Here is a 131434-nt window from a genome sequence, read left to right as displayed (position 1 = left end):
AGTGACCTACATCCCCCAGCCACACCCTGTCTGCTATAATTACCACCTAGTACAGTAGTCCTTTCAAATCATTAATGGATTAGTCCACTGCTCTCATAATATAATCATTTCACCTCTGAACCTCCCTGTGTTCTTCTATGACATGAATTTCTTGGGGGACACCTAATATCCAAAATACAACAGAAGGAAAGGCTAACAGCACCCAGGAACCTTGATTAAAGCCTAGTTCCATAGACTTATTCTGTCTTCCCAGAGCTCTCTCTTTCCCTATTCTCTTCTTTCTCTCCTCATCTCTGTGTCTTCCTCTCTTCCCTCTTATCTCCCTCTCTCCTCCACTCCTTTCTTTTCTTCCCCTCCCTCTTTCCTTCTCTTCTACCTTCCTCTCCTCCTTCCTGTCTGCCCTCCCACCACACACACACACACCTCTTTTCCCCTCCCTAACAACAGATTTCCCTTAAGCCTCCTATTCTCACCCCAGAGATTCTCTGGGACCTGTAAGTAATAAATTTTTATTTGATGCATTTTGGTTTCCCTTCTTCATGTGTCTTACTTGACTGACACACTTGAACCTAACCCTCCCTAGAGAATGGCTATCTTGGTTTATGGGCACTCTCAAGCGAGACCTCAACACCAAAGTAGAAAGAAACCAGAAGAACAGAACTCATAACATGCTGCATTTGAGAAATGTATGGAAGGAAAATCTTCCTTCAAACCTCTTGACTTTTAAACAAAAAAAAAATCATAAATTATGATGTGACAAGACAAGGGCTTGGGCTACAGGCGGTAAATTGTGGGACAATCACTAGAAAATAGATGAAGGAAGCTAATGGAAGACAGTAATTATTTTAATAGATTTGTTTGTACAGATTAATTTTGGCATTGACTCCCAGTCTCTGGTGATAAGAATATTCTTCTTTTACTGTTACACAGAGGGTACCTTTCTTGTGGGAAATTTATGAACTGCTCGTAGGTAGAAAGGAGGAGGTCCGTGATTCCTCCCTGCATCTGCTATTTCTCAAGTGTCTCCAGCTCTAAATAATCAGTATACCAAAGCCGAGTATTTCAGGGCAATGTTCTGAACTCTTTCAAAAACAGTAGACATAGAACAAGATAAATAGATACATTAAGTTGTTTGCCATTGAGACCTTATAGAGAGACTCACCCCAAAAGAAATCAACCAAACTGTGCAATGCATTCCATTGTTGTTGCAACAAAACTGAACCAGGAACACAATGAGAATCTGACCTAACAGAGTCAAAGAGGATTATTTCTCAATGTTGTGAAGAGGAGGCCCTCTTTTTAACACAGCACCACAACCAGTATCCAAAAAGAACAATAAGGACAGATTGCTAAATATACAGTTTTAAAAATATCCCTTTGGGGTATGATACTTCATAAACAAAGCAAAGAGAAAAATAATAGGAAGAAAATATTTGTAACACATGCAAGGAAAGATATTAATTTTTTGTTGGACAAATATAAATATTCCAAATCACTGAGAAAAAGTAAAATGACTGAAAAAAATGAACAAAGAACAGGGGAGACAATTCACAGAATCACAAATAGTACAGGAATATGAAAAGCAGATAACCTTGTCTAATAATCTTAGAAATTCACATTATATCCTAAGCCAATCCAAGCAGAGTCCTAAGAACAAAACGAGAAGAGACAGAAACACATACTGGAGAAGTCCATGCTAAGGCAGAAGCAGAGATTGAAGTGATCTTCTATCAACCAAGGGACACAAGGATTCTTGGCAACCACTAGAAACTGGAAGAGGCAAGGAAGAACCTTCTTTTAGAGCCTTCAGTGAGAGAACATGGCACCTTGTCAAATTATGGATTTCAGACTTTCTGTCTCCAGTGCTGTCCGAGAATAAATTGCTGTTGTTTTAAGCCATAAAGTTTACAGCACTTGTTATGGCAGCTCTGGGAGTCTAATACACCTTACATTCTTTAAGAAATTATCAATTTTGTGCTGTTTTTACTCAGTTCTTAATTTTGTACTTTTTTACTTTCCTATTTTTTTCTTAAGTTACTAGTATTTTGTTCATTGTTTTATTTTCCCCCAAGAAGGAAATTTTGTTTAAGGTCATATTTCATTTATTTTTTATTCTCAGCCTCAATAATGCATGTTTTCTATCTTTATCATATCCTGGCTAATTTTAAAAACTTTTATTTGCTCTTTTTAGATATACATAACAGTAGAATGTATTTGGACATATTATACATACATGGAGTATAACTTATTCTAATTAAGATCCTATTCTTGCAATTGTATATGATGTGGGGTTTCACTGGTCATGCATTCATCCACATCAATGTTTATAGCAGTTCAATTCAAATAGCTAAGCTATGGAACCAACCTAGGTGCCCTTTGACAGATGAATGGATAAAGAAAATGTGGTATATATTTACATGGACTATTACATTACCATAAAGAAGAATGAGATTGTGGCATTTTCTGGTAAATGGATGGAACTGGAGACTATCATGCTAAGTGAAATAAGCCAAACCCCCCAAACCCAAAGGCCTAAGGTACTCTCTGATATGTGGATTCTAACATGCAATAAGGGGAAGGGGAGGGAAGAATAGAAATTTATTGAATTAGACAAAGGGGAATGAAGAGAAGGGAGGGAGATTGGGAATAGGAACAGTAGAATGAATCAAACATAACTTTCCTGGCTTATTTTTGTCTTCAGTTATTTTGTTACTTGGCTGGGTTTTTTAAAAAATATTATTTCTGTTCTACTGTTTAATTTTCTTCTTCCAAAATACTAGTTGCATTATTAATTAGTTCTTACTTTCTTGAATACCATTTCAACCACTTTTCTTTGAACTTTTTAAAAATTAATTTCTATATTTTGTTTTTTATTGTCTTGGCTATTTTCTTAATTTTATTCTTTGACTTTTATTAATTTTTTTCTTTCTTTCTCAGAGGGCCTATAAATAGTCCTATTTCTTACATAATTCCTCTTGATTTCAATCAACTCTCATTTTATTTGTCCTATTCTTGGGTTCTGAATTTTAAATCCTAGGTATTTGTTTTCTTCATATTCCTAAATGCTTGTTTGAACATTGTGTTATAATTTCTTTCTATTTTGCTTTCTGTGGGGGTGGGGTGGCTGGAAAAAAAGTTTCTCAGATAAACTGCTTTGATTTTTATTTAGATTTCCCTTTAATAGTAATTCAGACAAAAACTGTGTCTCTACTTAGTTTACACAGTTTTTAACTCAAAAGTGCTGCCTTCTGTCCTAGAGTGAAGTGTGACTTTGCTTTTCTTTAGGAGGTGAGGAGAAAGGATGTGTATTATTGGATAGCTTTATTTCCTTCTGTCTTCCAGATTCTTAAATTTTCCTATTTCTTTTTCTCATTCGCTGTGAAATTTCCAAAGGGGGTGGGTTTCTTCCTTCCTTTTAACTCTTATCTTCCTGAAAGATTTACTCTTTTACAACCTTCTCCTCTTATCCCATGTACATTTTTAACTCTTCTTCATAAAGCCAGTACTCTTTAAATATTTTTACATCCAAAGTTGTTCCCCCCCCACGAGATAATTTTGAGTCAATCCTAGACCTCATCTCTCTTTTGTTCAGTTTTTACCCAAACTGTTCCAACTCTCTGTGAATACTCTGTCATGAGTGTGAGAGATCATTCATAGGTATTTTGTTTTCATTTTTTAAGTTGTACAGGTGATGCAAAGTTTGCACATTCTCTATTAATGGAAGTCGTTTTGCTGAAGGCAAGAGTTTTACATGGTGGTACTTGCTCTTGTTCTTCTGATTCTTTCATCTGAAGATAAACTGGGAGGTCTGTATTGTCACCACTGCCATCGTTTTGGATTTATAAAATTCCCCCAATTTTATTAAGTGGTAGATTTTAATATATTGTCAACTTAATTATAAGTAACTGAACGTGATTTGTGTTTTTAAAAGCAAACAGTCCCATCAAGCTGCCCAAAATGCTTCTTGGTAAATTCAGAATATAGCAACAGGGGACGATTAGCCCTTTACTTGATGCCTTCATGTAATATTAGTGGCTGAGGGAAAATGTGCAGAGTTTCTGTGGTCCAGACTCACTTCTGTGTTCTCTGTAAAGGAAATAAATATCCAGTTGAAAATTCTGGGAAAACATCTTTTTTAGAAGATGACTAGATCCCGTGACAGGCAACAGCAGAGATAAGCGCTCTCAGGTGAGTTGAACATGTCTAAATCTTGAGGCCTGTCTTGAGAAAATTTGTTCAGAGGACAGCAGAATCACCACTGCTGATCTCTGGAGATGTCAAGGGGACGTGAGACAGTTGCAAGGAATTTGTAAGTGAGTAAATTTTAAGTTTTCACAGTGTGAAAGATGAAGTATGTAGCAAATTTGATTTTGAGTCTACATAGGGGTATAGAATGGACAGCAGAGCTGCTCAGATGAAACACCAGTTTGACTGTGGGTTCACTGGGAGTCAGTACTATCGTGTTAACTAGATGAGCTTTCTTTGGCAAGATGAATAAATTTTGAAATTATTGTAAATATGGTGTACCTGGAATTGAGAAGATATTTGGCAAATCTTTTATTACATCATTGTGGACAAAACAGAAAATGTAGGCTGTATAACAATAGCACCTGTTCTTTACTATCTCCTCTAAACTATTAGACATATTTATGTGTCAGATACTCACTCTCTCATATAAAATATCCATTAACATGTTCTTTTCTATTCTCACATCCTGAACAATTTTCCATATTGTTAAACCAACTTCTGATCAAATTTATTTTACTATTTATTATTTATTAAAGAATCCACTTTGTCTTAAACTTTGGGACTATTTTTTCATTACAATTTTCTAGCTAGCATGTACACTTGGCTATGATTCATTTTCTTTTTGGTGACTTTTAAAAAAATTGATGAATATAAATTGAAGATGACAAAACTCTAGGGTAAAATGAAGGAATAAAAGAATGGTAGAGTCCATGTTTAGATTTTGAAAAGCATTTTTTTGAAAAGCATTTTAATAGCACCATGTGGAAGATTTAAACTAAGTAAGTTTCACAAGATTTCTTCTTAAATATTTTGTAATATTTATTTTGATAACTCCAGACTGCCCTAAGTTCTCAACATTTTTTTTCTGAAGAAATACTCCCAAGATGATCAGCAGATGGCACTCGTAACTTGAAGAACCAATTCTTAGCTATATTAAAAATTGGAGACAATTTTTAAATGATTAACAATCACTAATTTCACCATGCATGTAGATTGTGAAAATAAGTCAGGTAGAAGAAACTTTAAATAATTCATAATTGTAAGTTAAATAACAATTATATTCTTAATGTATTGCCAAGTTTTGTACACATGTTAAACAAAAAATGGAATGTATCTTCCAGGAGATTTCTAACTGGGCTTCTGAAATAAATCCTGTATTATAAACAAGTTACCATGTCATTAATCTTTCTCGGCAGCATGATTTCCTATGGTTGTATAAATATATCATAATTTAGTTAACCAGGGACCTGTCAGGAAATTCAGGTTATCCCAAATCTTACTCTCATAAACAACCCTGTCATGAAGATGTCCTTGTGCCCAATTCCTTAGGCATATGTCCCATATATAAATGTCTTCACAGGACAAACCCTAAAAGAAATCATTTTAAAAATAATTTTAAAAGCATTGGTTTCAAGTTGATCTCAAGAAAGAATGAAATAGTTTATTTACATTCTCCTTTTTCCTTTGACATATGCATTGGCCATTACATTAAGAAATCATTAGTCTCACAATAGGTACAAACTATAATTTTATTAAAATAATATATCTTTGATTATAGGTTTATGATACACCTGATTTTTGTAAATTTTAAATTCATATCTTTTAACTCTTAAAACATAATCAATAATAATTTCTCTACTTATTTTGTGAGCACTGTCTATATTAAAGTTATTATTGCAATTAAGGTTGTCCTAAATATCTTAATGCCATTGATTCAAATGTTACTTGGGAGAGCATTTATTTTACTTTAGGAAGAATGTTTTACAATTTATTGAACTTTTCTTTAAGAGTCATTTTAAGATTAATTTTAATAAATGTCTCACAGGAGTTAGTATATATTTCTACAATATAGAATACCTTGTTAAATTTCTCAGATTCTTTACATAATGTTATATATATTTTTGGCCACTAATATTTCATGGAGAAAAGATGATAAGATCTTCAACAATTGTATATTTTTTAATTTACCTATTTTTCTTTATATATTTTATCATTACATCATTTGATATGCATTAAAGTTTGTATTTTCAGCGTGATTTTTGCATTTTGATTTTTTGAAAAGCTCTTTGCCCTATTCCCTACTTTTTAAAACTCAGATTATACTTAGCACGCTTCCCACTGAGCATGTCAATTTCTGTGTATATTAATATATTAACTAATAGCTGCTCTTAAAGGGATTGAAAAGCCCGGCCTTCTCTGTAGCTTTAAATGTTTTCTTCCTAATGTGTCCTCCCTTTTTCAGTAGCATCCTTCAAAGCACGGCCCCGTGGAGCACAGCTCCAGGACATCACATGCTGTGGATTTGTGGATCTGAATTCCATAACATAAATGCTATAAAAGTGATTGTGGAGTGTCTCCTATGCTCTCAGTGTCTAGGCAGCTGCCTAATTGAAACAAAACTATTTCCCATTGAAATGAGTGGTTTTGGAAAAAATAATGGCCATGCACTTAATGACAGAGTTTTCAGGAATAATTGAAAAATTTAAAGCGAAGAATAGTTATATTTACATATTAAAACATCCACATGAGATAGATATTATAATTATTACTAATATTATCATTATCATTATTATTAGTATCATTACTGCTACTACTATTACAACATTTTTGAAAGGAGGAAACAGATTAAGTTACTTGCCCCAAATAAGACAGCCAGGATTCAAAACCACACAGCAAAAATATCTATTTGTGGTTTTATTTCCATAGCTATGCCAAAAAAAAAAAAAAGAGGCAATTAAAAAAAAAAAAAAAAAGCTCAAAGTGCTGATTTTATTTACCACTCTGTGAAGTACTCTGATAGAGCACTGCTTGTTGCCCTGTGGCTGGGACGTCCCATGGCAGCACCTAGACATCTGCGGTGGAGACTGCATTGACAGCCTAGGGAGTATTAGAAGACAGTCCCTTTGGCAAGCCCGAGAGCATTATTACAGGGAGCAATAGAAGTGGTGATGGTGAAGAGGGGCTCTTACAGTGGAGGTTTGGCAGCTTGTCTCATTGAAAAGGCTTCTCCAACAAAGGAAGATAATAACAGATAGGGGGTAGCAGAAAAGACTCAGTTGTGAATTTAAGTCAACACCCCACTCACTCACCCAGCCTAGGGATGCCAATGAATGTGATAGGCCTGTTGCTACATTAGGCAATGGAATTTGAAACAGAAAAATCTGCATATTTCTTTTCTTGACAAATTCCTACTTTTGCCTTTCTGCTGACATTGCCTACAAAAAACAACAGGATTCCTCTATTAAGATGAAGAGACTGTGTTGGAATAGCAAAGTCAATATAAAAGAGGTAAGAATTGCATTCACGACATCAAGGGATTAATTCGCATATTACTAATTCAAACCTGACCTGCAATGCTATTATGAGAGATGGAATCTGGTAATCTTAATTCTGAGCTTTTAGATCATCTGTACATTTTGGCTAGTATTAGAACATAGATATAAATATTGACTAAAACAATCTGCAAATAATGAAAACTCAAGAGAACTTGGAGGGAAGCTAATGTAGGATTTAGAAAGATCCACTCCTGGGTGACACACTGCAGATTTTTATGAATGACTACTTGCTACAGTTTGGATGTGGAGTGTCCCCTAAAAGCCCATAACTAAAGGCTTGGTCACTAGTCTGTGGTCCTATTGGAAGATGGTGGAACCTCTAGGGGGTTGCGTGGCATTGGAGGATGTTAGGTCTTTGTGGCCATGCCCTTGAAGGTGATATTGGGACCTGTGGCCGCTTCCTGCTTCTCTTTGCTTCATGGTCACCATAAGGGCAACAGACTTGATCAACCGCATGCTCCCACCACAGGCCCAAAGCAATGGAGTCAAGTGATCATGGACCGAAAGGTCTGAAATTGAGGGTCAAAATAAATGTTTCCTCCTGGTAAATTGATATCTCAGGTATTTGCTCAAAGAAGGAAGGCAACTAGCACACCTCTACTCAGCTAGTCAGCATGAGTATCTCTAATTTCACCAGCAGAGTCTCAGCTTGAGCTTCGTGGGATCTGAGAGGGAGCTTACACCACCATGCAGACACCAGGGGTGACCACAGACTTCATATATTCCAGGTGACTCTGACCTTCAAAGTAAAACTAGTCTCTGTTTTATGGGTAATAATAGTGGCAAATAGACCCAAAGTTTGTTTCTAGTTATAAAGATAATGGAATACTATATAGGAGTAAAAAGGAAAAAAACAAACAAACAAGGCAGGTGCCTTTCAATGGCACAAATGCTATAGATTTCCTCAAACCTATATCAGGGAACAGTGATGGAAACTCTGCACTCAATCCTTATCCTTTTATATCTGGAGTCTTCAGTAGACAATCTTTGATATGGAAAACCTCAGAAAATATACCTTCTATGTCCCATTCTAGAAAAAGAAAAAAACCTATTTTAATCATCAGAAAAATTAAAATTCAAAACTCAAGATGATTTGTGACATACAGAACTGATGAATAATGTATAGAGCTTACTACAAAATCATAAGCACGTCTACAAAACGAACATAAGTGTGAAAAGCATATAGAAATATTTGTTTGTAGATTATATTTGTACGTGTATTTAAAAATGAAATATGGTGGATAATTTATGGGATCAAAAAAGTGTAAATAAAAAATGTATTTGTAATTCTACCTCTGAGAGAAAAATACCTGACATTTCAGTATATTTCTTCTTGCTATGTAAGGGCAAGTGTGCAAACTGCACAGTATAAACAAATTTTATTCTTATGTATTAAAAACTTAATGAATCAAAATCCAATTTTCTAAAATTCTGAAAGTGTGTATTAATATACTACATAATGTTGTACATTATAATTTCAAAAGTTTTCCTTCCATGAGCTTTTAGATCATCTGTACATTTTGGCTATTATTAGGACACAGATATAAATCTCTTTTAAATCTTTGGACTGGATAGTCCTAAATGCGGGATTAGTTGGGCCAAAGGCATTGTCTTTATGAAGCTTTTGATTAAAAATTTTTCATTAATTTATATGATCTCCATTTGTGAATGATAGTGTCATTCACAGATATCCTTAGAAAATTTAATTTTTCAATTTTAAAGCAAATGGTGGCATATTTTTTTCCATTTGGTTCATGTCATCAGAATCGGGACTTTCTTTCTGGAATAAATGTGGCTGGAGAAGTTCTGCCCAGAGTCATGGTATATCTCAGTTTATTACTTCAATCAACTGTGTCTGCATTCCAACAGCACCAACCCCTCACCCACAGCAGACCCACTTTCTGCCTACCACCTCACCCAGTGCTTCCATGACACTGTCTTTCTAACCCTTAGCAACTTTCATAGTCTCATGCCAACCACCAGATAGACTAGAGCAAAGAAAGTAAGGGCTTGGGTTAGGAGCATGGAACAATATTCTCCTACAATTTGCTAATTAGCAGTAGGGAACCAATTCTTATTGGTGCATTTGATTTAACTTCCTCGATGAGATAAAGCTTAATAACATTAGAAATTAAGATACCCTCAGAGTCACCAGTAGCTGATCAGTACCAGGTGACTTTTACCTTATCCCAATAACCAGTTGTGTGTTAACAAATGCACTTTGGTTTTTCCTCTCCTCATGCCCCAAAGTGAAATGATAACTCTAAGAAACTTCATACATACATTTATGATTCTTATTTGCATTTCTTTGAATACTGATGAATGTGAGATTTTCATATAATTTCACATAATTTTATTAGGTGTTGTAATTCTGTTAATTTCCATGTTCTTTGCTCAACTTGCTGTTAGAATTTCTCTTTTTCTTTTAAGTTATTTGTAACCAGTTGCAAATCCTATAACATATATTTACCCTTAAATTCTGTTAGGTGGAAAATATACTAACTCCTTCCTGATGTTTATATATAAACTTTATTTCCAAGATTTCTGGTCATTTTCTGACCCTGTTATCTGAGGGAAAGAAGCATTATAATCCTATTGATGAATTTGGGAGTAGAATATATATACATGTCTCTATATATGTATATATGTACACATATACACACACACATATATATGCATGGACACAAATATATGCACACACACATATTAGTGCATCTCATGTCTCTGGGCTATAACACCCTGTTGAATTTTTCCTCCATGTTCTATTTTTCAAGTTACCATGGTTACATATTATTTAATCAAGAAAGTACAAGGTGATTATGTGAATACATGTTATAATAAAATACCATTTTCCAATTATCAAGTCCATGAGCAAATGTTTAATTTCTATGATAAAAATTCTATGATTTGATATGTGTGATATTTAAACATGGCTCACGTGGATGGGGCAAGAGATGTCGACTGCAGTGAACTGAACTGTGGCTTGTGCCACCAGCTGGCCTGTTGCATGACAGAGAAGGGGCTCTGCTAGTCACAAATTACATCTGTCTATGACTATTTGTTAGACAATCTGGCACCAGGAACAGCTGAGAAGAAAGATTTGAAAACAGCTTGCTTGATTGATGTGCCTAGAGTTATCTCTAAATCCAAATAAAATGTTAAGTGCTATCAAGAATTCATAAATCAGGCATGTCTTTCTTTGAGCCATGACAAGATCTCACTAAAGTTTTTATGACACCCGAGTGTGAGAGATATAATTGGCTTGAATTCAACAATAGAATTTAAACCTGCTTGTACCACACAATTAATTAGGTCACATTTTTAACCTGATTCAGCTGTGAGGCAGAGCCCAGGATCTAGCATTTAAGTCATGCTGTTGAAAACAGCTGGATCTAGGGTTTTCAACCATGTAAGAGAAATTTAGTATCAATTAAAAATGCAAAAAGTTGGGAGAACAGCTGTAATCACCAGAGATCTACTTATGGATAGTAAAGTGTCAGTCAAGACAGGCATAATTAATACAGGGCACCTGAGCCCCCAACCACTAGGACCTCACTTTGGGGAGATATTATCAAAAAGCCTGACTTTCATAGGTTATAACAACAAGTGTTCACATTTTTATATCTATGAAAACTCTAAATGTCCAAAAGACAGTGCCAATGTCCTTCAGCAGGCAAAACTTTAAGAAATACTTTTTCTTCTTCATTGTATTAGACTGATTAGCACTAGTTCTGCCTTAGATTGAAAAGAAATGGCAAGAAAAATGGTGTGAAGCTCATGAATCAAGAGAAAGATTAGACAATCAAACTCAAAATATGAGTAAAAAGACCATGAACAGGTAGGAGGTACCACAATCAAAATTATGCACCAGGACCAGATGAACTCTGCTAACATCTGCTCACCAGCCCTGCTGACCCGGAATCTGATGCTAAGGTGCATCTCCCACACCTCGATGGTGACTGAAGTCTTTGCTGAATGCATTCAAGATGCAAAATCCTGGACAGAGCATCTGAGTAGCTGATCCTGGTCATGTGCCCACAGGAAGCTGACTTTGGCCATAGGAAGGGAAAATCTAGAACTCTCAGTGTCTTGAATGAAAGACAGAGCCCTTGACTCCATTAATCAAGAAAGTACAAGGTGATTATGTGAATACATGTTATAATAAAATACCATTTTCCAATCATCAAGTCTGTGAGCAAATGTTTAATTTCTATGATCAAACTTTTATAATTTGATATGTGTGATATCAAATTATAAGAATGGGAGGGAAGGGGACTGGATATTGAGTAGTGAAACACACACACACACATATTCTTTCACATACAATATGTAGATTTGTGTATCAGAAATTTTAAAGTTTTGCATACTTATTATGTAAAAAAATTGTTTCCTGTTTTTTACAATTTGTTTTTAAAGTATGTTTCTTATGGTTTATTTTCTTTCTTCTTTTTTTTTTCCCCCGGACTTTTGATCAAAGAATTTCTTCTTGTTTACTTGAATGATAAAAGCCTGGTGTATCTTCCTGGAAATCAGATGTTTGGATCCAGCAGCCCAGTGGCCCAAATTAAGTGCAGAGTGATGTGGGCAGTGTGTGCTCCTGGCAGAGAAAGCTCATTTCTGGAGAGTTTCTCATCTGCAGCTCTCAAAACCTGTACACCCAGGACCCCATTCCTACAGCTGCCACTCACCACCATGTTTACCACTCGGAAAGTTAGTGACCTAGGCCTTGAAAGAAGTTTCCCAATGTCATCTTTGTCCCCAGCCAGTAGCTCAGACCTCTCAGGATAGATACTTTTGAATCCTATTAGATCCTCCAGAATAGTTATAGCATGAAAACAGTGAGCAGTGGCTCCCAAAAGCCTAAATGAAGAGGGTTATCCTGTGATCAGATGGCATGCTTCAAACTCAAGCCCTAGAACATCTAGACTATGAAGTTTATGACTTTTGAAATGTCTTCTTAATTTTGGGGAGATTCTGCTTTCTAAGGCAAGTGATCTGCTAGTCAGTCCTCATCACCTTCCTCCAGAAACAAAGTGATCTCTGTTTGTTCTTTTTATATTTTGTCACCTCTTCCTTTGAATTTCTGCCTTATTATTTTTTTTTTCTTGATGCCCATAGAAAGGTGCAAGGCAAAACAAGTCAGTCAAGGAAGTTGGTCATATCCCCGTATCTCGTAGAGGCCTGTGGGCTGTACTCCTCTCCATGCCCTCACATCTGCCTAGTTAACAACTTCTCAGCTCAGATGCTATCCCCTCACCCCCAAGTCACCCAGATTTCCCTCACCCTTGCCTGCACTGTTCCCCCAGTGTTCTCATTGTGTTTCTCTAACACTTAATTGCACTCTGTCTCATAATCGCTGACGTCTTCACCCCACGTGGATAGCCAGACTGCAAGCTCCCTGCTAAAGACTTGCCCATCACTGTAATCTCAGGGTCAAGTTCAGCTAGTTGAACAAATGCATAGGCGTGAAAAAAGAGGAAGAAAATCAAGAAGAAACGTTTTTCTTAGAGCCTCTAGATTTTTTCCTAAATTGGTAACATTTAAGATCTCCTTATGGTTTGTCAACCGATTTGGGAGAACTGAATTAAAGAGTTAAAGAATTAAAGCACTCTTTTATTTCTGCTCTGATTAAAGCATAATACATGTATTGCCATTTAACATACTGATCATAAATAATTACTGATAGAAAAACCATTACATCAACATGTCTTTTGATAATAGTTTCTATGTAATACCCAATTCTTGGTAATAAATGCATTTATTTTGCATTGGTAGAAAAACGAATTGTTCACTATGAAAATGCTATCCATTAGCATTCCTGTTCCTAAACAATATACAATCTCATCTTTTATGGCTCAGCTGCACACTGCCTGGATGATACTTTAGACATGAGCCAACTTTTCACATCTAACAAATGCCCAGTAAAGACACTTCGAATTCCAGTTGGACTGATCTTGCCCCTTCTCCAGAGGGCACATAAATGAATAAATACAAGGAAATCCCCTCCCACAGCACACACACATGCATGCACGCAATTCTCAGAGCAGCTGTGTTATATTATAAGTTGGAGGGCTTTTGTTAGTTCAGATGTCTCAGGTCTGCGAGGCACTCTGGAGAAGAAATAAATATTATGAGTAAGTCTCGTTTCCATGCTTGTAGTGGGGAAACACTTACCAGCACAGTTTACTACAGTTTTATACTAAAACAATCTCATAAAAGAACACCAGCATTACTCACTCAGCACATGACTGCTGAGACAAGATGGTGTCTGTTTTGTTCTCTAAATACTCAAAACATGATTTCATTCAGACTCATTTCCAGATGGACTTTCTTTTCAGCAAAACTAATCAGAATAATCATGGATTGTGTGCTCACTACCCTATTCTTTTTAGTTCTTTCTTTTTTATTTTATTTTACCAAATATTGCATATTTATAAAACTCTACACATGAGAGAATGAGAGAGATCAAATACAAATATCTGAACTGTGGAAGGAAAGGCAGGTTGGAGCTGGGTGGGAACCTTGGAATCCAGGTTAGGATCTGGCCTTCTTTGAAAGTTCAGGGTCTCAAGTTGACAAATTGGTAACAGGAAAAGTATGTACTGGAGACTGGTATAAGCATAAATTTTTAAATTTACCAGGAGAAAGAACTCTCCCATCATCAAAATGCTAAAAAGTGGGAGAGAGGGAAATACTGAGGAATGGTATTGACCAAATTATATTGTTATGTCATGAGCAGGTATGAATATGTAACAATGAATCCCACCATTATGTACAATTGTAGTGCTCCAGTAAAATATGGAAAAAATCTAAATGTCTGCACAATCTGTATATATTGTATGGGAAGCCAGTTTAGAAGAGGTTTTCATGAACATGAAGTTAGAACAAGGGAACACAGAGAAATTTACTTTTAATGGCCCTAGCCTAAGATAGATAGATCCATCTTCCTATGAGATCTTGTCAAAGGGATTAGAAAACACTTTACCACGCTCTTCTCAAAGCCTGGGACATTCTTTCCCCGTTCTTCACTAACTTTGACTAATCCTTGTAATCTTAGCTTAATTATCACTTTCTTAGAGAGACCTTTTCTGATCTTCTTACCTAAGGGCTCCTGCTGTATACTCCAGAGCACCCTGTACTTTCTCTTTATAGTACCTTACCTCAGTTTGTGCTTCTATATTTACATGTTGCTTTAAATTCTGTCTACATCTAGACTCTCAGCCCCAGGAGAGCAGATATGTTTGTTGCGAGCCCTGCTGGGCTCTTAGCACCTACTGCCATGCCTGGCACAGCCACAAGCATTTGGTGTGTATTTGTTGAATGATTAAACAATGCCTGGGGTGGGTGTGGCTAAGAGCACAGGTGCTGGATTTGGGGTTCCTTGATTGAAATCCTGGCTCTGCCACTTAATAACTGTATACGCTTGAATGAATTATAAAATTAGTTCTCTTATCTGTAAAATGAGGTCAGTGATGGCACCTGCCTCACAGCATTCTAATGGGGATTAAATACATTAATAGATTCCAGTAGTTGGAAAGGTGACTGGCACAACCTAAACTCACAAGCAGAGTTAGTTGCTAAATCATCATCTTTGCTGTTGTTTTTGCAGTGATGGGGATTGAACCCAGTCCTGCCAGGCAAGTGCTCTACCCCTGAGCCACATAACCCGCCTTTCATATTATCAATTAAAAGATAATTTTAAGAAAAATTGGAAAATCAGTTGCTAAATTTCCCTGGGACATTATCAAAAGGGGTACTTTCGATACTAACCTCTCAAGATATTTATTTTTCCATAGGATGAATTTTTTACCACAAAATTTTTATATTGAATACGTGAATATCTTAAACAGGTTATACCCAAATCCTTCCAGCTTTTATTCCTCTATGGTGTTTTAGGTCTATGTATTGATCCATTTTGTGGGAACTTCAGAGATTAACTCTGATGGCAAATTATATTGTCCTTATTTCCAAGTTCTTAGGAGGGAACATCTCTGGATCAGAGACTTATGGATAATGATATTCAAGGTAGAAATCTTTCAGAATCTAGAAAGAGAAGGATATGAACATTAGAACTATGTGCAATTCTTTAACAATAGAGGTAATCACTGTGTCTGTTTAATCATATTTTAAAGGTTTTACTGACAAATACTGTGGGGCAAAACCCTTGTTTAACAATTATATATTGTAAGGAAAAACTTTCATTGCTGTTAAGAATCTTAGTCTCTGGTTCATTCATTCAACATTATTAAGCACCTAATATATACCAGGCATTAAACTAGGTCCATGACACTTTTTCAGTTTAAACTAAATAATGACACAAATAGGATTCTGTTGGTTGATGAGTTGATATTTTGGTCATCTAAAATCTTATAAATTATTTTTATATATTGTTGTCTGTTATTTTCAACCATAAAATATTGACAATGATAATGTGTGAAAATCTGTTGCTAAAATAACCAAAATGGGTCAACATTGTTTTTAACTTTATATACACATGAAGTGCATCCTCTAGACATTAGCCATAACTACCATTCAAAGAGCTTATTTCCACACAATAACAAGCATTTTTTTTTTTACTTAAAATTAAGATATAGTCATGTCAAAAATTACCATTTGTTTCCAGTAAGCTCATAATGACACTAAACTCAAAATTAGGTTTTTCTGATAAGGCTTTCTATATTTGAACCTTCATTTGTTCACCTTCTCCCTATTTGGGATCTCTACTTTCTTATCTCATCACACAGGAATTCTTCTGTTTTCATTCTGTAAGATGAGATTTTAGCCCGTGTTCACATGAATATCTCATAAACTAAACCAGTGCACTGATTCTCAGAATTAGTCTTGGTCACTGTTAAATGATTGTTATTCTTATTGTTCTCAATGTCTTATATTTTTCCTATTTTTTTTTTACACAATGAATAGCTATAATCAGAAAAATACTTTTAAAAATAAAATTTGAGAGAACAAAGAATGCCTAAAGGTCAAACCGGTTTATTACAGTCTCCAAATATTTCTCAACTCAGAGAGACAGAGCCAATCACAGTTTCATCTGGCTATTGACAAAACAACATCTCAGAGTTAATTTGCTCACAAAAAGAGAAATCCACAGAAAAGATCTTCTCAGGTATGTGTTGTAATAATACATAAAAGACTGTAAGTGTTCCAGAACTTGTCCTAGTCAGTGCAGTTCGGTCCAGGTTCCTTGCCCTGGGCTAAACTAAAGTAACCTCTGGTCTGGTCCACAGGCCACACACCCAGGCTTTGAATGAGGGCCAAGAGCATAGTTAATCTGCCTACCCTAATCCTTGTGATTACCAGGACATTACAAAAGCAAGGCCAAGAGAAGGGAGAACTGATTGTCTCTGTGAGTTTATATTTTTATTAATTTAAATCTTCTGAGAGCATCAGAGTTATGCACAGACCATATTTATTTATCCTTGCATCAGCTCAAAGAGATCGTTGCAAAAATAGACGATGAATAAACTGACGTGCCGTACTGATTCAGTGGTGTAGCATAATTCTCCCAGAGTTATTTTGTGTTGATGAGCCACTGAGGTGCGAGGAGCCAAATGAAGGATTCTCCTTTCCCGAAATGGTGCATTTTTCAAAACTGGAAAATTCTTAATTCTTAATCACACACTTCTGATCCCTTATTTGCCCAGCAGAGCCACTCTAAGTGGACTGCACTATTAGCAGAGGATGCTAAGAGATGCCATCGTTAAATTCAGTCATATACAGAAATATGTTCAAAATCTGAGTCCAAAAATGGCAATTGCTACTTGGTGAGGAGAAGGGTGAGTTGATTGTTTTTGAGCTTTCGATCACCTGGTAAGAAAAAGTGCTAGTAATTTTGGGAAACAATTTGCAAAATTGCTTTAAATATGGTGTGAACAGATCAAATATATTATGCTCTTGTTTTCTGAAATGAAGATCCCATAAATCAAATTAAATCAAACTAAAATTAATCGATATAGAGATCTCCTAAGGACTTGCTATGTGAAATGTTATTTATAACATTTGTGTGTGTGTGTGTGTGTGTGTGTGTGTGTGTGTGTGCTCGCGCTTGCTAACTCAAATTTGCAAGTATGAACCACCCTGTCAAGGTGACTGGCTTTGCAAATTAGATTAATGCTTCCCCTTCCTGAAAACCCTAATCCTCTCTGCAGTATTCCATCAAACTGACTACTCCCTTCCTCTTGAGGAACTTCCTTCCCCTTCTTCTCACAAGAATGCAAACATCTGGATTTCCTCCAACTTCCCTGACAATTATTTCTCACTCTCTTTTGCTTTATTAACTTTCCCTTCTTCCTCAAAACAGCCTATAAAAGTAGGTTTTTACTAGGGGCTCAGTTCTCATTTTTGTTCCATCTATATTCTCCCATGATGATCTCTGTTCCTGGTGGATAAACACCACCAACGTACTGAATGTCCCCAAATTTATCCTCATGCCCCAACCTCCTTTCTCATCTCCAGACCTAAATTTGAACTGCTTACTAGATATTCTGAATAGGATCTCAAACTCAATATCCAAACCTGAAATCATGATTAAAAACCTTTTCCTCCTTAAACTTTTTTTTTTTTTCCTTATTCAATCTTCTGTCCCTTACTCAATCACAACACATCCAACTGGTTATGCAATCTGGACATTATTTTTGATCCTTCTTTCTGCCTCAGCAAGTTCTATCAGTCCAACACCCCAAAGGGAAGCAGAAAAGTTTTTAATAACACCCTGGAAGTGACACATCAGTCTGTCTTCTGAGTTCAGAAGTGAGTTGTTTAGTCCAGCCACACTCAAGAAAAGAGGATCACATGAGGGGACTCCATGATAGGGCCATCACTGAAGCAACCTAGAATATTCTACTACTTTAAGGGTAGATTTGGCAAGGAGTGCTCTCAACCTTCTGCAGAGCTCCAAGCCTTGCCCAGAACTTCTCTTCTCACAAGGCCCCAGTGGGTGCAGTCGTCAATGTTTCTTTTGGATTCCAATATCTGGCTGAGGGCCTCGCAAGTGTTTGTTGAATGGGATTGAATTGTACAATTCTAAGCCGTAGTCGTGATATACAAACAGTACGGAGGGTGGAACTAAACTGAGAAATAAGGCTTATTAGATGGGATATTTCTTTTGAAGATGATATAGTTCATTGTTTTTTCATTTTCCCATAGTGCTCTAAAAACATGCAGTAGGAGTGTGGAACTGTAGTTATTGTAATAAAAGAAGGACACAGGCACAGAGAAATAGGGATGATACTTGTAGGGGCTCAGATAATGGTTTCCGGTTTGCTCCATATCTGTCCACAACACCTTAGGAAATTCCAAAGAGGTTTAGGATTGAGTGAGGCAGAAGAGATGAGGACACAGAAAGGAGGCTTGCAGGACACTCAGGCACCAGGTTCCAGTTGTATTATAAAAAAGAACCAACCAAGGACATTGCTTATCACTGTCCTCAGGATCCCAAATGATAAAGCCCAGGGAAGGTCAAAATAAAATTATCTCTTTTCCTGTACATGGAATATGCCCAGAATTTTCCCCTAATGACTTGGGTTAATATATATTATTTTTTTTTGTCTCTATAAAAAGCATAGACTTCAAGCATCCAGTATTATAAAACCCCAGTCCATCTTTCTCTCCAGTGTTGAGCATGTCTCCAAACAATCATTTCCTCAAGTTATAAAAGCAATTCTGTATGATTTATTGCAACTCGAAGAGGAAAGAAAAATGAGGCCTAAGAGAATATACCAAGAGAATCCTTTGTAATTATTTCATCCCCTTAACAAAAGAATTCATCCAAGGCCCAAAATTTCTAAGGAGAAAAGAAGATATGGACTCATTTATTCATTCTTTGATCTCAAAATAGGTAATAGTGCAGCAACACAATAGGAGCTCTGCCACACCCAGGAAATGGAATAAAAGACATAAAAATCAGTCTTCAGTAAGCTTCCATTCTTGTGGAATGAGAGATTCATGAACAGATGAGGATTCTATTGCATGGTGAGCTGTGAATTTAGAGAGGCAAGCACGGAGTGGGTGCTCCCAATAAGAGCAGAGGAGAGAACATCCTACCTGAACTGAGGCAAAAAGTGAAACTCCTTAGGTAAAGTAGAACCAGGTGGAATCTTGAAGGATAGGAATATTTGACAAGAAAGAAACAGGGGAGGAACCTCTCAACAGAAAGGAAAACTTATTGAAAGGTATGGAGGCCACAAAGAACATGGTGATTTCAAGGAACTACTGAAATGCCTAAAATGAAAGGGAAGATGAGAGAGGAGAGGTGAACAGAGGCTTGCCATGCTATGGAGTTCATCTGGAACCAGGCGGAATGACAGAACTTCCCAAGCAGGACAGCAATGCCAGCGAGTGTATGTATCAGGTGGAGCTCTCTGATGCTGGTGTGGAGGAAAACCATCAGGGAGCTGCTGAAGAAGGCCTGAAACAGGCCTCACCACTGAGATAGAAAGTGGTGAGGAAGGAACAAATTAGAGAGGCCTTCAGAACGTAACACTGATAGGACTCAGATTAAATGCAGGCCCAAGGAAAAGTGTCAGGGATGATTTATAGCACAATGACTTGGGAAGCTGAGTAGAAGATGATAATGTTCATTAAAATGAGAGATTAAGAAATTTCCAGGATTCAGGGAGGATGATGAGGATAGTAATGAACATACTGAGATTAGTGACCTATGACTAATTTCTCCTGGTACCTTGGGAACCTGTGACCTTAGATTAATCAAATTAAGACAGACTGGTCAGTGGCAATTTAGACCATAGTTCTTGAGAAACTTTATAAACATCCCATAATAACTTCCCACTTTATATGGAGATCAGGACAGGGAGGAGAACAAAACAAAAAAAAAAGGCATATGACCTTATTTGATGGTATAGTTGGATATAGAGGATTAGCTCTTTATCTAACACTATCTTACCCCTAAGAGTACTTCAAAATTGAAAACCCATGTTATAGGAGTCAACTTAAAGCCATGTCAACTTGAAAAGTTTTGAATTTATATTCAACACCTTTATTAAACACAATACATATGCCAGTCACTATTCTAAAGTACTTGCTTTCATTAAGCTCATCAGTAGGAGGGAGCACATTGCTATGGTTTGAATAAGAAGTGTTCCCTAAAAAGCTCATGTGTTGGAAACCTGGTATCCAATGTAGCAAGTTTCAGATGTGAAATGATTATATGATGAGAGTTGTAACCTCATCAATGGCTTAATCTATTTGATGTGTTAATAATAGGAATGGATTACTGGGTGGGAACTGTAGTCAGGTGGGATGTGGTTGGAAGAATTAAGTCACTGGTGTGTGCCCTTGACCTATGTCTTGTCCTTATCTTCTCATGTTTTTTTCTCTCTCTGCTTATTGGATGCCATGAGCTGAGCAGCTTTCCTTTACTCTGCCCTTCCACCATGACATTCATCCTCAAGTAGGCCCAGAGACATGGAGTCCACTGACAATAGGCTGAACCTCTAAAACTGTGAGCCCAAAGTAAATTTTTTTCCTCCTCTTAAGTTGTTCTTGTCAGGTATTTTGGTCACGATGATGAAAAGCTGATTGACAAACACTTATTCATTCCTGAATTTGCCTCTTACACCTTAATTTGTAGGAATTTGGAAGTGGGTACAGTATCAAGCTATGTTGATGTACAGAAGTATTTTAGCATAATGAGAAGAGTAGAGAGCCATTGTGGAGATATGGCCTGTAAATGGCATTTTGTTTTAAATGGTCTCTTGCAGTGGATAAGTGGATAAGGCAAAGTGTAAATGTTTTCTGTCTTTCTAATCTCACTGTTAATTCTAGTTGAATATTAGTTTTAAAGATTAATTTAATATTATATCTCAACAGTTGTTTTTCAGTTGCTTGTGGACAGCTATGTAGGAAACACAATATACAAATGTTTCCAAAGTCAGAAATATAGAAGTGGGGGTCATACACGGAGAGATGTTATCTAATGCTGAAAAATGGTTAAAACCACTCTAGTAATAGCAAAAGTAGCAGTGCCAAGGGCTTAACTTTGGGAAAAAAACAATATTAAATTCTGCATGGGGAAAAGAATTTATGAGGATAACAACAAATAACAACAATATCAACAAACAAAAACAACAAAAAAAAAGAGCTCTACCAAAGAAGAGAAAAAGACTTCATAAAAAATTAGGTTATAATGTCACAGACTAGTGAAAATTCAAGCAAGATATGTATTGAGAAACATATTTGTTTAACAAGTTTTTTATTATTATTATTTTTTTAGTTGTCAATGGACCTTTGTTTATTTATATGTGTTACTGAGAATCAAACCCAGTGCCTCACACATGCTAGGCAAATGCTTTGCTTCTGAGCCACAACCTCAGACCCAGCAAGTTTTTTTTTTATTTCAATTTGGCTTTTGGAAAATATTTTTTGCCAGGAAAATTTTAATTGTATTCATCTTTCTGTAACTTCTAAGTTTTGTGTTATATGAAAACTGTAATAAACAGCAAAATTTCATGCATATATATGAAATTATGTATATATGAAACATTTGATTTCATAAACATGAAATTTTATTTTACATGTGAATATAATATATATCTATTCTCTCATGCTCTCTTCTAGTACTTTTTATTCATCTGTAATTTTTATTTCAATCTGTAATTTAACTTTGGTGTAATATGTAAGGTACTTACATAATTACTTTTAAAGATGGATATCCAATATTCTAATAAGTCATCTATTCCCACTGGCTTAAAATATCTTTTTTATCATTGAACTATTTATTTATAATCTGGTGCTACACTATTTTAATTATTATGACTTTATAACATGTTTTAAGACTTGGCAGGAAAATTGTTCTTTTTTCCACATTTTCATGATTATTTTTGCTTATTTAGTTTCTGTTCTAAAATTCATTTTTCTGAAGAAAGAAATTGAAGAAGACACAAGAATATGGAAAGATTCCCATGTTCATATATACACGGAATTAATATTGTTAAAATTACCATATTACCAAAAGTAATATACAGATTCAATGCATTTTCCATCAAAATACCACAGAACTAGAAAAAAAAAACATTCCTAATTCATTTGGAAGAATAAAACACCCAGAATAGCCAAAGCAATTCCAAGCCAAAAAAGCAATGCTTGCGGCATCACAATACTTGACTTCAAATCATATTACAGAGCTATAGTAACAAAACTACATTGTACTGGCATCAAAAAGGATATTTAGACCAATGGAACTGAATAGAAGACACAGAGACAGACCCATGCAGAATCATCATCTGATCCTTAACAAAGACGCCTTTTTAAACAAATGGTGCTGGGAATAATAGATATCCATATGTAGGAAACTGGGACTCAATACTTATCTCTCACCCTTCACAAAAGTCAACTCAAACTGGATCAACAACACAGTAAGTAAAACAGAAACTATGCAACCCCTAGAAGAAAATGTAGGGTCAACACTCCAACATATAGGCATAGGTAATGACTTTCTAAATGGGACTCCTAAAGTTTAGATAATACAATCAAAAATTAATAAATGGGATGGCATCAAATTAAAAAACTTTTGCACAGCAAAGGAAACAAAGAAGTATGTAAAGAGAGAAAAATCTTTCCTAACTACTCTTCTGCCAGAGGATTAATATTCAGAATACATAAAGAACCCTCTAAATTTAACACCAAAAATCCCATTAATAAATGAACATATAAATTAAACAGACACTTCTCAAAAGAAGAAATAATATGAATGGTCAACAAATATATGAAAAAAAAAGTTCAACATCATTAGCAATTAGGGTAATAAAAATTACAATGAGATTTCATCTCACTCTATTTAGCAAGGCAACCATCAAGGATGCAAACAATCATAAATGTTAGAGCAGATGTGGGGGGGAAGGAACACTTTTATACTGTTGATCATAAATTAGTATAACACTATAGAAATCAGTATGGAATTTCCTTAAAAGCTAGGAATGGAACCACTGTGTGACCCAGTTATACTACTTCTCAGTATTTATCTTAAAAATTAAAGTCAGCATACTAGAATGATACTTGCACAAACATGTTTATACCAGCACAATAGCCAAATTACGAAACCCACCGAGGTGGACATCAATGGATGAATGGATAAAGAAAATACGGTATTTATACCTAATGGAGTTTTATTCAGCCACAAATAAGAATGCAATTGTGTCATTTACAGGAAAATGGGTAGAACTTGTGAACTTTATATTAAGCAAAATATGACAAACTCAGAAAGTTAAGGGTTGTATGTTTTCTGTCATATGTGGAAGCTAGGGAGGGAAAAGGAAAAAAAAAAGGTGGTGGGAGGGGCCCCATGAAAATTGAAGGGAGAACATTAGAAGAACAGACGAGGGGGAGGAAAGGGGAATTACCAGGCAATGCTAGGAGCTGTTTGGGAAAATTGAGTATATATTAAACCCAAATACAGATAGCCCTCTTACCAGGTCTAAGAAAAAGTGTACGAACTAAGGTTACACGTGTAGGATTGATGTAAAAGTGGAAGAGGGAAAACATTTTCTGTTAAGAGAAATCAAACTCTAAAATCCCTTCATAACTTGCAGCCTTGCCCAACATCTTAGGTACTGATACACCAAGGTCAAAACTTCATAATCAGAATGAGTGACCGCAGGCTGAATAGATAGAATTCAATAATCAGATCTCCTATTCACAATCCTGTGGGTGATGAAAGTTATGGACGTACATAAATGATAGTGTTCCGATGGTGAAATCCTCGTGTTTCCAAGGTCATAGGTGCTAGTTCTAGTCATTACCCACTTTATCTCCACAGATATTGGGGTACTTTGGAGATGAGATAAAATTTAAAGGTAGTAGGTTCTGAGGTTTTTTTTTTTTTTTTTTTGCTAGATACCCAAGAAATAGCAGGGATTAGTGGTTTATTCTGAAGCCATACATGAAGTTTCTGGTTTGCTAGAAGTTCAGGAATACTCAGCTATGCCTGTTGAGCCTCAGAAAGAAGAAGGCATCCTTTCCTACCTTCTCAAGCTCATTGAGACAAAGCCCCACTAGGATCCAAATCTTGCTCATCATCAGTCATCTGTCCATTGGATCACTGTTTAAGCCTGACTGATGGTTTATACCCATTTGTAAAGAGAACTGGGTAACTCTCCCACATATGGCAGGCTTTGTTCAAAGGGATTTTTGGATAACTCTTTCTTGGTTCATTGTCTTTTTAGTCTCAATGGATAAACATGTTAGCTATTTCCGTGATTTCTCAGTTATATACATTAGAGAAGAAGACAAATTAACCACATGCTTTGACTAGTTTAACCAGTAAATTTGCTAAGGCATTAAAAATACACATTATAATGTGACATGTGACATTTATATTTGCAATCTAGATGTAGTGGTTTAAAGGAGAAAAATTATAATCAGGAGTTAAACTCAGAATTCTATTAGAAATCTACCTCCATTGTTTACTTGTTGTAAGACTACAGTTATTTTTTATTTTTTGGCATTGAGTATTGAACTCGGGGGTGCTTAACTACTGAGTCACATCTCCAGCATTTTTTTTTTTTTTTTTTTTTTTTTTTTTTTTAGAGACAGGGTCTCGCTGAGTTGCTTAGGGCCTTGCTGAATTGCTGAGGCTGACTTTGAACTCACAATCCTCCTGCCTCAACCTCCTGAGTCACTGGGATTACAGGCGTGTGCCACCACACCCAAGTCTACAATTCTTAATCTTTCAGAGCCTTACGTTTCTTGACTGCAAATTAAACATTTATTGTTGCAATGAATAGAGAATTTTTTGGAAGGATATTGGATAGCTTATGGAATCCTTAGACCATGGAGAGCCAGACAGGAATGAAGGATAGTCAGGTGTCTAGAACTATGGCCAAGATCTCAGCAGAGGAACAGCCTGGTCGGGGTGACACAGCTCTGCTGCTAGACACTGAGAACAGCCACTGGCACTGCCATCAGTGGATACTGGATACTGCTGAAGGTACCGCCATGACTGCAGAATGCTGTTGGCACTACTGCCCCTGAACACTTGACGCCACCAACAGTAGAATAAATCTTAACTCTCTCTTCTTTCTGTTATTTGTTCCAGATGCAAAGTCCCTTCAAAGGCATCTGATTGTCTGAGCTTAGGTTATTTATTCTGTACCCAGAGGTCAAGGATGAAAAGAGTGAGTATTTGCTCTTCTTACTTTTTACAAAGAGCAGGTACATGACCTTTACCAAAACTCATGTAAACGCACAAAGAGGTTCAAATGCTGAATTTTAAAAAAGAGTTCATGGTAGAGGACAATGCCTCCCTTGTAAAGATATTTTTATGATTAGTATTAGGTCATAAAATGGCATCAGTAGTTGTCAACATTTTAAAATTATTTTAACATCTCTCTGCACCAGCATTGAGAATCTAAATAGCCCACAGGGTAGACTGACATTCAAGGTAGATGAAGCCTTAAAAAATAATGACAGCATCTCAGTTTTCTCTAGTAAGTAGATTATGAAATTTGTATCCCCAATAGATAGTGTGGAGGGCTTCTTTCTCAGCACTGTGTTAGTTAACTTTTTCATTGCTGTGACCAAAACACCTGGCAAGAACAACTTAGAGGAGAAAAGTTTGTTTTGGACTCATGCTTTAAAGTTTCAGTCCATGGTCAGCTGACTCCATTGCTGTGGGTCTGAGGTGATTCAGAACTTCATGGGAGAAAGGGTGCAGCTGAGGAAGGAGCTCGGTTCATAGGAGCCAGGTGGGGGAGAGAGAGAGAGAGAGAGAGAGAGAGAGAGAGAGAGAGAGAGAGAAGCCAGGGACAAGGCATAATCTCCAAGGCCAGACCCCAGTGACTTTCTTCTTCCAGCCACACCCCACCTGCCTAAAGTCCCCACCCACCCAGCAGTCCATTCAAATTTTTAATCCATCAAGTGAATTGATCCACTAATGAGGTTACAGCTCTCATAATACAATCATTTCAACTTGGAACATTCCCACATCACACAATGCACAAGCTTTTGGCGGGGACACCTCACATCCAAATCAGTACTTAAGTACTATTAAGGCACATGTGACAACCTTTGGTCTTTGAACTATAGTCATCATAGAATTTTCCACACGGTTTTCATACAGTTACCTTGATTCTTGGTCAGTTTTCAAACTGATATCTTTAAACCAGAAAGAAGCACTGAATTAGGGATTGTTTCATAGTCTGGATAAGCCGTTGTAACACATTGGTATACTGAAGATGTGCTTTAAAGGGGTAAGAGAGTGGTATGATGGAGGAGAAGTATAGTCAGTCTGAGAGAAATTAGAGAGCTGAGCAAAGATGTGACGCGCTGATTGAATAATTCAGAAAAATAATTCAAATTAGAGTGCTGGCATGCCTCTCTCTTATTTAATGTGTCATCTGTGCTCCAAAAAAGGCTAAGGCTCCTTAAAGATGTGAGCTGGGGTGACCTTTCATTTGTTCTCCAGATCCACCTCCGGTTTCTTCACCTGCCTTGTGCCTTGGGAAACTGACCTCTATCAATGACCTTACTCGTCCTCTAGTTTTCTGCTAAGTCTGACCAATGGTAAAAAATCTGCAGGAAATCAAAGATCCCAGTGAGCTGAACTCCTCAACCAAAGGCATTATCTCATATTAGAAAGTTCTCTGCACACAGTCACCACTGCCTCTAGGTTCCAATAACCTTTTTTTTCCCTGCCTTTTCTCAACTCAAAGGTCTAGAGAGGGTGAGGATCATCTGTTAGTGGCTCACAGGTTCTATGCCAATTGTGTGGTTTCTCAAAACACGCACCTTTGTATATCTACTCATTCTAGTTAAGTGGGCCATCTCTTTCCTTCTGGGACCCCCATAGCAGCCTAAGACATATAGGGTAGAAATTGACCCATCTCAGCAGGTCATCTTTCCTTTTGGAAGTTCCTGCTAACGTGTAATTAAATGCCCTAGGTTCACTCTAAATGGGAATCCAGCATTCATCTCCTTCAATATTCTCCCCTTAGGTTATGTTATTCACTTTTATTGCTTCATTTGCAATCTACACTCCCATGGTATATCAGTGCTCTTAAAATGGAGCTCTCACTGAGACATTGAAGATTACGAATGGTATCTCCTCCTGCCTCTGTAGTTGAACCCCTGTGCTCTGTTCTTCAAACCCTCTGACATGATTTTATTTCCATCACATCATCATGTTCTTTCACATCCCCAGCATTTCTACATCGTTCTCCCACTACATGTTGTGGCCCACACCCAGCCCTCTCCTCATTTCTCTGACTCTTATTTACCCTGTAGGACTCAGCCACAGAGGCACCTCCTCAGAGAAGCATTCCCAGGCTTTAAAGAAGGTCAGGTTCATGGTTCACATAAGTTCTCACTACAGCATACTTCTCCAGAGTACAAAGTAGTTACTTATTTGTGAAAGTGTCTAATATTTACTCCCTCACCAGACATTAAGATCCATTGCCTTATCCTGTTTGTTATTAAATACTCAGCATAAGGTAAGTGTGCATTCATTCAATGGGCAAACATTTTCATTTTAAAGTCTCCTTGCACCCTTTTAGGTATAGGCCGCCTAAAACATGGATATACTTCTTGTCTCTACCCTAATATTTTTGGAGAGTCTTCCTTTCCCCTTCTTATTATGAAGGGTGTTATAGTTTATGAAATGCTTTTTATAAATATATTGGTGTTATTATAGTTTATGAAATACTTTTTAAAAATCTATTTATGTTATTATTTGATTCTTCTTCTTTAGTCTGTTAATGTTATGGGTTTTATAACCCACATATGATGCTTTTCCCACATGGATGCCACTTGGTTGTGATACATGGGGGTCACGGTAGAATCTCCTGCTAATGCAGGAATATTCAAAGGTGAAGTGAATAGATTATGATAGCTCTGACCTAATCAGTTCATCCTATTTGAATGGACTGTCTGGGAGGTGACTCAGGGCAGGTGGAGGAGGCGGGTCACTGGGGTACGCCCTAGAAGGATCCATCTTTCCTGCAACCCCTTCCCCCTTCCCTCTCCCTCTGCTTGCTGACTCTCCCAGGGCTGATCAGCTTTCTTCCACTGAGCCCGTCTTCTATGATGGGCTGCCTAACCTCAGACCCTGAACTCCAAAACCATGAGCCCCAAGGAAACTTCCTCCTCTGAGTTGTTCTTGTCAGGTATTTTGGTCATAGCAACCCAAAAGCTGACTGAAATAATAGGTATTTAAATTTTTTTAAAAAATAGAATCTCAGGACATCCTTTTGATTCTCCAAGTTTTCTGGAAAGAGTAACAAATATGTGAAGAATTCCATTACCAACAGTATTCAGTGAAAGGTGTGAATCACAACAATGGAATGCCATCTTATTCTACTTCAATGGAAAAATTCAAAGATAAGAAGTGTTGGTGAGAGTGAAATCTGTTCTCTTGTGCATTGCCATTACAAGTGTGGTGCACTTTAGCTGTATCATTCATAACTTAAAAGTTGCCAACCCTTTAATCCCATAGTTCCTTGGCAGTGTCTCTCTCTGAGAAATTTTTAACAAAAACAAATATAAATGTTTATAAGAATATGTATGTACCATTGTTTGTAATAGCAGAGAATTGAAAGTGATTTCTATTCATTGAAGGCATCCCAAATGTTCATCAATAGGACATAATTAAATATACCATCATCCATTCATGACTTGGAAGTCTATGTATACAATAGAAATAATAGAGCATATGGCAAAGTCTTTGCTAGGGCTTGAATAAGGCTTGTTCACTGTAACTCATGTAGGCACTTAATCCCCAAAGTCATATGTTAATAGTATTAAGAGGGTGAAAACCTTATCTGACTGTGGTATTTTGAGATGAGTAATTTTCTACTTTAGAAAATTACTAGGATTAAATAAGATCATTAGGGTGGAGGCCCCATGATTGGATTGTGGTGGCTTTAGGAGAAAAGACCATAGATAGAAATGAGCATGCTTGCTCCCTGTTTCTTGTCATGTGATGCCATGTGCCACCTTGGGAATCTGTCAGCAAGAATACCATCACCAGAACCGATCCAATGCCATACCTTGATCCTCCAAAGCTATGAGCTGAATAAAACTCTTCTCTTTATAAAGTAACCTGCTTCAGGTATTTCATTCGATTAATGAAAACTAACTAACATAATCTCTAAGACATATTGTTCTGTAGAAAAGGAAATTCACAGTAGTATGTTATGGCATCCTTGGAAGTGTGCCTTTGGGTGTGACTTCATGAGAAGCAAGGCGTGTGTGTAATGAGCTGGCAGTGTTCACACTAAAACTACACTCTCCCTGGCTTCTCCCAGCCATTAGAACCCCACAATTTCTGCCCAGTTAAGAACTCCCCCAACAGGTAATCTGTGCTTGGTGACTCCCCAAAGGCATGGATGAGACTTTCTCAGAGCTGTACTGAAGATGAAGTCTCTTCTTGCTCAGTCTGATTCTTTTCTTTTCCTTTTTATTTCAAGGGGTCACACCAGTTTTGCAATCTGAATGTTCTTACTTCCTACATAAACTCCCTTCCCCTTTATTCTTCAAAAGTGCCTACCCTGAACATCTCTAGCATATCTAATTTTACCTTAGCATCTACTGTTCTACAGATGCAAGATACCATTTATAAAAGTCTTGTTCTAGAACAACACTATATATTTCTTTATGTACCAATATATGTGCATACATGCTGATGAAAATATCTGGAAGTATATCTGACAGATTGGAAACTCTGATTATCTCTAGGTAGAAAATGTAGATTGGATAGCAGTGTGGTAATTTGAATAAAAACAAGTTATTTATTCACAACAACACTTGTATAAGAATATATTACATCTGGAAGATCAAATAACGTAATAACAAAAATAAGCAATTACTGGCACAGGAAGGGGAACTGAGAGCCTGGAGCAGTGTGAGATGAATATTTCATTATTTTCTTATGTTGTTTACTGTTTTTCTTTTAATATCCTGTGCATGAATTAATTTGATCATAAAAAATTGATCATTTTTTTAAAGTGGAGGAAGAAAACTGCAGCATGTCTATCGTCACTGTATTTGCATGCATTCATTAACACTGGTTCATCACCCTCTTCCCAGATCATATCCTACCAGAAGATCCAATGTATACAGTTCTCATAGTTGGGAGAGCAAGAGTTAGCCGTGGTCTCATGCAGTCTATCACAAGTATGAGAAGATCACTGTCTTCCAGTTGTTAGGGTAGCTTGGGAACAGCACCATCAGCAGGCTGTTGACTGTTATAATAAGCACAGATTATAAAGGATAAGGCTAATAAGGCACACAGATTCAGGTAAATCTCCTCATCATCTCTCGCAATTAGAGGAATGCAAATCAAAACTACTCTAAGATATCATCTCACTCCAGTAAAAATGGCAGGTGTTTGGAAGACTAACAACAATAAATGTTGGTGAGGATGTGGGGAAAAAGGCACACTCATACATTGCTGGTGGGACTGCAAATTGGTGCAGCCAATCTGGAAAGCAGTATGGAGATTCCTTGGAAAATTTGGAATGGAACCACCATTTGACCCAGCTACCCCTCTCCTTGGTCTATACTCAAAAGACTTAAAAAAACAGCATTCTACAGGGACACAGCCACATCGATGTTCATAGCAGCACAATTCATAATAGTAAACTGTGGAACCAACTTAGATGCCCCTCAGTAGATGAATGGATTTTTTAAAATGTGGTATATATATATATATATACACACACACACACACACACACACACACAATGGAATATTACTCACCAATAAAAGAGAATAAAATCATGTCATTTGCAGGTAAATGGATGGAGTTAGAGAAGATAATGCTAAGTGAAGTTAGCCAATCCCCAAAAAACAAATGCCAAATGTTTTCTCTGATATAAGGTGACTGACCTGAGAGGTGGGAGGGGGGTTAGCAATGATGGTGGAATGTGATAGACATCACTATCCAAAGTACATGTATGAAGACATGAATTAGTGTGTACATACTTTATATACAAATAAATATATGAAAAATTGTGCTCTATATGTGTAATAAGAATTGTAATGCATTCTGTTGTCATGTATTTAAAAAAATAAAATCAATTAAAAATGCCAAAAAAATAAAAATTTTAACTCAAAAATTTTAGAAACAACAAAAAAAGAGATTTACATTTTTAAAAAATATATATTTTTCATTGTTGATGGACCTTTATTTACTTATATGTGGTGCTGAGAATCGAACCCAGTGCCTCACACATGTAAGGCAAGTGCTCCACCACTGAGCCATGACCTCAGCCCCTACATATGTTTTTATATGATGTCAGGTCACCAAGAGACCTGACATCATATAAAAACATATGTACCAATATATGTGCATACATGCTGATGAAAGAGAGAGAGAGAGAGAGAGAGAGAGAGAGAGAGAGAGAGAGAGAGAGAGAGAGAAAGGGCTGGAAGAGCAGGAAGGGCTGTCTAAAAAGAGATGAGAAGATAAGATACAGACAGGGAGAAGATACAGGATGCTATGACTGCCAATCAGAGAAGATGAATGTCTGGGAAAGAGATTGGAATAGCATGATACTCTGTGAACAAAAAGAGGGGAAGCATCCAAGGACTATTTAATTAGCAAAATCTGAATGAATTGGATGTGGAGGGTGGAGAGAGAGATGGAGAGTGGTCAGAACTAAATAGACCCCCTGTCATAGTTTGCAGGAGAGACGGTGGGCTGAAATCAGAAGATCAGAAAGTCTGTACCTCAGGGAACACAGGGAAGGTTGCAATAGGCATCTGGTATTGTCCTTCTGCCAGTGTCTTAAAAGGGATTCTGAAAGGATTTTCTTTCCCTTGTTCCTCCAGCCCTCCACTTGCATTACTGGCCTAAGTGTATACTCACCAGCTGGCCGTGTCCATCATTACAGCCAAGACTGAGAATTCCTGATTCTACTTAGAGCCCGTGGAGCTGCTGACACCAACAGTCATTAGCGGACAACCCTACTATAACAAACTATGCTTTAAAATGTAAACTGTGGGGCATTTTCCTTGCGTTGTCCAGAAGGAAATTTCTCCTGCTTGAGCCTGGATTAACCATGAGAGAGCTCGTCAACATTCCACTGGTACATATTCTCACCCTGGTTGCCTTCAGCGGGACTGAGAAACTTCCAAAAGGTTGGTTTGAGCAATCTTGTCCTCTTGTTGCTTTGTCACAGTTCTAAAGTGTGTATGTGTGTTCAATGATCACTGATTCATGGTATTGGGCTTGGCTTTTACTTGGTGACGTCAGGATGAAATGTATAGAGAAAAAGGAAACTAGATACATAAGCAATTGGTGGACGGTCTCCTCTCCACCAATATCCCCCTCCTAAGTTCTGCAATAAAAAGTTTAGCCAAGCAGTTGGTGCAGAGGTTCCCTCCTAGGGGAATTATTTGCAGATAGACTGGAAACTATCAGCGTTTGTTTTGTTTATATGTTTGTTAAACTTCAGGGTGGTCTAAAGGGATGACAAAAACCTTTCACACCAGGTTTGCCAGGAATCTAATCCACCCAAATTCTGGACACCCAAAGTGTTTTGCTTTGAACTAAATTCATTTGCATTTTCAGTTTAAGTTTACTAAGTTCTTAATAAATTGTTTAGTTGCTAAAAGTCAGAAATAAGAGGCACACAAAGTGACAATGTAATGACAGTCTGAGGACAATGGGTTTTTGATACCTTTGAGGCCAGAGTCATGATTTGGCTTGGCAAGAGCCCACAAAAGTTTTTTTCAGAGCCTTTGGAATGTACCGGAAATAACACCACCTCAGGGGAAAGGAAAGCAACTTAAGAAACTGACAAACACCTGTTTCAGTAGCAAGAATGTACACAGCGATATGGTTTCTGGCCAGTGTATTATGAAACTGACACTAGAGTATTTCAAATCAGGGAGACTGGAAAATTCGTGATTTGCCAAGTGTTTAAGGGTTGCATTGAAAGATGGAAAAGAAAGAGAGAGAGAGAGAGAGAGAGAGAGAGAGAGAGAGAGAGAGAGAGAGATGAGAAAGTAAATTGAGTGATATTAAACTATTTTCAAACTAAATGTTTGACAATGAGTGAAAAAAGTCTGTTTCAGCTGAAGAAGTTTGCATTGTGTAGATAAATGAAGGTAGTATCTGTATTAAGATGGGAAACATCTTTATATTTTGTGGTTCACCAAAAAATTTTGGAGTCCCACGGTCAAGGTCCACATGAAAATAAGACATAGCTTTGTTCTAGGTCTGCTTACTTTGTTTTGTTGCTTACTTTGTTTTGTTGCTTCTCTTTTTCTATGTTACTGGATCAGAATGGTATATTCAAATGTATTAAAATGCTTACTTTCCCATGAATATTTTAAGGCAGCTTCAGATAAAAGTGAATCTAGATCTTTCCAAGTCTCTAATAATAGCCAGAAAGACTTAGCATCTTCTTCAGATTATTTTAATACTTCCTGATCGTACAACGGATGTCCGGAAAGGTAGCATGTAGATGTTTGGACTTATGGATTGCCATAAATCTTATCTGTGCTATTCTACACCAAGCAGTTACGTAAAAGTGACATGAGTAACTATTGAAACTTACTAAAATCTAGTCTTATAAAGAGCAGGACAATTGATTTTGATGATCCAAATCAGGATTTGGTACATAAAACAAAAAAATCCCAAACATCCCTGTATGAATAACTTCTAATATGTATTCCAGAAAGAAAGGATTTTCAGTTTCTAAACTTCTCAGATAAAGCCTTAATTCAAATACACGCTATTTCTCTTTCGAAAACTTCAAAGTACTGGAGCATAAAGGTAACATCGTCCAAACTCCTGGCTTTGAAATAAAGTAATCATATCATTACGATTCCAAATTTGTTTCTTACAGTGTATATATTGCTATAGTTAGGTTTCAAAATTTAAAAATAAAAACAATATTTTGTTCTTAGTCCATTTATTGCAAAAATCTAAATTATTATGGGTTTAACATCAACTTTAGCTCAAAGTATTATGTCTAGGAGATCAAATACTCATTTAATATATAAACCAGCTCTGAGACTAAGTAATATCTAGAAAACAGTCTTTAAAATTTTAAATGTTGAAGTGCATGGAATATATTGATAGAAAAGAACCAAATTAATATGCTATATCTTAATACTATTAAGTTATGAAAATACTCCACCAAAATAAACTCATAGTTGTTTTCTCTATTCTTGGCAAAAGGTAATATAAGAAAGTTATTTAGGTGGCATATTTTTCCCACACCATTTATCATAATTGAAATCAAGGAATCTTTATAATTATGTTTTATGAAATAAGTGGACAAATTTAATAGTAGAAGAGTCTTGGAGGATTCTGTTCTAACTCTGCACATAATTTTCTCAACAAACTCAATACACAACACATACAAACAATAGTTTATTATTTTATTTTATTTTGAGATTTCTAATGTTTAAACACAAGGGGAAGGACATTGTCTTTCTCCATCATTTCAACTAGAGAGACATTCAACGATGAGCTTAATTTCATAACCTCAAGTAGGAGAATTTTACAAACTACTATATATGAAAGTAGACAACATTCTGTTGAATACGTGCCTCAACCACATACGTCAATGACACTTAATGCTTTATTGCGGGGTATTAAGCATATGGCAGGATATTAAATTCTGAGGGAGTACAGGAATTCACGTAAACAACTCTGGATTTGTTTAATGTGCACAAAAACCGCCTATCAAAACCCAACTTTTAAAATGACCTCCTTTACTACCATGCCCAGAAATTTTTGAGTCCCAGTGATTTATCTTTAGATATGATTGAATAACCTTCTCTTTTAAATTATATGTATACAGGGATAGAATTCACAGATTCAACATATGACTAAATCAGTATGGACACAGCTGTCATTGAAATCCAGGACATCAAGTCCCGGGTGCATGCTCTATATTGACCTGCATGGCAAGAGTTACTCATTGCATGTTTAGGGAAACACAGTTGTTTCAAATATTATTGACCTTAAAGAAGAGAAAGAAAGAGCAAAATGTCAAGATTTCTTTAATTTCTACCTTTTTGCCCAAGGTGAAGTAGGACTTGAGGTCACTGGGGTAGACTGACAGTGAGGGGTCAGGTAAGGGGGACCTGGGGGCAGTAGTCCATTCAGGAAGAGGGCAGAAGGATTAGATAGGTCATGCAGAGGACCCAGCTGGGGCTGAGGGAGCAGCTCTGTGGTGGCCCTGACCTGAACAGTTGTTTTGCTTTATGCAGCAGTGCAATATGAACATAGGGGCAGCAAGGACAGATGGTGGATTAATTCATGACTGGTGCTTTCCAGGGTCAGTGCAGCTAAAGAAGTAGACGGTAAAGAGTTTGGGCTATATGAAAAAATACCACAGGGTAGAGGTTGGATAATGAATAGAGTGAAACAAGGACACTTAAAGATTAGAAGAGAATGTTGAGATTGAGTTTCCTCTTCCCAGGTCCCCAACATCTTTCTGCCTATAGGGAAAGCACAGTCTCTGTAAGCCTCCATTTCTTCATAAAATGAAGACGTGCCTAACACAATCCAGTATTGTGCTAAGGACTGGCAATGATTGATGTAACAATCACCTCTGGATAATATCCAGGCATGATTCACATGGGTCTTTATGGGTCTATGGCTTAACCCAAAGGTGTGCCCCCTGAGAGAGGCAATTTCAGATATTCTAACAGGCTCAACAGAACTGCCTGTGCCAATGCCACCCTTGAAGGCAAGGACCAAGAGGTGCTGTGTTGCCAGGAATTAATGATATACAGGATTAACAAGTGGTTGTTGAGCATTATTATCAGTGAACCTTATAAGTTACAAGTCATAACCAAAAAAATAGCTTTTACTGTATTACATCTTCAGTTTAGTATGTCAGTTCCTAAGACATACCAAATGATGATCAATGCTGAATATCCTCTTTGGAGAATTTGAAAATTGCCCAATACCAAGTGTTTTCTCATAATGAAGAAAAATATTGCATTCGTGATGTTGGTGAAGCATGAATATTTTCCAAGTCTTGGCTCTGATTTTACTAAAACAGAAAGGGAAAAGTGCACCTGGCTTCTTTGTGTACCCAGTCATTTGGTCATGTCAATCAGCAACTTTTCAATCAGAAGTTGATATGTCTATGGTCACATCCTAGAGCCCATGAAGTACAAAGGAAAGAAATATAGCATCTAACTTGTCTAGAAGCTAGTATTCAAGTTAAGTTCTCTTTGGGTTCGGAAAAGTGTTATGTGTGTTTTCATGCATTGTTGTTCCTGTAGTCCTTGGGGTGTGAGAAGAAATAATGCCCCAGTTTAAACAGGCTCTGGCTGAGATGAAAATTGGGTAGTAGAATGAAAGTAAACAAGAGACAATCTGCTGAATCAACAAATATCACTAAATACAAGGATGTGATGGTATCAGTAAGAATTTGAAAACACATTTGGATCATTTTGGAATATAGGTAAAGTGGACTTAACCAATTAATTATATTCCACCTATAGAAACTGATGCTGATGTCAATCTTCCTTTTTTCCCCTTTGTGTAACCAGGACTAAAGACACAATATATCTTATAATAGATAGGAACTATCTATCAACCTTAAATCGGAAATTCAGATCTATTACTTCCTACTTTTGTGATGTTTAGACACATTGTTTAACTATTTGTAGCTCCCCTGCCTCATCAGCAAATGGGAATATTAATAGTGCTTACCTTTATGTTTGTTGTGATAAACAAAAGAGATAATGAATGAAAAATATAATGCAGGGCACACAGTAGGTTCTTAATCTATTCAGACACTAATATTACTAGTCAAAACTCATGTAAGATCATCATATCTCTGAATGTGTTAATATAATGAAGTTCTCAGTAGTGGCTCATGTATTTCTCCATATCTAAGATTTCCAAGACTTTCTAAGACTTACTTCTTAACTGATCTCAACAGAGTTTGTCATCTTATGTGAAAGATAATATTAATAATAAAATGATTACCCCTGCCACTTCTATGTCTGTTTATTGAGCAGAAGAAACCAATGAATAAAGTACTTTGTATAAAAATAATATGTAGCATTTAAGATTTATTTTGAAAATGTAAAATAGAAAAAGTCATGTATACCTCTGGGACTGTTAATATAATTTTTTTGTGTGTTTTTTTAAAAAACAGTGTGGTAATAATAATGTATATACAATTCTGCTGCCTGCCATGTTTACCTAGCACTAAAACATAAACATATTCTATATTATTAGTACTCTTCAAACCATTACTTTCTCAAAATTTATCAATTGTAAGCATAATATCCTGTTAAATAACCATGTGCTGGGATAGATTTAATATCCCCCTCCCTAAGAAAAAAGGCCTGGAATTTTTGCCCTTGATTTCTGTAGCATAGATACTCCAAGCCATGACCAATTTCAAGCAACCAATAAATAAATACTGAAGATTGAGTTGGAAAAGGCATGCGCTGTGCCATCCTTTAGACACTACGTCTACCATACAGATACATGACATGACAACACCCTGAAGAACATGGATGATAGTAAAATTTAGTTAAACAGGAAGTGATGGCATTTGAGTATTATTAATTTTAATATAACATTTAAAATTTAGTTTTTATTAATGGCTATATTTAACAATTATAAAATTCCTGAAAAATTACCAACTGACTCTTGAATGTCAATACAAGCCAGCTTCTGTAGACCATACTGGGAATAATTATTACACAGTCTGGGTTTCCGTTGCTAAATTACAACATAAAATACATCGATACAGTGTTCCATGCAGACCTAGCACAGTTTTAAATGCTTCTCATATATTTGCTAATTTAGTCCTGTGACAAGTCTGTGTGGGCTTTATTATCACCTCCATCTACAGCTAAAGACACCAAGGTGAAGTGTGGTAATTATCTAGGTGGATCTGGGAAATGGTGGAGCTGGGATCTGGATTCTAGCCCTGTGGTCGATTTCTTCTCAATATCTGGTTGCCCAATAGTCATTTTAAACAGTGAAAGCACCCAACATCATCAGTTGGACTTTGGATCCATCATTATCTATACCCTAAAAGCTTTACATGTATATGCATGTGTGTGTGTGTGTGTGTGTGTGTGTGTATAGACACACATATATATAAGTCCCTCAAAATCTGTGTGACTGTATTATTTTTTGTTTATTTTATTCATTAGTTATTTAGGAAAAATATGCATTTTTTTCTTAAGAGATTGACTTTCTCAAACTTCATCAATTGTAAGTTTGCTTTCATTGCATTTAGAAAATCAACATTTTGGTGATGTTCTGACTTATTTGCTATAACTACATTTTTTCTACTACAAAGGTTATAATAAGTATTTATTTTCTTTTAAGACGTAGAATCATCCCTACCTCTTCTAAATACCAGTTCACATTAGCACTCTTTTAGCACTTTTATACACAAGGTAAGCCATTTTTTTTAAAACAAATACCACTTTTTTATACCTTTATTTTATTTATTCATTTTTATGTGGTGCCAAGAATTGAACCCAGTGCTTTGCACATGCTAGGCAAGCACTCTACCACTGAGCCACAATTGCAGCTCTGTAAATCTTCATTTTTAAAAAATCCTGTAAAGTATAGCAAAACAAAAAATATGAAATTATACATAATGCTTATGACTAGGAATACCTTCAGAATTTTGTTATTCATTCACTCTTCCCTTTCCTCTGTTTTTCCTTATATGTAATTAATTATCCATTGTGTCTGTTATATATGCATTTATGTTGTAAATGTCTGTGAACATGCAAATATATATTTGTGTCTATCGTGTACATCTATGTGTACGTATAAAAGTCACAAATTTAGAGCCCAGTCATTGAGAAAAGAGGAGCATTTAGACCACAAACTCTCTTCAGCTTCCTGCTAGCAAACGGAAAAGCCTACCTCTGCATCCGTCCCTTGCTGATTCTCCATTAATGTGCCCCAAGAGGACTCTCTTCTCCAACTCAACTTAGTCCCTCTTTCACCCTGAATCCCGACTTAGTCTGCATCTTCAGGAACCTGTTTCCCTCAGTTATCTCCTCTTTTTCGCCAAGATTCCAGTCAGCACTGAAGCTTACTTTGTCGCTTTACTCACCTTCTAGTGCCATCCTGCCTCTCCCTTCCCTCTCACAAACTTGTGTCCCCTCCCCACAGTCTCCATGGCCCCACCACCCATTGGCCCCTCACCAACTGTAACTGAACTTGTGCTGCCCAAAACCCACTGAATCTGCATGTACCAAAGTCAATCTGACCTCCTTGCTAGGAAACTCAATGGGCACCCTTCTAACAGGCCTTATTTAATTTAACTTTCAGCATCTGATTCTCCTTGCTTCAGGAAATGTATGTTCTGCTGACTCTGCTTATTCTTAGTTATACTGAGTTGAGAGGATTAGGAAAAACTCCTTACAATGTTAAAGAAATACTGTCGTAATCTTGCTTAACTACAAGTTTTTTTTTCCCCAATAGGTAATGGATAATGAACTGTTATTACTTTTTTGACATCTATAGATGTCCTTTAAACTATTGGTATAATCCATTCTATTAAAGAACTTTTCTAATAAGTTTTTCCTTACATTTTTTTTCTTGTGACCAACCATCTAGTGGTTGTTTTAAAATATGCCATTGGACTTGATTTGTGTGTGTGTGTGTGTGTGTGTGAGTGTGTGTGTGTGTGTTTAAAATTTATTTAGCATTTTACATTTTGTTTAACTTACATCAATATGTGTTGACATGGGAAACTTTCTATATTTTGCATTTCCTGCAGCTTTTATGGAACTTGAGACTTAATTTTTTTCTTCAAAATTTAAAAAGAACTTCCATGAAAACCTTTGTTGAGGGGCCTCATGGTTTTTACAGATTTGTTCTTTGATAATGTAATTTCTCTTGAGCTCTTGGTGATGATTTGACAGCAGCATTTCTACTACATTCTGATGTGTAGTTTTTTATTATAGAAGGCTTTTAATTACAATTTTTCTTTCTTTCCTCCTTTCTTTCCTCCTTCCTTCCTTCCTTCCTTCCTTCCTTTCTTTCAACAGAGATTGAACCCAGGGGTACTTAACTACTGTCCCCAGCCCTTTTCATTTTTTATTTTGAGATAGGGTCTCACTAAGTTGCTTAGTGCCTCACTAAGTTGCTAAGGCTGGCTTTGAACTCTCAATCCTCCTGCCTCAGTCTCCGGAGTCACTGAGAATACAGGCATGCACCACTGCACCCAACTTGATTTCCTTTATGATGTTAGAAATACTTAGAACAATTTTGGTTTAAAAGTTCTTAATTGGTTTTAGTTCATTTTAAATAAATTATTCATTAGGGTTTGGTTTCATTGAATTGTGTTCCGAAGATGTGATCTATATAATCTATGTTGTTGAAAGTTATTACATTTATAGTTTTCATACAATTTGAAAAGAATTAAGAAGTGTCATCTCTCTGATCATATCTAATTGATCAACTTTGATTTATAAGCAGAATGGGAATTTATGCATTTTATTAACTTCTTATTGTAAATATCTTACAGGTCTGCATTTGGTTAGAAAATAGAGACTGTATGAAATTGATTTGGGGAACTAGGTTAAACTCTCCTTTGTAGCTTCATAGGTTTTCAATACTTTTGAATGTTTAAAAATATATTTTTCATTCGAGCATAATATTATACATGCATATTATATCAGAGCTGCTAATTTTAGTGTTTTTATCTTCTTTACTCTTATAATTATTTTTGTTTGATTTATTAGTTTCTGAAAGAGATACATTGAACACTTATATAATGCTAGGAAGTTTTTCCATATATTCTTGTGATTTTTACTTTACTTTTATTTGAGTCTATACTCCTAAGAAATGAAGTTCCCTGAGTTTTGTATCTTCTTGATGGATTATTTTTTAGCATAAGGAAATATTTCTCCTTTCCCTGTAAAATCTTATCACCTTTTTTTTCTCTCTGATTGAAATTGCTATATCACTGTGTTTGGGGTCATATTTGCTTTTATTATTTTCCTCCCCTTATTTTTAATACTTCTGTTTTACTTTGTTTAGATGTGTCTTTTCTGTTTTAGTGTCTGTTTGTCTCATAGGTCAGTTTATACCCCTGAAATGTACTGTGATTGCTGACATACCTGAGCTGGTCTCTTCCACATTCTATTATGTCTTCCATTAAACATGCGTTTTATTAACTCATTTATTCTTGCTTCTCTTCCTGTCTTTGTTCATTTATTCATTTTTGGTTTGTTTATTTTTACTGATAATAGTTTTTCTAGTCTTTCTGTTTCTCCTGCTGTTTTGGAATCTTGAATTTTTAATTATTCTTTTAGTGGTAACTGTTAATAAGGTTTTAACATTTGCATTTAACCCTGGATTTCTCTCCCCACTTGTAGTTATTAGTATTTCTGTCATGTTATTGCTTATGGCTTAGCATGTGTTAACTATCCACCTACCTTCTTTTCTGAACATTCATCTTGTAATGTTGGTCTAGAATTTAATTCCATTCTTTTTAAACACATAAATTAATGGTTTGTATTTTAATATTCTATAATATGTCAAAATTAATGATTATGTTTTATCACCAAGTATTCTGTTGTTTCTTCCAATGCTCACTTACCTTTGGGGTTCAGGCTAGGTCCTACTAAGTTTATATGTTCTAGTAACTGTTTTAGCTATGAGAAGTAAACACTTTACATATGTATCAGTTTATAGGGGCCTTAATTTTGACTTCCTAAGATTGTTATTTTAGATGACTATACAATTCCTGGCAGGCAGTTATTTTCCTCAACCCTGTAAAGATATTTGTCTATTGACTTTGGTTATAAATTGTTGCTGAATTATCTCAATTGTTATCTTAATTGGCATTCCTGTTAATTGATTTTATTTCTTGTAGGATTAAGTTTTCCTTTTCTTTTTAATTTTTACAGTTTTAATACAATTTATCTGGAGATGAATTTTTTTGTTAAAAATCTATCTTGGCACTTGGTGGCATTTTCAACTTAAATATTTGTGGCTTGTTGCTTTTTTTCAGTTTTAAAAATGATTAGCTATTCATTCCTCTATATACTACTTCTGGGTCATTCCCTGATTGGTGCCTGTTAGTCTATTCTTTATGTCTCTTAACTATTCTTAAATAATGTTCATCTCTCTTTCTTTATATTGTATTCTGTATATATTAACAGTGATTTTATTGGGAAGTTGGGAAAAGGGTGACCCTGATGCTTATACAGAGGATGTCATTTTACATAAATATTTGCATCTCTTTTTTCAACTATTTTCTTGCAAAAATTTCCTTGATTCCTTTTGTAAAGGCCTTGGAAATCCAAATTAGTTCAAATCCAAATTAAACAGTACATTAGTAACTATGCTAACCTGGGACTTGAAAGAAGTCTAAGACACGGTCCCAAAGTTCAAGGTTTTGATAATTGAGTGTGGAATGATAACAACAAAAAGAGAATTTTAATAAAGTCTTTATGGTAAGCGCTATAAGAGTAATACACAGGATGATCTAAGGTTAAAGAAAAGGGAATCTGCTTCTACCTAGCAAGTCAGGAAGCTGGAAAGATATGATGCTTAAACTGGAACTTAAAGAATAACATTAGCAAGGGAGACATGGCCCAAGAAAACACTCCTGCCTGCCATTTCTCCTCTCTCACAGCAGATGAACTGGGCTTTGACTTCACTGGAAAAGTAAGGTTTTTTCAAAGAGTGGATGTATCTTCTATGGCCAAACAATGGACCAGTCTGTTCTAGGCACATCGTAAGATTGTCACCAACTATGATCCCACCTTGCATTTTAACTAAAGTCAAGATATAATCTGCTGTTCAAATGTTGGTATTTTGGGATCATAAGGGTCACTCGTTATTCAGGAAAAGCAGACATACCTAATTATTATAGCTGATCATTTTACATATCTATCTTAACATATCACCTAGATGGTAGCCCTTACAAGACGGAACTTTTTAATTTTTTTCCTTCTTGTAGAATTTTTTAATTTACTTTCATTTTGACCAATACATAATATTTGTATATATTTATGAGGTTCAATGTGATACTTTAATTCATGTATATACTGGATAGCAATAAGGGGTAATTAGAATATCCATTACCTTAAAATTTTATCCTGTCTTTATGGTTAGTGCCTTCAAATTTCTCTCTTCTAGCTACTTTGAGATACACAATGTATTATTGTAAATTATTTTCATTCTTCTGTGCCATAGAACACCAACACTTATTCCTGCTAGCAAAGAATAATATAGTGTCCAGTGATGGACTTCTCCCTCTCTCCTTTCCTCCAGTTTTACCTACTCTCTGGTAACTACTACTTTGTTTCCAGGTCTATGGAATCAATGTTTTTTAGATTCTGCTTACAAGTATGATAGTACACTGTTTTCTGTGCTTCACTTATTTACTTTAACAGAATGAGCTCTACATTCATTCATGTTGTTCCAAATGAAAAGAGTTCATGCTTTTTATGGCTGAATAATATTCCATTGTGTAGATTCACAACCTTTGTTTGCTTCTAATCCAACGGAGTGACAGCACCATGGAAAAGAGTAAATAAATACAAGATGAATAATAATAATGGCCACAGAAGTGATTCTAATAATTATTTTAAATAAGAGTATGCCATGGAGTCGATTTACAGGCTCACCTAAGTCTAGATTCTAGTACTTTCTTTTGTATACCATCAGAGCCCTTGAGATGACAGGACCCCATATCCTTCATTTTGGTAGAATTCATGGATTTCCAGAAACATTAAAGAGGGGCCACTTTTTACCAACCTGTAATATATGTATGTATGTATATATATATATATATATATATATATATACAATATTTTTTTAATGTGGTGCCAAGGATTGAACCCAACCACTGAGCTACAACCCAGTCCCCCAACCTGTTCTTCTAAGCTCTTGTTCCTGTTTCTTTTTTTTTTTAATCCAGGTAACTCACATTTAAAAAAAATTATAGTTATAGATTTACAGCATCCCTTTATTTGTTTATATTTTTACGCAGTGCTAAGGATCAAACCCAGTGCCTCACCCATGCTAAGCAAAAGCTACGTCCCAGCCTGGTAACCCACATTTTTTAGAAAGATGGGGAGAGAGAAGCACTGTATCTATGGCCTCTCTTCCTGTCATCTTTCTTTTTATAAAAACAAAGTGACTTTACTGAGCAATAATCCACACACCATATACTTCACCCATTAAAGGTGTACAATTCGGAGTTGTGCATTCACCACCATAGTCAATTTTAGAACACTTTCATTACATCTTTTTAGATGAAATCCTGACTCCCTTACCGTCACCTCCTAATGCTTCTCTTCTCCCTTTCCCACCCAGTCCTAGGCAACCATTAATATGTTTTCTGTCTCTGTAGATTTGCCAATTCTAGATATTTTATATAAATAGAATCAAACAATCTGTGGTCCTTTGCAACTGGTTTATTTTACTTATTTTTTTCCCAAGCTTCCTCCATGTTATAGAATATAATGATGTTTTACTTTTTTTTTCATTATTTATTTGGAAGTACTAGGGGTTGAACTCAGAGGTGTTCTAACACTGAGCTATGCCCTTTTGAGACAGGGTCTCACTAAGTTGCTGAGACTGGCCTCAAACTTGCAATCCTCTGGCCTCAACCTCCCAGTCAGCTGGAATTAAAGGTGTGTGCCACCATGTCCAGTGGGTTGTTTATTTTTTATTGTCAAATAATTTTCTTTTGTATGGATATATGTCCTTTGTTTACCCATTCATCTGTCAGTGGACACTTAGGTTGTTTCCATCTTTTGCTTATTGTCAATTTGAACATGGTATACAAATATCTATTGAGTACCAGCTTTCAAATCTTTTGAATATATACCAACAATTGGAATTGTTGGATTAGATAATAATTCTATTTTTTTTTTTTTTGAGGAACCACTATACTCTTTTCCATAGTTGCTTCACAGTTTTAAATTCTATTGACATTGCACAAGGGATCCAATCTCTCCACATCCTCTCTTTCTGATTCTAGCCCTCCTAGTGAATGGGCAGTGGGATCTTGTGGTTTTGATTTGCATTTCTTTTATGGTTCATCCTCTTCTCACATGCTTATTGGACATTTGTATAATTTGGAGAAACATCTATTAGATCCTTTCTAGTCTGGTGTAGTGGCACATGCTTGTAATCCCAGCTGCTTGGGAGGCTGAGGCAGGAGGATTACTAGTTCAAAGCTAGTCTCAGCAATGGCGAGGTGCTAAGCAACTCAGTGAGATCCTGTCTCTAAATTAAAAAATACAAAATAGGGCTGGGGATGTGGCTCAGTAGTTTAGTGCCCCTGAGTTCAATCCCTGGTACCTCCCACCAAAAAAAAAAAATCCTTTCTGCATTTTTTTATTTGGGTTATTGATCCTTTTATTATTGAATCTCTTTCTATTCCACCCATATACAGTTATGTATTCTCTATAAAGCTAATGAAGCTTCAGCTTCATAGCCCCTTCTAAAACCCTCCATGGATTCAGCAATGGGAACAATGTATTTTTTATAAAATTTTGGGGAAAATTATCTTTAAGATTGCTGTTCTTTTCTACTTTGAATTCTTTTCAGATTCACTTCTGTTCCTATTTTTTTGGTTTGGGGGCAGTCACAGAATTTTATTACTTGGGGCCTCCACAAAATTTGGGTCTGCTTCTATTCATATATAAAATAAATTCTAAAGCCCTCCTTTCTGAAAAAGCCTTCTGTTTTGATTCTCAAATGACTATTTTGGGAGTAGAAACAATGATCTCTACATAAAAGCTTTCCTTTTGGCAAGTTTCTGCTCTGGGGAAATATAATTCTCATTTATGTATGTGATGATTTCTGACCACTTAGGGAAAGTGGTAGTAAACAACATTCTAGAATGTTCTCCTTTGATTTCTCCTCTCTTTAGCTCCTGTCATCACCACTCCTCTTGAAACTGTGGATGCCTTAGTTGAAGAAGTGGCTACTTTTATGTGTGCAGTGGAATCCTATCCTCAGCCCGAGATTTCCTGGACCAGAAATAAAATTCTCATCAAGTAAGTATTCTGTCTTATTCTGGTAACCATGTCTGCCACTACCTTGCAGTTTATCTTTGACATAAATGCAGGCGCAGTTCTTGGCAGTACTAAAGTTCACCTTCTGGAATATGCACAGTACAAGTTGCCTGATTTTAAAAATGTAAGATCTGAAGTTCAATGAGTTTAAGAAAATTTCCTAAAGTAAAGCAGTGGTTTACGTGACATAAGTTTTAGGTCAGGGAAACCACTGGATTAGAATCCAGAAGGTTCACAGAAATTGGGAAACACTAACATCTCCTAAGTTTGGGGCACGTATTTCATGATCTGCTGAGGAATTAATGGGGACAAGCCTCATGTCCTGTTCTAATACTCCAGCAGTGCCAAGTCTATTCTTTTCAGTTGGAGGGACTCACCATGTAGAGTAACGCAGACTTAAATAGATAAAATTCTCATTTGGCAGATGGAAGTTTTGCTGCCCTTTCCTCATTAATAGTAATTCTCTTATTTAAAATGCTATATTAAAATATGTATAATAAAGTGAACCCCAACATTTCTAGCAAGTTCTATAGCTTGCATTAGGGCCAAATGCTTTTTAACCCATCTGAGCTAGTAGGACAATAGTATCAGGGGGTGTTTGGCTTATAAACAACAGAAATTTATTTCTTACATTTCTAAAGGCTCTGAGACCCAATTCAAGAAGCCAGCAGATTTCATGAGGGCCCACTTCTTAAGTTCAGAAATGGCCATTATTTACTTCTGTCTTTACCTGCAGGAAGCTGGGAGGGAGCTCTTCTGGGTACCTTCTAAAGGGACATTAATGCCACTCATGAAGGTTGTACTCTTATGATCTATTTCCACCTTCCGAAGGCCCCACCTCCAAATACTACCACAGTGAGGATTAGGTTTCAACATATAAATTTGGGAGGAACATAAACTTTAATCCATAGCAAGGGCTCACACCTGTTTCCATAGATGAGGGTTTATGAATTTGGATGGGACAATGATCTTTCTTTTAATTAAGCTCTAACTGTAATTTAATGTTTCCTTCTATTATTAGGTTCCGATGTGGAAACTCACCCTGTGCTGTAGCCTTCTAAGTATCCTGTCAGGCAGGCTGTCCCAGAAGTTCTTGATGGAGGAGACTAACAGTCAAAATTAAAATACCTCAAATAGTTTTTTAAATATCTTTTGCAATTTGGATAGGTTGAAAATTTCCCAAATCATCAAGTCCTGGTTTCATTTTTGTTTAGCATTTCTTCCTCAAATTTTCTTTTCCCTCCTGAATTTTACTGTAAATGACAAAAGAAAGCAGGCCACAGCTTGAACACATTCCCTGGTAATTTCCCAAGCGAAATATCTGAGATCATTGTTTATAAGTTTGTCTTCCATTTAGCTCAGCTCTCTGCCACTACATAACGAGGATCCTCTTTCCTTCATTTTCCAGTAACACATCCCTCATTTCCCTCTGAGCCTCCACCTGTAGTGCTCTGACAGCCATATTTCCCACAGTCCATTCATGACCACTGAGGTATCTTCTAAGATGGTTTGGACTTCTTCTTCCATGCCTCTCACTTCCTCTGAGTCCTCAGGAGCAGATTCATTGACATGCATATTTCTACTGACAGCCTCTTCAAGAAATCTGGGCTTTATCTAACAGGCTTCTCGTAATTCTTCCACTTCTACCCATTCCCCAGTTGTGAAGCCACATCTCCATTTTTAGATATTTGCTGCAGCAGAACTGTCCTTCCAGGTACCAAAACCTGTATTTATTTCTGACTTCTGACTCCATTGTCATGTCTCCTGTGACCCTTCTGCCTCCTTCTTCCACCTTTAAAGGACCCTGATCACTGCATCTTGCACAAGTAGATAATCTAGAATATCCCACGTTAAGATTCTTATTCTTAACATGTGCAAAATTCCTCTGGTGAGTGAGACTTTGGGAATTGTCATTCTGCTCACGATGGATATTTGGCATAAAGAACACTTTGTGTTTGTAAAAACTAACAAGCAAAAGAAAAAGAAAACCCAAAATAACTCACTGTGTGTGTGTGTGTATGTGTGTGTGTGTGTGATATTAGGAATTGAACCCAGGGCACTCTACCACAGAGTTACTTCCCCAGCCCTTTGTATTTTTAAATTTGACCGGAGGTCTTGCTAAGTTACCAAGGCTGACCTCAACTTGCCATCCTTCTACTTCATCCTCTAGAGTTACTGATATACTGTACCCAGCTACAACTCACTTTATATTGGTGGTTCCTCTTAAATTTCTTTCTGCTGCCCTAATTACCTTCTCAATGGACAGTTTGTTTACATGCAATTAAATAGATAATATAAATAATGCCTTTTTTCCAAACTGTCAGGCTTTTTTTAAATGTATTCCAAGTAACTAGAACTGTGTCCAGCACTTGTTAATCCCTCCAGATTTGTTTAATGAAAGAATGAATATTCAATTAATTGTTAGTTACTTCTGTAAATATCTGAGTGTATTCACCGAGTGTGTGTGTGTGTGTGTGTGTTCATTTTCGTGTGTGTGTGTGTGTGTGTGTGTGTGTGTGCTTGTGTTCATTTTCTAGTGGCCTCTTCTCAATAACTATGAGAGAAGACTCTTGTTAGGATATACTATCCTGAGTAAAGTAAGTTTTACCCTTGGCCTTAATAGCAGCCATCACCCTTTAAAAGCATTGCCAACAATCATCATTCTATTATGCAGAACTCACTCATGTTTCCTTTTGCCTTTTTTCAACTTCCACCATGTCACTAGTTTAATTGGGTAATCAAAGCCCTCCCCTCCCCCCCCCCCCAAAAAAAATGCACCGATCTTGATCTGCCATTTCCCTCTGTGACCCGCAGGCTCTTTGACACACGCTACAGCATCCGGGAGAACGGGCAGCTCCTCACCATCCTGAGCGTGGAGGACAGCGACGATGGCATTTACTGCTGCGTGGCCAACAACGGCGTGGGAGGGGCTGCCGAGAGCTGCGGGGCCCTGCAAGTGAAGATGAGTGAGTGGCGAGAGAATCGCCCGTTGATTTTAAACTTGACTTGCAATTGGAACAGGCCTGGAGGTTCAGCAGTGAGACAAGTTCAGGTTCAAAGCCTGGCCTTGAGGCCAGTGAATTCTATCCCTCTGACTCGGGCCACCAGTCACCACCCTAAGGCCGCCCTCTTAGTTCTCTGACCCTCCCATTTTCTCATAGTCACACAGACCTTTATTTCCTCACCCCCTGACAGGGACCTTCCCTCTACATTATTTACTGCACTTTATCTGGCACCTTTTGGACATTTCTACCCTTTTACCTCATTTCAAGCTTGAGTTTCTTCTGAGTCACTTTCTGGTTAAATAGAGGATGCTGCATTTTCCCTACCTCCTGTCTACAGGGCTAGTGAATACCAATGCTGATCTCCCAGGCTCCTACCTACTTTTAAGCTCCTATGCTTGTAAAAGCCTGTGCAAAATCTGTCCTCTAGGGAGGGCTTATACCATTCTCTGACTATTCATCGTGTCATCTACTCTAAACAGCCTTCCCTATACTCGGGTCATCATCCTAAAGGACTTTAACAGTCCCTGCAGTAGGACCATTAGCCACTTCACCTTCACAATTCCTTGACCTTCACCAATCCTTTAAAGTTTATCTTAACTTGTTATCAGTCTGCCCGATCAATAACTAGCTGGAAATGGTCTACATTGAAAATCTCCAGCCTCAATATATTGCTTTCTGATCATGGACACTTCTTTGTCCAGCTTGTAGGATTAAGGGAACCATGACCTGCTTCCAAGTGGACAACACAAACTGTGCTCACGCATCTCTCTCTCTCAAGAGTATCTAAGTCTCTCTTCATTCCCTCACTCCTACTGTAACAGGGGTTCTCTTAAAGCTTTGACTACATCCCTTGTCACTTTGACATGATTTTTTTCTTTTTCCCAACCTTCTTCTCCCTGACCTTCTCCTTCATGAGCTTCTTTTCCCTGATCATCTTCTTCCTGATCTCTCCTCACTAGTCTCATTTTCTCTGAATCATCTCTTTAAAAGCAAAAGTTCCCCATGATGGGCAGACTCACAGCCTCTGGGACAGGAGTCCCTCACGTTTCTCTGTTGTTAGCAAAGCAATAAACCTTCTTTTTCCTTTTTCTCAAAACCGTGCCCTCATGATTGGATTGGCATCGGGGATAATTTCTGAGTCTAGTTTATTTCACTTAACATGCTATTCTCCATTTCCATCCATTTACCTGAATTCTTTTTAAGACTGAGTAGAACTCCATTATGTATATAGCACAATTTCTAAATCCATTCATCTATTAATGGAGATATAGGTTGATTCCATAATTTAGCTGTTGTGAATTGTTCTGCTGTAAACATTGATGAGGCTGTGTTGCTATAGTATGCTGATTTTAGATCTCTGGGGGAAATATGCAGGAGTGTAACCCAAACTTTTAAAACTGATTTCTTTTTGATATCCCCTAAGTTGTCTTAGCATTTGATGAATTTTGTAATACAATATGCTTAAGATAATTCTCAAAATGACTATTTAGAATTAAATAAAAAGTTAAAATTCTATGTTCAATAAGTTACATTGCCTTTTTAATTTTGAACCTTTGTTTTCCTGTAGAACCTAAAATAACTCGTCCTCCCATAAATGTAAAAATAATAGAGGGATTAAAGGCAGTTCTACCATGTACTACAATGGGCAATCCCAAGCCATCCGTATCCTGGATCAAGGGGGACAGTGCTCTCAGGGTAAGTGATTATTGTGTATATAAAGCATTTTAAAATACAAAAGCCCTTGCACTCAGCTACATGCTGACAGACTCCTAGTATAAAAATGTTTCCATATACATTCTGACCAAACTTACATATGTCTATTCCTATTTACGCAAACAGTAGGGCATTCCAGTCTGGCTTGGGAAGAAAAGAGATGGAAACCAGTAATGTTAGGGATGGAAAAGGAGGCAAAGCCAAAGCAAATCTACAATGGTCTTGGTTGGTTGGTTGCTTGGTTGAATCATTTATTCATTTATTTATTTTAACATTGAATCATTGAGACTTAAAGGATAAATTAAAAAATGAAACCAAAATCCAAGCTTGAGAATAGGCATTTCTTGAGAGGAGGGAGAGAAGTGAAGTTTGGAAGAGAAGAAATGAGCACACTGGAGAGAAGTTGGAGCAAGAAGCCTCAAGATCAATGAACAAACACCTTGACAAATACCTCCCTGGCCATGAACACTAGTCAATTAAGAAATCTATTATTTATATGCTTATTTGTGCTGCGTTTGTATCTTAGCACCACATTTACTAATATACTATACCCTGATTGTCCCTTCCCATCTTCACATTACATCTTCACATCTTCACATCTATAATCTAAGTGAAATCATAGAATATGTTTGCATCTTTCCATGCCTAGCATATTCCACGGGAAATACACAGAGGTCCATATGTCATTTAACTGAAATAAGCTATAAAGTTGATAAACTTTGTTATATTAAAGTAAAAACAAATAATGTCAAATTTTAATGATATCTATGTAATAAAAACAGTTTTGGGGGATTTTTGTGATGCTTAATTTAGGTCATCTTGCACTATCGCATTTAATATTGTGTGTTTTTCATAATAAATGCCCAATAAAGGCTAATATTTTTTAAGTAATAATGATGATGATAAGATAAGCAAATGTTTCCTTGGTTAGGAATGTTTTCCAACTTATATTCCTATTTCTGGCAGGAAAATTCCCGTGTGGCAGTTCTTGAATCTGGGAGTTTAAGGATTCATAATGTGCAAAAGGAGGACGCAGGACAGTATCGATGTGTGGCAAAAAACAGCCTCGGGACCGCGTATTCCAAACTGGTGAAGCTGGAAGTCGAGGGTAAGAAGCTGCAAGGCTTCCTGTCACTGTGCTGTCAGGAGGCCTCATGTTTTCCTAGGAAGGCTTGAGAGAGAAGAGACGTAGGTAGTCCAGTTCTCTCAACTCCTCCAGATGTTGACCAGAGGTTCGTACTATGAGAACAAAAAAGTTAAAAAAGGAAATTTTCACTAGTGTAAAAAGCTTCGTTCTGATGGGCACAGCAATTTATGCCTATAATCCCAGCAACTAGGGAGGCTGAGACAGGAGGATCACAAGTTCCAGGCCAGTCTCAGCAACTTAGTGAGGCCCTAAACAGCTTAGTGAGACCCAGTCTCAAAATAAAAAATAAAAAGAGCTGGGGGTGTAGCTCAGTGTGGCAAAACACCCTTGGGTTTAATGCCAAATAAAATAAAATGATGTTCCATCTATCACTCTCAATCTCTGGTAATTTTGACTACTACTGACTAAATTCAGTATCGTACCAAAACAATAGAACATCATTTTAAAACTTCTTCCTGGCTTAGACAATTCTCCCTCATCGATATGTTTGGAGATATTAATTTTAAGTTTTTCAGCATATTAAATGACTTTTTAAAAAAGATATAAAGAGGAAAATAATATTTTTTTCCATATTGTATTCTGTCACAAAGGGATGAGGAAAATTATGACTCAAAAACAGATAATCAAAAGTGATCCTAGTTCTGTGGATTATGGAATAAGTTGTCAACATAGTGCTATGTTGTCAAATATTTTTTAAATTAATTCATTCATTAACTCAGTGTGAAAAGTCTTCACTAAGAAATCAGAATCCAAACAGACCATAGCGTTCTATTCACTTGTCCATTGGGTTCTCGACCTAAAATTATACCCCATTTTGCTTAAAAGTAGGAATTACTAGCCCACCTGTTCTAGGTGAGTAAACTGAGTACTGACCCCTTCCTGTCCCAAGCCACAGATTCTACATCTCTGGCTCTCAGTGTTCCCATCTGAAAAGTGGGGTTTGTTGTTTTCAATGAAATCAAGTATCGCTAGTGTGTAGCAGAGTCTGGTCCTTGGTATGTACTTGGTAAGTGTTGGCTATAGGAATTGCCACCCGTTTTCCTGCTTTTCTCTGTAATGGATAAAATGTTGGACTACCACATGTTGGCTCAAGTTATAGTTCAATCAGGAAAGGCTTCAAGGCCTCCTCTTTGATTCCCTCTGACTCTCTCTGGCCCAAATCCATCATTCCTGGCATCTCCTCCTTCTCACTCATGCAGTTTCTACTTGCTCTTTTAAAGTCGGTTTTATTTCCTGAGTGGATTTGTGCCCTTCCTCTAACAGCTTTAATGACCTCATTTCCTACATTTGCCTCTAATTGAGGCAACATTTTAGTATGTCACTGCCCTGTTCGTTCATCGAGTTTCCATTAACTCATTGTAGGGAAGAATGAAGTTGGTTAATACTAGAGGCTTTCAGGACATAAAAAGATACATTTTCAGCATAGTGACTTTGATATTTTATGAATTAGAGAAGATTAGTATGCAACAATTAATGTGGTTATTTCAGTGAAAGCTAAATAAAAATATAAACACATTCAGATGCATTGAATATCTACCTGGATTCAGTTATTCCTTGAACTTCCCATGGAATACTGGAGAATTAACCCGATCTATTGGTATGAAATTCCACAAAAGACTTTTCCCCATTAAGAAATCAAATATAAACCCTCTCTACTCTAAAAGACAACGCTAATCATTTAGGTCACTGTCTTCATAGGTATTGAAAAAAAATGTTTTAACATTGGCTTAGAGAAAATCATCACCTATCTTAATTGGTTGGAATCCAATTACACAAGTCTTGTCTTGACACATTTTTAACCATGCCATTAGTAGGACTAAATACTGCCTTCTTTCTTCCTAACATTTAAATGGAAATGCTCATTGCTTTAACAGTTAATATGTGCTAGCAGTGCTACCAGGCATGGTGGCTCACACTTGTGATCCTGGTGATTCAGGAGGCTGAGGCAGGAGGAACTCAACTTTGAGGACAGCCACTGGATCTTAGTGAAAGCCTGCCTCAAAATAAATAAATAGATAGATAGATAGATAGATAGATAGGACTGGGGGCTGCAGCTTAGTAGGAAAGCAACAAACAACACTGCGTTCAATTCCCAGTACCAAAAATAAACGCGAAACCAACCAAACAAAAAACTTGCTAGTACTGAGAAGCTCATATATTAAAAGTTCCTCTCAGAGTAGGTAAGATAATCATTTTAGCTCACACGTCTATTTCTATCCTCTCTAGTCCCTATTAAAATAGCGAAAATATGTGACAGCACAGTTTCGGGAACATAATAAGGATGTAATAAATTGTATCTACTCTAATTATAATTACTATTAAAACATGAATATTACAGAAATTCCATTTGGACTCTGGAAGTTCTGAAAGGTTGACTTCCACTTGAGGAAATAGTTGACAGTCCTGCAAGATAGAATGCAGACATGACCCATTTAGAGGAAGGGTCAGCTCACAACCAGTGAAAAAGCAACAGAGAAATGACTAGAAGAACCCAAAAGTGCTTGGCAGTGGTGAAGGTCAAAGGTGAGGCTGAACCATGATCATTAGTCAGGGCAGATGAATATAATGTGTGTGTCATGTAGTAATTCTGCAAGTAGCCACGTGATGGCTGTTTTGAATCAGAGCTTTATAATGCCGTTTGATGCTGTGCTACACTTATTGCAGATGGGCATGCCAGAAAAGATAGGCTTTGCCCCTGAGAGCACCTAACAAGGATAAATATGCCAGGCATGTTAACACACTGTACCCGGTGTGTCATAACAAACAGGAAAAAAGCATCCTACCACAGGGGAATTAAACTCCCTTTCCAAATGACTGCCGGATCTCTGGAAGGGCAAAGTAAAGGTATTCTACCCTCTGTCTCATGTCAAGAAGATTCCAAGTGTAACATACAGAGCCTTTCAACAAGGATAAGCAAGGAGATGGTTAGCATTTTAAAATGTTCCACAGATGCTAAATGCTTTTCAAGGATTATTTCATTTAATCATTGCTAACAGTCTGTGGAAAAGGTCCTAAGTTGTGTCATTTTAGGAAAATGGGAAAGAGGCCATCCAGGGAGTAGAGTCTAGGAAACTGAGTCACACTGAATGCTGTCTCTCCTCCTGATGAACAGCACAGGCCTGTGTGACCCGGTCCAAGAGTAGTATCAGAATGGAAGGGAGGCAAGAGGCTAAAATACCATAAATGAGGCGGGGGGAGGGGGGATGGAGAGGAGTTTGTGGTAAATTAAGCAGAGAAAGGAAAAGAGTTTAAAAAAAAGGGAGCAATTGTTATAAGAATATCAACAATGTTAGATCAGGAATGAGAAAGGAAATTTGAACAGACAGCGAGAAGGCAATGTGTTCTTGAGCCTGCACAGGGTGTGTTCAGGGACCGGGTGGGACGATCAGCTTTGCACAGAGGGTGACCACGTGTCCTGGTTTTCCAGGACAGTTCTGGTCACACCTGTTGTCCTGGAATAATTATTAATAGAGTCCCTCTTTCACTTTCAAAAGTATCCAGGCTTCCAGGATAAATTATAGGGTTACTCTCCTTGGAAAGGAAGAGAATGTTCTTCCTTCTAACAGGAAGAAGGGACAGGGAAGGATTTTCCAGTATGAATCAGTTCATAAACTGGAATTCGAGAAAATGCTGGCCTCATGGTCTCCATTTCCTTGAGGAGGTAGAAAGGAAGGTTATCCTCTGAAAATGCTTTTGTAAGGGGCTGGCATAAGGGTAAGGAGAGTGGAAAAGTTTTAAAATAGCTGCAGGATGAGAGGGATGACTCACAAGGGAAACCGGGACTATGGAGCAGCATGAGGCTTTCAGTAGAGAACAGGGAAGGTCATGCTTATGGAGTGGTCTCAACCTGCACGTGGATGGGTCCCCCACCCAGCATTGCTCTGCTTTATAAGTGAAGTTCAGAGAAAGTAGAAAGTTAAATTTAAAGACAGGACAAAAGTGTTGGAACTTTGCCAGGCAGGAAAATAGGCCAAAGGAAAATATTGCAAAAGAGACTGAAGAGATAAATAGTGGAATTTTTATATATCAAATTAGCCTAGCATTTAATATCCAACTATCAGATATACCAGGGTTAAACACTATAGTTTCTGCAATGTGACAGACAAGGTAATATGAAGATCTGCCTACTACAAACACCTAGAAAAGCTGGGTTAGCTGTATTATTACTCACAGGAATAAAAATGTAAATCTCCAAAAGCCAGAAATGGAAAAGAATTAAACAAATAGAACAGTAAGTTCATGAGCAGATTCTCCATTGTCTTGGAGGTCATGGGAGAGATGCCCATCTCTGTAACCTAAGTGATTGCATAAAGATCAGTAAAGAAGCAGGAGACAAGGTCTCAGACCCACATGAAGTGGGAGCTGGCATTGAGATCCTTCATAAAACTGAGAATCATAGAGGTGGAAAGACAGGTGAGAAAAAAATCCATCTATGGGCACAAAAAGGCAAGATCTCAAAAGCTTGTGGCTTCCTGAATTGTAATTGAGAGGGAGGAAATAATATTTCTTCTAATGACGAATATTAAACACTTAGGATACAAGGTTTGATATGGAATTAATACTATCAGCAATCTGGAATCGTCACCTGGAGAAGCTAACAAAATAATGGTTCCAGATCAACATATTAACAACAAAAATACTCCAAAAGGCAACACCTGACCCTGGTGACCTAGGACTTTCAGAGATAAAATCACACAGAGACTGAGTTCACAGTGCAAAGCTGTAGACCCACAGGAAGCAACATACCTTGAATAGGTGTTCGCTTCCATAATGTACAAAGGAGTTCAGTAAATAAGCAACATAACAGGGACTAGAACATAAATATGATAAGAGTGATTAAAAGACCCAAAAGGAGCGCACATCTGTAATCCCAACAACTCAAGAGGCTGAGGTAGGAGGATCGTGAGTTCAAAGCCAGCCTCTGAAATCTCTTAGCGAGGCACTAAACAACTCAGCGAGACCCTGTCTCTTAATAAATTTTTTTTACAAAAATGGTTGGGGATGTGGCTCAGTGGTCAAGTGCCCCTGAGTCAATCTCCGGTACAGGAAAAATTTTAAAAAAGAACACAGAAGGAGGAATAAAATGTGAAGAAAGCACATTAGGAAAGACAATTTTAAAAAAGAATTAAATATGATTTTAACATATTAAAAATAATGATTTAACTTAAAAATTAACAGAATAATGGCTTATTAGAGAAAAAATTCACCCATTAAAAGAGATTTCTTTAAAATTTAGAATTTAGTGCAGGGAAAAAAAGATAGAAAAGATGAAATTGAGTTTAAGAAATAATTAAAGATATATAGAAAACGGAGGAAATACTCAAAAACGTGACTAAGAACTTGACAACACTGATGAAAGTCAAATCCTCAAGTATAAGAAGCAAATCAAGTCCCCGTTGGTTAAAAAAAAAGAACCGATAAATAAATGATTTTACCGAGACACTTCGTAATGAAATATCAAAGACAATTAAAGTATTGAAAAGAAAGATTACTTACATGGGACAATTTGAGTCTCAACCCTAGAGAGGATGTCAGGAAACTATCACTTTCATCTATGCCGATAGTTTTGTATAGTCTAGTGGAGGTTTTTTTGGAAAAAAAAAATCAAACATTAAAATGCATATCAATTTAATTTCTGCAAATTTATTTAAAGGAAATTTTTCACAATTGTATATTCAAGATTATTTATTACAAAATTGTTTATAACAGTAACAAATTAAAAAGAATTTAACTTTATATCGGTAGGAGATTGTGTGATGAAGTTCCATTCAGACATGAAAAAGAATGAAATAGATCTGTAGGTAATAACTTCTAAAAATGTCCACCATGTACATGATGTGGGTCTGTTTCCCATCTCTGAGCTTTAGTTGTCTCCTCTATAAAATAGAGATAAAACCGGGCACGGTGATGCACTCCTGTAATCCCAGCAGCTCGGGAGGCTGAGTCAGGAGGCTCACAAATTCAAAGCCAGTCTCAGCAAATGTGAGGCACTTAGCAACTCAGTGAGACCCTGTCTATAAATAAAATACAAAATAAGGTTGGGGATGTGGCTCAGGAGTTGAATGCCTTTGGGTTCAATCCTGGTACCATTCCCTGCAAAAATAAAATAGAGATAAAAACAGCACTTACATCTTGGTTTGCAGTAATTACTAGTCAGCATAGCACGTATAAAACATTACATAATTGTGCTGTTTTTAATTATTTAATTAATTTAATAAAGCAATTGTATAGTGCTTATCATATATATACATGGTACTCTTCCAAGTGCTTTAAAATATTAATTCATTAGCAATATGCTATGTTCATAGGTGAAAAGTAAGTTAAAGAGCAATATATGATAGATATTGGAGTACATGTGTATCAAACCCAACAGTCATGACTTCTGCATGTAGATTGCTTGAGAGCTAACTTCTATTTTTACTTTTCACATTGCTCTGTGCTTTTGAACCTTTATAACTAGAAACAACTAATAGACATATTTATGCTTTCAAAAAACATGTCTTCCCAACATGTATGATTTGGAGAAAGATCCATGAATCTCTTTCTGTTCACTGGTGTGACATGTTATTTTTGCAGCTCTGTTGCTCTCTTCTTCTCCAAGACAAACTCAAAGATGGGAAAAGTTCTGTCAAAGGCAGTTGATCCCTGTGTTGATTAGGTATTCACAGCAAGAATGCTCAGGGTGGAGGTCTGATGAAGGGAACGTGGAACACACCATTTCCTTAGGAAATGAACCAGTGTGGAGAGACAGAGGGAGGCCTGCAGAGGAAATGAATGGAGCCATCCAGATGGAGGAAGGGAAGGGGTCAGAGAACAAATGGATGGATTTTCTATCAATTTAACTCTTCTTTCTTACTTATAGACAGAAACCTGCCCTTTGTGATTTTATAGTGGTTTTCAGGATCCACCATGAACATTCGGTTTGGGTTCTGATTTCTCTATGAACATTTTCCATACTTTGTTAGGTGCCATTGACTTATAGCATAAAGGGAAAAGTAACACAAACAAAAGTTCCAAGAGACATGAAGCACTGCTAGAATAGACCTACGTAGGTACACCAAGTTGAAACGTTGGCAGGGGAGTTTCTAATGTTTCCCCAACTCCACAGGCATCTGGAATGCAGAGAAGGGTGGTCAGCCTCATAGCTGTAGAACTTTCCTATGGAAAGTTCAGCCAAATCTCAGGTACCTCTGGGACAGTGGGCATTAGAATAGGTTTTATGGCAGGATGGGACCAGGGGACATCTTTTTTTCTAAGATCACCAAAGAAATCTGGATAATAGATTTCATGTATTCTGAATTTTTTTTTCTTATTTTACCATACTATATAACTCGTATCTGGGGTCCATCCTTGAATCACTGGCTTCTTACCATCACCATTGACTAATTTTTTCATTCCTTTGATTTACATTTTATGGATTTACATCTTAATGCCTCTGAAATTGAGATTTGCCTTACAGCTGCTAAAGGCCATTATACCTGTTTTGTGGCTTTTTCCTTCTAACTGAGATAATTCCTTAGCTGTTTCCAAATATGGGAATAAACATACAATGATAAAACTAATAAACCGACCATAACTATCTCACAAAGCCTTCTTATGTTTAAATAGAAATATTATTTATGTTTGTGATCATTTGTGTTAAATAGGTCCCCAAAGCAATGAAAGCAACATTTTCCATGTAGTCTTTTTCCCCCTCAAAATATTAACCACATAATACCTTTGTTGGGATGAAAACAGAGTCTGAGTGGCTTTTCAGGGTCTCATAGAAGAAATTTTCTCCCAAGAGACAGTTTTGCCTTTTCTCTATTCTGCTCTACATTGTACTTTAAAGAATGAGCCCCAGCATTTTCTTGGTACATCTGGAACAGTTTTCTCCTGAGCACTCTGAAAGGCCAGTAAGAAACTCAGTGGCCCAGGGCGATGACAATGACATATGCTCATCTGAATAGTTGGGCTGGGGTTTCAAGGAGAGTTGCTACTGTGGTCACTTTGGATAACTCTCAAGTGCCATATTGATTTTTTTATGTCCTCATGTTTAACCAACAGCGTATGCTCCTTTTAAAAATATGTGTTTAAAGAATAATAATACCACAGAAACTAAATCCCTTTAGTTTAATAACCTCAGTCTTGTTTTTATGTCCAGATGGGTCTTTGTTTTTTTAATTAATGGAAAAGGCACATTAACAATGAACAAATAATAGATACATTTTTCTTTCCTTGTGTTCTTCGATTTAACTATCATAACATAATTTATCTCAATGTGGATCTGACAGTGTTCTATGAATCTCACACTCAGATAAATCCTGTTTTGTGTATAAAATCTGATAGAGAGTCCTTGGGATCCAAATTGAAGTGGGTAGATTTGGAGTGTCACCAGCTCCCTGCTGATGGCACTTTCCATTTTTACCTTGTTTGCCCTGAGAGTTTTAATCCATTAAGACAAAGACAGGGAAGCTGGAGCCAAGAAAGGTTTGCAGCAAATGTGGCTTGGCATTAATACCCCCAGTGAGACTCAGAGAGGAACTAAAGCAGAACAGGAGTGAGAACAGTCCTTGTAGGTAGAGGTGTTGCAGGTTTCAGCCTGTAGGACTGGTGTTGCAGCCTGTAGGCAGGTGTTGCAGCCTGTAGGACTCCTCATCCACACTGGGTTTTGAAAAGCAGCATTCTGTCTCTACACGTGGGCAAGGCACTTTGAGGAAGGGAGGGAAGGCAAGCCCTGGGAACAATGTAAGCAGCCTCCGTGCATAAATTGCTAACCCTTATCAGGGCTCCTGATAAGTCTGAAGGCTTGACCTTGAACCTTAGGGCTGACCAAATCTCCTCAGAAACTTCTTTTTTTGCAAACATATATGCAGAATGGAAGGTGAAAAGTAGAATTTCAAAAAACTAAAAGAAATTCATATCTGTCTGTCTGTTCTTCCTATCTATCTATTTATCTGTCTATCTATCTATCATCCATCTATCTTCTCCCATAAGCAGAGGTCAATAGATCCACCTAGAAGAGATCAGTGCTGTTTTCCAAATGTTAGCCTTCTGGCTGCCTTCTGTCCTAGAGATCACATTTGTCTTGTTGCACCTACAAAAGCGGAAGCGATCGTGTAATGTTTTTGCTTTTTTCCTTTGTTTATGCTGCAGCTCTTAATATGACAAATGCCACAGAGAGAGGTATTTAAAACCCCAACGTGTGCCGTGCTTCTGACGATTGCAGTTTTCGTAAATTTGCAGTGGTCCTGTTCCCGGCATCAGTCCTACTTGTTTGATGCCACTAACAGGTTTGATTTGCTGTCATGAATGCATTGTGCATTTTAAAACCAAACCAAACCAAAAAAAGTCATACTCCTTTGATGTCCCTGGGGGCCATCATTGGAGAAATTAAATCTGCATGATTTAGTAGAGTGCATGCTCTAAAAGAAGAGTTTGATCTATTGATTTTGACTTTAGGGGAAATTATGTTGTGATTTCGTCTAAAAAGTTCTGTAGGACATTCAGAGGAAAAGGTTAAAATGGTTCTTTTTCTGAAGAGTTGTCATAAAAGTCATAAAAGAATAATTATGTCATAAAAGAAAAATAATCACTATTATACCATGGCAGATAATGCTTCCAGTCAAAGGACAATTAGGTTCTCTTAATTGGCAGTGTTGAAGAAAATGTGCTTAAAAATAATTAAATTCTTTCATAGAATGTTGATCTGATATGATTTGAAAGGAAAAGTTATTGTGACCTGAGCAGGTGTACTCTAATTGGAATAAGTTTTAATTTCATTTTTCACGTATTGCAATAAGATGTACAGGTTCTAACATACATATATAGAAAGGGAAATTTTCTTTCTCTTTAATAAACTAATTCATCCCTAAAGAAGATGCATTGATCAGTGTTCCAAGAATTGTGTGAGACAGAAAAAAATCATACCTTCCTCACTGGGCTTGATTTCAAAATGTAAATTTAAAATTCATATATTTGGATTCATGCTAAGATTTCATGGAAAAATGACTAGCATTCAATAGCAATATGGAATTCAAATAATTTTATATTCAATTGCTTCCTTTGGTTATCAATACTTAAATTTGAGACTTTAGTTAGTGTGTTTATTTCCATGAATGATAAACTATGCAGGCATGATTTTTGGAGAAAACTTAATGTTCTGGTAAACAACCCAAGTTCTAGACTCTCAAGAGAACTACATGGGCTCTGGAGTCTAGAACAAACAGCTTGATTTCAAATCCTGACTCTACTGCTTGCTGCCTGTGTAGCTTCCAGCAGGTTCCTTAAGCTCTCTGTGCCTCAGTTTCCACACCTACAAAGCAAGGCTAATAATACTATCTACCTCAAACATTTTAGTCAGATAAATTTAGATAACATATTTATAGCTCTCACAAGGGTGATTGCACACAGAAATCACTCAATGTTATTTCTAGGGCTAATCTAATTTCTGTGTCACAGAAACAATGATGTAAGCACTAGTGAAGACAATAATGGCTCTTTTTCCATGTGTCATCTTTACCTTTGTGGTAGAAGCAGTCAAGTTCAATGGCGAATTAGGAATTTTGATCTCAAATAGAATTCATCCGTATTAACTTTGATTCTCTTAGAAGAGTAACCATAAAGCTTAGCTCTGGAACAGAGCTTCAAAATCATAGTTCCATTTCTTATTTTGCAGATAAGGAAACTTAAGACCAGGAAAAAAAAAAATCATGACTTTGCTCAAGTTAGCAAAGGAGCTTGGATGTCTTGATTCTTAAGCATCTTTCTTCCAGGACCGATTCTTGATTCTTTCCTTTTGTAATATTATGTTGGGTAGATCCATCCGTACTCTGCAGAGTTCACATGTTTAGCATCAGCAAGACCTGGGTGTCAATCCAGTCTGTGCCATTTACCAGTTATGTGAGGTTGGATAGTTTACTTGACCTCTGCAAATCTGTTTCCTCACTCATGAGATGGGGTCAATGTTACCTACCACCTAGAGTTCTTAAAATGGCCTGGGAGAGCAGACACAGTGTCTACACGGTGGCTCTTTGACAAATGACTGTCGTCAGTATCATTGTCTGTTGTTTGCATTGTTCTAAAGCTGGATGACTTCTACCCAGAGACTACTACTGGTTAGGCTTCTCAAATTTCATCAATAGAATGTCAACATTACCAACTGCTCATCTGGTTTCCAAAGAACATAAATCTACCCTCAATCAGCAATGCTTTGTACCTGCATTCTTGGTACTTGTCAGAGATTATAACTTTGGTTTGGCCCCACTGTGATGAGAGATATGGGGAGGCTTAGCTGGGGACAACCTGTCCCAAAAGATAAATGAATAAATAAAAGACACAACGGCATGAAAGTGGAAGCAACTTCAGTGTGTGTCCTGAAATTACATTTTATTCATCACAGAAACAGATACTTGCCAAAAAAAAATCTTGTTGGAAATATTGATCATTCTCTCACTTACTATTCCCAAGTAAATTCCTAGTGGGGAAATTACTTTTAAAAATTTAGTGCCTGGGAGAAATAAATGGTCTTTTAAGAGAAACTGGCATTGTCCTACCTTCCTTACTTTATATTTCACCCTACCTGGCATGTGTCTCAGAATCCAGTTTGAAGCTTAGTTATAGTATCTGTTACACTAAACTGACCAGAAGTTGCCTTCTCTCTTATGCTAATATATTGTTGTTTTCTTTTTCCTGGTCATGTCATTGATTATACTCAACTTCAAAACCTCTATATGAAGAGATACAAATATGATTTGTTTTGATGGATTCATGGAATTCTTCCTTCGGGTGGTTTTCAAACATCAGTGTACATTAGAAAAGTTTTCAGATCTTCTTAAAAGACATAGCTTCAGGGTACATTCTCCAGAGATTCAGATCTAATAGGTCTGTGATAGTGCTTTTTAATACCACCCCAAATGATCCTTCGTGTAGGTAATCCATGAATCATACTTTGGGAGACATTGACTTGAGGATTTCTACTTGGAATTTTTTTATTCCAGAGGAATCTTAAATATCTAAGTAGAAAGATAGCTTCTTGGCATATAGCAAAATATAAATTTTAGGATAGTATCACATTTATTTGTTGAACGTCTACGTCTACTATATTCCATGTAATAACTCCTAAAGAAATAGAGGAAAAGTAAGACATTAGTTTTCTGTTACTATGACAAAATACCTAAGGTAATCAACTTTAAAAAATGAAAGTTTTATTTTGGTTCATGGTTTCAGAGTTTCAGTCCATGGTCACTTGGTTGTCTTGCCTTGGGCAATACATTACACAATGGAGGAAGCATGTAGCAGAGGAGGGGCTATTTACCTCACGGTGGCTAAGGCATGTCCCCAATGATCTAATTTCCTCCCACCAGGCAGTAACTTTAAAAGGTCTACCTCCTCCCAAGAACGTCATAGGCTGGCAAACAAGCCTTTGGCAAATGGGTGTTTGGGGCACATTCGAGATCCAAACTACAGCAATGTGGTTCTTAAAAAGTTTTCAAATTTACTAAAGGAGATGGACAAGCAAGTAAGTAACTAAAATAATTAAAATGCAATCTATTTGCAGTAATAGAGATTGTGTAGGGTGCACACAGAGGACTGAGGAGGCAGTGAGAGATCAGGGAAAGATCTCTCAGAGAGGTGAGACCCAGCAGAGTTCTGATGATCTGCAGATCCTGATGTAGATCGTCTCCCAATGAGAGAGGAAAGAGAAACTAGAGGGGAAATACAGACTGACCCTGTATGCACAGCCCGACACTGACTCACAACCAGGCAGTAAGAGAAGGACTAGAGAATGCTAGAGAATTGGGGACAATGTCTATTAGTGGTCCTGTAAAAGTCACAGTGACCTGTGGTTTGACTCACAGACTCACACTGAGGTTCTCTTTGATGGTATCCTCTCTTGAACATAAGTTTTTAGATGGGCGGATGGCTACCATTACTTCATCATGGGAACCTACAATTTGGGGACATGTGGCCCTGTGTGGCATTCAGAATTCTATGGCCATAGAATACTCCCAACTCAAGCCACTTTAGGAAACTAGGACACTATGCTGGGATTTCAGATGACAGAGGTTGTGGCTCCTATTTCTTTTTCCACTTAATTTTTTTTTCAAAAAATAAATACAAATTTTTAATAGGATTTAAATAACCCAATTTAAATGACCCAATTTGTTCTTTACAGTGTTTATCTACTTGTTTCTTAAACTGGCTAAAAACAACAACAACAACAACAACAAAAAAAAAACCCCACTTCTTTCTTATAGAATTCACCTTATTTGATGACTGTCAAAATGTAGGCATTTTCCCAAGCGTAGATTCTTTTAAAATGCCATTTAAGGTCAGCTAAGATTTTAATAAGTGTATCATTGTGTAAGATAGGGGAAGTTGGGTGAATAACCTGAAATCATCTATAGTCTCTTTGCAACTTTTTTGCAAATCTGAAAGTATTTCAGAATAAAATCATTTTTTAAAGGAAAACTAAGGAAGACTTCAGTCCTAGGAATTAAGCCATGTGGCCTCTCATCCATCAAAATCAGAAGATAAGTTTTTTTTTTGAGTATGAATAAAGTGAATCAGAACTGAAAGTCTGACTTTTTATTAACTGATGGTTAAACTCCGAATATATTTCCAGAACCAGTTTAACTAGAATATTCTCAATAGCTGCACCCTCTGCTCCTAAGACTGAAATAAAAACAAGTGAATTTCATGAGTCTCTTGTCTGATTTACTTGGTAAACACTTCTTGCTGACGCTCATTAGTCACCATCCATATTTACAAGCTAGAAAAATGTTATTATCTCAAAGGCCACAGAAATGTTCCCACCCCAAGCCACTTTAGAGAATCATGATATCATGGAGGCAGGCAGCCCTTCCTTTGAGGACTGGGGAAAGAGTCATTGAATGAGGATGACATGTATGTTTCTGAAGGAGCTCGCCTTCAGATTCCTTCAGAGATGGAGCCGCAGTGGGTAAACCGCCTCATGCATTGCCCCACTTCAAAGGGAACAGAAATGTAAACAGTGGCAGCTCACCAGGATCGAGTTTCTTTGCATTAACTACCAAGAGTCAGGAAAGAGAAACCAGGTGTTTATTTAGGTCTGCTATTATTATTGCCAGATTTTCTTTTAATGATGAAAAACAAAAGTAGAATCTGTTCAGAAACAAAAATACCACAGAGCTTCAGGATTACTTTTCAACCATCCCTGGGTCAATTTTTTTTTTTTTTTAATAAAAAACAAAAACAATTTAAATAACCCAATTTGTTCTGTATAGTGCTTGTCTACTAACAGGCATCTTCAATTCAGGAATTCATTAAAAATACAGCACAGAATGTGATAATCTATTTAAGAACATATTCCATTCCATCAAACCATATAGATTAGTGTTCGTGTTCTGGTACCATGGTCTAAAGAATGAATTTCTCTTTTTACAAGTGATTCCTCTCAGATAATTCAGTTTAAGAATGGAGTTAAGCACAGGCTTTGAACACCCAGAGGGGGTGGAAAACTCAACGTGATTAATATCCAGGATGCAGCCAGCTATCACAGGTTGACATTTTAAAAAATAAAATAAAAATAAAGCTCACGCTCTTTGAAGTCGTTGAAGGAGCAGTCTTCATGAGTCAGAAAGATGTTCTAAAGATCAAATAGCTCCAGGAAAAAAAAAAAAAAAAGCTAGAAGACCTTGACTCCAGGGCTTTGAGCTATCTGTTAGGTGCCACATTAACTAATTTCTACAAATCCTATCATTTAATCTTCTCCAGACTTCTATGGGTTGGGAGTTAATAATAACATTTTCTGGATGAAGAAGCTGAAGGTCAGAGAAATTAAGCAGCAACCCGGATCAATAGCTAGTGAACAGCAAAGTTAGGATGAAAATTTAGATCTACCACCTGCATTCAGCTGCAAGGGTATTGAATATAATTGCAAGGAAATTTTCCTGTTAATAAGATCTAGATTTCCCAGTTTCTGAGTGTGTCCTTAGACGAAGCCCTGGAATGGAATTCTTGCCACACCAGATGGTCAGGGATTCCCCTAAGATATTGACTATGAGAAAAATTAATGAAAATGGCACTATGAAAAAAATTTTTAAAAAATCTTCCATAGATACTATTTTATAAAAGGCAAAAAAACAGAGTGCTTCATATGAATGGAATATAATTTTTAAATTTCTTAGGTGTAAACTTAGTTTAGGTCTTTATATTTCTTCTGAAAACTGATTTCTATGATTTATTATTATTTATTCTACTTATTTTCATGATGTGTTCTATTATCCTGCTATTTCTTTGCTTCTTTTTTATTTATTTCCTGCTCTCTGTGGATTTATATTATTATTATTATTATTATTATTATTATTATTATTATTATTAAATTCTCCACTCTATATCACCCCACACATCCCTGATTTTGATACACACTTCTTACTTTTTGGGAATTTTCTCAAGTCATCTTAATCTTTAATGTTATCACCCAATGAATTCTCCCAAAGTAATGAAAAGCTCAGAAAATTTCAATTTGAAAAGTATATTTAGAGGAACAAACAACTTAAAGAAAACATTTATAACTTTCTATTTTGAGAAGTTACTATGTATGTATCATTTATAAACTTTCTATCTTAGTTTTCTATTTCAATAAATTTATTGTGTGCCAGAAAACTAGATTATATTTAGAATTACAGGCAAGAGTAAACTAAAGTTATTTTTCTCCTTCATTTATGTTATTTTCATTATTTATAGAATGCATTTTTAGTTTCTGCAATCAAATCCATGTAAATAAGACCCTACATAATATAGTGTGTTAACCTTATACAAAAGGAAAAAATTAATTTTCAAGTTTCTAGACAATAAGGCTAGTAATTTCTGTACAATGCCAACTCAAAATGGTAAACTGGAATACTTTTTCCAAAGTTGACAACAAAGCTATAGTTTCCAAAAATTTAAATTATATATATATATATACACATATTATACACTTATGTACATAGGTATACATATATGTATATATATACATATGATATTCATATAAAAAGTCCAGTAATAGTAGTGTGTTACACATCAATAGCAGCAACAGCTTTTCCAGATTCTGGAGTTATTTGAACAAAATTGTAGAGACATCCAGCATACTACATTTTAAAAGGGGTGGGGAAATAAAACAAAAACAAAACCCAGAAAAAGTGAAGTTCTGTTTCTATTATGACACATGGCGCCATTTTTTTGATCAACTTCTCAATCATCATCTGAAAGGAAAACATTCTCAAGTAACATCAATAAAAACAGGTCTGATAAAGCATGGTCATTACTACCACCTTTATTTATGTTTTTTAAAATTTGTGGACTTCCCTTCTGAATGTTGGCCTTCTCATCTAAAATAGGCCATTTTCCCTTCACCTTGGACAATCACAATAAATTCTCACTAGGCTTCTAATTGGCAAAAATCTAGCATTGTATCAGCAGTTTTATTTTATAATATCTTCTCTTAATTCTATCACTTTGGGCTTTATGTGCTTTGAAATTATATTATTAAGTGCATTCATATTAATGATTGAGGCTCCTTTATGAATTCTTTTTCAAATGTTGGGCCATGTTTTTCTTCATCCCTACTAATGTTTTCCTCATAAATTATGTTTTGTCTGATATTAATATTGTTGCCACACTTTTCTTTTGGTTGGCATTGTCCCACTGTTTGGTATTTTTTGATCCTTTTCTTTCCAACCTTCCTGCTACTCTGTAGCAGAATATAGCTTGAACTTGTGTATAAGACTTTGTTTAAGTAAAAATTAGTTCTTTGTATTTATTCTGAAAACTTATTTCTATTATTTGTTAAGATAGAGCATTCTATGTTCTATCATGCTGTTTTTTCCCTCTGCTTATTTTTATATTCCTTTTCATTTTTCTGGTGGATTGACAAGTTTTCTTTTTCATTATCTACTTGACCCCACCCCATAAACACTTGGATCTTAAAATTATAGATCACAACGCTATATTTTGGTGGTTACTTTTACATTTTTAATATACAGATAATGCTTTAATTCTAACGAAGTTCAAAATTATGTCTCTAATCTTCTTAACTAAGGCAAAAATCGTATCAATCTTTAACATCCCATCCAACACCACCTCTTTCATCTCCTGCCATTTTTCTTAAGTATTATTCAAAATTTTACTTCTCCCTAAGATTCAAATAGTTTTATAGTTAGTAGTTGAATGGCTCCTCTAAAATAGGCCACCAATTTTTTTCACTGTTTCCTTTTTCATGTCACTTTTTCCTTCTGTTTTCAATTTCTTCTTGCTGAAATATATTTTTCATTAATTCTTTCAGTGATAATCTTTAGGTAGTAGACTGTCTTTTATGTTTGAAAATATCATTAATTTACCCCAATCATTCAGATGAGCATTAAAATCTAAGTTGGTTAATCCTTCCATGGGAATTATCCCATGGCTTCCTACAGTTATTGATGAGGAATTTTCTGTCATTTTATCTATAATTCTTTGGTTGTTAATCCAGTTATTCTTTCTGGTAATGTTCATGTTTTTCCTTTTTACCTTTGACAATCCGTATTTTTATCATAATTTGTCATGGTGCCTGTATTAGTAATCTATTGTTATGTAGTAAAACTTAATAGCCAGAGACAACATTAGACAATGATCACTTCATTTCTATGAGTCAGGAATTCCAAAGTGGCTCTGCGGGTCACTCTCCAAGTCATGTTTACAGTCAAGATGTTGACCATTTCCTCAGTCATCTGGAAGCTTGACTGGGCTGGAGGGTCCAGCTCATTAGTTGTTGCAAGTTGATGCTGGGCTGGTGAAAAGCCTCCATTCCTCCCCATATAGTCCCTCCTTGGACTGCTTGAGTGTCCTCACAAGATGGTGTCTTTCTTGTCCTAGTGCTTTCCTGAGCTCTAATAAATATGAGGAGGAATCAGTAATATTTTTATGACCTACCCTCAGAAGCCATGAATGATTATCTCTGCCACATTCTATTTGTCAGAAATGAGTCACTAAGTCCAATCCACCTCTAAGGAGAAAAATTAGACTCCCACTTTTCCAAGGGAGGATTTGTGGATGCATTTCAAAACCACAACAGTGTCAAATTATTTTTATTTATCCTACTATGCACTCATTTCCACAGTGGTTTACAATCCCACTGCCACTTGGAAACACTTGACAGTTTTCAAGTACTTCTGCAAAATACACATCCTCAGGCCCCAGAACCTCCCTGCAAAAAAAAAAAAAAAAAAAATTTGTATTCAGTAATCTCAATCATTTTTCCAGCACTTATTTTTTTTCAGCCTCACAAGTGCTTCTGGAGAATTTCAAGTTTTAAAAGCCACTACTTTAATCCATCTAGGTATTCAAATATTTCTTGAAGTATGAAAAATCTCAACTGTTCTCTCTTTGAATATTGCCTCTTGGCCTTTCCCCTTCTTTACCTCTCACCTACCTGTGAGAATATAGTTGACCCTCCAAGTCTGTTTTCTCCGTCTCGTATTTAATGTCTCACTTTTTTTTCTCTTTGGACTGAGAGCTGTGTAATTTCATAATAATATCATCTTTTTTACTGATTCTTCTGCTGACCTTGTCCAAGTTTGAGTTCATCGTATCTATTGTATGTGTGTAATTTTTTTCAGTTATTATATTTTTAATTTCTAGCATTTTTCTATTTTTTCAGGATTATTGATTGTATTTAAATTTTGACTTTTTGCTCCTAATTTCCTGTTCCTTTTTAAATAAATATTTTTTTATTTTTTGTTTCTTATACTTTCTTTTTGAATAGCTTTATTTTCTTCCAGAGTAAATTAACTTCCCAATTCCTGCATTAAATGTCTTAGCACTTGTTTTCCCAGTGTAACTGTGAAGTTATAATTTGCCCTTTACATTATCCTGTCTTTGAAACAATTTTTCCCATTTCCAGTAATTTTGGAGGTTGCTTTTAGGAATTCTTCCAGCTCCTGCATTTTAATGAGGTGTTGTGAATGAAAGTTCTGACCCCCAGTCTGTCATGTTCTGGAGTTGGCAACTGGAAGCATGACCCACATTGAGCTACAGTACCAGGACTCCTTCTTGAGCCTTCCACAGATAAGCCTGTTTCACTCTTGCCCTTTGGTTTCAAGGAGTGAACCAAAATCTCCAGTCCCCCACCCTAGCTGGTGCACTGCCAGAGAGATCAAACTTTAACCCCTGCTCCCTGTTCAGAGAACCTGCACTCAGGAGTTCCCGCTTATCTATTGTGTTTCGCCTGCTTCTTATGAATTGAGATATTCATTTTGGTTTTGAACATAACTTTGTCTTTTTAGGTAACAAAGAATTATGACATTTCTATTATTGCTGTGTACTTTTTCTACCTAGATTACTTGTGAATTCACAGTACAATCCTGATTAGTAGTCTTCATGATATAATTAAGACATATCATCAAGTGAATTCTACCCAGTGGAACAGGAAATAGATTAAAATGTGCATTATTATTTGAAAGAAGTCAAAAGTATGAATATTTAAAGGTGATATTTTTATCCATCTAGAAAACACAAGAGTATCAACTCCAAAGCTACTTTAACACGATAAACCTACATTATTCATAAATAAAACACACATGTACACATCTAGACAGTTTTTTTACATACCAGAAATACCTGGTATGTAAGAAATACCTCTGAGAATATGCCAAAAAGTGGGATAACTGGGTCAAATGGTAGTACCATTCTAAATTTTCTGAGGAATCGCCATATTGCTTTTAAGAGTGGTTGCACGAGTTTGCAGTCCCACCAGAAATGTATCAGTGTGCATTTTTCTCCATATCCTCACCAACATTTATTGTTACTTGCATTCTTGACAATTGCCATTCTGACTGGAGTGAGACGAAATCCCTGTACTTTTAATTTGCATTTCTCTAATTGCTAGTGATGTTGAACATTTTTTTTTTACATATTTGTTGACCATTCATATTTCTTCTTCTGTGAAGTGTCTGCTCAGTTCCTTTGCCAATTTATTGACTGGGTTATTTGGGGTTTTTTGGTGTAAAGTTTTCCGAGTTCTTTATATATCCTGGAGGTTAGTGCTTTATCTGAGGTGCAGGTAGCAAAGATTTTTCTCTCATTCTGTAGTCTCTCTCTTCATGTTCTTGATTGTTTCCTTTGCTGTGAAGAAGCTCTTTAGTTTGATACATTCTCATTTATTGATTACTTCTTGTGCTTTAGGACTCTTGTTGAGGAATTTGGTTCCTAAGCCGACATGATGGAGATTTGGGCCTACTTTCCCTTCTAGTAGGCGCAGAGTCTCTGATCTAATGCCTGGGGTTCTTTTTAATCCTAATCATTGAGATAAGAAATGGACTAGTACACCTGGAAACTGTCTGAAATTCTCATGCTCAAAGAATATTTTTCATACATATCCCAAATTCATTCCCTTCATGATTTCGGTGTTCAACTATTGCTCAAACTTTCCCAAAACACTTCTCTAATACCCTTCCAACATATTAGAGAGTTAGCCATGTGGTATTTGACTTCACCTCCAAGTTGTTTACTTTATTTGCATATTTTTCCTCATGATAATTTTATTAACAGAAAGAGGAGGTTCCAATGCCATCCAATAAAGAGCAAAGGATGTGCAAGGTCAGCCTCCTCTGAGACCTCCACTCTATGTAGACAAATGCCTATTATTTTTGCAGGGGGCTTCTCTCACTTTTGTCACCAAAAAGAATGCAAACTTTTTCAAAGTTCTGCCTATTTTCTCTTTCTTTCCACCAGGTCTGCCTGATTTTTCAAATGTATTTCTTTTATTTCTGTCAGGGAATCTTGATGGCTTTGCTTCCTCCTATATAACAATAGATACACCCTCCAAATTTCTTCACTGTTCAACTAATAGAATGAACTGAATAGAAAAAAAAACTTATTCTATCTTTCTAAGAATTAAATCTCACAATCACATATACACAGTCAAGTTAGGGAAGAAAATTCATAATAAGAGCAAAATGTATAAAAATGGGTGTGGGATATTCATGGTTTCCAATAGATGTTACTGGAATCCTAGGTCAGAGACTTTACTTGGGGAGTCCCACCAGACCAGATTCGGTCACCCATCACCTCAATGGTCTGATTAGAAGGATTAGCCAGTGGTGGTGAAATAGAAAATGAATTTATTTAAAATGACCATAACAGGAAGAACAAGGGATGGGGGGGAACTAGCATCCCATTCCTTGTCTTTGGAGGTACTGACAAGAGCTTCCAGAGTATACAGAAGAAGGAGGGTAAGAGAAGAAAATGACAAGTAAATACGATTTTCAACATTTACTGTTGCTCTTCAGCTTAAAAAAGCAGGGTTCAATAAGGATGTATAGTCAAGCAGTCTTGGCCAAACTGTGGTCTGTCTGATCGTTATTTCAGGTTGGGATTTATGGAGTCCTGTTGGTATCAGGGAAATCATTATTGCTTGAGGGGGCAATTTGGTTCCTATCCTGAGGTGATCTGCTAAGGTTCCTGGAACCTGAGATAAGTTGAAGAGAAATGATTCAGGGAAAGAGCAAATCAGAGGAGCAGAATTTAAACAGTCAGGACAATGATTGGGTCCTCCTCTAAATCCCCAATTTTAAAGGAGCCATTGTAGAATTCGAATTAAATTTCACACAGTTGAATTTGGATATCTAAATGTTAACAAAAGCAAAATGAATAAAGTGAGTGTTGGATATGCATGAAACAGAAACAACAAGATATATATATATATATATATATATATATATATATATATATATATATATATAAAATTGCAAATAAAAACTTACACAAATTTCTATTCATAGGAGTAAAGCATTTAGAAATAAGCTTACTATTCTTTGAATTTCTGTTGATTTTAATTCTGAATTCCACAAAATAAGAGAAAGTAATAAATTCAAAAATGAGCAATCAGAATGGGGAACTGTGCTATCGAGTTTGGAAACGTGAAAATATTTGCCAAATTTTTTTTTCCCAGTGAATAGAAGTAAGAAATAGGTCTTGTATAGGTGGTGATTTCAAGTAAACTGATTTTGGCTTGGTTTGATTTAGAGAATAATATTTTTTAACAAAGTTGATCAAAATGGGTTGCTGTAATGATACTGAGTATCCCATAAATTATTCAAGAAAATGATGAATCACTCCTTCACTTGAATGTTGAATCAAAATGAATAGATTATATCAATAAGAGTAGTCAGTCTCTATTCTACTGGACAGTCCCAAGATAGCAAAAGGAAAACACACTATAAATCCAAATGGAAAAGAACTTAAAAAATTAAGTATTTTATTTATTCTGCAAAAGACCATGTGATATTTTAGGAGGAAAAAAACAACAATGAAATTATGATACTGAGCCCAGTATAGTTCTAACCCTAACTCCCTAAAGAAGATTTAAAAAGCAACTTGGAAGAAAAAAAACAGTGCATTACATACAAAGCACTTAAATGAGAATTTAACAAGAAATGGGAAGAAAGAGCATGAAGCAGAAAATTTTAAAATTAGTAAGTGGTAAAACAATAAGGTCAAAATCCAGAAGAAATCACCCCAGGCTAGATAAGCTAGACACACTGACGATCAAGACTCCAGTTTGATCTTGAAATGACCAAAAAGCTGACACATTGAATGTGTGTACTGAAGTTTAAATAGATTTTATGGGTTATTCTTCCATAATTTCCCCTAATCTAAAGTAACCTCAATTGTGTGTGCATGTGTATATATGTGTGTGTATTAATGCAGAAGCATATATTATGTATTAAGATGCATATTTGCATTTATTTATAGAAAGAAATTTTGATAATTTCTATGTGGAAGTTAAATTTCTGGTAGAACCAAATTTTATATTGAGAAAACAACAAATCCTAAACATTCTTTCATCTCTTACATTGTTTCTATTGATCCATAGTAGAGGAAATAGTGTATTCTTTCAAAACTTCACTTCTCCCAATACAAAAAAATAAATAAAATCAAGCATAAACAGTAATAACAACAATAACATCAAAGTGAAAAACACCAAAGGGAAATCAACATTTTTCCAACAGGGCCTATGCTTCAAGCATGTAGTTCCAATGTAGTCCAGTAAAACATCCATGGAGCAACTTTGAAAGGAGACTCAGAATTGATCTGAACCTGCCCTAGAAACCCGAGAAAAAAGAGGGTAAGAGAAGAAAATATGATTTTCAACATTTACTGTTGCTCTTCAGCTTGACTAGAATAAAAATTTGAAGTCGTAATAGCTGTGGAATAAAAACACTTAATATCCACGGGAGTCATGGCCAGCCAACTACTCAGAAATACTTGACAGGTGGAGGAAAGAAAAAAAAAGACAAAAAGAAAGAATTTTCTTCCAATCTTGGAAACAAGTACATTGTTCCAAGGAACTAGAAAGCCTGCCTAGCCCCAAACCATTCACATACAATTTTTGAGGCTTTATCTGGCCCAACTGTTGGACCTCCATCTGCTCTTTTTGATTAAGGTCTATGATACAAATGGGTACTCCACTAGTTTCCAGTGGAAACCTAAGATTCAATACTAAAGTCACCAGGCACTCCTGGGTATTTTGCAAAAATCCAGTTTCTTCGTTTAGAGGTTTGTTTGACAGACAACCTCTAAACTTCCTTCTAGCCATATGCTCATAATTCAGAAGTTTTAAGTGGTCTTTGACTTGACTACTTGAAAAAATAAAACTAGAGTATGCCACTGACTTGGTTGGTGGATGTAGTAGGGAAAGTTCAGAGTAAAATCGAATTGAGAAATCATAAATTCATTTAAATTTAAGGAGATGAGGTGTTAAGGGTAAAAATGACCTTCATGGGGTGCCAAGAGCAGAAGACTCCATGTTTGAAAAGAGGGGTGAGTCCCTGACTCAACACCTGCAGCAAATCTCAGATTCTTGGTCTCAAAAGTGGGCTGGGTAATGTTAATTAAGCTCCGTGACAGAGATATGGAGAGAGTTCAGAAATGATGTAGGATTTGAAATCTCCACAATCTCTGAAGATCTATCAAGACTATTCTTGTCATTTAAAGCCATTAGAACAGCATCACTATTTTTTTCTTGTAAACAAATACTATAGTCAGCTGATCATTAAAAAAGATCTAAATTGACACAAACAAATAAATCCTCCAGAAAGGAAAAGAAAAAATAGAGCTCCCTGGGAGCCGGGGGGAGTGTCTTCATCTGATATAGTTATAATAAACATTTGGGAATAATTAATTTGGTTTTTGATTTCTCTCATCTAGGGTCTTGTAAAGCTTACGAATTCTCGACCCTTTATATCCAACTTAGATGCTTTTAGATTTTTCTCTGACCAGCACTTCACTGGCAGGTCCCCAGAGGTCTTGACAGGCCCCCCTCTGCTCTCTGAGCAGCCTCTGGGAGTTAGATCAGAGTGGCAGATCTCTGTTGGTGGTAGGCTCTGGTTGTGCAGAAACCCCCTAATCCTCTGTTTACCACAACATGAGTCTATTGCCATAGAAATGATAGCTGAGATCCCAGATTCAACATCACTGACTTTATAACAGGGCCTCGTAAGAGGAGAAGCCAAGCTACGAGGGGGAGAACGACTTCTGAGAATAGTGGTACTCTGTTGCTTTGAAAGAAAGGGCCATTGTCTGCATTAAGATAGAAATGCATGAATGAGCTGTGCTGTGGGGTACGCTATAGTTTATTCTCTGTACAATACTGCCTGACGAAAAGTAGTAATTGGGGATCTTATGGAACAATTTGCTTTCAGAAGGGCCAGCAGTTCCCTCCATCACAGTCAGTTCTTATTGAAATAAGAAGCAAGCAGTTTCTAATGAATCATGCTGCATGAATTGATGTTCTGGGGTCAAAGAGTTCCCTTTTCATGATGTATTGTTTTGTTTATGTGTTTATTGTGTTTGTTGTTGTGTCTTGTTTCTATTAATAGAAGAAAGCGAACCTGACCAGGATACTAAAGGTATTTTTTTTGTTGTTAATTTCTGTGCTGCTGCTTTTTAAATGTAAGGCTCCTTTGCAGTCAGTTGTTATGCCTGACCTTACAAACTCCTCTAAGTGCCCTTATTCTGTCAAGAAACAACAAACAAACCATGGGGGATATGAGGTCACAGCATGTAACAGCGTCAGTCAGTCCATGGGCTGCTCTGTTATATGATCAGCTTATTGGCCATTTACATTTCTTAAGACTCGAGTCAACAGGAATATTTAAATCAGGTGGTCCAAACTCTGGAAACAAAATGAAATGAAATCAATCAGAACAAAAATGTATATCTCCACAGGTTGGAACAGAAAGTTACCCTTCCACTAAAAGACCTCTTTTCTGAGTCGATGGGTGGGGCTAAATTTTTGGAGAATGTTGAAATATCGTGGAGCCAGATTAGGCTTTATTCTCCACTCTCAACAGGATGAGAAATATTATGCAATTGCTCCAAGTTGACAAAAAATATTTCACTTTAATTGCATGCAGACATATACATTTTTGTAGAATGTGGTTAGAAGAAAGTGACTAAAAATCAAATTGTAGAACACGAGTTTTCCATCACTAAGTACCTTGCATCCTGAGTAAACCCCAAGCTTTGTGCTCTGCTGACCTAAACTTTGGTGCTTTGGGGATGAACTTCATGAGTTTTCCTGTGGTACAATTTGACTTACTACCTCTTTATCTTTGAGTCTCCAATAAGATACAGGTTGAGTCTCCCTTATGTAAAATGATGGGGATTGAAAGTGTTTCAGATTTCAGTTTTTCAAATTTTGGAATATTTGCATAGATGTTATCAATTGAGCACCCCTGATCCAAAAATCTAAAAATCCAAAGTGCTCCAAATTTGAAAAAATTTTGAGAATGATGTTATCTTTCATAGTTAGAACTGAAAACAAATCTAGATGTATAAAAGTCTATCAGCACTTTAGATTTCAGAGAATTTCAGATTTTAGATTTTCAGTATAGGCAGGCTAAATATGTATTTGAAATATTTTCCTCTTTCTAAATACCAGGTATCTTACAATTAAATTCACCTGGTTTGTGTGATCTGGGGAAGAGAGTGAGAGTTAAGGTTTTTTTGTATTTTTTTTTTTAATTTTTTCAACTTGTTCTGATCAGTCATTGTTGGTTTGAATCATGTAGAAACCTCTTTAAGGGAAGCTAGAAAAAAAAAAGAGTAAGTAAAAGTAAAATTCATGTACATTCATCTTATCCTTTGAAGTAATTGCTCAGAAATAGAAATTGACCAGAGACTTAAATATTCCTCTGACGCTGCTCCCTCACCAAGAAAAGAGAGGTAGTTCATTTCAGGCCATACTGCTCATTAACTTCAAGAGAGCTTGGAAAATGCAGGGAGAAGTGGAGACACACACAGAGAATAAAATAGGTGGTGTTACAAAGAATTTTAGAATTCCTGGCTGCATAAGCACAGTTTTGAATAGAAGATTCTTAATCTGCAGTCACCTCTGCAAATCTGCCCAAGAAAAGTAAAGCCCAAAACGCACGAACAGATTCCCTGAGAGAAAACGCAGGGATAAATATATTGCCTGTGTCTATCTTGCATTTTGCAGGAGAATATTAACTTGCATACCCACAGGAAAATGAATGGGAAAAAACCCACAGTGAATTGGAGAATGATAGATAAGGCTAAATACAGGAAGAGGAGCTTGATGATTTTTTTCTTAAAAATCCATATCAAACCATTATAAATATTTTCTGAGTTACTAAGTAATTTTATGCTCCTTCTAGTAAGCATTTGACTTGTTTATGTAACAAAACACTGATATATTTAATTTCCTACAAATAAATTACAAAATAAGGATATTTAATGTGTATTTTATTGGATAAGAAACCTACCGCATTACATTTTAAATGAATGACTTAGAATGTATTTTTAGTTTGTGACTACCACTGTAATTCTGGGGATTTACTCCTGAACTACAATCAAGTTTATTATTGCAAGTGTTTTATTATTGATGGGCATTAGTCTGGTTTTTGTTTTTTATTGCAACTGACTTTTTTGTTCTCAGTGATCTCAAATGTGATGGAATTTCTTTCACTATCCCTTCACCTTTCATAGTTAGAATTGAAAACAAATATAGATGTATAAAAGGCTATCAGTTTTTTTGCTGATAAAGCTGGATTGAAAATCAAGCTTTTGGAGCTGGGGTTGTGGCTCAGTGATAGAGCACTTGCCTGGCATGTGTAAGGTACCGGATTCCATCCTCAGCACCACATATAAATAAATAAAATAAAGGTCAATTGACAACTAAAAAATATATTTAAAAAATCAAATATTCCTTCTTAAAATTAATTTATTCATTTATTCTAATTAGGTATATATGACAGCAGAATGCATTTTGATTCATTGCACACAAATGTAGCACAATTTTCATTTCTCTGGTTATACATGATGTAGTACATGTGTTGTCATACATGTACCTAGGGTAATGGTGTCCTTCTCATTCCATCATCTTTCATGCCCCCATCCCCTCTCTTCTCCCCTGCCTTTGCCCCCCTCCCCATTATGGGTCAGCATCCACTTATCAGAGAGAACATTCTACTCCACTTAAAACTAGTCTAACATAACCATAACTTGTTTCCCCATCCTTCTCAACCTCTCCCCAATCTTCTCCATTTCACTCCTAGTTGTTGGATGGAGAACACTGACCTGATGAAATTGCTACCTATCTATCACACGTCAACCTCTACCCTTCCTATATGCAGACTTGCTGGGAGAATGTCGGTCCAAAGAAGGGCTGAAATGTTCACACATGTATATGTCCCTTCTTGCAATCTCACCAGAGAAGTCATTCACTCATTCATCCATTCATTTGGCAAACACTTATTGGGAACTTACCATGAACCATGCAGGAGGCAAGTATCTAGGTACATGAGTCAGCCTGTTAAAGGGCAAACCTTGTCCTTGTGATGCTTATATTCCAGGGAAAGAGACTGCCAACCAACAGAGGAATGGATTAGCAGTGATGAAGTAGTGCTAAGGACTAAGAGGAAAGATGGACCAGGGTCAGGGGATGAAGAAAGGAGGCAGTAGATAAAAGAGACATTTGAAACCCTGAAGACATTTAGACCCTGCTTTGAGAACAGAGGAAAACTGAAAGGAAGGGTTGAAGATAACTTTCAATACTGGGGGAAAAGGGCTGAGTTTCTCTTTGATCTTTTGGAGAGAATGTTAGAGTGCGGGAGGGACCAGATTCCCTTTAATCCCTGGTTTCCTTCTTCTATTAACACTTCACACTTAACAAGGCGACCCATTATCAGCCTAAAGGGCAAACATGCTCCCTTCAGTTTATCAGCACAGTCTTGAGCTCGAAATGCTACTAGCAATGTCAGTCTCTCTTTCATTATTTATTTTTTATTTATATACGACAGAGGAATGCATTACAGTTCTTATTACACATATAGAGCACAATTTTTCATATCTCTGGTTGTATACAAAGTATATTCACACCAGTTCATGTCTTCATGAATGTACTTTGGATGATAATGATCATCACATTCCATCATCATTAATAACTAGATGCCCCCTCCCTTCCCTCCAACCCCTCTGCCCTATCTAGAGTTTGTCTATTCCTCCCATGCTCCCTCTCCCTATCCCACTATGAATCAGCCTCCTTATAGCAAAGAAAACATTCAGCATTTTTTTGGGGGGGCAGGGGTTGGGGGGGGATTGGCTAACTTCACTTAGCATTATCTTCTCTAACTCCATCCATTTACCTGCAAATTCCATGATTTTATTCTCTTTTATTGCTGAGTAATATTCCATTGTGTATATGCCACATTTTTTAAATCTGCTCATTTATTGAAGGGCATCTAGGTTGTTTCCACAGTTTAGCTATTGTGAGTCAGTCTCTTTTATGTATCTCGCTAGAGCCCCTAGAGGTTCTGATATGGGGTGAGAAATGTACTGATTAAATCAACTTCAACATTACTTTGAACTGTAGAACTTTACTCTGATTTATTTATACATTATGCTTAACTAGGTTGTGCAATGTGGATCATTAGAGGTTTTGCAATGATTCCAGATGATATTCCAAGTAATACCAGCCAAAGGAAGGGAAAAAAAGCTGTTAATTACAGCAATATAAACTGTCCCTGATTTCTACATTTCCAAGAAGAATTGAAGTCCCAAATTAAAATTCTTGCCTTTATAAATTAAGACATTTTCTTATCCTACTCATCTTCAGCCAGAAGGTTCTCATTCAAGTTCAAGGGTATTGACAATGTTATTAGATCACTTTTCCAGCACCTATAAAATTAAAATGACCCAAGTCCAAATATCTCCAGGATCTTACTTATTTCCAATTCTCAGAGGCAAAGAGACCCATAATATATTCATTGCAGTATTCTCACACTCAGAAACCATAATACCAAATACACAAGAGTTATTTCAGCCAAATGATGCGCAAGGACTCAAATATTTTGTACAGTCTAGGTCTCTATTTTGTTACCAGAAACATTAAAAGGAAGATCCCTGAGTTCACTCTTCTAGGATGCCAATCAGTCAGGGTTCCTTGTCAAAAGTCCACAGCCTGCGAACTTAGACTAAGTTGGTAGAATGAGAATTCAAAGACAACCACACATTGCATCTGGGTGGTATGTCCTTTATAATTGTTTTAATCTATAAGAGATCGCTTCTCCCTTCATTGTTATTTTTTTTATTAAAGAAACTAAATAATTTGCCCTTTTAAAATTTTCTGTATTCTGACTTTTACTGAAATGCTTCTCTATGGTGATGTTTAGCATGTTCCCTGAACCCTCTGTATTTGTAGGTTGGCAATTAGACCCCGGGAACCTTAAAATTGGGTTCAATTTTTTGTTTTGGGGGGCACATATACAGTTATATTTTAAACATTTGATGTCTTTTTTTGCCTTTTATTTTTAAACCACTTGTTTCCTTTGAAGAAAGCACCTTTCTTGCTTTTCTGTTCTCCTGGCTTTGGAATCCAATATTTATGTGTCTAAATTCTATATTTCATCTCTTAGAATCCTCAATATCAAGAGACTGGAAATCAAATTCAAATTTTCTAAAAAGATCCAGTTGTCAAGTAAATCATATCTTCCTTTATCTTCTTGAATTATATAATCCTTTTTAATTGGTATTCTAACATAGCTCTGGACTTGATCTGTCATTGTCTTGCATGTCTCCTGTCTAGTATACAAGCTCTCTCCATACTTTCAAAAATCCAAGCTCCACAAATGTCAACTAACTAGAAGAGCTAAGCTTCAAATCATAGTGTTAACTAGGGCTTCATACTCTGAGGTTATGTTCTGTGCTTAAGTCCTAGAAAACAATGGACAGGAGAAGAAACGATTATACTTACAATGTAACAGGCAATCAAAAAGATTTAACAACATTTTAAAAGGAAATTGATTTGAGGTCAGAAGACATGAAATCAGGTTTCTCACCCATCACTTTTTTTACTTTGAGAAAAGTAAATTGAGTGGGATTTGATTTCCACATCTATAAAGTAATAACAGAAATCTGGTCTATCTCTGAAGCCCCTTCCAAGTTTAATAATTCTGAGATTCTAATTCCCTTTCAATTTGTGATACATTCTGGGCCTCAACCCTATTCTTTAGTTAAAGGTAGAACTTCTCACATCAAAAGAACTTCATTTTATTTAATGAGGGAATCCAGCCTCAGAAAGGAACATAAATTACTCATCCTCCTACTCACATTTTATCTAAAATATTCTTTTTTTGCCAATATGTCAATTCAGTCTCTGAAAAGTGTGATGGATTTTTGTCTGACCTCCCCCTTAGATACTGTGAGGGTACAGAACATTAATCAGTTATTTCTTCAATTCCATAAAGTATATCCTGTGCTCCCTCTGATCAGGGACTCTTCTGGGTACTGCACACTGCACATAGCAGTGAATGAAACTGGAAAGGTTTTTGGTTTCACAACAATCAGATAGAGGTAAGGTCTGCAGAGATGATAAGATTGAATGATGAGAGAATGAATGGGCCGAGGCTACACTGTGTGTTGGGTGGGTAAAGGTCCTTTCTAAGGAAATGCCACTTAAACAGAGACTTAAGCCATACAAAGAACCTGCCATGTGTAGACCCAGGGTGAGTGTACCAGACGGAGGAATAGTGGGAGCAAGCTCTTACACTGGGAACGTGGCTGGTGAGAAATGCAAGATCCGTGATGTGAAGGCCTTGGAGGCCAGGGATTTGGTATTGACCTTAAGACAGAGGGAAACCTGGTCGGATTTGCATTTTTAAAAGGCCACTCTAGCTTGGTCATCCTCTATTGGAGAGTCACTCACCACTTCTGTCTTCCTAACAGTTTTTGCCAGAATCCTGCGGGCTCCTGAATCCCACAATGTCTCCTTTGGCTCCTTTGTGACCCTGCGCTGTACAGCAACAGGCATCCCTGTCCCCACTATCAGCTGGATTGAAAATGGAAATGCTGTGAGTGTCATGTGTATGGGGACCTGTCTGGGGAAGACCCATTGGTGGTGAAGTTCAAGACAGACCATAGTTTTGGGGAGTTATTCTTATTTCTGTCATTGGTCCCACCTGCATCTATTTTTGTCCTGGAAATCACTGTCTTCAAATTTGGATGACAGGAGTTTGCTTCTTTTCTTGTATCACTGGGAATAGTCAGAAATCAAATGCTTTCTTTGTGCCTTTGTGTAAAAAAGGAAGAGGTAAAAAATCCTTTCCATGCATTTTCAAAAAATCCACCAGTGGAAGATTAGTTCCCTGCTGGAAGCTACTTTAGGGAAAAGCAATCTGGAATTAGAATCCACATCTGTCAGTTCAACCTACTTTTCTTCATTTTTAACAGTGGTAATAAGAGCTAACACATATGAGGTAATGTTTTGATCCAGGCCCTGCTTTTAACACTTTATTTTGTCATTCTATAAATATATGTTGAGCATGTGGGCATTGAGCATTACTCCAGGTCCTGTAGAAACAGGAGTGAATGAAACAGGAAAAATTCCCTGCCCTTAAAGAGAGCTGGCACCTGATGAATAAAGACAAACAAACAATAAGACAAAGAAGAGACTATATATTTTATGTGGATTCTATTAAATGCTGTGAAAAAAAATAATAAAGGTAGAAAAGAAGACAGAAAGATTGACTGTAGGGAGAGAGAGTCTGTTTTCAACAGGGTCAAGCTTCATTAAAACAAAGACATTTGAGCAAATCTCTGAGATGGAGGAGATTATGTACATAGCTTGACAAGATAACCTGACAAAGGCTCTGAGATAAGGATATGCATGTTCTATCAGAGAAACAGCAAGGAAGCCAGCATGGCTAGAGGTGAATGAGCAAAGAGCAAAGCAGGAAGGGGTGTGTGCAGGTCTTGAGGATCCTACAGATTTGGGTAGGTCATGGAAATAACTTTGGCTTTTATTTGCATGGGATGGAATACCATTGTAGGTCTGTGTCTGTTGTCTGTTTTCTTTCTGATTCTTGCTCATTGTGTTCTGTTTTCTTGTGTGCCTCGTTATCTTTGGTTATCTGTAGTTCATTGTATTGAAAAAATATCAGAAACTAATTTGAGGTCTGGATGAAGGTAATTTCCCTTGGAGAGAATTTTTTCTTGTTTCTGCTAGGGAACAAGAGCTGCTACTAATCTTGGACTACCTCAAAACAAGCTCAAGGTTTGAAGCTCCTTGGACATCCTAGATAATTATAATGAATGCTTTATAATTATAATGTCATTCTTTATGTGAGCCACTTCACTTGTAGTTCACACTGAAATGTCCCTGATATCTAGTTCTTTGAGTTCTCAATTTATTGTATCTTTAATGCTCTAATGCTTTTATGGGCTCTGAGTTTTGATTTGGCTATCCAAAAATAAGTTCAATTTTTATGGCTTTGGAAAAGTATCTTAACCAGTGGAGAATATCTAAGTTTTGTTATATCTATTAAAATTTTTTTTCAGAATTTTAATTTTTTTGTGTGAGGATTTTCCTGAATAACCTAGCTTATCCAGTATCTGAAAAAGGAACCTGTCATGAGTTATTATTGTCATTATATTTTATAAGTTCTATCATTTGTCTATTTACATTTGATTTTCATGCAATTTCTAGTTCCTGATATGCTTAATGCACTAGGTAAAGTGAAAATATGTTAATTCTTAATTTAATAATTGCTTTTAATTGAAAGATATTTTATAAGCAATAAAATTCCTTGCCACCAATTATATGGCTTTTTGATGAACATGTAATTTTCACTTTGAATTGAAGAATTTCCTTTATTTGAATCACTTTTATTCCTTGAAACATTGTTTTGTTTGTTTGTTTGTTTGTTTCATGGTGTTATTTCAAATTGCTCCAAATTTTATTCTAGATTACTGCCTCCATTTTAAAAAATGGGAATGGTCTATTCTTTTAGTGCGCTATTATGATTATGCTGCTAATAATATTATGCCAGGCTTATAGAATTGATTGGCACATTTATGTATTTTCCTTTGGTACAGAGCTGGAGGTGAGGAAGATGAGATGCAAATTTCTCTCAAACTCAGATGTTACCTCTACTGTATCTCTGTCTAATGCTTTTCTCCTCTCCACGTTCTCTCTAGTTAGACTGCTATTAAATGGATTTGGTTCAAAACATCAATCTTTTAGTTCTTTTGGTTTTGCCTATTTTTGTGGAGAGATAGGGTAGCCCTACATAGTCTGTATGCTTTTCCTCAGGCTCTGTTACCCATGATAGTTGTCTACCATAGAAACTCCCAATAAGGAAATCTCATCCACAAGCTCTGGCTCATGAGCTGATGCCTGGTGCTCCATGTATAGCCCCCAAAGTTCTTCAGGTACCTTGCTGACTTTCTCTAAGTCTACTTCTGCTTACAGCTTACCTATCTCACCTTTGAAATTTTCCAGGACTCTTAGAAAAGTGTGTGTGTGTGTGTGTGTGTGTGTGTGTGTGTGTGTGTGTCTTTTTAAAAATTTTTAGTTGTGGATCGGCCTTGATTTTATTCATTTATTTATATGTAGTGCTGAACATCGAACCCAGTGCTTAACACAAGATAGACAAGTGCTCTACCACTGAGCCATAACCTCAGCCTCCAAAATGTGTCTCTTCCCCTTCCAGGAAACCTCTTCTTTTGTGTTAGATTTCAGTTACTTGATATTAATCTGTCTATCAATCCAATCACATCATCTCTCTTAATCTTCCAAAAATTACTAAAAATGTCTGGTCCTTTGATTACGATACCTTCCATCTTTCTCTGAACTTATTTTTCTTGATTTTAGAGTTTATTTATCTGATAAGATTTCAGGTAGAAAAAGAATGAAGATATGAGCTAAAATGATTATTATTGTAACTTAGGCATTGAAATAGCATGATTTTCATGTAATACAATCTTTATTATTTTCTCTGTCCTTTATTCAGCAAAGTGGGTTCTTTTGCTACCAGAGAAGCCTACCTCAAGCAGGCTCTGTGATTTTTCTGGATTTTAAATCATTAACATCATCCTAATTTAGTAATTTGAGGTGTCTTGTCCTAAGTAATAACTGAGACATCCAAATGCATTCATAAGCAGGAAGACATATTCCTTCCTCCCTTCTCAGGACTATTGTAGTCATGCTACCAGCCTTCCACAGAGGAATTGTGGTTGGTTTCTTAGCTCCTGCTCACCTGTGATACTCTCACTTCTTAGTTGCTCTGTGTCACTATGTCAGGGTTGGGTAGGAGGAAGAGAGGAGAAGTAATTGGAGCAGGGGAGTTATCATTTAACTGATGCACTTGCAATTTCACCTTATACCTTCTGCACCTGCCAGGTATTTTAAATTGCATTTTTCCCTCATGAACATGTTCATAATTCTTCAGAGACTAGGGAACATTTAAGACAATACTAGGAATGCGTTTTCCTTAGGTCAGCCCTCTTCTGTTTATCCCTCAATTTGTTAGTTGATAGGAGGTCTCTTTATTGGAGTCATTTATTCCCCCAAAAGGTCCTCTTGGGAAGATGGAAAGGGACTACAATTCAGATCTTCTATAAAAACCATTGTATCTAAAAACTCTGGGAGCCTAAATCATGAAGAGAGCTTCCTTCTCTTTGCTTCTTCCATTGGAGTTGCCGGGAAGCTCAACCCTGCTCTTTAGACATTTGTCCATTTTGTTTACACATTTCAGGTGTGTTAGGATTCACAAGACCCCAACACACACTCATGCACACTCTTGTTTGATGATTCTTTAGAAACACAGAACTCAGAAAAGCTATTATGGCTAAAGTTTAGGGCAGGAAAAGAAAAATGATTAAAATCAGTAACAGGGAATCAGTTTTCCTCTCCCAATAAAGCTGCAACAACAATACTTAATTCCCAACAATCATATGTGACAACATGTTTAAGTACTGCCATCCAGGGATGCTCAACCTAGCATAGGTATCCAGAGTTGTTACTGGAGTCGATTACCTAGACAAAGAGTACTGACAGGACTGATCTTAGACCTCCAGAAATAAAATGGATGCAGTATGTTCTAGGGTTACAGGTGAACAGAAAGAAGTATTCATTATAACTCACATGGTTAATGTCAACTATCTGGTATGGCTCAAATTCTCAGGATGCAAAGATACTAGTATCAGACAGAATATTCCAAGGGATAATAGGATGTCCCCAAGAGCCACAGGGAGGACCTTTCTTTGTAAGGTGCAGGGTTTGAGCACCTTAAGCCCATCAAACTAACCTTTTAATCCTTTGCTACACAATAGGAGACTTAAGTCAACTCTTAAGCTTATTCTAGCTAGGACACCCTGTCACTCATAAAAGAGATGGTACATGTCCAAACCAGACCTTTGGGTGGGGTAAGAATGACTCTCAGAATAACTTATCAACACAAACCTTGATAAGTCATCCAACTGGAGGTTGATTATTTTCATCTTTCATCTCCTATAGGATAGTCTTTTTTTTTGGTGTCTCGGTTGTAGTGAACATAGGTTATCATTGCACTATAGTAACAGTAGCATACTAGAGACAAAGAATGTCTCAAATTATGCTTTGTTTGTTTTTTAACATTTGTTTTTTAGTTGTAGGTTGACACAATACCCTTTTTAAAATTTTTTTTAATTTAATTTTTTTTTTAATTTAATGTGGTGCTGAGAATTGAACCTAGGGCTTCACACATGCTAGGCAAGCTCTCTACCTCTAAGCCACAATCCCAGCCCCCTCAAATTATGTTTAAAGCAAGTATTTCAACAAGAAAATGGAGGACTTCTTTTTTTTCTTATAGGCAGGCAAAATCTTTTGGCATAATTCACATCATATTAAATTTTATTTCCACCCAACCTAAGGCACTTTCCTTCATGGACTTGAATTATTGCATATCCTCTCAACTTTCTCTTCTCCAGGATCGTATTAATTTGCTAGAGCTCACAATATCAGAATAGAATGGATAGGGTGACTTAAACAACAAAAATCAATTTTCTCAGTGCTCTGAAGACTGAAAGTTCAAGATCAGGGTGCCAGCCCGGCTGGTTTCTGGTGAGGCCTCACTTCCTGGCTTGTAGAGAGTTTCCCCTGGCCACCTTGCAGTGTTCTCACGTGGCCATGTCCCCATGTGCATGTACTCCTGGTGCCCTGGTGTCTACAAGGAGAAGACCCCAAATCCCATAGTGGTTTTTTATAACATAGTTCTTACTCCATTAAATGGCTTTGATTCCTTTCTTTCTTAGATTGTTACAGAGTTTCCTCAACTGAATTAAATAGCAAACAAAATAAGGCAAATACTCTGGAAAAGCATAACAGAACATTAAAAACAAAAACTTTAAGAAGAAACCCATTAATGGGTGACCTATAAACTTAGAATTCTGCAGCATAAAAGAAGCATATGTGAGATGATCGGTCAACTAGCTTGTTTGTGGTGATCTTTTCACAATGTATACCTATATCAAAACATCAATTTAGAACCTGAAATATATACAATTTCTATTTGTTGGTTATGCTGTATTAAGCTAAAAAGGTAAAATTTTAAAAAAATTAAATTAAAAAAAGGAATCTCAGAAAGTAATGTTCTGCTCTATACTCCCACCCCTCCCGGGGCCCGCTCCCTGTGATGCAGTGTGTCCTAGGAAGACTGGTTGGCTGGAGCCCGGAAAAATGAGAACTAGGACACAGGGCACAGGAAGAGGAAGGAGAGGGGAGGGAAGGCTGTGGAAAACAAACTGTGTCCGTGTGTGAAATTTTGGTAAGATGTAAAACAGGATGCCAAATTTTATGGCTACCAATAACAAAGGACATCTTATATATTTTTGCAATCCTCCAAGGCTTTCAATTATTCATTCTTGTTTTCACTTCTGTTGTTCCGACGGAAAGTTCCTTTTATCTTTTTCTGATACCTAAGCAAAACCACTTTCTCATAATTTGTTATTAAAATTGGTTCATCTTATCTGTCTATCCTAGATCCCTTCAGAAGACAGTGAGCAAACAAATTACTACTTTGTCACCTGTAACTCAAGCCATGACAGAATGAGAATTAGACACAGTTAGCTGACTTAAGAATGTCCCTCTTCAGCTAACGTGATTTGAAGGGAGTTCCATTTGCCACTCAGACATGGATCCCTCATGTGGATAATGACACAGATGTCAGATGGCTGTCAAAGATGACCTCTAGTATAACATCTAGTATAACATCGGACTAAGGTCCTCTAATTCTGTAAGGTTATAATAAAGTAGCACATAGTCCCTGCTCTGCTTTACCGCTCTAATTAAATTTCAAGTGTCAGGTGAAATCCAATGCTAGTTGGCAGTGTGTTTTGTGACTCTTCCGTGAAGCTGTTGTAGTTGGCATAAGCCTCTGAAGGTGGCATAAAGACATGCTAAGAAAATTGGGAGGCTGACATGTAACTTTACTAATTTGTCTTTCAGTAATAAAGAAATGGTTAGACGTGCTTTTTAAAATTCAGTGTTTTCAAAAGGCTTGCATGAGAGTAGATATGTGGAGGATACATGATCGTTCTCTGTTGGAATTCAGGAACAATAAAAGAGCCCCAAATTAATCATTCAAGATATGACTCATCAAAAGTAGAAGGCAAAACAGATCTATCCCCTCTGAGGCTAAAACAGGAATAAAATACACTAACGGTGACTTTGATTCAGGAAGAAAGCAAAAGTATATCCGCAGTTCTTATGGTCAGAGAGCATGCGTTGTTCTTACTGCCAAGTTCTTGGTAACACTACCCAAGCCCAAACCGAAATCCACATGCCCTTGCCCTTACTGACGCAAACCACAGGAAATGGAGGCAATTTCAGGCATTGAACATTGTGAAAGTAGCAACTCAGAAAGTGCATCCAAGAGAATATGAAGGAGCCCACAACTCTGATATTGAATGAAGACAGATATAGAGCTGGGAGACAGTTGGCATAGAATAAAACAGTTTGAACTGCGACTTTAACTAGGAATTAGTAAACTAATCTCCTGACATGTTCCTAAGTACTCAGCCGTCTGAAAGATGGGACTGCTCCTCTTCCCCACCCCCACCCTGCACACATGCCAGTAAATTAAAACCCTGTACCGTTAGCCCAAGAGCTGGAGAAAGTCAAGCAACATACTCCAAAATGATTAAGAAATATTTTGCTTTCTTCCTATGGAAATGCCATTCTTTTAAATTTTTTTTTTCATGGAAATTTGTAGTCACAGATGAGCTTCAGACTCACTGGTAATATTATTTTCCTTTTACAGTAATTTGATGTAGTAATTTGATGTGAGCGGAGCAGAGCTTACTTTTTAAAACTAAAATCCTTGGAATTTTTATAACTGGATTTATTTAAAGTTATGTTAATAATACCTCTGATATTTGCACATTCAACTAAAAATTTAGAAAAATTACATGTCTCTCTTTGTCCAATAAATGTAATTCCTAAGACATTTTAAAAGTTGAAATATCTTAATTTAATAGAGGAATTTTGTAAAATAAATAACCAACCCATGTATGTTGAAGATTGTGGTTTTTAATATTCTTAAAAGGAGGCTTGTCTATATTTTATGCAGAATTGATATAGCAACATCTCTCAATTTAAAATGTATTAATGAGGGCTGGGTATATAGCTCAGTTGGCAGAGTGCTTGACTTGCATGCACAAGGCCCTGGGTTTAATCTCTAGCACTACAAAAAAAAAAAAAAAAAAAAAAAAAACACCTATTACTGATACATAAAAATATTCTATTTGTCAAGACTGCTATATCACCTTCAAAAAGTTTTTGTACACTGTTTCAGCTGTGCGTTATTAAGACTATTTGATAGAACTTTCTATTTTACTGCTTTTTAAAAAAAATCTTATGATTTTTTCTTCTACATCTTTAAGGTGTATAACATGGTGGTTTGATTTACATATAACAGAGTGAAATGATTAGTGTGGTCAATCAAATTAACACATCCATGGCCGCTCAAAGCTATCCTTAACCAAAAAGACAAAACCCTATCCCCAGAGCACAGAGCTGTGTATATGTCTCCTTCAAGGCAGAGTGCCTGAGTGACTTGCAGAAACCAATGTACTCACTGTAAACTCCAGACAGAGTCATTTCAGTTAAGTACAGTCATCCCTCAGGGACCTTGGGGAGTTGGTTCCAGGACCCCTGTGGTTAACAAAATCCCTGAAGGTTCATTTTTCTTATATAAAATGGAGTATTATTTGCATGTAATCTATGCAATCCTCCCATATGCTTTAAATACCTAATACAGTTTAAATGCTGTATAAACAGTAGCTATACTGTATTGTTTAGGGGATAATGACAAAGAAAAAAAAATCTGTACACGTTCAGAATAGATGCAATTTAAAAAATATATTTTCACTCCACAGTTGGTTCAATCTCAGATATAACACCCCCGAATACAGGGGGACCATTGTCCTCTGTATTTTTTAGGCATATCTTGGTGAAAGCTCACAGTGATAATCTGAACTTGTCCCTTTGATCTTTTAAAGCAGGGAGGCAAAAAGAATCAAATAGAGGGCAGAGGATTGTTTTTATTTTCAGATCTTCAAAAATACTAAACTGTTGGTCAGGATGATCTATGAAGAAAGAAAAACAAATTCAAATTATGACTAACAAGGCCTGCTGCGCATGAGTCACCCACTGAATCAAGTGAGGTCTCTGGACACAGGAGGAAAAGCACTTAGGAGCCACGTCATAATGCAGGGGTGAGCCTCCCAATTTGCTGGTATCCTCACCAAACTATTTCAACACCTGGATGGAATCCAGGAGAAGAGAGCTCAGGCAGCTTAAAAACTGCATCTCTTTCCTACAAAGGATGTTTTCAGTGACCTTGAGGAGGTATTTAGCAGTGGCTTTCTTAGGTGTGAACATGAAAATAGTGGGAGTCTACGCAGCATTTCGGAATTACTTATTTCTCATTGTCTCCAAGGCATTGCATGGCCCTGCTTCTTGAAGGAGAGAAACAGATTTGCAAAGGAGGAAAGCAGTGGCCTTACGAATTCCACGTAATACACAAACTGAAATGGGATTATTTTAAAAAACAAAACAAAATATGAAACAGCATAGAGCATGTCAGTTGAACATTGGGTTTGTACTCATTGGTTTTTTTGTTTTGTTTTGTTTTTTCTCCTTGCTGCTTTGTATTCAAATTCAGGGGAAATCCAAAATTAGACTTCAAATTGTTCAGTTCTTTCTAACTTGCATGCTCAGATCCATAAGACATTGAACTTCTGATAAATATGATAGTGATGAATTCAACTAGAATTTCCAACTTAGTGTGTATCTCAGAAAGATATTTTTCTTTCCACTCGAGGTTGCTTATCTGGGGAAAATGCCAGAACACTTGATCTGACCTGGGAATTGTCCCCAGTTAAGGTAAACTGATACTCACGTAAGCCAGTTTTCATCATAGGTATGGAGACTAATGGTGAGACTGGCAGTGAGGGTAGAGAATAAAAAGAGAAAGAAGTTAATTGGACAAACTTTCCCTGCCTCATTGCTAGAGAAACCTTTGGTGCCAAGGACAAGGGCCACCTGGAGCTAGGGAGAATTGCCAGTCTTTGAAAATCCTCTCTCCTGCAAAATGGTAAGATAATTGGCTCCAGATTCCTCTTTCTCAGCTTCATTTCCTACTATTAGAGGAATATCTTCCAAGGTAACCAGGCTCAGATTCCCTCTGGCCCCATTTACACTCCTCCAAGCAAGGCTAAGGCACACCATGGGTTTTTCCTTAATTGTCATTTCACATGAATTTCCCTCAAATTGGCATCCTTTTCCCCCTCATAGAAGTAGTGAGAATTAGGGACTAATTATTGAAAAGATGGTAGGTACAGTACTCAAGAAAACAGTGAAGAAATAACCATTACAAAAAGTGCCACCGCCTTAGCCATGACATATCTCAGACATTTATTTTATTCCTCGTTGGTTGATTTATTGAGGTTGTTCTGTTAGTCAGCTTTCTATCACTGTGAGAAAACACCTGAGAAAAATCAACTTAAAAGGAGGAAAGACTTATTTTAGCTCAGTGATTCAGAGGTTTCAGTCCATGGTTCCCTGGGCCCGTTGCTTTGGGCCTGGGGCACCACGGTACATCATGGCAGTGAGAGAAGGGGGCTCGCCTCATGGCAACCAGGAAGCAGAGAGAGAAAGAGGGAAAGACCTGGGGACCAATATTCCCATCAATGTTGTAATTTCCTCCCACTAGTCCTCTTGCCCTGCCAATGTTTCTACCACCTCCCAATAGTGACAGAGTGGTGACCAAACCTTTGACATAGGAGGCTTCAGGGGGTACTTGAGATCCAAACTTTAACAGTTACTGTTGCTTATTTTCTAATGGCTCTTATTTCTAATGGCTCCTCACTTGTCTCCCTTCCAGGACTGGGGAAGGACTAAGAGATATGATGATTAAAAGCACGGGCTTTGGTATCAGATCAACTAGGGTACAAATTCTAACTCTGCAACCTGGTAGAATGTGCTGGGCAGCGTTCTTTATCATTCAGTTAGATTTATGGTGACTATGGAATAACTCTCAATTGTGTGCGAATATTGCACTGATATTCTAGCTTTTCAAGGACATTTGATTTTCTGGTTTCAGAAGTCCAGCAATATGAATTCTGTGTTTTGGAGAGAGACTTGGCTTTGCAACCATTTTTTAAAAAATATTCATTTATCTTTCTGATATGCATTTATGGAGAACTGATCACATGTTATGAAAAGAATTCTAGAGATCTGTGATCCCTCATAGTTGACTGTCCCTTTCTTCAGGAAATAGCGGAAGCATCTTGGAGGATCTGCTCAGGGCATCATCTTTCATACTTTGCATTAAGTATCTGTTGCTGTATCACAAACCACCCCAAAACTTAGTGACTTAACAATAACCATTTATTAATCTGCCACAAGCCGGCTAGGGTTGCAGATTTGGGTCAAGATTGCCTGATCTTGACCAGTCTGGCTCCTATGATTAGCAGCTTGACTGTGTACTGGTTGGTCCAGAATTGACTTACCCATATGTTTAACGGTGCTGTTGGCTCCTATCTGAAGCAGTGGAGGTAAATGACCATGTATGTTTTCTCCTCTATTAGGCTAGCACTGGCTTGTTCACAGGGGGTCACAGGCTTCAAAGCAAAAGGAAAGCAGGCCACAGTATGCAAGAACTTTACAAGTCTCTGCTCAACCATCCTAAAACATGTGGCAAACTAACCCAGATTCAAAGTGTGGAAAGAGATACTACCTCTAGAGGGAAGAGCTACAGTCACACTGTAAGGTCCTGGGCCGAGGGCCGGAAAAATTTTTGGCTACTTTTGCAATCTACCTCACGCCTTTTGATCATAACCCCAATGCTGTTCCCTTCTAGTTTACTAGTATGACGTATTAGGAAATCCTTGACCTGGTTCTACTTTTTCTTTTCCCTGTACTCCATCAGGTTTCTTCTGGGTCCATTCAAGAGAGTGTGAAAGACCGAGTGATTGACTCACGGCTGCAGCTGTTTATCACCAAGCCAGGTCTCTACACATGCATAGCTACCAATAGACACGGAGAGAAATTCAGTACAGCGAAGGCTGCTGCCACCATCAGTATATCAGGTAAGATGGCCCTGCATGTTCCCGTGGCTGCAGGGGAGGGGAGAGTGGGTGCTATTCCACCACATCTGGCATTGGGAAAAACCTTTATCTCCTACTCCAGTCCCCAGTGAGAATACTCCAGAGGTGGCCTAGATATGGATTTTGGCTAATTTGTTGCCTCACAAACGAAATCCTCACATGCTTGTCCAATTGTTGAGTAACAACTTGAGGAGCTCACTTCTTTCTGTCTCTTTCATTTCTTTCCTCTCTCCCTTCCCTCTTCCTTTCCCCACTTCCTCCCTCACTTCGCTTCTTCCTTATCTCCTTCCTTCTTTATCTTTTTTACAATTTCCTTTTCCTCTCCTTCCCATTTCTTTCTCTTTTTGAGTTATCCAAACTTCCCAAGGCTCTCCAGGAGTAAGTTGTCAGATATTTACCATATTTGAGCCAATTTTGCATGGCTATTTCTTGGGGCATTTGTTCCTGTGAGTAAGACTCTTAACGGTTGTTCCTTTCCTGTTTTATGCAACAGCAGGACATACAGGTATTTTCAAGGAAAAGAGCTGACACATGGATTTCTAGGATATTTGTGTTGTGTTATAAAGGTTTATTTTTAAAATTTAAATGTCCCAAAGGCTTCTGAGAACATTTATGGAATTCGTAGAATTGGAAATAATCCCCGTATCAGGAAATGCCAGGCATACTATATTCATAGCAGGCCTACTGTCCAGGGATCAGCAGAGAGGTGTTTGGCCCCACATGTAAGGCACTGGTAGAACCTTGCCCAGGGCCAGCTCCCCAGAGCCTGCTGTTTCTTATTACAGTGCCACTTCTTTGATCTTCCCTGATGAGGAACTTTCCAGTAATGTCTGTGATTTTTTAGTACAAAGTAAACAGAGGCTTCAGAGAAATATATTGGGAGTACTAGACAAAACTGGGCCTCTGGGGCATACCCATGAAAGAAAGACTCCAAAACTAAGTATCCCTGTACCACCTCCTGGAATATATCCATCTATAGTGTCATATTAGGGAAAATCATTTCTTCCAGAGAATGGCACAACTCCTCAAGTAAATTCAACTCAATTTAAAATGAAATTAAATTAAATGATTTCTATTTAGACAGTACTTTGCTATTTTTATAGAGCACTTTTACATGCATTTATTAAATATCCTGGATATAGACCCTTGTGTTGGGTAAAGTAAGGAATGGAAACAATTAAGAAATGGGTCTTGCTTTCCAGGAACTGTCCGTCTAGAAGGGAAGTTAGCCAGCCACGTTTAGATAGCTCAGACTATGCTGTATTGCAGAAACACAGACAAAGAACCACAGCAGAGCAACAGAGGAAGAGTTGAAGGGAGTCCTTGGGAAAGAGCTACTATTTGAACAGAAGATATGTGTACAAGATCAAACAGATTGAAATACGTTCACCAAGCAGCAAGTCAGTGGTCTAGAACATGATGGAGACTGCAGTCAGGTGAAAGGTGGGAAGAAAAGTTTGAAGTGCGGGCTCTAACCAGTTTAGGCCCCGGGTAGGTTTCATGCACTTGTCCATCAGTGGGAAGTCACTTAGTTATTTCAGAGGAAATAAGTGCTCTGGTCAGATATATCCTTTAGCAAATTGACAGGAGGGAGGATGTCAAGTGGTTTGGAAGCATGGCAAGAGCTAGGAGACTCTTCCAGGAGTCTAGAAAAGTCATGAAGACCTGAACAACAGCAGCAATGATTGGTACAGAGAGAAGAGGAGGAGGCCCAGGATCTGCTAGGAGAGAAATGCAGTGTATAAGGGTTTGAGTCGGCGAGGGAGGTCCTCTGGTAACAGGGTAGGAGAATGAATTCTGAAGCGTTTAAGATTGAGGAGATGTGTAGGACAAACAGTAATATACAGATAAAAGCAAAACATGAGGACATGAGAAGGCCCAGGAGGTACTGGAAGTTTCTGAGGCCTTTGAATTACTGGAATTATTCTAGTCACACTATCTTTGTTTTCTTTGATTATATGATCAATACCTATTAAGTGAATAAATAGACCCATACAGTTTAGTCATCTATATATCTATATAATGTATAGGTATGTGTGTATGTGTGTACACCTGCCATTTATTCATTATGTGAAGACACGACATATTGACACATGAATACTCAAACTCGAGCAAATAAATGGATCCGATTTAGCTTAACCTTCAGTTCCACTGAAGATAAGAGAAAATTTTGTGTCACCCAATCTTTCGAGTCTCATTTCCAGTGATTTTTTTTTCCATTCATTTAAAGATAATCCCCTTCCAGAGTTCTTCTTTCCCTCCCCCCTTCCATCTCTTCCCCTAGATGGCAGGGGAAGAGAGGACAAGTATTTATCCCCCCCCCCCCCCCCGCCCTGCCCTGCCGTCTCCATTATCTCTAGTGAAGACAGCAGCTGGGGAACTTCTGATTTCAGAATTTGGTTGGGACCCAGAGGACCTCCCTGGCCGACTCAGGCTCCTCCTGGAATAGGTTCACTTCTCAGCTGAATCCTTCACCAAACCCCTTCTAGAGACTGTTCTGCAACTATGTCAGAGAGGCCATCCTGTCTGCCCCACCAAGGCCCTAAAGCAGGCCTACCTAATCCCATCTCAGCTCTTTTTGTATCCTTAATGGGGCCTGAAGCAATTTCTGGATCCCTCTCAAGGTACATAGAACGAAAGAAAGATTCAAACTGACTTTCCCAGTTCTGCTATCTACCCAACCACATCACGCTATTGTGTTTACACTAATGTTGCCAGCTCCCGTCAGGGTAAGGGATCCCTGTAAGGTATTTTGCTTCTAATATTCCAAATAAGAAGTTGCAAAACTCTCTCTTCTTTTGGCCTTTTCCTTCATTAATCAATGTACCTCCATTCTAAGATTTGGGCCCAGAAATGGAATCTACAAAATGTGTATCCAAAGTCTTTATCTTCCTTCTTTCCTCATTCCCATACATACCAAGCCTGAAGGGCCAGACAGGGATTCTTTATTTAATGTGGAAACCTTTATAGCCTACTCATCATAAATACAAAAATAATTGTGGAAATAGTGCTTTGACCAGTAAGGAGGGGAACCTAATAAAAATGGTCTTATCTGCTCCACACAAGGGTATATTCATCCCATGGGCATGATCTTTAAGATGCTGAAAAGACTATACAGCATGATCTTTACCATACCATAGCCACATCATCTCGCCACCCCTGTCCCAGCTCAAGTGAGAACCTATTCCAACTCCATTAGTAAACGGAATATACCAAAGAGAAATCTGTAATCCTAAAAACAGAGTGGTATCTTCTGATGGTAGAAAGAACCTTTAGGTATGACACAGGTAGCATAGGAAGGCAACATCCTGGGGTGAGGGGTGAGGGTTGAGGGGTAGTGCCAATCAGAAATAGCAGCTCATGGAAAATAACAGTGGAATGTGCATGGAGGGAAGGGAGAGTGGGGGCAGCATATGGATTAGTGTGTAGCAGCGGAAGGCTTGCAAACTGCAATGCCTGGATGCAGATGAAGAGCAGTCATCTCAGTAGGGCAAATAGTCATGTAGCCCGGAACCAGCAATGACTTGACCAGTCAGTGGACACCAGTGTGATATGGAGGTCAATTTCAGAGGGTAGGTAAAATTGGGACCTGGAAGTGAAACTTGAGAACACCCTGGACAGGGGTATATTTACAGTAGTGGCTAAAGGGTCATCAGAGAACCCGAGTAGAGCATACAGCATAAAGAAAGTATTAACCTATACCTGGGACCTGGGATCTTGCCCTTCTCTGAACTGCATGAGCCACACTTAAATCAGTCCATATACAGAATCACAGTAAGGTCCAATATTAAGGATCAAATAAAGAAATGAGAATTTAGTCAAAAACTGGAAAAGAAAAAAGACTTAGAAGTCTAGAGAGGGTATGATAGATCAAAAATAGGTCTATGAGTTGGAAATTTGCTACATATTTAGTGTTATTACCTGCTCTGCTCACCAAGATTTTTCTCTTCATCTCCTCATCTGTTTTTCAGGTGAGTCTCACTGACTATTGGAGGTTTTGACTCTCTTCTACTTTTCCCCAAAGCTTCCCAGGCAGGTCTAAAGAGCGGATCTTGAGTGCATCGAGTAAGAGCTCTGAGACTTCTGCCATTTTCTCTTCCAGTCTTTGACCTGTTCTTGTCAGTTAGATCTGCTAGATGTCTCATGAGTTCTCTCTGGAATCACTGAGGAAATGACCTCCCAACCCTGGAGTGCTCCTGAGATCAGTATGTAGAAAAATGAGACCAATCTTATTTAAAAAAAAAAAAAAAAGGATCATTGGAGCTTATTTCTTCAGGAGCATTTCACATAAGCATGGTCTTAGGCTCCCCAGTGCTCCCTGTTCTTGATATAGCATCTGCTTTCTCCCTATCTGCTAAATCCCTCTTTCCTGTGGCCTCCAGCGGGGCTGGCCAGAGGTCCAATCAGACATGGTGCCTCCTCTTGCTATTCTAGCAATGCTTCCTACCCCAGAATCTGCTGCTGCCTCTCATTTCAGCTGTCCCCATGCTCCCCTTGTGTTATGTAGTCAACAGGCCCCTCTGTCACAGGCCTGTATTTCACTTGGAAGCTTTTACTCCATCTGTTTATTTACTCATCTCAGCAGGACAACTGGAAATGGAAAGAGCAAATGGTCTAGTGCTTAGAATTATGTCCAGAGATATTTCTAGGGTTTGAAGGACAACTCAAAACAGAGATTGGCCTTCATTTCCCCAAAGCCTTCCATGAGTCCGCTCAAACCTCTGTGCCTGCAGAAATGTGATACACTTCCTTCTTCATCATTTATTCACTGTTAGTCATCAAAAGGCGTCACAAAAGTTTTTGCATCTTTTGCCTGTCAACCAAGAAGTTGCATTTCCCCTCCAGTCTCAACCCAAAAGACTCAAGTTACGATTGAAACTCACCAGGATGCTGGTTTGGGGCAAGATGCCTTGTCTTTGTCACCAGAACCCTAGGCCCTGTGGTGGAGACCAGTCCCTGTATTGAGCATGGTCCTGGAACAGCCAGAGTCCATAAAAATAGACACAGAGATTCAGAAGAACATACATGTTTGTATTTCCCATTTTTAACAGCACGAATATGTCCTTTATCAGACCGTGAGGTCCAAAGTTCTGTCTGTGCTTTTCCAGTCTTAAGGGAATAGGGAGGAGTCTCTGGTCCCAATCTTCCTCCACTGGTAGCCATTCCCCCTTCTACCAATCTCTCCACTGTCTGCAATGCCCCTTCTTTGGGTTGATCCCAGGGTCCAGGACTTCTGGTCCCACATTTGAATTTTATATGGCATCATCAGAAATCTGATGTGATAGTTTGGGATTCCCTCACTGTAAAATGGGCCACTTAGTTTTATTTTCCATATTTCAAGAGTTGATGTTCGATACTATTATTAAAAAAAAATAGAACTTTGAATTCTACAACAAAATTGATAGAGGTGATTGAATGTACTGCCATGTTACATCCTATGCTGGACATAATTTTTAGGCAGGTGGTGGCACAGAAGGGAGCACAGGATCCCCTTTACCACTCAGCCAAAGGGCCCATGATCCCTGCAATGAACTTTCTCCCACTAAAGGCGAAGAGTCTTCTTACCAACAGAGCAGACACCGTGCCCTGGAATCTCATGCTGACTTCATCTGGTTTTAAACTGATGAAAAGTGTTTTGTTTTTGTTTTTAATAAAGGGGAAAGAATAAATGAGTAACAGACAGTAGCCACACTAAATTGCTCCCAGATGTTCTGCAGTTAGGCATAAAAGGTAAGCATGCTCTTCCAATCAGGCAGCTTCTTGTTTTAGAACCCAGGCAAGTTTCAAAAGAAGGCCAACATTTTACGGACTTTTCCGGATCATTTTCAAGATTCTGCAGACATTGGGTAACAGTGTGTCAGTCAGCTGTACACTGCTGTGACCAAAATACCTGACAAGAACAATTTAAAGGAGAGAAAATTTATTTTGGCTCATGATTCCAGAGATTTAGTCCTTGGTCGGCCAACTTGACAGAACGTCAAGGCAGAAGGGCCTCATGGAGGGCCACTGCTCCATTTATGGTGGCCAGGCAGCAGAGAGAGGGAGGAGGAAGGGGCCTCAGAGAAAAAGATGCCCCCCGTGACCCACCTTCTCCAGCCACGCCCCACCTGCTTATAGTTACCACCCGGTCAGTCCATTCAAACTAGGATGGACTAATAAGATTATAACTATCAAAATCTAATTATTTTACCTCTAAATATTCCTGCATTAACACAGGAGCTTTGGTGGGGGGTGGGAGACACCTTATATCCAAACCATAACAGTGGCTGTTGGAAATTTCTGAAGTTTAAAAACAAAAACTAGCCTTGAAATAAAATCATTTGTTTATAAATCACTATTTTCTTAGATCCCTTCCCTGTCCCCTAGCTACCTACCACCCAGAAAAAAAGAGTCTGTAAGAAACACATGGAAGTCCAATGAATGAGAGTACCTCCTGATTGTCTTTCTAGTCTAGAAACTACCAGTCACCTTAAATTAACTTCATCTCTCATTGCTTACTGCCCTTGTTATAGAAGTCTATTAAAGCATCTTATTTCCTCCCAAGTACTCTGGCTGGATTCTCTTTGGCACTGGTTAATCTCTAAGCTGTTGAATCTTCCTTTTCATGTTATAAAGTGGGATCTCTCTCCATACCTATCACCTTTGCTCACTGAGTTTCAATGGGTCTCTCTGCTCATCTGCTATTAGAATCTGTTTTGACTCCTCCAAACTATATGCCATTTTCTCCAGAATTTCTTAATGTCCTCTTCCATCTAGTCTGTCACAGTGGGAGACTCATCATGAGGTTTGGGGCTTATAGGTGCCACTTTTCCCAGAATTCTGCATTGACATTGAAGCTCATATAGATTCCAAACTCACATAGCTAATAAATGTTAGGGCCAGTATTAAAACCCAGACATGCAGGATCCAGGCCTTTAAGGCCTTAATGGATTATTAAATCCTCTTGTTGCAAGCATTTGACTACTGACTCTCTCGTGGGACACATGAGTCCTTCAGAGAGTCCTGCAGAGGCCTCCATGCCACACAGTACCTTATGTGGGAGAATTCACAGTCCCCAGCCCTTGATCTAAATTCCTGCTGGGCAGCCTGTGGTGTCTTACTGTTGGGGTTCTTTTGTCTGATGGCCGTTCTCTTGGTAACCTAGCAACCTTCCATAGCATCCCATGGATTCACATCCGAGGTGAGGTCCCTGCTAAGTGATGGCCAGTGCCACTGCTGGACCCTCCCTCTGCCTTTAGGCCCTAATGCTTGTGGTTCTTTTCAGAAAGTCATGTTATTTTTAAAAAAATAAAAATAAAGACACTTTTCTTGGCTTTGTGTGCTAGTCTCTCAATTCTTAGACAGTTGAAAAGAGCTGCATTAGACATTTTATAATCCCCTTACACAAGAATCATTCAAGCATGAGGAAAATCTAGAGAAACAGCTCATCTCCTGGGATCTTTCCACCTTCATTTGAAGGCCAAGAACCAAAACTGTGTGCCTGTGTACAGAGCCTGCTTAATGGAACAAAGAGGGAGCTAGTAATGTTCCTCAGGACATGGCAAGGAAAAAAGTGTCGTGTGTGTGTGTGTGTGTGTGTGTTTATGTCTGTGATTACATATTTTCTATAATCATTTACTTTAGAAATTGGGAGCATGAAAACAACTGGTTTAAAAATTTCAAATATAAGGGATCCATTCTATGAATGGAAAATACCAGTATTTTCATGGAATGAGTGCCATACATTCAGAATAGACTAATTCACCCCAAATCAGTTCACCTAATACCAGTTTACCTAAACCCACTTTACCTAGAATTAATTACCTTATCAGAATTAAAAATGTAAAATTTTTCCAGATAATATAGCCAAACAGTCCTGACTTGTTTTGTATTTTTAATACTATAGCACATATTATGTAGGTCATTGTGGTTGGTCATTGTGTTTTTTTCTCTTTTATCCAATTTAGAACACTTGCAGGGTTCTTTATTCAATTTGACAAAAATGACTACTTTTAAAACATTTTTGTAAGAAAACAACCTTGAATCATACATTCAAGGTTGCAAAAATTGTGTTGTCACCAATCCCTGTGATCTAAAAAAAAGTAATCAGAAATACAAACTTGTTGTATTTCAAGGGAACTAACTTTTTAGAATTCTTAAAAATGCCAAAAGAATTGCACCCAACCCAAATGGATCTAACATCTTCCAAGGAAGCTAGACCTTGACATTCAGAGAAATTCTAATGCAGCAAATTGGTTTTAGACAAAGTACGTTTCACATTTTACTTTAATAATGGGAGTAGGGAACAAGGAGAAAATTGGCCACAAAACACTTGGTAAAGCATATGAATCTTTAATTTCTCTAAAAGAAGTTGGAATAATTCAGAAAGGAAGGCCACTTCATAGCCTCCCAGGGCCCTCATACTGGGAGAGGGTCTGAGTAGGATCATGTAGCTCACCCCAGGAGAGGAACCACCACCTCACAGCGCCCTGAACTTTACTCCCACGGGAATAAATGGCTACATAATTTATGGAGTTAACTGCAAAATGAAAATGTTAAAAAATAGTATTTCAAGAAGAGCATTAAAGTAATCATAGGAGAGTATGGAACCCTGTGTAACTGACCACCCAGGCCACATACCCAGAAGGCCAGCATGGGCACCTCCATTTGAAAAGAATACAATTCCCAGGACAGTATTTTCTTAATCTCCTTTCTTCAGGTCTGCCTGTTAATGCAGGATCAAGCCTCCAATAGAAGCAGAAAACTTAACAGAGCCTTAGAGATTGAAACTCTTTCAAACCATAAGATGAAAATGTACTAACTTTCTTTTTTCCCCTCTTTTTAAATGTGATTTCTTATGGGAACTTCCTTTCCTGTTAATAGAATGGAGGTAAGAAACTATTTTTATACTCATGTTTTGCTTGCTTGTGTTTTTTAATGTTTATTAATTGATACATCGTTAATTGTCTGCTATGTGTTGAGTGTTAGAAACTTTTTGAAAGTTTCTAATTTCTAAGGCTTAATGCTCTTACAAGATGATGGCAATGATGAAGATAAGGAGAGCAGAATCAAGAACTCCAGTCATTGCCTATCAAAATTTGTTCTAAAACTTGTCCAAAGTCATATAGCTTTGATGTATTTGTTTGCCCAAGGAATAAATAGATGCTGAATTACTAGGTGGGTTCTAAGAGACAGCACTGACTCTTACAAACTCCACAGTGAAGACAAGTATCTGCTGAAGGGATATATAATGTAAGCGTGACCACAGAGATTTTTTACTGGTGATCTTTTGCATGTGATGTTATTCCTTCACATCCAGCTAAAGTTGTGTTTCTCTGCCTGTGGTTCTTAGGACTACTGATGAGCCAATCCTAGAAGCAACTGGTCCTCTTGCTCATTTGAACAGTGGAACAGTTGCTGTGAGCTCCTTTCTAAATTTTTTTCTAAACAATAGGTTTAAGAGATTGAGGGACAAAATGGCCTAATTCACCTCCATGTCTTGGGTCTAAGATTTGATCACAGTGTGACATTTGAGGTATATAAGTTTCTTCAAAAAAGGAGATGGCTGGGTGGGATGGTACACGCCTGTAATTCCAGTGACTCAAGAGACTGAGGCAGAAGAATCACAAATTCAAAGCCAGCCTCAGCAACATAGTGAGACCCTGCCTCAAAATTATATCTATATCTATCTATCTATCTAGATAGATAGATATAGATATATAGACTGGGACATAGCTCAGTGGTAGTGCATCCTAGGTTCAGTGTGCACCCTAGGTTCAGTGTGCAGTATTAGGGGGAAAAAGAAAGAAAGAGGAAATAACTAGAACACTGAAAGTGTGATTAGCAGTCAATAGATAAATACTACATAGCTATATAGATAAATATTTTTAGATTTATAATATATACTTGGGGTGGGGGAGTCCTATATATCCATATGCTTAAATTATGGAGCTCATCCAAGCATAGCAATGCTACCCAAAGCCAAGTCCTTAATGATCACAGAAACATCATACATTATGTGGAAAACTACTAATAATTATACACTTTGTATATGTATAGGTTTTCCCAATGTACAAAGGTTTTCACAAGCTAATGGTCTTCAGGAAGAAAAAACAAAATATAAACCAAGATCTAGTTTTAAAATCCATTTCTTTTCCCCTTCTTGTTTGTTTTGTAGTACTGGTCATGGAACCCAGAGGTATTCTACCACTGGGCTACAGCCCCAGCACTTTTTATTTTTTATTTTGAGACAGGGTCTTACTAAGATGCTCAGGCTGGCCTGGAACTTGCAATTCTCCTATCTCAGCCTCCCCAGTCACTGGGTTTACAGGCATGTGCCACCCCACTCGGCTTTTCCTATTTTGGTTCTTTCTTTTGCACTACGTAGCCAATGCCCCCCAAAAAGTGAGCATTCAATTCTATTAAGACACACTGAAGTCGTTTTCCAGCATCAGAAATCCAGAGAGATGGATTGATTATAAGATGATTATTAATACTCCTTACCTCTGAGGCTATTTTCATCAGTATTTTCCTTTAGTATACTTTTTTCTTTGTTCCAATTTTTTTTTTCCCCAAAAGACATGTTTTGTTGTGTTCTTAGAGGGAAAAGTCAAGAATGTCTTTTATTTTTAAAAATATTCATGGAAATATAAAAAGTAACAGCACTTGGTAGTTAGCACACGACACCATCAGAACCTGGATGGCTAATTAGGAGTTTCCAAACCCTTTGGGAAATATTCAACTTTTAATGAGTAGAGTTACACCAATGTTTATTCATCCTCCCTTTATACCAGGATATATGAATGTGTGAGACGATTTTATAAACCAGTCTTAGCTATTTCTCATTATTATCTATTATTAAGTTTATTAAAGCTCAGCATGCTTGCTTCTCTGAAACTTTCTTAGCGTCACTATGGATTGGGGGCCCTACACAGGTAAGGCATAAATTATTTCTCTGGTTGTTTCTGACCAGAGAAATTTACACAGGTTTGAATGGGAGTTTTATGTATTTATTTTATTCAAAACCTTTATTTTAAAATATCCAGCAAATGAAATGATAAGGAAAAAAATAATCCTGACTAATTAAAGGAAGATGCTATGCTACAAAATATTATTTTAAAGTATATAGATAGCTGTGTTTCTTAGACATTTATTGTTTTATCTGAATGTGCTGTCTCATTCTAATGATTTTTTTTTAAAGACTAGCCAATGCTGATTTGTAAAGCACTGATTTTTCAAATTCAAATAGGGTAGCTTAACAATTTTGAAGTTTCTCACAAATTTCAATGTGTTTAATTGTCTCACTTTAAATCTTTTATATAAAGGTAATGAAATGCTAAATTCTAAATGTTGTACAAATCTGAATGACAATTAAATGTAAGTTTTCTGTCATTATTAGTAATAGAGATCTAATGGAAAGCATAAGAATATATTGAGACCATCACAGTGCTTACACATAGCAAGTGTTCAATAAATATCTGTCAATTGAATGTGAGTTGTTATAATTATTACAGATACTATCATATTGCATGAAGTAGACAGGTGGATATGTAATAGCACCAGCAGTAATTTCCATTTCCCAATTATCCTTTTCAGCTGTTGTAGAAAATAAGTCTTTAGTGTTATTTTTGTGCTACCACTATAGGATTTATGATTTTTTTCCATATATTGCCAATGAACACATAATGATCTGACCTCAGAATAATTACTTGTCTCATTTTACGAAGCAGAGCATTTGGGGCAATTTCCCCCAAGACATGGGATGAGAAACTATCAAAGCTAAAGATGCTACTTAGCTCCTCAGAAAGTCATATGCCATGCTTTCTTCTCCATGCATGGCTTTTTCTTTAGTGAAATTCTGGTGTGGGTGAGAGAATGTAAATATGCAAGGTGTGTCAGAGATGCAAGTGTTCTACAAAGATTGGCTACTTAACTCTCCTAACTCATAAATAAACAATGTTCTTGAAGCTGCAAGCTTTTTGGATCAGAGCAATTATTATGCTCCCTTTTGTTATCCAATGCTATCTTTTGTTAACTATCATGATGAATGTTTTTTCCAATGCATTTCTTTTTTTTTTTTTTAATTTGGCTGTTTTGTAAGAAGTGGGTGAGCTGACCTCACCCAAAGCAGTAGAATTCTATTTATAAAGTAAATAACAAAAATACCCAAATCTATTCAGTCCTTGACCGTTCCCAAAGCTTTCCATGCCCATGATCACATTTGGCCTTCATAATAGCTCTCTAGAATGGCTAGAGATGATATAATTGCAGCTGGAAATGAAGACAATATTCACATGGAACATTTCAAACAATTTGCCAGTGCACTGCTCTCCTATTTCTGTGATGCAGATGTGAAATTGAAAAAACAACAACAACAACAACAACATAGAATGAATGCCAAGAAATAGCATGTGATGGAAATGTTGTTCATTTCTTCCTTCAGTAAACCACAGAAAGATTACAAAGGCTACTGCGCCCAGTACAGAGGGGAGGTGTGTGATGCAGTCCTGGCAAAAGATGCTCTTGTGTTTTTCAACACCTCCTACGCCGACCCTGAGGAGGCCCAAGAGCTACTGGTTCACACAGCCTGGAATGAACTGAAAGCCATGAGCCCACTCTGCCGGCCGGCTGCCGAGGCTCTGCTGTGCAGCCACGTTTTCCCAGAGTGCAGCCCTGGGGGAGTGCCTGCTCCCACCCCCATTTGCAGGTAAAACTTCACAAATATATAAATGAGAAACTTCCATGGTTGTGTCTGCAAACAGGAAGTTTTCAAAAGAAGTTGTCATTTGCCAAAAAAAGACAAAAGCTGGCTTTCAACCAAAAGAGGAGGTGATTCTGGAATAAAATTCCTACCAAGTGAATCACTGATGATGATGATCTATAATACAAAGACACCGAACTTCTAGAAAAATGTCATAAAAGATATAATATTCTATTACTCTTGCAGTGTTCACATTATTGTCCTATTTATAAGTAGTCCTGCTTCCTGCAAAATAAAAAGAGAAATCCTAAACTCACATGGACTCCAATAGTAAGATTCATCAAAAAATGCTGGCTTTTGAATCAAATAGAACAAATTTCAAATATGGTTAGTTCTCATTTTTAGATGTATATGATCTTAGGCTAAACTTCAGTTTTCCTCATCTGTACCATAGAGTTGAGGGGAGTAAAGGATGAATTGCACCCATAGTATGTATTAGAAACCAGATAGAGTGTTATTCTTCCTGGACTTTCTTAAAAAAAAAAAAAAAGCATGAAAACTACCAACATTGCACATTTCTGCTTCTATTTTGGGGTGGAAACTTAACTATTTAAATTAACATAATTTTAGGGCTCGGTCATTCTTGACAATGGAAAATCAATGTTTGTTGACACTGTCAGAGTAATATAATTTGTTTCTTCACCTAAGAAGATTGTATTGTGATCAGGCATGACATGAAAAATTTCTGGGAATAAGAAAGGGAAAGAGAAGGAAATAAAAACTAAAGAGAATGGGGGGAAGAGTGGTAAGAAGAAGCAAAAAATTGTCTCACAGGAAATTAATAAATATTTTTCAAATGCCCTTGTAGTTATTTGAAAAAAGAAAAAACAAAAACAAATGAGTCTGTTGAATGCCTCTTTTTAAATTTACATTTCTGTTTCTTAAGCTTCTTTAGAGAGTTCTCAAAATTGTATGGTTGGAGTTCTGCTCAATAATGAAGCCCTTTAACTAGAAAGTAGCACACATATAATACATAAGAAGTGTAACTAACAACAGTATGCGACAGTAGATTCTATCAGCCTTTTCCGTAGCACTGCTTATGTAATCTGTGGTTGTCACTGGCACTGAGATAGTTACCATACTTACGCAGTGACACAGATGAATTAGCTCAATGCTATGGACAGTTGCTGAAGAGAAACAATAATTTGATTAGAAATGTGTTTCCTTTTTTTGTGATAGTCATTGTGGTTTTCTGATTATAAAACATATCATTCTATTGCATAAAGATCAGAATATTTATAAAGTCACAAAGAAGAAAATTAAAATCTTCTGTGTGCTTGATACTTTTAGGCCTTTTTACAAAAGTTTTCAGTTTATAGTCTGTACCCATTTTTCTACTAGTTTGCTCTCTCATATCTAATAAAATTGTAAGATTATAATTTAACAATTTATTTATGTTTGCAAATTATTTTTCTCATTGCAAAATGAGCCTCTGCTTTTGATCCAGTTGTTTTTTCTTTTAATTTTATAATTATGGGCACTTTTATATGTATACAAGTAGAGATCATTGTTCAAAGATTGCCCATGTACCTGTCACTCAGCTTAAATCAACTCATACTCAATCTCAGTTCATTCCCACTCACCCAGCCCACTGCAGCACCATCCCAGATTACTTATTTTGAAGTATATCATAGATATTTTATTATTCCATCTATAAACATTTTGCTGTGTGTCTTAGAAAGAGGAACAACTATCTTATGTAGGTCATTTCTTGAGGCAAAATTTGTTAATTCATTTTTTTGGTAGTGAAATCAGTTAACCTTTCACGTGCCCTAATTTATTAGATACCTGTTTTATAAGTTTTTCTTATGATTTTAGTTTGGGAAAAGTAGACTCTTAAACTTACTCCATGGAGTGAGTCAGTTGTCTACTGCCACATTATCAGTTTTTCCATCCTTTCTCTTTCGATGTAAAATAATGCATTTATCATAACACCAATAAGCCATGCCTCGGTGCCCTCTTTACAATATCATGCATGCTGGATTGTTCTAGGTTGAAGCTTTCAAGCACTTCTTTCATAATGAGTTTCATGCTTTGCATCCATTTGACACAGTCATGGTATCCCAAGCTTTGCCATTGCATCAGATAAAAAATCTCATCTAAAAATGAACCTTATTTTATGAAAATTCCAGTTTGGCTTTCATTATACAGATTAAGACAAACATCAGAAAGTATAATATTTTATTCATATGATATCATTAGGAATGAATGGTTTTATCTTTTAAAAAATGTTTACTTGTAATGCAATTATTTTTATGTAGGAAATTTTGAAAGGTGTTGACAAAGTCAACAGGTAAATTTCATTTAAAATTCGATTAGAATAACAAAAAGTTTATAAAATTCAATTTGAGAGAAGTGCTGTGTTTATTGAGTATTCCCACCCAGAAACATGCTACATTATTCCTTTTAATAAGTTCGTGCTTAGCCTGTTAGTAAAGTTTGATGATTTCCTTCACGTTGCTTTTTCTTATTAAGTTTATGGTTAGGTGTGGTTTATGGTTTCAGTTACTGTAACATGAGTACTAATTACAAGATAATTGTGCCCCTGGACTAGAATGTCAATAAAACAGTGATACAGTTACCTCCCTCATTCCTTATTGTGATAAAAATGTTATTAATTTCCTTAGAATTTTGAAATTTTAGAGTTGAGCTATGTCATTTTCTGGAAAATTTCAATGAAATGTTTTGAATGCCATATTCTTTTATTGAGATATTTAGCTGGTAGAAGTATAGTTTACATACAGCAAACTGAACCTCATTTAAACATCAAGTTCAGTCTTGACAAAGGTACACAAGTATGTAGCCACTGGTCCAGGAAAGACAGAATGTTTTTACCCCCATAAAATGCACACATGCTCATTCTAATCAATGATCCCCAAAGGTATCTGCTGTTCTGATTTTTCTGACCATGGATTAGTTTTTCTTGTTCCTGAATTTTACACTCAAGTACCATTTCGTACCTGGCTTCTTCTGCTCAGCAAAGTGACATGTTTTTGACATTCATCCATGTTGCTGCGTGTGGCATTTTTGGATTTATTGATACTGGGGATTGAACCCAGGGGTGCTTTACCACTGAGCTATATCCCCAGCCCATTTTATTTTTTTGTTTTGAGATAGGGTTTTGCTAAGTTGTTGAGGCTTACCTCAAACTTGTAATCCTCCTGCATCAGCCTCCTAAGTAAGTCACTGGGATTTCACATGTGCGCCTCCAGACCTGGCTCATTTTTTACTTTATGGAATTTTTTCCCTCTAATTTATATCAATAGTTATAAAAGTTTTACATTTTAAAAAGACTATATTTTTAAGGATAAAATTAAAATGTATTATGAAAATATTAGTATCACCTTTAATTAAAATATTCAGTCCTTTCTACTCTGATTTTTATCAGTTTGATCCAATAGTTCATTAATGATACATAAAAATTTTACACACTAATAGTTTTCCTAAGGATATTTTCTTGAGATACTGATTTTCAGATATTCTCATTTTATGCTTTCTTGCTTGCTTGTTAGATCTTTTGTAAAAGTTCCATTTGTTTTTATTCTTTAGTGGTTCAAAGGTCTTCAGCCCTTTTGCATTGTACTTCTAATTTCTTGTGAGATTTTTAGGAGCCTACCATTGCTCATGATTTTCTAATTTAAAACAGTCATTTCATAATGTGTCCTTTTTCTCGTGAATGACAGGGAATTCCATCTACTCACAAACATTTCTTGATCTCCTATTAGGCTCCAAAAGCTAGTCTAGGCATTTGGGATATATTAACAAACATAATAAATTATTTATACACAAACTTAGAAAAAATAATGAGGACTAGGATGACAGAGATCCTGAGTGCAGAAAATAATGCAGAAAAGTTGCCATTTTAAAAACAGGATATTCAGGGTACATCTAATTAAGCTTGAATAATTGTACTGAATCCTCCATGCCTGTTGTTTGCAACTTTGTCTGGAATTGTAAGCCAAATTAATGCTGTTTACTCATATTTTATTGGCATATGCTCAATTTGGGGAACATTATTTTTAGCTTTTACTTTTGATTTCATGATCATATATAAGAATATCCTTGGGGAAGATCTCTATCTGTCTAAATACAAGAAGATGTGCTTGTGCAAGCCAGGAGCAAGATTCAGACATAAAAGGTAGCAAGTTAAGCAGCACTCTTCAGGGTTTGTTTTTGTTTTTGTTTGCTTCATTCTCCCTTCTCTTGCAAACATACCCCAAATTCTAAATCTCATTTTTATGCTCATGATCTCCCTTGTTCATCCTACAGGCAATTCATTCATCCATATTGGCAAGTTGGGCACGCAGGAGAATAGGCATGAGTGTTAAAAAGACATTATTGGGCATGTTTACTTGTAATGCAATTATTTTTATGTAGGAAATTTTGGGCATCTGAATATATATGTACACACACACACACACACACACACACACACACACACCTCCATCCTCTCTGAATCCCTCAGGTATTGAAAGAAGGATGTCTGCTATGTTCCTTAATTATCTTTCATTTCCTCTTATTAATCCCAAATATTTTAATTTGGCATTAACCAAATTTCTCTTATATAGCTTTGTCATATTACCCTTAAGCTAATATTAATCCCCCAAATCCAAATATTCCAACTAATCTCTCTTCAGTTTTTTCACTCATTTCCTGGATTATAGATGAACATAACAGCTTTATATTCAAATAGACACTACTCTGGCTTTCTCAGATGGAAGCACACCCAGCCAGGGGACAGGACAATGCTTCTCGGGAAGAGGGCTGGGTCAGGAACCACATTCCCTCTTATAAATGCCATGGAGGAGGTGCAGCTCTGTTTTAGAGAACAAAACATGCAGATGTGCAGATGGTGTGCCTCAAACCCTGCCCAGTGACTCTGAAAATATAGAAAAATTTCCCAGGCTGGAAACTGATTGAAAATGATTCATGGCTTTCAGTATGCATGATGTTTTAAACTCTGTGCAGCTTGTTTTTGTACCTTTATGGTTATTTTAATATGAAGTTGAGAGAAGACATAATGAGGATTCCTAATCTCATAATGCCTGTTAAATTGAACAGCTCCTTTTCCCAGTAGCATTAATTACCCTGACAAAACAAAACAAGATAGTATTTAATCTCACAGCATAATATACCATATCTCATAAGGCCTCACATTATTTAAAGTAAAAGAATCCTTTCAAAAATGCTTTTGCAAGCACAGGCGATGAATTATGATGATGTTTTGAAAATACAGAATAAGCTCCACCACAGATTTGGCTTTAACATGTCATGATTCATCAAGTTTTGTTCTCCATACAATATTTTAGAGAGTACTGCTTGGCAGTAAAGGAGCTCTTCTGTGCAAAAGAATGGCTGATGATGGAAGAAAAGACCCACAGAGGACTCTACAGATCCGGGATGCATCTGCTCTCCGTGCCAGACTGCAGCAAGCTTCCCAGCATGCACTGGGATCCCAAGGCCTGTACCAGACTGCCATATTTAGGTAACAGAGTCTCCCCCACCCCAAGACTATGGAAGTTAAAATAAATGTACTGTTTTGAATAAACTAAGGTGTGAACTGAAAGCTCCTAATATTTCTAGGCTTTCTAGGCATTTCTAATTGATTTTTGAGTTTTGCCTTCCTTACATACCTAATAAGTGGAATTCTAATGCTATCCTAATTGCACAAGGTTAGCATAGTTTCATTCCATTTGTTCTAAAACAAATTAAAGGACACTGCTGCTTGAGATCTTTATTTTATAGGGCAGCTTATGAGAACTTGTAACGTTTTTCTGGAATGTGCAGAAAAATGGCTAAGAAACATATTTTGTCAAAAGAGTGGAATAAAGGAATAAAATCCTCTTTCTTAGCCAATGAAGCAGAGTTTTAGGCATGCAAAAATAAGCCACATGTTTGAAAACGCTGATCTCACGAAACAAAACCGAATTGCTGCATGTTGCTTTAATGAACTTTGTTTGTAAGGAACTATGTTGTTATCCCTAACAGCTGGTTTAATTTTCAAAGATGTAATTTTCACATTTGAATGCAAATAATGTTTTCCAGTTATATATTAAAAAAACTGAAAGTGAACTTGCATTTCTTAGCACTCTCTCACAGAATACATGAGATATCTGGATGCTCACTTAAAACAAATTTTTATCCTTTCCCTTCAGATTATAAAAAAGAAAACCTAACAAGTAAGTAAATTTATTTGTGCCCTTGGAACCTTATTGTATGTAATTGGATTCGTGCATGTGGATTTACACTCATTCTTCATGATTTTTAGAACAGAATGTAAAGCACCCTCAAAGATTTTGCACCATATTAACCCAGGATACAACATGAGAAGATCATAGTTTATAGCTTCTAATTAGACCATGGAAGTCATCATATTTAGTGAAGGACACAAATGACAGACATCTCCCCCTTCAAGGTTTTTAGCTTGTTTTATGCCTTATATATCTATAAGATAAGCCAAGTTTAAAATGTCATCTTCTGATTTTGCATTCTTTATTTTTTATCTAATCATTTATGTGTGACTACAGCTATTTCTTTGAGCTGATTTCTAACTGACAAGTCCTTCTTTTGGAAGATAAGCATTTTGTATTTTTTCCCCAAAAGTTTATTATTTATGTGAAAATTCTATGTTCATTGTAGAAAAATTTCTATATAGACACAAGAAAAAAAGTTGTAAAGAAAATAAAATATCTAGGATTCACTTTTCCCCCAATTTTTTTCTTGATTCTATAATTAGTTATACTAATCAGATGGAGACTATCTTAAATATGTACAGGAATCTCATGTTCTTCTCATTTTACCTGTAGAATCAGGTGAGTTTCTGCTGATCTTAGTAAGGGATGCTCAGTGTGGTCCTCCATCCCATGTACACACTGAGCACCCAGAGAGGTTTAAAAAGTGCTATTGCCTGGGTCTCATACTTATTTTGATGAAGTTGATCTGAGATACAATTTGTAGAATTTTTAAGTGTTTTTTTTGTAGTTGACACATAACATTATAGGTATTTATGAGGCACTGTGTGATGTTTCAATATGTGGAAACATTATGTGATGTTTGAATCATAGTAAGCATATCTGTCTCCTTAAACATTTGTCATCTGTGGTGAAAAAAATTCAAAATCCTTTTTCTGAGTTTTTATGAAAAATATAGTAGTATACTACACATATACCATCATTATCTGTTACCCTCCTATGCAACAGAATAAAGATAAGTGCTTTTGAAGATAGCTAATTGCCCATATAATGTTTATAAAGGTAAATTGAATGGTCTTAAAAGGGTTGTCACAAAATCCCTTGGAAAGGACCCAGGAAGGCTGTTGGGAAAGGGTGCCCTTGAAACTAACTTCTTTTGAATGATGCTTTGACCTACCGAAAAGCAGAAATCCTCAGAATGAAACTAGAAGGTTTTCACATTAATTACCTTTCTTGGTTGGACTGCTCAAAAGCTGAGATTACACTCTTGTCCATGGTGCACAGTTCAGATCTGATGCCTCCTGCTCTTGGCTGAGTGCCAGGGCTTGATGTTTACCAGCTTACTTAAAGCACTAAGTGTTCACGTAGTAAAAGAAAAAAATACTACTGCTCCCAAATGAATCACTAAGTTATTAAACAAGAGCAGTTATGGAAAATGCTTGATAACCTAAGATTCTGGAAGCCAGTCTAATTGTTATTCCTGGACCAGAGGAAGGAAAATTAAACGTTTCAATTCTTTGTCATATAACTAGCCCAAACTCACGTTGGTTGGACCCTTTGTTGATAACTGTGTTCTTTGTTATCCTTCGTTTGTTCATGTGCTCATTCATTCACATATTTATTTAGGGTTTACTGTATGAAAGGTGCTAACCTTTAATCCTAAATTAGTAACATCACATACACACACACACACACACACACACACACAAATCTATGTTTCTGCCTTTTATACTGATTATGAAGAAATTTTGAGCAGCACAAACTAGCTACAAGACTAATTTTCTAGTCTTTATAAAACATAGCTTTACGAAATCTTTGATACATGTAAGAAAATGAGCTCCAAATATCATAAACTGATTATTTCATCAGAACATGTGGTACGAAAAGTCTGTTCTACCTGAGTTACATGAAATTATTCTAAAGAAATTGACTTCAGCTCTTCTGGCAGGTTGGTTACTATGCAGAGAAGGTGTTCTTATTAGGAAATGGTGATGCATATTCTAGGGAGAATGCAAAGCCCTCAAATAGTTTTTGAAATTTCTTGATTTCTGAGCCAACTCCAAAGGCCCTCACCAGTTCACCTGATGGAAGAATTTTTAAAATCATTTGTTAATCTTTGTAATATTTCTTCTTGCTTAAACTCAGGAACTGAAATTACAGTTGTTTCTATTTTTTATCATTTCTTTTGTTGATGTGAAATATGTTTAGGAGTATGTAAAGCTTTTGTGCTAGCTATTTACATTTCTTTGCTAAGCACACGATTCTTCTCTTCTGGGGTATTTCATATATTTTACTATAGGAACTTTCAGCAGTGTGTCTGTCTTCTCCTGTTTCAATGTTTCTGTGGGACAAAAAGTGTAACCTGGCTAATTCCTGTAATGATGATGAGATTTTCTTTTCAATTCTTTCTTCCCATCTTTACTGTCTCCATACATACACATGGAGAATGAATAACTAGGTGCCCAAATCTTGGCAAAATGATCAGTGTATTATATATATTCTCTCTCACACTACTCCCAACAGCCCTATGAAGTTAGGCCCTGTGAATGCCCTCTGTTTTACATACTAGTCAATCTAACAAAGCAAGATTAAACAACTTGTCAGAGTTGACCAACCTTGTATGCGGTTGAGTCAGGATTAGAACCCAGATCGGATTCTTGCTCTATATTCAGAACCTAGTTCCTTAACCTTTAAACCTAATATTTCTCTGTCCTCATTGTTTCTTTATTTTTAAGACCTCATTTATAATAAAACTTACTAGATTATAGGATTCATACTTGAAACACACTAATACACAAAAAAATTCTATAGTTTACAATTTTAAGTCATTCAGAAAATTTAACAATTTGACCTTTGGCCAACATTTAGATAGATATATGCATTATGTTTAAAATTTATTTTCCCATAATGATCAGCTACTGTTGTCCACAAATGAAACTGTAATCTTTGTGCATGTACATGTATGTGTGTGTGTGTGTGTGTGTGTGTGTGTGTGTTGTGTGTAATTCAGGAGCTGCTTAATTATCTGAAATGTTAATTGGATAAATTTTGTCATGATATTAAGTTCACAGAAACTTTGAGTTAGAAGTGACTTTAACCATTATTTAATTTAAATTCTGGGCCCCTATAACTTCCAACAACTTACCTTTGTTCTCCTTTGATCCATCTTCTATAGGACAGCCATTATAACTATTTGGGGATAGGTATCCTATCTCCTTGTAGTATTCTCTCTTCACTTTATATACTTTCAATTTTCAACTTTTTCTTTTGCAACCTGACTTCTAAAACACACACCTCCATGTTTACCCTTTGCTGGCTAAACAAGAGATTGAGAGATGTTTAGAATTGAACAGCAAACACAGAATATGAGCTGATAAAAATTACAACACAACCATTATTTTCTATGATGAAGGCCCTCTTCTTTCATTAGTATAGAATACACTAATGTTGGCTGTTGAATAATCGCATTAACTTTATAGACCCTCTATTCACACACGGGTTTATTGGTTTAGTTGACTTGATTTCTGACTTAAAATCTCCACTACACCAATCTAATGCATAATTTATTTCATCAGATAATTTGCATTTATAATGAATTTTGCTTTAAATATTTGGCTGCTGTGTTCTATGAGGCATAGCAATTCATGACTTTCTCTCATATTAAGCCTTTTATCAATATAAAATGTCACTCTTGTATTATTTGAGTGCTTTTAACTTTAAATATCTGGCATTTGTGTTGGTAATCTTTCTCTTTTTACATGTACCTAGAATCTCTGTCTCTTAGTGTTCTTTTCTTATAAACAACATATAGCTGGGTTTACTCCAACCTGAAGTCATTTTCTTTTAATAGAAGAATTTAGCCCATTTGCATTCTGTATAACAAGTAATGTAGTTAATTTTATCCTTACTATCTTTAGCATTTTACTTTTTCTCATTTCTTCCTTTCCCTTATTTATTTATTGTTGGTTATCCCCCCCCCTCCCCTGGTCAGTGAATGCCAGACCTCAGCTCTTTCTATACATTTCCATGTTCTGTTTATTTCTCATTTCTGTCCCCCCATGGGACTTTAGAATCTCCGATAAGACACTTAGAATATTTTTTCTGTTTTTCTTTCCTTCCTCCAGTGCTATTAGGTTTCATCTTGCAGAGTAGCTCTCTCTGTTGATTCTTGTTTAGACAATTAGAAAAAATCCCCAGTTACTTCAACATGATCCATTTGGATTGACATATCTTGTTTTATCACCACTCTTTATTCTTCATCTTAAAGTCTCTTTTTGAGTCAATTATTATTTAGTAAAGAGTGCCCTCAAGTATTTCCTCAGAAGAGATCTTCAGTGAGTGCCTGAGACCTTGTATATCATGCAATAGTTTTCTTTTACCTGGAGAAATCAAGGTTAGTAGCTGGATGTGGTAATCCCCAGTGCTATGTCTTTTTTTTTCTTTCTCTTTAATCTTTTTCACATTAGTATATAGATGTGATTTTATTCTTTTCAGCGTCTGGTTTTGGAAAGGAATCTGGTTATTTTTTTTTCAGTGTGACTAAGTTCTGGTTCAATGTAAGTCTGGTTATTTTTTCCTATGTGTTCTTTCCGCCTAGATAGAAATTTTTAGATTTTTTTCCTTTAACCATGGTATCTGCATGGTGGAATTCCTTCATGATGGTGTGCTGCTCTTTCCAATTTCACATTTAGCATTTCAGATTAGTGGATTGAAAGCAGCCTTAATGGGTATATTTGTATCATGGAAGTCTCAGGAGCAGATGAAGGGTCTTTATGATGCAAAAAGATGAGCATGCTACTCCCATGCTTGAAACCCTCCAATGAGTTTTCCCATTTGCTTCAGGGCACACTCCAAATGACTTGGATTGGCATGCAAGACTTTTTATGATCTAAACCTGATATCTGCAGCCTTACCTACAGATACTAGATACTCCCCAGCTTCAATAATGAAACTGTATTTGCACTTTCAGGAAAGCTTTGCAACAGCTTGGTTCAAACACTGATATATGCTTTTTTTTTTTTTCTTTTCTTTTCCTTTTAGAATACCATCCTCCAACCCTGACTCCACTCCACTCTCCTCACCCACCCCACCCACATGTATAAATTGTTTTAGTTTGTTCAGGATGCTATAAAACACACCCTAAGTGGGTGGCTTATAAACAACAAATTTACTTCTCACTGGAGATCCAAAATCAAGGCACCATCATATTAGGTGTCAGATGAAAGCCATGGAAAGAGCTGTCACAGACATGGCTGTAGACACAGCCCTCCTCATGGACATAGCTGCCTTCCCATTGCAACCTCACATGGCAGAAGGGGCAAGGGAGGTCTCTCAACCCCCTCTTTTATAAAGGCATTAATTCCTTTCACAAGGTTTCTCATTTCTTGCAACTTAAAGCTCATGTGGGAGTCACAAACCCTCACACAATAGCAACTTTTCCAACTTGCTTCATAGTTAACTAACATTACTTTAGAAAACCTATCCGGTATGCCTAAACCTGAATTGGTACTGTCTCTATATGCGTACAAGCTTCCTGCCCTTAATACTCTTGTAACAACTCTTACATGAGTTTCTTTAAACATGCCATTAAATTCTATTTTCTGATATTTTTTTTAGAAAAAAAAATGTCCTTATACTTAACTAGTGACTTTACTGATTTTACAGATTTCATTATGCTGCCTCACGTGTTTGATATTTTCACAAACTGTAAAATCCAGGCACAAAAATAGTCATTTCTCCTTGTCTTTTAATAATTGCTTCTACTTTACTGTTGGCATGAAGCAGAGCTCACTCACTTAAGGAACTTCCCTACTTGGATGAAGAAACCTAGAGAGGCTTTAGTCTGAAGAGCATTGGCCCAGCTTTCAAGCCAGTCCGAGTGGACCCAGGTCGTCTGAGTCCACCCTGCTGTGGTGTTGATGAGGAATGCTGTCATCCCTCCCATGCAGATGTTTTAGTGCTCTGCTGATATTTCTTTAGTCCCAGGTGCCTGCTTGAATCACAGCAGGGACCAAGTTGGACCTCCATGGGCTTCAGAGCCACTTGCTTAGCTCTTGGTGGTCAGGGCACAATCCCTGTGTCCACTCCTGAACTAAGCACCCCTTGTAACCTCTGCTGTTACAAGTGTCCTATTTCAAATGGCAATGAAGGCTTTCCTTTGCTTAGCTAGTAGTGGTCAGGGCATAACCACCGTGTCCATTCCAGACTAAGAAGTCAGATACAGGCGCCTCTGGTAACTGCCACTTCTACAAGTGTCCTTTATCAAATGGCTTTAGGCCTCTGCTGGGATAAATTTTTCTTTTGACTTTGTAATGTGATATTACTGCGTTCCCTTATATCATTTCATTGTTCTTTAACAATATTGCAGTCAATTGCTGATATTTCATTTGGGATCCTCTAAGTCTGTTGTATGATCTACATACGCATTTTTCCTTTGTGATAACATTGCCAGGTTGTGATATTAGTATCGCAACTTCCTGGAAGAATCCAAAAGGTTTTTATCTTACTGAAACAGATCATAAAATATGGAAGTTTTCTCTGTTTCAAGACTAAATTATATTCATAATTCTACAGGACTTTTAAAACTAATTTCTGGATTATGGCTATATTCACCTTTGCTTATTCTTCAAATTTGGTAACTAACATATACCTAACATTTTCCTTAAGATTTAAAAAAAAGTAATTGCACAATTATGTATTATTGCATTTTTATTGATCTTTGAATCTGTTGTCATAACTCCTTTATCTTTCCTAATTTTGTTTGTGCCTTATTCTTTTCTTAAAATTCCACGGATTCGTTTTTTACTCTATTGTTCAACTCTATCAGTTTTGTTTCCTTCTAACTTATTAATTTCTGCTTGCATATGGCTATTATTTTATCACCTGTTTTCTTTGTTTTCTGTAGTTATTGTTTCTTGCCCAAAGTCTTGAACTAAATATAGCATTTATTCTCTTTCTTCCTTTATATCTAATGTAAGGAGATAACACTATGAGTTTATCAGTAAGCACAGCTTTGGTCAAGTCTCATACCCACAAAGTTTTTTCTGAAGCTGGGGTGTGACTCAGTGGTAGAGCATTTGCCTAGCATGTGTGAGGCCCTGAGCTGAATCTCCAGCACTGGAAAAAAAAAAAAAATCTAACCTATAACTCTGGCTACTCTTACCTTTTTTAATCTAAAAAATTATAGAATTTTAAAAATCCTATTAGATTTTACTTAATCTATATTAACTGCATTTGGTCAGGAGTATATCTGCATAATTTTGGCTTTTGAAATTTGAAACGCCTTTATAGCCTTGCTTAAGATTATGCGTCTCAGTATTCCATAAACATTGAAAGGTTTATTCTCTCTTTTCGGGTACAAAGTTCATTCCTAGCTATTAAAACATTCTTGTTAGTTATGTTGTTAAACTGTTCTGTGTCTGTGTTCTTGTCTTAATCTATGAAGAGGAGTCAGAATATAATTAGTCAAGTTGTTTTAGTACATATGCAACAGCCTTTGCACCCTACAGAATGGCACAAGTATGGCATCTTTTGGTCTTCAGCAGTAATGTGTATATTAATTGTTGTTAAATTGCAATGGCCTTTAACATTGGAGTTTGGCAGGAATTCAAGTTTTAGACGAACTAACTTCTGCTCATTTATATATTAATGTTTTCATTTTTTAATCTCCTTTCCTTATTTTTATTGTCTGCAAACTGATAGTACATGTGTATAAAGGCTCCCTTTAGACAATTGACTACAGTTTAATTACAAGAAAATATTGTATTTAACCATTTTCACAACTGTTGTCAATCATAGACAATACAACACAGTACAAAGAGCACTAGCCCGGAATCCACATGTCTCTTGGGAGAAAAAAAAAAAAAAAATCCCTTTTGAGTTTCATCTTTAAAGTCATATGATTCTATGTGCACAACTGGATTCTATAGATAGGTAACCAGGGAGAATCCAATACATAAGCACATTCTGAACATTAAATTTAATTTACTGGTTTCTTTGTTATAAAAACTGCTTCTTAAAGGTTTGAGAATGAATGAAAAGAATTACCGTTTACTTCCAGCATTCCCACCAATGACGTCCTCAAAGCCGAGTGTGGACATTCCCAATTTGCCTTCTTCCTCATCTTCTTCCTTCTCTGTCTCACCTACGTACTCCATGACTGTAATAATCTCCATCATGTCCAGTTTTGCAGTATTTGTGCTTCTTACAATAACTACTCTTTATTGCTGCCGAAGAAGAAAAGAATGGAAAAATAAGAAAAGGTGAGATCCAAGTTGAAGCTAATCACACAGAATAATATTTTAAAACCTACATATTTAATATTGGAATTGGGGATAAAAAGAGAAATATACACAATACCTCCAGCCTCTAAGAGAACCCATAGCCCTGCTTTGAAATTAAGCCTGTCTTATCATGATTTTTGAAAATGTTGATAATTTCTAGGTGCAGTGGCACAAACCTATAATTCTAACAACTTGGGAGGCTGGGGCAGGAGGATAGCAAGTTTGAGGTCAGCCTCAGCAACTTAGCAAGGTCCTAAGCAACGTAGCAAGACCCCATCTCAAAATTTTTAAAATATATAAATAAAAAGGGCTAGGGATGTGTCTCAGTGGTTAAGCATCCTTGGGTTCAATCCCTGGTACCAAAATAAACAAACAAATGTCAATGACTTTTTTTTGCCTACAATCACATGTCCTAAAGTTACTTCACAACAGATAGAACTTAATACTTTGGAAGAAAATGGATATTTCTGCTCCCCATATCCTCTCCCCATCCCATTGCCCCTGCCAATTTGGATAGTGACAAAATTCTTGAGAAAAATGTGCCTTTTGACTCTAGACAAAACAAAATATTTTATTGCTTTCAAACTGAAGATCCTGTGGCTGCCTTGTACAATTGGTTTTATTTTTTTTCCAAATGCCACAACTTTCAGGATGATCTAAGTTTGAGTGCAAAGGTTTTACCTGCCCTTGAACTCATTATTTGTCTTGCCTGTCTTATCTACAGAGAAGCAGCAGCAGTAACCCTCACCACACTGCCTTCTGAGCTCCTCCTAGACAGGCTGCATCCTAACCCCATGTACCAGAGGATGCCACTCCTTCTGAATCCCAAATTGCTCAGTCTGGAATATCCAAGGAATAACATTGAATATGTGAGAGATATTGGAGAGGGAGCATTTGGAAGGGTCTTTCAAGCAAGGTAAAGTTACCCATGGGAAAAAAAAAATCCATTGAAATATGTCATGTCTGAAAGTTACCTGACCATTAGTCTGAGGTGTGTATGTGTGTACATATATATTTTTAAATAGTTGTTAATTCTTCACATCATTAACTTTATTTATGTTACATGCTATACTTTAAATCTTGATAGTTTCCCCTTTTTGTCTTGAAAATAGGCATGAATGTAAAAAGAAAATATTTTGTTGCATTTCAAAGAAGTACCTTATAGGAAATATAAAAGTCTCTTGTTCAAATCCCAAGAAATTACTAATAGTTCAATCTCATTTTCTTTCTAGAAAAAAAAATTGACTTACATTTTGAACCAAAATTTCTTCCATTGCTTTTAGGAAAGAATTCTCAAATTTAATTCTCTTCTATTTCCTATTGTTATTTTCTCCATTTGATGTTTACTTTGAATTAGCATTTCAATTTAAGAATTCAGAGTTTAACACACATAGATGTCAATGGAGTAACAAAACAGAAAGAGGAAAAAATCCCACAAAAATGGAGAAAACCATGAGCTTATAAAGGAGTATTATTAGGGCCAGCATTAGCCCATTTTTTGCTTTTGTGTGAAATGGAATAAAACACCCTCTCTGCACAGAAAGACCAGCCTCAGCAACTTAGCAAAGCCCGAAACAACTTAGCAAAATCCTGTCTCAAAATTTAAAAAATAAATAAGTAAAAAGGGCTGGGGTGGGGCTAGGGCTGTGGCTCAGTGGTAGAGCACTTGCCTAGCATGTGTGAGGCACTGGGTTCGATTCTCAGCACCACATATAAATATATAAAGGTCCATCAACAACTAATAAAATATAAAAAAAAAAGAGCTGGGGATGTGGCTCATGGTTAAGCACACCTGGATTTAATCCTGGTACCCCTGCAAAAAACCAAAAAAACAAAAAAAAAACCACTTTTTTACAGAAAGATACAACTTGACCTATATTTGTTGCAGCTGTGATGTCAAGATTACATGAGTGGCAAACATCTCAGACAAATACTTGTTGGGAACCAAAAATAAGCAAGCCACACATTATATGAGGGATAAAAAGATAAATAAGTCATGATCCTTACCTTTAAGGAATTTAGATTCTGGCCAGAGATTAAGGCATAGAGCACAATGAAGTTCATTAGGTCTTTGCACTTTAGAATTCCTATAATTGAAAAATAATGCATTTCTCAACCTTAATCTATGCGGAAAACAGCCCCAGTGAGTTTTATTAATTGGAGGCAAGGAGTTTGAAGTACAATTGATTCTGTGGCTCTGGGAAAGAGGAGGTAATGTGGGGATGTCTAGGGTCATAAGGTGGGTACACATAATCTTCCTGATCCTTGGTTTCTTTATCAATAAATTTACCTCTCAGGGCTCCTGGCTTACTTCCCTACGAACCTTTCACTATGGTGGCAGTGAAGATGCTCAAAGAAGAAGCCTCAGCAGATATGCAGGCGGACTTTCAGAGGGAGGCCGCTCTCATGGCAGAATTCGACAACCCCAACATCGTGAAACTCTTAGGTATGAAAATATATGAAGAAATTTATTTCATCAGAAAACAGGATTTCCAAGTTTTTCTTCTTTTACATTTCACTTATTTATGCTTTTCCCTTTACTTCCTGATGTCTGTGTCCCTTCCCAAGGTCAGCCTCTTCACCTAGGTCCCAACATTTATTCTGTTTCAACCCTGGAGGATGTTCCATGCTTACTGAATTCATTATGTTTAATTTCATCAAATCAAATTTTCTCCATCTTTGCTGCCATCTTCCTATTTCTAAAAAATGTTTTAAATGTCCCTACACAATCTTTCATTGACAATGCTTCTCTACCACAGAATTTATTAATATCAAAATAGTCTCTATATTTTGCGTTTTGTTTTGTTTCTTCTTTTTCTTCTCTAACTAGAATGCCACAAGAACAGTAATTTAAATTGTTTTTACCCATTGTAGTGTTCCTGTTTATTTTGGGATTCATAAATGTAACAAACTCTTAACAAATATTTGGTTTGTATAATCACAGAGCAGTGAACAAAACTTGCAAATATCCCTGCTCTCACAGAGCTTACATTCATTTGAGAAAGACAGATAATAAAAATAAACACATAAAAATATTGTATGGTAAAATATTATAGCCAAAGACTTTTTATAAATCAAGGTAGAAGAGAACTCTTCGGACTCTAAGGTAAACTATTTGAATACTTCGGTAAAAATGTGACATTTATATAAAGACCTAGTGGAGGTAAGGGAGTAGCAATGTGGATAGCATGGGAAAGAGCGTCCCTAGAAGAATGATAAGATTTGCAAAATTCCCCATGACAAGAGCGTGTCTCATGTGCTTGGAGAATAGCAAGGCTTGAAGCAGCAAGAGCAAGACAGCGTTATCAAGGACAAGACTTAAGAGGGGAAGTCATGGGAACAGTCGGAAGATTCTGTTAGACTTTATTAAAAACTGGCTTTTACTCTAAATAAAATGGGAAGTAAATGAAGAGTTTGAGCCAAGAAGTGACAAGATGTGACATGACTGGCATTTGTCCAGAACTTCTCTGGCTGCTTTATTGAACATAGTCTGAAAGGAGGCAATAAAAGCAAGGAGACAGTAAACAGGTATTTCAGTAACAAAAAGAAAAGCTGGGTGGTGTGCCCCCAGGGAGTGGTAGAGAGGAGCCTGAGAAGTGATGGGCCTCTTTGTGTAATTCAGGGGGCCACCGAATAACATTCTGACAGACCAAATGGGAGCTGTGTAACAAAGGACAGGCTCCAGGAGAGTGGGTGTCAGCTTCGCAGCTGAGGGAATCAAGGGGCCACTGACTGAGCTGGGTAAGACGCAGGAGGAGCGGGTGTCTCCACTGGAAAGAGAGTGAGAATTCATTTTAAGAGATGCTTCCCACTTTTTGCAGGTTTCCTTAGTAGAAAGCGGGAGTTCTTTTTTAAACTTTTTTTTTTTTTTTTTTTTGAGATGCTCACCCAACATCCAGATAAAACTAAGCAGGCAGGTAGATATGGAGGTCTCAAGTTCAGAAAAGATGTCCTGGTTGCAGGCATAAATCAGAAATCATGAGGGCATATAAAGTCATGAGACTAAGACACCTAAGGAGTGGAAAAAGAAGTCAGAAAAAGAAAAGAGGCCCAAGGACTCAGCCCTGCAGCACTGCAACATTTAGAGTGGGGAAAATGATATGAACAGTAAAACAGACTGAAAAGGAGAAACCAATAGAAAAGGGACCAGGGGGAGGGAGGAGGAGAAAGAAAGGGGAAATACTGGGGAGTGACAGTGGCCAAATTATATTGTTATATTGTGTGCATGTACAAAATATGTAACAACAAACTCCACCATTATGTGCAACTATTACCCACCAATAAAAATGTGGAGGTGGGGGGAGGTGTGTTCTAGGTTCCATAGGAAGGATTTCAAAAAGTTGAAAGTGAGCAGGTTACATGCAGTGAGAGAAGAACTGTAAAATGACGCTGGGGGCAACATGGAGTTTCCTCCACCCTCCTGTTCAAGGGCTCTTCTTTCCCCGACCGACTGCCACCTGCAACTCCAAGACTCAATATGCCCAAAGATTCTGTCCTTGCCCGTCTCACTCTACACAATTCCTCCGAACCACTCTTTGTGGGCAGATAACTTCAGGTATCAATTGTCTACTTTTTGCTCTATGTTTATGGTCACTTCAAATCCAGCTTTCACAAAACCATGCCTAAGAGTGCATTTTAAATTAGATGGTTTATATCTGAGTCTCAGTCAAACATGGTGAGCTGGGACCATCAGGAATTGCTGATGATCAGTGAGGAGAGCTGAGTTCCTCTTACCACATGGTTCTGAGAGGTCAACATCTATCAGGCATAGGAAATAGGGCACTAGATTTTGAAAGAGGTACTGACAAAAGATAAATACAGTTTGTTCCTTGAATTTTGTGTAACTGAATAGCCTTTGGAAATAATATGCAATGAGCACCAAAGCAAGATATTTTCTTGTTGCAGAATAGTGTTTTACTGTTCCTTAAAAATGTCGACTCTGCATTTATATATAAGTAGTTGAAATTTTACAACATCTAGAATTCCTGGGATTGATTCAAAGACAAACTATGTGCAATTTGCAAATTTGTGATTACTGTGGTGGCATGTTTAAACATCACTACTAAGAGTTTTCCCTCATTTTTATTGCCCAACAAGAACTCAGACTTATATTACCATTTGCTAAATGCCATATTCAAATTCCACATCAACAGCCTATAAACACAGGGTCTGCTTTTACTTAAGTGTACATAAGCAGTAATCATTCATGCATGTGGTTCCACCAGTCTCACAGTTTCTTGGAAGTTAATACCACCTAAATGAGATGATAATGGTAAAAGGAGAATTGGAAAAAATCTATAACATTTAACTTCAATGAAAGAAAGTTGCTTTGTTTCACACATGTAGACTATCAGGCACTCATTGAACATGTTTGTGTTTTAAAAATTGATTCGGTTTTATTGAAATCCTAGTAAATAATGGTTTTGTAGTCGTAAACTGGAGATGGGTATAAATGCAAGGCTATGCTGAATTTTTCAAAAGCAAGAGGCATTAGAAAGTCTTAAACTGGAGATGGGTATAAATTCAAGGCTATGCTGAATTTTTCAAAAGCAAGAGGCATTAGAAATTATAGACTCTTACCCAATATTCTAACAGTTGAGGAAATAGCACAATGACACAAGATGATTTGTTGAAGATGTCACATTAGTATTGAAAGACATGGGTTGGAATAGGCATGATGTTTTCTTACACCCATTCACCTCTCCATCTTTAAATCCATTCACCCAACAGCTTATATTGAAAGGCCACAGGGAGCCAGGCAGAGAACTAGGCCTGAAGTTACAAGAGTGAAAACAGTTCTTCTCTTAAGAATTTGATTCTACTTTGAAGTCCCAACTAAGAATTAGTAAGGAGTTATCACAATATATAAAACATTTTGAGCTTTTAAATATATACATTTTTTTCACATGCATAATTATAAATTACATATAATATACATGAATATATAATTGTTGATAACCATCATAAAGTAGAAATTTTCTATATAATATTTTCTGCATGAAGAAGTAAAACATTTCATTAAATAACCTCAGTTCCAGAAGATTTCTTTTTCTCAGAAAATCTCGCTGTCATTATTTTTTCCCCAAATAAGAATTCTTTTAAAATCAATTCAACTGGCATCAACAGTGGTAACACCAGTTGATGAGGTAGGTAAATCCCTGTTGACTAAAGATGACCTTATAGAAGAAATTTTCAATTGGATCCAGTTGACATTGCTTTAATTTTCTCAAATATGCTGATTGCTATAGCCCCTGGAATTAAAAAATAACTCCAAAATAAATAAATAAAGATAACATTATTTCTTATGTCCCTTTTTAAAAAAATAAGCTTCTAATTTTGGCCTGAAAAAATAATAAATCTAACAATCTATTTTTATGGTGATGTGAAATTATGCCCATCTGATCTAATATTCCAAGTTCTCCGGCTTCCTTCTCAAATATAGCAGTCCTCAGATCTGCAAATGTCCTCCTGGCACTATTTATGCCTAAATTTCAAAATATTTTACTATAGCTTTCTAAATACTTGGTGGAGGATATCTTGGATCGTTTTTATTATTCTTTCCGAACTTGATACATCTTTCTCATTATAATTCTTCAGAGAAGTAAACAGAAACTGAGCAATTACGTCACATACTGAGAGCAAACATCCACTCATGAACTCACTCGCCAAACATGGAGCACCTGGTTAGCCAGACACGTGGGGGGACATGGGGGAATCTAAAGAGGAATAAGACATAGTCTCTCCTTGCCAAGTGCTAAAATATTGGGGAAAAATCTCAAATGAACAAATCTTGAAAAAAATGGGAAGGTAGATACTATGTTGAAAGATATTAGAAGCAAAATCTGAGACTAGAGGTCAGGAGCTGAGGCCCCCCTAAGAAGGATAACAAAGAAGTTGAATCTTCAAAGGTAAACAGGAGATGTTTAAACAAAGGAGGAGGGTCAAGGTTTGACCGTAATGCTGTCAACAAAGAAAAAAAAAAAATAGGGCCCCATATTTTCCGATCTGGTCATTTGCTTTTGGAGTGCTTTTTCCATTGTGTGTTTCTGGAAACCAGCTAACTGAGTGTGCTACTTGGTTGCAGGTGTGTGTGCCATTGGGAAGCCTATGTGCCTGCTCTTTGAATACATGGCCTACGGTGACCTCAACGAGTTCCTCCGTAGCATGTCCCCTCACACTGTCTGCAGCCTCAGTCACAGTGACCTGTCCACGAGGGCTCAGGTCTCCAGTCCAGGACCCCCACCCCTCTCCTGTGCTGAGCAGCTTTGCATTGCCCGGCAGGTAGCAGCCGGCATGGCTTACCTCTCCGAGCGCAAGTTTGTCCACCGGGATTTAGCCACCAGGAACTGCCTGGTAGGTGAGAACATGGTGGTGAAAATCGCAGATTTTGGCCTCTCCAGGAACATCTACTCAGCAGACTACTACAAAGCTAATGAGAACGATGCTATCCCTATCCGTTGGATGCCACCAGAGTCCATTTTCTACAACCGCTACACCACAGAGTCAGATGTGTGGGCCTATGGTGTGGTCCTCTGGGAGATCTTCTCCTATGGCCTGCAGCCCTACTATGGGATGGCCCACGAGGAGGTCATTTACTATGTGCGGGATGGCAACATCCTCTCCTGCCCTGAGAACTGCCCCCTGGAGCTGTACAATCTCATGCGTCTGTGTTGGAGCAAGCTGCCTGCAGACAGGCCCAGTTTCCCCAGCATCCACCGAATTCTGGAACGCATGTGTGAGAGGGCAGAGGGAACAGTGGGAGTGTAAGGTTGAAGGTTCTCAGATGAAATGCTGCAGTCTCTGTCAGACTCAGTGAGCCAGAGGAATTCTACACCAGAGGCCCACCAGGCCCAGAGTGGGTGGGAAATGACAGCACAGAACCCCTAGGTGGACAGAACCATTGGAATTGATGATTGGAAACATAGGCTAGGAAATGTGTCAGATAACAGGAGAGAACTCGGCTTCCTCATGGGAAAAATCTGTATCACACATTGTACAGGAAAGAGTATCATCGAATTCAGTTCCTGAGTTAGCTGGCAGCAGAGGAAGACACTATGGTATTAAATTTTATAGGAAGTGGGATTCAGAGCTTCATTTTTGATAGAGTTAATTCCTGTCCATTGTAATAGTAGTGTGTTTTCACGTGATACATCAGGTCAAGTTCAGAAATTGAAAAAGCAGGAGAAACCATTTTTTTTTTTAACCACCAAAAGACAGGCTCTAGGTTTTGGTTGAATTTTCTTTTTTTGCACTTAATGCATAGTTTTATATTTGTCTGTATTCTAGAGTTGTGCTTCTACTTTATTGTCAGAGAGTTTCCAAGGAATAAAATGACAAACCAGCAAGGCTCTATTCTTACTGTTATTCTTAGTTCCTTTTTTTTGTCTTGGCTCCTCTAGTGCTAAGACTTTCCTTAGTGTGCATTTGTCATGAATATAATCTGCTTATTTTATTTCTACATATTTTTTTCTGAAAAAAAATGGCAATTTATCACTCTTCTTTTTTCTTTGAAAACTTAATTACTTTGCTTTAACCTTTATCTTCTTCCTCTTTCTGGGCCTTTCTGTACTTTCTTGGTTATTTATTTGCTTTTTTTCTCCTTTATTTCATACATACAATAAACACCTAGAATAAATAATAATATTAAAAACACATATTTTATATATACTGGTACAGACATATCTTTTAAAAATTATTATCTCTTTCTTCTATTTGTGCCTTTGAAGTCACACATTTCAAATTTTGTTTCCACTGTCTATTAAATCTTTCAAACCATGATGTATGATATGGGGAGTTACAATATGTTCTTGTGGCTCCAAGTTATTTCAAAACTGATGTTTTTGTGCATTCTTCTTGTAGAAA

General features: G+C 36.9%; 1 protein-coding gene across 7 annotated transcripts; it reads left to right on the top strand.

The window, feature by feature from the left end:
* Positions 1-32611: 32611 nt before the first annotated feature.
* Musk (muscle associated receptor tyrosine kinase) lies at positions 32612-130744 on the top strand. 7 transcript variants are annotated; one of them, XM_076843192.2, is made up of 16 exons: positions 32612-32690; positions 46421-46547; positions 49380-49531; positions 51138-51265; positions 52250-52391; positions 77291-77320; positions 83658-83782; positions 95183-95342; positions 104223-104229; positions 107782-108045; positions 113409-113584; positions 114255-114278; positions 122350-122551; positions 123297-123488; positions 124870-125018; positions 129657-130744. In XM_076843192.2, the coding sequence occupies exons 1-16, from the start codon at positions 32612-32614 to the stop codon at positions 130337-130339; spliced, it is 2640 nt and encodes an 879-aa protein (XP_076699307.1). In that variant the 3' UTR covers positions 130340-130744. The 7 variants fall into 7 exon arrangements, with proteins under 7 accessions (XP_076699307.1, XP_076699306.1, XP_076699309.1 ...); XM_076843191.2 differs by lacking the exon at positions 104223-104229 and adding an exon at positions 98893-98936 and having other exon boundaries at positions 95183-95359; XM_076843194.2 differs by lacking the exon at positions 77291-77320.
* Positions 130745-131434: the final 690 nt, after the last annotated feature.

This window comes from Callospermophilus lateralis, chromosome 2 (assembly GCF_048772815.1).
Source record: "Callospermophilus lateralis isolate mCalLat2 chromosome 2, mCalLat2.hap1, whole genome shotgun sequence".
NCBI lineage: Eukaryota > Metazoa > Chordata > Mammalia > Rodentia > Sciuridae > Callospermophilus > Callospermophilus lateralis.
This window is presented reverse-complemented; position numbering and strand designations above follow the sequence as displayed.

Bases quoted from the DNA above. Each gene is read 5' to 3' on its own strand.
- Musk (XM_076843191.2), top strand. From the start codon at position 32,612: ATGAGAGAGCTCGTCAACATTCCACTGGTACATATTCTCACCCTGGTT. The intron at 98,937-107,781 runs GTAAAATTGGGA...TTCTTCCTTCAG, and splicing joins AGGTCAATTTCAGAGGGTAG to TAAACCACAGAAAGATTACA. The intron at 114,279-122,349 runs GTAAGTAAATTT...GTTTACTTCCAG, and splicing joins TAAAAAAGAAAACCTAACAA to CATTCCCACCAATGACGTCC.